This window comes from Chelonoidis abingdonii, chromosome 4 (genome assembly GCF_003597395.2).
Source record: "Chelonoidis abingdonii isolate Lonesome George chromosome 4, CheloAbing_2.0, whole genome shotgun sequence".
Classification (NCBI taxonomy): Eukaryota; Metazoa; Chordata; order Testudines; family Testudinidae; genus Chelonoidis; species Chelonoidis abingdonii.
The window spans coordinates 128,913,460-129,057,638 of record NC_133772.1 but is presented as its reverse complement, the minus strand read 5'-3'; the positions used below and the strand labels follow the sequence as shown (position 1 = coordinate 129,057,638).

At 40.8% G+C, this 144,179-nt stretch overlaps 1 protein-coding gene across 6 annotated transcripts; it reads left to right on the top strand.

The window, feature by feature from the left end:
• The first annotated feature begins 31,017 nt into the window (after window positions 1-31,017).
• On the top strand, window positions 31,018-133,580 carry BCL11B (BCL11 transcription factor B). 6 transcript variants are annotated; one of them, XM_032773745.2, is made up of 4 exons: window positions 31,018-31,828; window positions 45,539-45,904; window positions 77,044-77,259; window positions 126,497-133,580. In XM_032773745.2, exons 1-4 carry the CDS (start codon window positions 31,771-31,773, stop codon window positions 128,506-128,508), a joined length of 2,652 nt encoding a protein of 883 aa, XP_032629636.1. In that variant the 5' UTR covers window positions 31,018-31,770; the 3' UTR covers window positions 128,509-133,580. The 6 variants fall into 6 exon arrangements, with proteins under 6 accessions (XP_032629636.1, XP_032629635.1, XP_074921774.1 ...); XM_032773744.2 differs by having other exon boundaries at window positions 45,536-45,904; XM_032773747.2 differs by lacking the exon at window positions 31,018-31,828 and adding an exon at window positions 34,000-34,226.
• The last annotated feature ends 10,599 nt before the right edge of the window (window positions 133,581-144,179 follow it).

The following is a 144,179-nucleotide window of genomic DNA, read 5'->3' as shown; positions in this document are numbered from 1 at the left end:
TGTGCCTCAAGAGGCTTTTAACCACCTGAATAAAGGCATGATGAATAGGGCTCTGCTTGTGTTTAGTGCAAGTGAGGAGTGTAGGCAAATAAAATGGTGAGTTAAACAGACAGGTGCTGGAAGGAGCAAAGATTTGTCTTTGCCACTGTGCCTGAGCAAGGGGCAACATTATTGTTGCAAACCTTGCAAGCTCAAAGTCTGCCTCATGGTTTCCTCCTACTCTTTCCCAGACCAATACCTAGCACACTGTACTTCCCCCAGTGCCCTATTTAGCAAACTGGGAGGCAGCACCAATACTCTATCCACCTCCTGTCCAGTCCTGTCTCACCCACTTGTGCAGGACAGGGTGCATACAGTAGTGCCATTGAAGGCTGCTACCTGCACTTTTGGGTAGCTGAGGTAAAGGATTAAGAGAGCATCTTATGCCCCCTTACTTCCTGGCATGGCCATGCAAGCCAGCAACCGTATGTGCTTTTGTTATTATTCTTCAAGGTCACCTAAATGAAAGAGGTCTATTAGATTTTCTAGTCCATCTCCCTTCTGTACATGTATAGGGTTGCCAACTTCTTATTCACATAAAACTGAACACTCTTGCCCCTCCCCCCTCACCGCCCTGCCCCTCTTCTGCTTTTCCAATCTGGGATGTGACTTGGATTGTCGCCTCTTACAGCTTATGTGCTCTCTCATTTGCTTCATTTGATCAGGTGGTTCAGTGGATCAGACATTCCAGCAGAGGAGCTCGCATTCCTATGGGGATTATTATGGCCAGAGTTTTCAGAAGGGCTCAGCCTGCAAAATTAGGGTCAGATTTTCAAGTGAGCTCAGCCATGTAGGCCCCAAAATAAGTGGTGAGATGTTCAGAATTGCTCAGCATGTTGGGTGTGGAGTTCTTTTGAGATCCAGTAGGAGCTGTTGGGTGCTGAGAATGATTGAAAAGCCCAGCTCCAAGCAAGGGGTGCTGCACACTCAAAACCTAGCCTTGGCAAGCTCTTTTGAAAATTTGTCTTTAAAGGTCATTTTCACAGCACGCTCCCACTAGAATGTCTGAATAGCCACACTCAGGATCCAGTACCACAGACCTTCCTTAGGCAAACTCTCACACCAGTCTTGCCTGAGCAGGGACTGCAGAAATGGTCAAAGAAATTCGAAGTAACAATATACTGTTCATAGTGCCATAGATTACTTTAAATAATTCAGAACTTCTTTATTTCTTAACCAATGTCTGTCCAACTTAGCAAGCACTCAAATTCTATAATGATGGGTGATGATACAAGAACCCTGACAGAGATATTGATAGCAGGATAAACAGGACTATATCTATACCAAGTTTTAAATCCAACCCAGGTTTATAGTGTCTGAGTGCAAATAAGACGTGAAAAATTTCATACAGGTACCAAAGATGGGCTTAAGCTGCAAAATTCAGCTATGAATTTCAAACACCCCAAGGCTGAGAATGTTCGGAAGTGGGATTTTGGCTTGGCCTGTTATATGTAAAATTTGGATCCCAATTCATATTTCAAACACTGTCTAACAAGTTCAAGACTCTTCTGACCCAGGGTTTTAATTTCAGCCCATTTCTAAAAATGAGATGCTTCATTTAGAATTTTCTCTTTTGTTTGATGTCAGAATCTCAATATAGCTTCCAATTTTAAGAGCCAGGTCCCCATTTTCCATTATATGCATGAGCTGCCCCAGTGATTTCAGTGGGGTTGTCCACAGGGTAGTTGAAGTTAGAATTACATCCTAAATTTTGTGAATAAGAACATCTCCTATTCAGAAAATGTTCATCTGCTTCCCTAGGTGATATGAATTCAGTGTAGTTATCTGTGCCCTGTGTTTTTAGGTCTGTTATATATGTCAATGGAAGAACTGCAGCATCTTTAAGAATGAGATTAAAAAAATAAAAAAAACCCTCTGTGCCACCAAATAAGAACATTATGAGGATTTTCTCCAGGGCACCGATTACAGTACAAAATTGTCTCTTTAATTTGCAGATCTCAGAAAAGTCAGAAGATGGCAGCAGTTCATTCATGCATTATGTGTTTTCTAAATCTCATGTACAGAACTGCTCTTCCTTAAACTTATCCTTGTTATGCAACCATGTAAGAATAAAAAATCATTATGTACTGAGCACACACATTCTGCTTATCCATGTCATATAATAAACTAAGCTTTTATTTCTGATATTCTCTTGCTTTTTTTCATTGTCATTGCTACAGTGGAGAAATTGATCGGAAAGAAAAAATATCATTGGAATGGTCTAAAAGTGAATTCTTTTAACCTCAAATGTATACAGGTGCATTTTTATAGAGATCGGAGAAGTTTTAATTATTTTTAATAATATTCACAAATATCATTCTGAGAAAATGAAAGAGAAATTTTTTATGTTTGCAAATGTTACCAAACATAAAAAGGAATTTTCATCTATTACCCCCTTTCCTGCAGTGGAACTTTATATTCTACAATGTGCTAATCCACTCACCCCATAATTTTCACACAGATAGCAGTGGCCTTTTCCCACTTCTCAACAAAGATTTAATAGCATTAACACTGCAGTAGGATCTCTTCTTACTAAATGTTCATGCATTTGAAACTAGACTGCAGTGCATTTACCAGTACAGCATGAAGTTTTAGCATAAATAATTCAAACTAATCAAAATAAATGAACAAAGTGGATGAGACTCTTATCTGAATTACATCAGTATAAATATAGTATAACTCCGTTGTCTTCATTGTGATTATTCTGTCTTTGCACTGGTTTATCTGAGGCCTAATCTGGCCCATTAGCTTTTGTGATACAATCACCTTGTCACTGTCGCTAATTCATAAAATTCAGTCATTTGCAATGGGCCACCCTGTCACTAGTGAAAGAGAGGTTCTATTGTATATGATATTTCTTTGATCGCCTACGTACTCAAACTGTGTACCCAAGTAAAGCATCAGAGCCGATGACTGACACTGTGGCTCTGGACTGTAAGATTTCCCTCCAGCCTCATTCATATTGCTCTATTGACATGTTAATGACAAAGTGCTTCCCCAGGTCCTACAAAGCACAGAACAAGTCAGCAAAATTAGAATAATACCCATTCCTAATTAGAACCCAGGTATTTTCTTGACACACAGTTTTGCTCCACATAGCAGCTTCAAATCTTTGTAAGCTGATTGATTGCTTGCCCGCTTGATTGATTGATAGGCTCACAGATACACATGAGAAGGAAGGCTTTTGATGTCACTGTGAACAAAGATAATGACAGACTTACAAACAATGCCAAATGCTGAGTGTATGAATTAAGTGGGAACTAGCACTATTCTATGCACAGTAAGACTCGAAGTGGTGTGTCTGTGTCTGTGTGTGTGTGTGAGAGAGAGAAAGAGAGTGAGAGAGAGATCCACATAGCTAAAGGCAACATTCTATTGTTAGGAAGATTTGCAGGTCCATCTCCTGATGGCCTGCAGATCCCTGCATGCAAACAGGGCAGGAGAAATTAATCCAAGGCCTTCTTTTCCTGCCGCACAGAGCTTGGTCTGGAAATCGGTTTCCAGCTCTGACCTGCTCTGACACGCAGGGGCTGATCCCAAGAGGAATCAGATTGATCTCCCTACTATATGTATGTGAGGATCACAAATGTGCCTCTTCAGTGGAACTGGGGCATTAGACATGGCATGTTGGTCAAAGGACAGAGAAGACTATAATAAGTTTTGGGAACATCGTACATATTACAGGGCCAAGGACTCCTCTACCCTTCTCTAAAAAAACTTATTAACAACAACAGCAAAACACAAAAATTTTAAGGGGCACCTTGATCCTCAGCTGCTGCTAGGCCCATCCTTCTGTGCTGCCTTTGATCTGCACTCCCCTCTGTTCTGCACAATGACAAATGCACTGCACACAGGGCACAAAGTGCAGCACAGCAGGTAAGATCCTTTTAGCTAGAGTTGTGCAAAATGTTCATAGCAGAGCCTAAAATCACAAGATACTTGCTGGGCTTCAGGTTTCATTACAAACTTGAAACTCAGCCCAGACTTGTCAAAAGGTTTGTAAGACTATCTATCTATCTATCTGAGTTTCTAAAAAGAATTACTTCCACTGTATTTAGATGCTAGATAGCTATAGAGGTTTGGATCAAAACCCTGCTAACTTTACCGCTCATCATGGGTCAACGCAAAACCAGGTGAAGCAAGGTGATTAATTCCAGGAAAATGACCAGTTCTTGCAAAATTAGAAATTTAGAACCCAATTCAGCAAGGCTTTTAAGCACCTAACTTGGAGTATCCAAGTAATCCCATTGATTTTCTTGTTGAGTCAGGGCCCAAATTGGGTTGTTTGAACCCCAAAACTCAAACCAAAACATGGGGGTGTAAATCAAAATCACATGAATTCATGTGAAATGAAACCATGGGGTTTCATGCCACTTTTCTGTCAGTATTTTGCTCACAGTCTTTCTGGGACAACAGAAATTCATAACAGTGATGCTGTACCCTTATTGTGCCTTTCAGTTAGCGATCTCACATCACTTTGCAAAGATTAACAAGATGGGTAAGTGGCTTTCACAAGGTCAAACAGGAAATCACCGTCAGAACTAGAACCCAGATCCTCTCACATCCTAGCTACTGTCTTAACCACAAGCTCATTCTTCCTCCTCAATTAAATGCTGTATATTTCTGCTTCTACCGGTGACACTTCATGGTTCACTTTGTATGGTTAAATGATCTTTGATTGGACAAACTTGTGTGCCTTAGTGCACTTAAAACCAGATGATGTATCTGTTCAGCCTACAGCATGCTATAAAGTGATATATACATACCTACTGACCCTTTTCAGAACTCTCGGCAACCTGCCTGAACTAACTATTCTCTCACTGCAAAACAAAGAGCTGATAACTTGTGCACTAGGAACTGTTTAAATTCAAACCTGACTCTGATGCAACATGTGAAAATGTCACACTCAGGGGCGGCTCTAGCCATTTTGCCGCCCCAAGCACCGGGGGCGCTTTGCCAGTCACCGGTCCCACTGCTCCGATGGACCTCCCGCAGTCACATCAGCTTGGTGTGCTGGGGCCTGGAGCCGCCCCAGTCACACTACGGCACATGACTCTTTTTTTCATAGTGCTGACCCATGAACAGAGCCTTACTAGCTTTTACAGATGTTCCTACGTGAATGTAATCAGTGCTGAATTGAGTTCAGGTACCAGGACATGAAATGTACAGTGTTCATCTTACTTTGCAAATTTTTACAGGCTTGGGGACATTAAAAGCAAAAGAATAGAAAGTATCTGGCTAACCCAGCTCAGGTTCAGTTGAGTCATTATGTTTTAATGCCCAACCTTTGTTTGTTTTCTATTTCTCATTTGAGCTCTTTTGCCACGGAGGGTTAAAGATTACTGAGATAACCGGCAGTAAATGTGTCTGGCATTGTGACTTTTGACCAATAATTATAACTCGGGTTGACTGAAAGGAATATGTATCCAATTTTGTTCAACATCCTGTAGGAGCAAAAGCGACAAGGGTGTGAATTAAAACTTTAACCCTTTTTATTAATAGCAAAGGGAGGGAGAGGGACAGTCATTTCTCTCTCGGCCATGAGCACGAGCATAGGCCCTGCTCTTTTATCAACAGCATGGACGTCAGGGCAGCCAGCCTGGCCAACTGTTTCTTTGTCCGTTAGAACTCAAATGACTTGGTGCTGAGTGGACTTGAGAAATGACTCAGAGTTTCAATAGACACACACACAGTTACTCGCTTTGCTGCAGACTGAAAAGTTTTCAGAGTAACATTTATTTTTCAGAAGAACCTTTCTAACGGAATATGTAGCTTGTGCTAGACCTGCAAGCTGAGGTCCTATATTCAGCCACAAAATGGGTGCAGCTTGGACAGTGGCCCGGCAAATGGAACCGTACAACCCTGTGAACAGGCTTAACTCCTATTTTGAAAAGGCTGCCTTTAGGGGTAAGAGAATACCTTCCCACTCAAGCCTCAGGCTCTCTGCTGAGGCTTCTGGGACATAGATTCTGAGGCAGGAGATAGTGGACCAAGGCTTTCTCTCCATGTGAGATTATAGTCATTTCTGGCCAGCCACCATAAGAGCTCTGCTTCTCAACCTTCCAACACAAGGGATTCACCCTTAATTAAAGACAACAGAGACATTACTGAAGAGGTGGGTCTGTGTCCTACCTACAGTCATGACACAAGGCAATTATTACCGACTTAACATGAAACTATGTGTGTTACTTTGTGACAAGTACATAGTAATTCCACTGGAAATAACAGTACTAAGACATATTTCTGTGTACTCATATATCACTTTCCTGTCCAAATGTATTAGAAATGTGATTAAGGATTGAAATATTTGCATTATAGGTGAGGAAAATGAGGCAAAGAGAGTATGTAACCTGGGCAAGGCCACATAGCTAGTCTGTGGCAGAACTGGGATTATTTACGCCAGCACTATTTAGGCCAAGTCCTGTGCTCTAAGCCAGTGGCTCTCAATGTTTCCAGACTACTGTATCCCTTTCAGGAGTCTGATTTCTCTTGTGTACCCCTAAGTTTCACTTCACTTAAAAGCTACTTGCTTACACAATCAGTCATAAAAATACAGAAATGTCACCGCACGCTAATATTGAAAAACTGCTTACTGTGTCATTTACCATATAATTATAAAGTAACTCAATTGGAATATAAATATTGTACTTGCATTTCAGTGTATAGTATATGCAGCAGTATAAACAAGTCATTGTCTGTATGAAATTTTAGTTTCTACTGACTTCACTAGTGCTTTTTATGTAGCCTGTTGTAAAACTAGGCAAATATCTAGATGAGTTGATGTACCCTCCTGAAAGACCTCTGCATGCCGTGGTTGAGAACAACTGCCTTAGTGAAGCCAGGCCAGACTGAGAATTCCACTGGCGCAGTTTGCCTCTGCTTAAAACCATGGAGAGCTGCCCTTGTGAAAATCATAGCTACTCCAGGGGTTTACACCACTGCAGTGACACGGATGGGTGACATCCTAGTGAAGACAAGGCCTAAGATCAGCACCTATTCATTGCACATAGCCATCAGAGGTGGGTAGCTACCAGCCTGACCTGTATTTGAACTGATAACCTAGATATAAAAGGTATCAGAAAGCCTCATTGCTAATATGCTGAGCCATCCAAGCGCTTAACTAACTAGACACATTTGGTAAACAGTTTCTTTTTGTTTGTTTCCTCTTGTAAGTAGTTTCTAGCATCTTGGTGCCATGGAGTTAAAAAACAGCAGGTTTAGTTATTAATAATATGTTGTCATGACAATTTTTTGGATGAAATGATCCAGGAATACAGCAGCATTCCTAGTCTGAATACTCTTTCTGGAGTGAGTCATCATTTTGAGGATTCACCCAATTTTTAAGTTTAAAAAAATTCTTAGAGGCCAGCTTGTGAATCCTTTGCTCACACAAGCGAGACGTTCCTCATATGAGTGTGCCCACTGAAGTTAATGGGAATACTCTCTACGCATCAGTGAGAGCAAGGGGTTCATGCCCCCAATAGAAGGCACTTGCAATTTCTGTTCAGTCCCAAATTCCAGACCAGCCAATGTGAAGGGCTAACATCCCTTCAGTAAAAAGATGTGATTTAATATAGGGGGACTAGATGGTTTAGGGTAATGAACTGTGGAGTCTTTCACCTCTCAGTGGCTCATTCAAATTAAGGATATTTAGTGAAGTGTGTTACCAAGTGATAACTCTTTGGTTCCCTGTGTAAGATGAAGTGATGGGCTATTCCAGGTCCACAAGCCAAATTTCCACAAAAATCGGTGCCAAAGTTAAAACCCTGGATGGAAGACTCAGTAGGCAAGCCCATAACTGTCTAAGCATGGAGGTGGGGCTATCCTCCAGGTGAGAGTTGAAGCCTATTGATGGGGATATGTAAGGAAGTTTCTGCTGCATGTTCTGTGGCTAAATAGGAAATTTCTACTGCAGTACTGTCAATACAAGACCTGTTATGAACACTGCAATTCACCACATTTTTTTCAATAAAGCCCTTTTACATATGTCTTTGTAGAGTGGTTTATTCAGCAGTTAAAAGTTTATTTAATTTAAAGCATATGCATCTGGACTAAGCTGCATTCCATGTGAGTCTTCCTCTTTCTGTGTGTTTCACAAACCTAGAGCAAAACTCAGTCAAAAACCATACAGTTTTGTCTGACTGATTCAAAACCACATAAAACCACAGAGCTTTTCATTGTTTCCACTGGACACCAAAAATCAGCCCAGTGTTTATTAGAAATTTGATTCAGACTCACCTGACTCTTATTCAAGGTTCAATGAAAAGTTCACACTCCTAACTAAATCCTATGGCCTAAATTCCATACAACTGTAAAATGGCACTCCAAAAGCAAAAGCCTATGTTCGGTGTGCTGAAGGTCCCTTAACATAGGATGCAAACACTCAAGTACTGGTGCATTACAGCTTTGGCTTTAAGAAAGAGATGAGGGTACAAAAAAAAATCAATTTTCTGGTGCCATTTTCCTTCCAGGTCCTAAATCTAAATTTTCTCCTCCACCCACAGCTTCCATGCATGTCCTGTAGAGTATCCCAACATTTGGCCTAGATAAAAGTTTGAATCAAATCTCTGCATCTAAATACCTCCTGGCTTTGTAGGAGTCCTGATCAGAATTTAAACTTTGTGGCTTTGACAAATCTCTAATTTGTAGCAAGGGACCATTTAGATCATCAGAGTTGATGATGATGATGAATTCAGTGTCTATGATTTCTATATGTCACATAAACACCAGACAATTTTCAGGCCAGAAAGATCATACATTAGTCAAGTAGAGAATAAGAGACTGTATCGCTGCATATGGAGTGAGAGTTATTGGCTAGGCAAGCATCTGATGTTTCCTAATTCCACTGTACAGTAAATCAAGATGTCAAAGGCCCTGTCCATAATATCCAAATATTACTGTGCTGTGGAACCTATTTACACAGGGCCAGCTCCAGGCACCAGCCAAGCAAGCTCGTGCTTGGAGCGGCAGATTCCAAGGGACGGCATTCTGTCCAATCCTAGGGTGGCACGGCTGCCTTTTTGTTGTTTTTTTTTTGTTCACAGCTCCGCCATCTTGTGCCCTGGTGTTATTTTGTTTCTTTGTTTTTCTTTTGTTTCGCTGACAGCTTTCAGTGCACCACTGTAGGGGGCAGTGGCGCGGAGGAGGGGAGTGCCCTGCTGGGAGCGGGCTGCACGCTCTGTCTGCCCCAGCTGGTCCCAGATCTACAGCAAGCCCGGCAGCCCGTGTCCTGCCTCTCTGCCAACTGACGACATTCAATTCACCTGCAGGCGGGAGTGGAGTGGAGCCCTCCCTGAAGGCAGCGCAGCAGGAGAGGCCAAGTGGCGAGCACCCCAGCTGAAGAAAGCCCTGGCCGCCCCCTTTTCTCTCTCCCTCCCTGCTTCCTCCCCCCAGCTAGCACTCCACTGCCCAGGGCATGTCTGCAGCGCAGGGAGTCCCACTAGCCAGAATGCAGCCTTCACCTGCCCAGAGGCTTGCCAGCATAGCGGGGGGAGGCAGTCGCGAGCCATCAAGTAAGTGGCACCGAAAGTTTGCACTCTGATGTATTTTTTTTTGGTTCGCCACTCCGGCCTCCCTAAACCCTGGTTTTTTTCATTTGTTTGGGTTTTTTTTGCTTGAGGTGGCAAAAAAGCCAGAGCCGGCCCTGTATTTACAACACTGTAACTAGCACCTGATATAGTTAAAGATGGTTTCACCTTGTAGTATAGGTGAGATTAAACTATATATTCCAGTTGTATGAAAACACCTTATATTTTACCACGTTTTTAGCATGATTTGGGAACCCAATCAAAACACAACTGAATCACGTCTCCAAGACTACACAGTGTAGATAATTGAGACACAGTTTGGTCTGTAGAGTAGACAAGACTGAACTATGTTTTAACTGTCTTTCTCAATCAGGCTAAAACCTTGAACTTTTCCCAGGCTGTAGAAGATTTGAGGTCATGGTTAAAACATATTTTGGCCCTATCAGTTCTAAAAGCCACATTGTTCAGACTTGTTTTAATCATATTCCTGGGTCATGATGATGACTTTGAGCATGCCTATATTTGTCAGGTATAAACCATGTTTGGTGCTACTGTGTTGTAACTGGGTTTCAAGATATACTACACCTCTACTCCAATATAACGCTGTTCTTTGGAGCCAAAAACTCTGACTGCGTTATAGGTGAAACCGTGATATATCGAACTTGCTTTGATCTGCCGGAGCACACAGCCCTGCCCCCCCGGAGCGCTGCTTTACCGCGTTATATCCGAATTCATGTTATATCGGGTCACATTATATCAGGGTAGAGGTGTAGCTCTTTGTAGTGTAGCTGGGAACTAAAAGCAAAGAGATTTGGGTTTGTAATCATACTCTTTTCCTATCCCACTGCTCCTCACTCCCTTTTCTAAGTCCTTCCCTACCCCTGAAAGAGTTAAGTGCATCTTGTCACGATATTCAGTTATCTGGAACTTCTGTTTATACAGAGTGGCAATAAAACCTTCAGTGCCCTAGGCCAGCGTAAGATGGGTCAATACAAGCTCCAGCAGTTGTATATAAATTAACCTTTTAAGGCTGGCCTAATCCATAATGATTCTTTGACAAGAATTATTCCAAGAGGCTGAGCTGCAACAAATTCTAACAGTGGTAGCTAACTAAGTAACTCACAACTGCTGAAAGCCCAGCTGCCTCATAAGATCAGATATCTAAGGGAACATTTTAAAAGCGTTTGACAATGTATTTCCATGATCCTCCTTAGAATGAGGGTCTCCAATGATCTCATGCTCTTAAAGTGTAGAATGAAAATATCAAGAGTCCGAATATATACATGAAGGATGTTTTGGAAGATTTTTTTGCTTTCACCGCAACACTGACAAAATATGAAATACGCTCCACTCCAGAATGCTGTAGTGGTCACCCAAGAGATCTCATTTGTTCTGTGCACTAGGAGTTAGCCATGATGGTATGATGGTGCTTTTGAACTGAGAAGCCTGCAGCATATTTGCAATTGTCCAAATTAAGAGTGAAGAAAGACAAAACAATCTCCCCACTCCTACCTTTGAAAATGTGTAATGACTATCTGGACGTGCACTGTATATTAAGCCCTGAAGTCTGTCTGAATGCAAACGATTAATTTGATTGCTAGCTGTTATATTTAACAAACAGGCATGGTTCCACTATCGTTAAGGGGCAGAAAGATACTCTTCTGTGACCTGGGGAAACCTGAGCAGGGGGTGGAGTCTTTTAATGTCAGATTATGCTCCAAATTGGGAAATACAAAGTGGGCTGACTAAAAGGAGAAAAAGCAAATGCATAATTGAAGGCAGTGAGAATAAACTTTCCCCAAAAGTTGTCTGTGGTTAAATGGCACCACAGTCATGTCTTTTTCAATGAGCATCTGCAAAGTTTCTAGCAGTGAAACTGTGCATGGAACTGCACACTTGTCAAAAGTTGCCTTCCTAGGCTAAAGTGGACACTTAAAGCAGCTCTCTGCTTTTAGAACTGGTCAGGCAGAACATGCCATAATCCCCCAAAGGTTCATTTCCACTTCCTTGGTCATCTAGCTACCTAATCCCTTTACTGATGGACATTAAACCTTCAGGATGAAAGGCACTAAAAATATAAACTATTGCAACAGATTCATGGTCACATAGGTCTTTGCAGTTGGTGTTATACTGCAATAACAGTGGGACCAGTTCTCAGCTTCTTGTTTTCCAAATAGGGTGACCAGACAGCAAGTGTGAAAAATCGGGACTGGGGGGCAGGGTAATAGGAGCCTATATAAGAAAAAGTCCCAAATATTGGGACTATCCCTACAAAATCAGGACATCTGGTCACCCTAGTTCCAAATGCATAAGGCCGTACTACTTGGGCTAAAGGGCATACCATAGTACATCTATCACCATTAAGCAGTTCTGATTCAGAGCAGAGTGCACTGGATGCATACCAACTAGCTGGTTCACTACATTATTATAACTATCATCACTTCTTTAGTTGTGCTATAGCTATTTGGTTCTTTTAATCTTGCCAGTGTCATACTCTTTTCTTCACTGTTATGGAAGAAGGACACTCATGCTGCCTATGTCCAATTTCTTTGTGGATTTTTAGCAAATCCCCCTAACGTGTTCTTTTTGTGGGGAGACCAAGGTTGTGTAGCCACTGCAGCGCAGGGTGCTGAGTATTCCATAAGAGTTGCTGAGCACCTGGAGGATCAAGCCCTTTGCAAAAAGGCAAAGGACATGGAAATCTTTTTCTCATCTCATGTTAGGTATACTTGCAGCTTTTGCTAGTGTACATTCCTCTTTGAAAATTGACCCTGTTTTGTAAAGAGTTGCCCAACTAACATCACGGGCCAGCAAACGTCACAGAACAGCAAACTTTGCAAAACAACAGCAGGTATGTGGAATTTGATTAAACTGGACAAAAAGTCACATCATAAAGATAAACTCACAACATACTAACTGTTTTCAGTTTCATGTAAAACACAATAGAACTTTTAAAGAGCTTTAGCATCACTTCATCCATCCAAAGCTGCTCCTCCAATTTTACTAGATCTGTGACAAAGTTGGAGATGTCTGAGCCTTGCAAGGGTTTTTTTCTAAAAAAGGAGGGTTGAATTTTGTCCTGACGTACACCCAGTGATGCACTTATGCAAATCAATGAAGCACCCACGTGGAGGCACTGCAGACCTGAGCCTCATTTTCTAGTACCAACTTTGGTGGTTTACAATCAATCAATAGGAAGCTGTCCAAAAATGAATTATTCTGTAAAGACAAATAACTTGGATAGGAGGAATATTCTTTGATTTAGCAAAGCACTTACGTCAATGGGATGACTTGTGCTTAAAGTTAAGCACATGCTTAATTGCTCTGCTGGATTGGAGCACAACATACAGAGTAATGGTTGCAAGATTTTCACTTTCTGGGAATGTTCTTGGTAGGAACAGAAAAGAATTGCTCTTATAAAATGTTTGTTGGAAATGAATAAAAAGACATGTGAGTGCCATCACTCACATTTTATGTATGAAAGAATGTTTGCTGACCCTTTCTTATAGTATTTCCCAAACTATTCATCATGCAAACACATACCTAGTTTACAGTAATAATGAAGAACGGGTTTTGTTGCCTTCTGCAATCTATTTATTTCGAATTGCGAAATTTTCAATAGCACTTCACTGGCCAACAGTTGAGCAGACATTGAGACAGAATGAATTTCCCAGTGTTTGGCCTTCCAGAATAAAGGTGAAGGCAACTTGTGATGCAGTGCTACTGCAGCCGGTCTGTGGATAACTAGAGGACTTTGGTCTCAAGAGCTCTCAGTCTGATGCCTTTCATGAGCATGACATTTGCTAAAAAGAAATAAAAAATCATAAAAGAAAAGTGCTAGAAAATCAGGTGCCTATGTTAAACCAGCCCCTGGCACTGATCTAACTTAAATGGTGAGCGTTTATGAGGCAGATAATCCAGCTTCTCATTGATCTTGGCAGTGCTAGTAGGGGGTAATATTTACATTTGGTTCAATTGCTCTTGGACAATTTTTTTTCCACAGTATTAAGCACAAAGAGACTTTCCATTAACACCAAGGAAGCAGGGCTTTTCATTCATCTAATTTTTTGTCATCTATTTTAAAAAACATATGGCTGGAATCTCTACTCCCTTATGCTGGTCTTATACTGGTATAAGTGCGCTGAAGTCAGTGAAGTTGCACTGACACAAAACCAGCGTGATAAGCCCATAGTATTTATAGAAGCAATACAAAGAAACTTTTACTTTCCTCTAGTTGTTGAGTTCCCCTTTGCCCTTCTTGCAGGAAAACAGAGCAAAATCATGTTCCTCCCATATTTCCTCCCTGTTTTCCCAAGCTCCCTTCTTTTCTAGCCTGTAACAATTGTTGCTCTTTGGTGAGTGGAGCTAGCAATTCTGTCATGCACAGGGAAAATGAACAAGGTCTCCATGTTGTGGCATGATGATTCGGAACATGTCCCTTTTCCATCCCAACATGGGTGCTGGCATCAACATAAGTGGGGGCTGAGGTGACAGTACCCTGGGTATCAGCAGTGGTAGCACTGGGGAGCAAGCATTGGGGTCAACAGACTGTGCTTAGGCATCATTCTCTCACTGTGAGATAAAGACAGTACCCTTACTATTGCCCATTGTGTCCAGCATAGCTAACAGATGGACCGCGGGCACAAAGGAGCCAACAGCAGCTCCTTGATTCTAGGGCCAGTTCTATGAGCACCTCAGCCCCATTATATACTAGAGCATCCCAGAGCCATCTGCCAGCCGGGGTAGCCAGAGCACTGTGGTCTGCCACAAAGTTATCCTCCACACCACTTGCGGGTGAAGCAGCCAATCACGGCAGCTCTATGCATGCTGAGGAGATCTGGCTAATTTCTGTTTCCTTTGCACCACCAGAGCAACAAAAAGAAGCTAGAATGGGCTGGAGAAACTGGCCCATATAGTCTCTGACCCTTGCATCATAACCAGAGAAGGCCTCATTCTAAGCAGCCTTGCTTAGTCATTTAACACCGGTGCAAGCTGTGTGAAGAGCTGGTATAAAACACTACTGTACTGACTTGGTAGTATTTACACTCCCTTTGGACAGGCGGGTAGTGGAGAATCAGGCCCAGAGCTTCTATGTTATTGTTTTATAAAGTGCAATGTATATTTCACAATAGGCCTTATACACTTAATGTATATAATCATCAGAAGTTATTCCCTTAGCCTATATTTTAAATAGATGGCTAAATTTGTGGTTTGCCTTCTATGCCTACAAGCTGGCATGTAGCCACGTGTTTGTACATTTCTTATTACAGATTATGGGCTGGATTCTAAAACCTGTTGCACCAATTTAAATCTGGAGTAATTCCACTCGAATGAAGCCAGACTGTGGCCCACTGTATTTCTTTGACTGTACAGTTTCAGTGTATACAACTATCTGTAGCTACTTACACATACATTAATTATTGGTGAAACAGCAACCAACATTAATGTAATAACTGAGGTCTCCTCACGTCTGGTAAGAAATTTGAAAGGAAACAGTTGTTTCTTTTGTTGGTGAAAGCCAATAACGGATCTTTGCCAGTATAAAATGTCCTTCTCAATTGATTTTGCTTTACAAAAAATCTCAAATAAAAGCTGTATACAGTAATAGCCTTCAAAAATAACAGTGGGCAGAGATTGTAAGATGGACATTTTTCATGATAAATGTATGAGTGTAAAGGTAACACTAACTGTAAAACAGTACTAACCATGCCTGTCTTTTTATTCCAACATATAATATGTAAAATATAAAGTATATACTTAAAAGTGACATATTTTATGATAGATACATTTTGAAATGTTAATCAAGTTAACACATATAAGCAACAATAGTTGATAAAAATATGCCCTTTCATTCTCTTTGATTTATTATTATTAATAATAATAACAATAATAACAACAATAATAATAATAAAGAAACAAATAATATGTTGGTAATGCCTGGGGTCCTCAACCAGGGATAAGGGCTCTGTTGCACGAGGCAATGTACAAGCAAGTGATAAGAAGAAAATCCTTCTCCCAGAGACCTTACAGACATTAAACTGGATGATGATGATGGCTACTATTAAAAGCACTGACTCTTACATGCACTTTGCTGGTGTAGATCTCAAAGCTCTTTACAAAGGAGCTAAGTATAATTTTTCTCATTTAGCAAATGGGGAAACTGAGGCATGGAACAATGCAGTGACTTGGCCAAGGTCACCAAGCACTGGAACCCAGTTCTCTTGAGTCCCGATCCAGTGCGCTAGCCACTTAGCTACTTGGATCAGATTTTCAAAGGTATTTAAGACCATAAAGATGGAGATAGACTGCCACTGGTCTTTTCAAAAGCACCTAGGTGCTCAACTCCTGCAGATTTCAATAGGAGTTTGGTACCTAGGTGCTTCTGAAAATCCTCCTAGGCACCAATCTGCATCTTTGGGGACCAAAATGCATTTAAAAATCGGGTCCAGAGTCCCTGCCCCAAAGAGCAAACGATCTAATTTGATGCAAGGTGCAAAAAGTGAGTGCTCCAGAAGGAGAGAAGGGAGAGCAGAGACAAGGGCAACAGCAATAAAATCATGTGGTTGCGCAGATTCGTTATAGCACAACTTGATGGTTCCAAGTCATTTGAAAGTCCTTCTCCTGTTCCACCTTTTATAACATATATAAATAAAACTAACCCTCTTGGAGGGCTGTTTAACATAGCTATAACTGATTGACTGATTTCTAGAGGGCTGCCTTGGTTCAACCTTTTTTGAGTATGTGTTTCACTCTGATTTATCCTCAGAACTTGAGCAGTTTAAAACGTACATAAGTGTTGGAAAGGGTTCAGAAAAGAGCTACAAGAATGATCTGAAGTCTGGAAAACCTGCTTTGGATGAAGAGTCTCAATTAGCTTATCAAAAAGAAGGTTAAGATGTGTTTTGCTCACTATCTAAAAGTACCTAACTGGGGAAGGGTTTTCTAACAGTAGATAGCTCTTTAATCTAGCAGAACAGGCATTATGAGATCCAATTGCTGGAGGCTGAAGCTAGACAAATTCAGACTAGAAAAAGGTGTAAATTTTTAACAATGAGGGTAACTAACTACTGGAACAACTTACCCAGTAAAGTGGTGGATTCTCTATCACCTACAGTCTTTCGGTATGTCTGAACAGCATCTGAGAGTGAGCCACCAGCCCCGGGGCCACACACGTGTGCTAGCAGGACTTGGGGTAGCATGCCAAAAATGGCAGTGTATAGGGTGTTCTGATGTTGTGGCTCGAGCTGTAGCTCAGGCTCTGAAGTCCCCACTCTCCCCAGGCTTCAGAGCCTGAGCAACAACATCTAGACAGCTGTTTTTAGAAGACTAATGCAAGCCCTGCTGACACAAGTCTGGGGACCTGGGCTAGGAGCCTTGCTCCTAGATGCTGTGTAGCCATACTCTTTTATGGCCTAGACCCTCAAAGATATTTAGGCATCTAATTCCCATTGATTTCCAATGGGCAGTGGGACAATGGTTAGCTGCCTGAATACTTTCAGGAGCTGGGCCTCAGTCAAGACTGGATATTTTCCTAAAAGATATGCTAGAGTTCAAGCAGAAGTTATGGACTTGATGCAGAAATTATTGGGTGAGGTTCTTTGGGTTTGTTATGTAGGTTGTCAAATCATAACTATCCCTGCTGGCTTGGAAATCTAGAAATTTGTAATGTTTGAGGGCAATGGACCAATCTCAGAAAACTGAAAGATTTGAATTGAATCAGCTCTAGGAACGTGGGGTCTGAATGCTCAGTGTCCCAAAGAGCTACAAAATTAGTCTCCTCAAGGCACCTAAATGTTTCCCAATATTAATCAGGAAAAAATCAAGATCCTATGCATGTGGGAACATGCCTGTGCCAATGTGGAGTTAAATCTTAGTAGCTTCCCTCAGAATCACAGGAGAGCATTTCAGTCCATCAGTGGGTGGACATAAATACTGCCACGGATGAAGCATGTACTCCACGCAGTGCAGTGCCAGCTATCACAGCTAGTGAAGAGAGGAAGGGATAGGCTGTGCCATATCTAATCCCTATAGCTACCTTCCGTATCCCTGACCAGTATCATGTGATTGGTGTCAGGAAATAAAATGTTAGCCTTCTGCCAGCACTCCTACGTGTCACACCTTCATTATACCCAGCCTTCCAGGGATGCTGGCAGTAACTTGGAGCAGTCCTTGCACTCAGGGACTGCTGTTGTGCCTGGCTCCTGCAGAGGAGGCTTTTTGTGCCCTCCCTTCCTCATTGTGCACCTGCGCATTGCCAGGCATGACTCAGCCTGCAATGGGATGGTGGCTGCTCTTTGTCAGCCAAAGCCCTAAGCTTGGCTGCCTGCTGTGACAATGGCTGGTGGCTCATTTTCACAGTGTTATTATGCTAAATGACAAGCTGAAACATGTCAAGCAAGCAAACTGGCAACTGTGAGCACTCAAAAATCACGAGTTTGGCTGTCCAAAATCATGGGATTGGATTAAAAATCATGAGATTTTTTAAAATAATAAAAGTTGGATTCTTTTTCTTTGCCTTCTGGTTGCTGAGCCTTAAGGATGCACGTGGGTCACTTTTTCAAGCTTTTTTTCTGCTAGAAACAACTTTATTTTAATTAAAACTGAGATTAACATGGAATCACATGAATCTGGGAGCTGGAGCTTTCAGAAAACTACCAAATATCACAAGACTTTCGATATAATCCTGTGAGTTGTCAACACTGAAACAGTGGCTAGCCCAAAGGCATGGCTTACAGTCTCATTGAAAGTGCTGATGTGTACTTTTGAGAGCTAGTGGCTATCATATGGGAGTGATGCATTTGTGCCTGCTCTGTGGAAAGCTAGTGTGCAGCAGATGCTTTTGTAAGGGGTGATACTGCTGTCTTTGAACTTTTATTCCCCAAGGTCCAGAGTTATTATTGTTTCAGTCCAGAGAGACACAATTTTTTCACCCTTGAAAAAGTCAGTCACCTCAGTACATCAGTCACCCCAGTGACAAACAGCAGGGACATACTCTACCTAGGCTTCGAGTTGTGAAATCTCTTAGTATGTTGGAGCTGCTACTATTGTTATACATGTTGTTGCTGCTGCTGGCCTTGAATTTTGTTATTTGAGGTCCATAGGGATTCCCACCTCTTGGCGCACTTGGTGCTACAGTTCCTCCTTCATAACAGGGAAACAGAAGAACAGAGAAGTTACATCACCCCACAGCTAGCGAGTGGCTGAATCCAGCTATAAAACCTGGTGACCACAAAAATCAGGGTATGAGCAAAGCAACAGATGCTGCCATAGCATCATTATTGACTATTAGCCTGTCAACCCCACTGGGAGATTTCTCGTTGGCTGGGCAAGGTTTAGGCACGTCACCATATGTCAAGCTGGTGTAATGATATTGGCGGTGGCATTGGCTGGAGAACTGAGAAAGCTGCTGGAGAAGTGGAAGAAGGGTAGGAATGGGCTGGTAGCAGCTGCAGAATAGTTAAGTACTCCAGTGAGCTCTGAAAGTGTGCATGGAGCTCTGTCTAGCTACCAGTGGTGGAGTGACTGATACCTCCAAGCCCTACCATAAGCACATCCTTGAGAAGTTTTGAAACATTTCCTTCCAGACTGCCGGATAAATGAAAGGCATGGCAGCAGCAGCACTTTTCCAGAGTAGGTAGAGCTTGAGGGGATAATATAACTCTGGTGTGGAACATACATCAGCTGCCTACAGCCTGTGTCCATCTCCTCCACCAGTTACAAAAAAGGCTGCAGACTCAGTGCCATCACCTCTCCCATTAGCTGTGTGACAATCAGCACCACAGCAGTGGGAGAAGAAAGAGTTGTCCTTGGTCTTGACCTGAAAGGACTGCATCATGGGGGGATTACTAGGCAGGGACTGGCAGGCTCTAATGCTGTTCCTACTGCTCCTGCTGCTATAGTACTGTGCCTCATCAGAGGGGATGCAGAGGCATAGCAGGAGAGCAGCAGGAGAGTAGGATGCCACATGGTGAGAGGGAGGAAAAGAAAGAGGTGGAGGAGGAGGCAGACTGGAGATACAGTTTAATGTGTCACGCCAGGCCTCCACTGCTGCTTTCGTCTCTCACGCACGTTCATTATGCACTTAATTGGTGGGGGTGGGGTGGAGGAATGTTGTTAGCATTATTGTGTTGTTATGTTGTGAATTCATATATAGGGTAAGAACTGGCAGCATGCTCAGCACTGTACCTAAAGGAAAACATGGTCCTTGCCCTGAGGAGTTTACATTAAAGGCCACGATTCTCCCAACATATGAGTGATTTCATGCCCAAGGGATCCCACAGTGTGACTATCCATGTATGTAAAGTTATTCATGCTTTTGTCTTCACCTCAGAAAGGATTGTTTTTATATCATGGCAGCTCACTCAAGCTAATGGAGACAAAGGGCACTGTAGATTTTACTTCAGTGTAGCTAGTTGAGGTAAACCTCAGGTTGCGGGTATAGCATTGAGCTCATCTGTAGCTACACTGAGGTAAAAACTATGGTGTCTGTCTTCGCTGGTATTTTACATTAAGATGCATTTTTTTGCACTGAAGACGTAGTGTTCGCTGAGTTGGGCTCCAAATGGCAGCAGACACCAGGAGGATGTTTCCATTTGTGAGGAGAAGAGAAACATTTATGGGTATTGCGGAGAGAGACATTCATTGGTTTGGGAGGGTAGTTTGTGGGACAATTGATCATTTGCCTAGGGTTATTAATATACTCATTTAAAAATTATATTTGGAAACTGTGGATCAATCTTTGGGTGATTTATACTAAAAAAACTCTTTGGTTACCTGCCATTTGGGGAATGGATTTTGTATTTTGTGGGAGTTGAGATTGGGGTCAGTTTAAAAAACAATTGGATTGTTTTAAAAAAAAGATTTGAAAACCTAACTTTGGCACTTGCTGCAATGGCCATCACCTCTAGCAGAGGTTTCCTGGTCTCGGTAGCTGCAATAGCATCACACAAAATCTACCTACCGTTCAAAAGCAGCCCTTAAACTTGGACCAAAAGTTCATTTTGGGTGTATGCTTTTAAAGACTTCTGTTGATGAATGGATCTGAACTTTTCAGCTCCTCCCCATTCATTACATGCTGCTGTTGACCCTGACCTACCTTTAACTTTAGAACTTAGTTTTCATTTCCATTTATTTTGTATGGGGGCTGGTGATGGGAATTTTATTTTTAAAACCAACTGCTGTGTGCTATTGCACTGTGGCTGACCCCCTGCCTACCTTATGTTTCCTGCCATAAGTGTTTCCAGATTCAAATATTCCTCCATATCTACTGAAGAGTAGGGAACTTGAACCCATATATCTTGAAAATCAGAGACTTAGGAGACTGGGGTTCAAATTTCTGCTCCATAACAAATATCCTGTACGACCTAGCACATATTATTTAGTCTCTTTGTGCTTCATTTCCTCAGCTGTAGAATGGGGATAACAGCCCTTCCCTACTTCACTGGGGTATTGTGAGGATAAATCATTAAAAGATGGTGAGGTGATCAGATACCATGGTAATGGGGGCCATGTAAGTCCCTAAGATATCTGAATGTTGAGGTATTCACCCATCTTCAACAAGCCAGTCCAAATGCATGCACGTATCCAAACTTTCTGCAGTTGTCTGACTCTCCATCTCACACATCACATTCTTCTTGCCAACACTTTTAGGCCTTATCTGCACTACTAAAAAGGTACATTTTTACTATGGGGGTATCTAACACACATGAGCTATCCTGATACAAAAATTCAGCGAAGACAGGCATTTTAGTTTTACTATGAGATACGCAGACCTCTAGGCCCTCTGGGTGTTGACCTTGGTGAATTTACCTCAGGGTAAAACTACAGTCCCTGGTCTTCATTGTGTTTTTACCTCAGGATGGCTCACATGTGTTAGTTACCCTGAGGTAAAAAATACACATTTTTTTAGCAGTGAAGACAAGGCCTCAGATACTTCTTTATACTGATCTTTTCCTTCACACAATTGCTACCCCAATGAGCCTATTTCCTTCCTCTCTCCCCTAACTGTGGTTGGTTTCCCGTCTAACCCCACTGGCTTGGATTTAAATGTCCACATTGTCAGTCTCAGCACCCCTGCCCTGCTTTTCATTCTCTCTGTCTCTCCCAACAAAGTCTAATCTGACCCTCTGATTCCTGTAGTTTCCTGATATTCCCTCAAGGCCACTGGAAGGTCCTCGCAAAATGTTTCAGTAGTCCAGGAGGCTGGATGCAGCATTGCATGCTTCAGGGCATCATCAGATCAAAGGATTTCTATCAAAGCAAGTCTACACTACAACACTACATCAGAACAGCTGCACTGATGCAGCTGTGTCACTGTAAGCACATCTGGTGAGATGCGCTATGCTGACAGGAGAGTGCTATCCCATTGGAATAATTACTCCACCTTCTCAAGAGGTGGAAGGTATGTTGGCGGGAGTGTCTCCTGATGACATATCACTTCTGTGGACAGCCCTTAGGCCACTGTAACTTCCGTTGCTCAGGGAGGTGTCTTTTACATCGACATAAGCGGTAGCGCCCTGTCCTGTAGTAATAGCAACAGAGGCAGATGTAAAGACAGCAATTGGCCAAGCAGAGCCTTCCAGACCAGATGAGACCTCACAGTGGGCACCAGCAAAAACAGAATAAGCTGAAGGAAGAACAGACCTTCGGTGCAGGGCGTGTGTGTAGTTTGGGAGAACATACTTGAATCAGTTTGTATCATTGAGAATGTTCTCATTCACTTCCGTCATGGCAGGGTTGAGGTTTAAGGCAGCTCTTATTGCTTGTCAACCAGCTTGCTCATTCATAGATCCTGACTGTATTGTTCATAATAGGAGAAATAATGATAGTGGAGATAAAAATTAATTGCATAATATCGGGCAATAAAACAGCAATTCAACTGCCATTGTTTAAAAGGAAGGCTCATCATGATACCACTGAGAAATAGGATTATTGATTAAAGCAGTGGTTCTCAACCAGGGGTACATATACCCATGAGGGTATTCAGAGGTCTTTCAAGGGGTACATCAACTCATCTAGATATTTGCCTAGTTTTACAACAGGCTAATAAACAAACTAAAATTTCATACATATGATGATTTCTTTATACCACTCTATATATTATACAATGAAATGAGAGTACAATATTTATATTCCAATTGTTATCTTATAATTATATGGTAAAAATGAGACAGTAAGCAGTTTTTCAGTATGAATGTGCTGTGAAACTTTTGTATTTTATGTCTGATTTTGTAAGCAAGTAGTTTTTAAGTGAGGTGAAAGTTGGGGGTACGCAAGACAAATCAGACCCCTGGAGGGCACAGTAGTGTGGAAAGGTTGAGAGCCACTGGATTAGCATACAGGACTTGGCCTAAATAGTGCTGGCCTAAATAATCTCAGTTCTGCCACAGACTAGCTCTGTGGCCTTGTCCAGGTTACTTACTCTCTTTATGCCTCATTTTTCTCACCTGTAAAGCAAGTATTTCAATCCATAACCACATTTGTAAAACACTTGGAGAGGAGAGTGATATATAAGTACACAATAATAATATTATGTTTTATTACTGTTATTTTCAGTGGAATTACTATGTGCTTGCCACAAAGTAACACATATGGTTTCATGTTAACTTGGTAATAATTGCCTTGTGTCATGACTGTAGGTAGGACACAGACCCACCTCTTCAGTAATGTCTCTCTTGTTTTTAATTAAAGGTGAATCATTTATATTGGAACTTATTCAGTGAATGCATATGTTTACAGTCTTCCAAGTAATTTACTATTCTACACACTAATGCGAATCAATGACCTCAAACCACTTATTTATTTTGTCCTGTACATGCTTGCACCTCTCACTTTTCATTTCCAGTTTCTTTTTTTACAAACTAAAGTGCTGAATTAAATATGTTCAGAAATATTGCTCCAGCCATCTCTCCTTTTGATCTAGGGACACGTACCCATCTATCTGTATGCCCTTCCCTGGAACAGTAACCCTGGGGGATACAATAGAGCATAGAGACAATACAATTTAATAAAGTCACAATAAAACATCCAAGGCCTTTCATACTTTTTCACTTTCTTTAACTCAATTTATTTTTCATTTCATGGACAGAGATTTAGTCCTTGGTATTAGTTTATGATTTTGCTGAGAGAATTACTCAACACATACAAAAGGAAATATTATTTTTATTATTTATTTTGTGCCATGTATACCATCGGAAAAAAAAACAGAGTTGAAATCACTTCAGTACCGCTGTGTTTTTCATTACAGAGTTATTACATATAGAAATTACTCCAAATTATCTGAAATGAATGGAAATTATGAGGTTTAAATTCCCCAGGTTACTGCAAGCACAGCACTGGAAATTTATTTTGTCATCTTGCTGAACATAATTGCTACAACAAAATTTCTTCCATTTTACTACCACAGCATAACTTATTTATACTAGTGTTGTTGTAATTTTACATCAATACGATGCATGGGAAGGAGTACACAGGTGGTAATTGAAAACAATAATTTGTTGTGTGGTCCAGGTGGAACAGTTGGCTCAAAAAAAGACTTCAGTTGCCGTTCTGTAAAAGCTTTGCATCACTGTGGCCTTTTACCATGGTATTATCAAACCTCTGGTGCATCAGGCACTGAGGTTGCCTAATTATCCTAAATTACATTTCAAAGTGTCAGCTGAGGTGAGGGGAACATGGGATCTATCATTATGGCATTGACCTGCAGACCACAAGCAGGAGGCAAAAGCAATGTGTTTGGGGACATTGTAAAACTGGAACCAGAAAAGCCATAGACCTGATCCAGAAATCAGCAGGGACTCTCGTAAGTCAATGGAGTTATCCAGGTGGAAAACTGCAGTAAAGGGAGATCAGAATCCAGCACTACATGAAAAAAACGCTGACAGCCAATCCCAGACATTGCTTCTTATTTCCCTAAAATACTACCTCTTCCTAGTAGCATGAAAAATGCCTGCTTTTTGGTTGTAAAAGGAAGTACTGTTATTTGATCAGTCTCAATTAAGAAACACAAACTCTATGTTAAAGTGTTAAACGCATTGATTCATACATCGCTCCACTCCTTACCAACAAGAATGTGCAGTTTGGGTGCAATATACAATCACTCCCAAGCCAGACATCCTCACTTTTAAGTTGCCTAGTTGTTGATAGGAATAACGAAGCTGCAGATGTTTATAGTGAATCTAGAGGCTGATGAATTTACCAATCTGAGTTCAGTTGTCCAAGTTTAAAAAAAAAAAAAAGATAAAAGAATGACCATAAATCTCCCCTATTTAAAGACCACAAAGCAGGGAAATTTTAGAGAATAAGAGAAAGACAAACGAGATGTCTTTCTTTTGTGATGTCCAGATTCATATTTTCATGATCCTTGAGAGACAGGCTGAAATGTTTTCTGTCATCAGTTTAAGTGGAAGATTTTATTGCCACATCGATATCCTAGAGGCCTTTGTTATTTCAAACAATTCCAAGGAGTTTAAATCCCCGTGAAATCATGGCTGGGAGAAGCTGATTGAAACCAACGTTAGAAAGCAGAAGACACCAGGAGCATCGCTCTGTTTCCCAAATTTCAGGATTTGTTAGTGCTGGATTGAGGAGTGATTCCCCCCCATGCAAAGTGGGTCCCGAGTGAGCCTCCAAACCGAGATAACGTTCGATATAGCTACATTATGGGACAACTTTTTTAAACGGGCTCTCACCAGGAAGATACCAGCCCGTCTCTAATAGCGTCCCAACTTTTCGCACAGTTGTACCCGCTGCGGGACCTCAAGCGTATCTGTCCTCAGTCTATTCCATGGAGTCGCGGCACTTAATACGCAGCGTTTTGCAAAGACACAAGCAGCAATCCCTGCCTTGCATTCATTAGCAATAGCGAGCACGCGAGCCCTGATGATAAAGCGCCCCAACCCGCCCCTCCCAACAACAAGAGAGAACTTTACCGGTCCTCCTTGTTCTTTGGGTTTCAGTTAGATTCGGAAACCCGGGTGTTCATTTCATGGCATGAAAGAACTCAGGTGGCATCTTCTCGTGATCCATGCACTGAGTCCCTTTCACTGAAGGGAGGGGGTTAATAAAATGCCCCCACGCACACACACACATCCTGTAGTTCATCACATTGTTTTGCTTTTGCCTGGAAAGTGGTACAGAAACAAACACACAAACAAAAACCCTAAGTAGGAGAGACAGAAAAGGAGCTGCCTCCTGGTTAGCAAGAGAGGCGCTCGGGTCACAAATACCCTACCCCCTTTGAAGTCAGTGGAAGTTTTGCCACTGCCCTCACGGGGGGGTAGCATCGATCATTTAGTGCTTGGGTCCAAGATACAAACAGGCTGCCCTCATGTCTGCAGGGACCTGTCTCCCACAAACGCAGAGGGCCCGATCCTGCATCCCTGACTTAACACAAAGGTCCCGTCTGCTCCAGACTTAGATGGGTGGGGTTTTCTTCTTTGGAGGTTTGTTTGGGGTTGTGTGGCTCCCCCTCCCCACCGCCTTGATGCGGGAGGGGTGCAGGATCAGGCCCCCACATTTCAGCTGTCACTCAGCTGTTTGGAACGGGGATGGAGGCACAGAACTCAGCTGGAAAGGCAGAAGATTCCCAAGGACCAGAGCACTGGAGATAAGCATTGTTGCCGGGATGTTACTTCCCAAATCCGGTCCCGAAGACGTCAGCAAGTGACAGACAAACTGTGGGACAAGCCCAAGTCTAAAGAAAGAGCGAACTTTGCATCCCTTGTGGCTCTGTCAAGAGGTCTGGGGAGTGGTAGCAGATAACGCGTTATCCCCCTCAGCTTTCATTTGACTGACAGCCTGAAATACGCCAGTGTTCTCACTTAAGGCTCATCCTACCTCACTCATGACAAAGAAAATAAGGTGACTTAGCGATGCTCTCTCTGTGTCTCATATTAATGGCTATCAAAGCTACAAATGAAAGAGACCTAGCAAACTGTTCCTCTGATTGTTGTTTTGCAGTCCCGTTTACTGCTGCAAAGTGATTTGCTACAAAAAAAATTACACAGTTTGAGTTATTATTATCTCCCACAAATTTGGTGCTACAACTACATCATTTTCAGAAATGATGTAAAATCATTGCAGACAAATATACAAGGAAGCCCCAAAGACCTCTTTTTATCTTTTTCTGTAATGGATCTGAAATGAGAGCTCATAGAGATACTTGTACAATATGTGACGGTAGAACTGCCACCGCGGGAGCTTTATTACTATATGTAAATGTGATCTAGTTAGATCCTGTGTTTCTAAAGCTCCTCACAAGGCAGAGCGGCTAACTAAGCCGATCGGACCAATGCCCTGCGTTTACACTCCTTTTCACAAACACCACCACTTAAAGATTCAAAGGGAACAGGAACGAATAGACTCGTTTCAGCTAAGACTGATTTCTCGCCCACTCGGCCCAGAGCTCTGTAAAAAAAACAAAAACATTTACTTCTAACTTAGCACGAGCTTTTCGAGTGAAGCATATGAAGAAACCTAAAGTCACATCCGTTGCAGAAATTGTAATTCTGCTGAAAAGTTGTTTGGCCAAAAGGGAGAGCGTGGAGACGGATTTAAAATGCGCCCAAGTGACAGATTCATCTCATCCTCTTGCAAGAATATTGGGAGTTCCTCTTTTACACTGAAGTTACAGTTATTTATACCCACTCCAAATTTCAGCAGAAGACATCACATGCTTTAAAAAAAGGGGGGGAGGGACACTCAGTCGCTAAACCACGTCTGAGTGCCGAAAGCTCTTGAATCGCCACGCTTTGTTGCATATACAATAAAATCGAATATTTAAAACTGTATTGGTTTGTTTTCCCTTAAGGAAGATGTTACTGGGTGAGAGTGATTTGTTATGATCCGCGTTACAGTATGAACAGAATGATCAGCACGTCGGGGCAGGATTTTTGTTTTGCTTTGTTTCTCCTTTAAAATAAAGAAACTGAAATCTGTAAAGCCTGTACACAGGCAGCGCTTCTTATTAAAAATAATTTTTCGTGTTCCTTTTTGTTAAGTGCCAAGCTTCTTTTCCTAGCTTTAACGTTCGCGCGTGTGTTTTTGTCATGTGTTAAAACAGTGCGATGGGGGGAGAGAGAGAAGAGAAAAGGAACTTGGACAAAGCAGTCAAATAATCAGTGGGACAGAAATCCTCTGACCATAGCGCTATTGTGCCTGGTAGCCTGAGAGGGGGGAAATGCGGGGGGCAGTTCAGCTAGCCCCCAGAGAGAAGCAAGCCCCTCTTGTTTGTCTGCTGTCACCGACTGTGACTTGGATATCGACAGAGTGGGAAAACAAAGCAGCGGGCCAGCTGCAGATGGAGGCGGGGTCGAGGGATAGGTCAAGGTTAGAAAGAGCCTGCTATTGATCTGGCTTTGAACGCGAGACAGGGAGAGCAAAGAGACTAAAGGGGGAGCTGTGAGACAAGACATTAACAGCTTTCAGTGCTAATGATCACAAGTGCCAGACAGGGGAGAAAAGAGGAGACTGAAAAATCACTTTGGAATCTTCTCCCCCCCGCCCCCACATTGGGATATATTTTAGAAGGAGGAGGAAGAGAAGGCAGGATTTAAAAAAATGGTTCAAATAAGCTGTGTGTAAGGCGATGCCAGCTTTTACACTAGAGCTGATCTCACTTCAAAGGGAGAAAGACCGCATCCACCCCAGGCTGAACCATTAGAGGCAATAAGGGAACGCAGTATGGTCAATCATTTATGTGTCCTTATCTTTGGTTTGAATGCCCACTGTAAGACAGTGGTGAATCAACAAATGATGCCCAGGAACTCCCTGATAAGGGTTGCTTCAGGTATGTGCAGCTTCCTGCAAAGATCTGAAACCGGCCAAAGTAATGAGAGATGGACTTTGCACCCACCCCACACCCCTGGCTGTCAGTAACGCCATTCGCGCTGCACCTTTAAACCACGAGCAGCCAGTGGGTTTGCAAATGCCCTCTCCCTTTCCCCCCAGAATCGCGAGACACATTTTGTATGAGAGTCACACACACAAAGCCTGTTTGCCACGCCAAGCGAAGTGCAAGGAAATGGGGAGTGGGGAGCATGGAGGGACCAAAAGAGAAAGAAAGAAAAACTCTTCTTGGAATGCATGAAAGCGAACCCTTATAGGAAATGGCTGTAGAAATATGACTCAAGTATCTAGAAATGCATGAAGTGCAGTATGTGTGTGTGTGCGCGCGCGCGAGAAAGTCGGTAGAATTATTTTAAACTTTTTTTTTTTTTTTTTTGCTTTTTTATATTTTCTTTGGACTTTCAACTGTATTCCTGGAAAGGCTACGACCGACCCCTGTGGCATCCATCATGCTGACACCAGGTGGGGCTGGTGCTTTTCAAGTTTCAGGTAAAACGGGGGTGGAGCTGCAGGAAGAATGGTTCAGCAAAAGATCCCCTGAAAGGCATGGGAAAGGACATTGCTGCTCCCCCAGCCCAGGTTCCTCTGAAGGCGTTTTTCCTCCCCTCCCTCCAACCGCAGGCTATCTCGGACCTTCCTCCACCTCTGGCCCTTGCTGTGCCACCCTTTTTGCACCCGATCGTTTGAACAACTTTTTGACAAGGCTCCGTGTGTGTTGGGGTGTGTGTGTTTAAAGCAGCCGCGGATCTCTGAATTCCCGCCCAGCTGCTGCGAGTTGTGTTACCACCACACTGTTCATTTTCTTTGTAGGACCCTGTTAAGCAAAACAAACAAACGCCAGGAAGAATCTAGGCAGGGTGCTAGGAGTTGAACTGGCTTTTCCATAGTTGCCTTTAAGGGAGAACGGTGGCTGAGCCAGGCAGAAGAGGGCATGGCAAGGTTGGCCCTGAGCCCGCCAACAAAACCCATCCCCAGGCCTGGTGGTGGGATTTCCTTGGCTTTCCCCATGTGACATCCCCAGTCAGAACTAGGGTCTATGGAGAGAGTGAGGCTGACGAAGCAGATCTCATAGATCTGAGAAGGTCTCGCTCTCTGTAGGGGGAGGCAGATTTCCCAACAGTTGCTGGAAGAGGCGAGTGTAGCTGGTTAGCCAAATACTGCTCAAAGCAGATTAAGCGCAAGGAGATGAATTTTGGTCCCCTAAGGCTCCCCAGCGACTTCACACACAGAAATATTCATTCAGCGTAGAAAGCGAATGACACGAATGCCGAATGTCTTGCCCAGCGTGTTCAGGATGAAGGGTGATGATTTTTATTGGATTTCACTGCAGCCCCCATATCTGGCTTCAAAGTCCCCCCCCACACACTTCCTTCGCTCTGTCCAGACCTAGTGCTGAAAAGCACTTCGCAAAGAAGTTTGCTTTTCTGGGGTAGGGCGGGGGGAAAAGGGGAAAATACAGGGGGGTGGGAAGAAGGAGAGGGCGGGGCAAGGAAAGTTGGTTTCCAAGAATCTTAAAGTTGGAAGCGCACTCAGCCGGGCATTTACCTGCCTGTGAAATCAAATGAAAAGTACATGCAGTGTCTTGTTCCGCCGTGATCTAAATGCCTCTGGATTCTCCCTGTCTTGGGTGAGTGCCACTAACTCACACAAAGATCTTCCCTGTCAGGAATTTTCACACGAACAACCACCATCACCACCACCAAAGGTCGAAGCGGTGTGCATGTGTCAGAGAGACAAAAAGAGTCTCCCGGTGTGTTTCCTTGTAGCATCACTCACAGATCAGGGAAAGAAAAATCTCTCCCCAGCCCACACAGATATTTGTGTTACTGCAAAACTGTTTGAAATACACTGGGAATGTGCCTACAGCTGAGTACCTGGGGTGCTGTCTGAAGGAAAGAGAAGCCCTTCACGCCAGTGATCCCCAGCCGCTTATGCCGGTGATCCTAGAAATGGACCACAACGAAGCAAGACCCAGAGTCGAGCCCGGACTATGGAGATCCTCTGCCATCATTAATAACAGAGCGGAGCGATCACTCTGCCAGGACCCTCGCCTCAGCCCCGCTGCCTGCGTCGCCCTGAGCTATCCACTCCGATCCTGACCTCTCTTAGCCCGGGTGGCGATGCCACGCTGCCTGGCATAATCCCTTGGAGGATTTAAATCCAATCGAGGCACTTTGCCCCAGGGAGATTCCCAAGTCACTCCCCTAGTGAGTCCCCGGCCGGGGTGAACAACCCGCTCGAACCTCACCACCCCAGCCCCACGGGAGCTGGTCTCAGGACAGTTACAACAGGGGAGAGGGAAGTTTAGTTTGCATGATTATTATTTATCACGATGGTCATTATTGATCATTATTATTTGGCTGGCACTCGGAGTGCCAGTGAAGGAGGCAATACACAAAGCCCGGAGCTGCTCCCGATCCATGCATGTGCTTCAGTTTGTGTGTGTGTGTGTTTCTTGTTCTCTTGCAGGGTACAATGTTAAAAAGCCACCGCTAGTCGCCCCCAGTGCTCCTACTCTCTGGGTCTTTTTGTCTCTAGTGCAGATTAAACGTCACGTCCGCACTTGAACTTGAATTTTATCCCATTGTACAGAGGCAGCCCCAGCCATAGAGAGACAGAGCGCTCCCAGAGAACCAGGACTCCGCCATCTTCACATTGCAATATATAATAGTAATAGCCAGCACCAACCCAGCTGCACTGGGGGCTTCCTTCCTTCCAGTCCCAGTGCCAGGCGAGGGGGAGCAGTGCAAAGTGGTGCAGAGGCATTGGCAATCCAAAAGCACTAGGGCAAAGCAGTGCCACTTGAACTGGGAAAGAGGAGACACAGTTTTGGCTACCCCTTTAAAAACCCCAGCAAGTGTCAATTTCTGAAAAAAATATTTTTGGGGGCATTTTTGTGTGTGTGGGCAATCCCCATTCTGTACTTCAAAAAAAAAATCTTGATTTTTTTTACCCTCCTGGTGGAAGAAGTGCACTTGCCAATTTGCCAAGCACTCTGGAGAGAGAGAAAAAAAGTGTCACTGTTGGTGCAAATCCTCCTAAGTTCGAGAAGAGATTTGGAAGTCCAAGTGACAGAAGCAGTGGAGAAAAGACAGTAAGAGAGAGAGAGAAAAAAAGAAAGAGCTTTTCCTGATGATGATGTTTTTTTAATTCAGGGGGATATCCCACCTAGTGCACCAGAACAACAAAAAAGAGGGTTTTTCTCGTCTCCATTTTATTTTATTTTTTAAAAAGAAGAAATCAATAAAGAAGAAGACGAAAGAGTGAACGAAAAAAAAAGAGGAGGAAGATCCGCCCCCCCACATCCCCCCCAACCCAGTACAGCTCTCCGGGCGATGCCAGTGTAAATGCCAGGGCAATGTCCCGTCGCAAGCAGGGAAACCCGCAGCACTTGTCACAAAGAGAGATTATCACACGTAAGTTTGAACTTGAAACAAGAACGATCAGAAATCAAGGCTCAAAAGGGGGAAAAAGTCCAGGAAAAGCCAAGTCTAGTAAGACACTTTAGAGCCAGAGAGAGATGGGGTTGGGGGAAGAGGAGAAGGAATTAAAGGGGGGAGGGTGTGTGTGGATGGGAGGAGGGGGTACTCGAGAAAACCAAAGTTTGCAGTGAATTTGCAGGCTGTGGCGGCGCGGGAGGGAGGGAGGCGGCGTGGGGCAGAGAAGGGGCCGGGGAAGGAGCTGGCGGTGGGGTCTCGGTGTTTTGGTTTGCAAAGCCCGCGTGCTGGCTGCAGTGGGAAGGGCCGGGGAAAGTTGGCGAGCACACGCGGCGGGGTGACAGCCGGCCGGGGGAGATGCGGGGAAGGGGAGCCGGGGGGGAAAGGCGGGCAGCAGAGGAGAGCGGCGGGAGGACGGAGTGTGTGTGCTTGTGTGTGCGTGGGGGGGGGGCCCACGGAGAGGGAGCTGCCGCCGGGGAGCCCCTCTCGGCCAGCGCGCTCCGGGGGGGGAAGGGAGGCGAAGCCGGGACCGTCCCCAGCACCATGCGGGCAGGGGGATAGGGGAAGATCGCCGGCCGCGGGGTGAGCTCCGGGCAGCCCTTGGGCTAGGGGCTGGGGGAGGTGAAGTCGGAGGGGGAGAGCAGCGGCAGCCCGGAACGCTTGTCAGGCTCCAGGTAGCTGGGAAGGCGGCTGCCCTCCCCTACCCCGCTACAGAAGGACCTGTCCAGGTGCCAAGGGACTGGAGGGGGCTCCTGCCCCTCCACCGGCCACCGACTCAGGCATGGCAGCGAGTGGACCGGCGTGTTCCGCTGCGAGCCCGGACCCAATTTGCAAGAGGGTGGGGGTGGGGAGAATTACCCCACGAGGCATCAGCTGCAGCAGATAATACTAATACTAATAATCACAATCACAATAAAGCATCTAGGCAGGAGCCTTAGATCCACGCTGAGAACCCCCCCACCCAAGCCCGGGCAGGACTGAGAGCTTCACTTTGCAAAAGCTCCCATTGTAAAAGAAAGAGAAGGTAATAAGATGTAACAATCTGTACGAATATCCGGGGGACAGTGCAGTTGTGTGTGTGAGTGTGTGTGTGGGTGCGCGCGTGCTACAGAAGCGGCTGCAATTGCACCTTCTCTGTGCACGTTCGCTCCCCTCCCACCTCTGTTTTTAGCGTTTATTTCCCTAATTTGCCATGCACAATTTTAATGCAGTAAAAATCAAACCTCTTCTAGGTCCAATGAAGATTGCAGGCAGGTTTTTCCCTTGCATGGGTCTCCGAAATCCCACCATCTGATGTGGGCAAAAAAATTTAGTCAAATAACAAGCAAACAGCAACAACAAAATAAGTCCCGAACTTGTTTTTAAAGGAGTGTTGCGCATGGAGCAAGCCAAGGGCCGAGTCTCAAACGCTGCAAATCCGAATATTTATGTTATATTTTAAAAAATTTAAATAAATAAATAAATATATACGAGAGTCTCCCCTCCCCTGAAAACCAAGAATAGAAGCCATCTGCCAGGAGCATTTGGTGGTTGCGATCTCGCCTTTGTTACAGCTGATAAATTTTGTTTGTTAAGAATTTGTTGGAAATACTTTTGTTTATTAGATATAGTGGGTGGCGTTTGCCTTCTGAAATTTCAATTTCTTATTTTTTTTTAGCTCATCTGGTTATTTCGTTTTTTCACCCCCATTTCCCCCCCAACCAGCACTTGGTGCAACAAAATGAAGATGCATCTGATATTTGACTCTTTTTTGGGGCGAGGGTGTTTTTATTTCATTGTTATTTTGCAATCAGATTTGCATGCCCATTTAAAAAAAGGCGACTCTCCTCTCCCGCTTTTGTTATTTGCATTTTTTTTTTAAATCTGGTTTGGAAATTGCATTTTCCTTTTCCTTTTTTGTGTGTATAGGGTGATTGTTGATTTTTAAAAACATCTGCGTCATCTATTGCAAATTCTACGACTTATTTTCTGTCTCATTTGCAAGGAGATATGTGGTTTTGAAAGGGGCCGTGGACTGTGTGGATAATCTGGTTCGTTGCGCACGTTTGAATTTGTTTAAAAGGGCGAAACATATATATATATATATATATATATATATATATGTTTGGGAGGGAGGGGAGCCAGGTAGGTTAGCTCTTTAATGACAGCTTGTTTTCATATCGCCTTATTTGAAAGGATATAATGAGACAGGGAATCATTAATAAGGGTTCCAAGAAGCAGCGGGCACAATGGGTTTGGAGGGGAGCCTGCGAGGAATGGAAGGCAAAGCTGCATGCAGTTTCCCTCCCTCCCCTCTTGTATTTATCTCTCTCTCCATCCTGAGGAAGCTGGCGGAGAAATCAGGATGCATACTGAATAGTGGCAGAAAAAAATAAAGGTATCAATTGGAGGGGGGGGGGGGTGGGAAAGCAGGAAATGCAGGCATTTTAGCACACATAACACTGAGCCTAAGCTGCAGACTTTCAGAAGGGTGTTTTGCCAGACAGGAGTAGTCCTACCAGTTTTCAGGAGGCTTTAATTCATTATTAAAGAGCCAGTGTCTGTCCTGTGAAAAGGAGACAGTAGCTAGGGGGAAAAAAGCCTAAACTAATAACCAAAACAACAACCTGGAATGAATTTGATATTGTTTCCTCAGATGCATATATCTGATGTTTAGCTCTGCGTTTTTGGCATCTGTCAGGAGAAATGCTTTGCAGAGTGGATAGGAGTCCTGTGCAAGGCGAAAAAGAGAAAAAAAAGAGAGGTTTTTTGACACTGTTCCACTGATATTTACTGTTTCACCTTGGTGTTCAAAGAAACATTTAGATAGCGAATGTGAAACAAGCAAGCAGGCTGCAATATATATAATATATATATAGTTGTTTATTCCCAAATTGGAACAATTATTATTATTTATAATCTGCAAAATTGAGTGGCCTATTTGCTTCATTCTAGGTTCCTCATACACTGTTGCAATAAATATGCTTGCAGTGGAAAAAAGAGAAAAGAAATTTAAAACAAAAGTCTGGACCTTTATCCAGTGATGGAGACAAAAACTTGTACCTGAGCTAGTTAAATTTATAGACAAAGTGAAAAAAGGTCTTATACAGAAGAGACGATGATATGCTGTAGAACTGCTCCATACCAAGAAGGATTATTTTGGTTTGATTAAAACTGCTTTTTTGCAATTTAACAATTTTTTAACTAGAGAAATGTGTTTTAAAACCAGAACTATATTTTGGAGTTGAAGGAAATGTGAAAGAGAATCCATGTAAAAAACCAGCTTCTACCAGTTTTGCAGAATAAGGCAAAATAAGCAAAATGAATAAAACAGTAGAAAATATGGAGGAAAAAAGCACAGTAAAATAATAAAATTCCAGATAGAGAACTAGAGTTCCCCAGGGAGATTTCTTTCAAAACTGGTCAACAGGTTCCCTAGGAAGATTAATAATTTATCCTATCAGTTCGTATATGTACAAAGTAATTTAAGCAAAAGAAACAACTAATAAAATTTCTAGTACATAAAAGTTTTGCAAATTGCTTCTGAGTGCAAAGAACTCCACTTAAAATGCATTTAGATTTGCTGCAATTAATGCGCTTTTTGCCTTCAAAGAAAACAATTTCACCTAGTGTCACACATTGAGAATGTAAGATATCACTAAAGAATTAGCTAGGAAATGATTTTTGGAGATGGCTGCATTTTTCTTAATACACGCATAGCTGTGCATACAAAAGCATAATATATTTTTTAAAGACATGTTACATGACAGCTTTCAGTAAGGCAATACAAAAGATGTGTTCTTTATCAGTCTCTGGGATGCATTTTATATAAATTTATTTGTAATTTACTCTTGAGATAAAAACAGCTCATTTTCATAGCCTTCCTGGCTTTAAAAAAAAAGCGTATTTTAAAAAGCCAACATGTTGTGGCTGTGTATTATGAATCTGTATTGCTTCCTAGTTTTTGCTTGATTTGCTTAGTGATTTAAATAGCTGTACGATGGATAAGAAAGCGTTTCATATTGTTTCATTGGTAGACAAATACAGAGAATATTTTGTCAAGCTTATTTAAACATTTAGCAAACAAGTCTAAGATTTTCCTATGTTGCTGTGTGTAATAGTAATGGTTTGTTGAATCCTTGTCTAGTGCAAAATGTATCTTGCTATGTTGAACAAAGGGATGTCTAGTGGCATATTTGACAATAATTATGACTTAGATGAGTGTGTGCTAGGTAAAATAGTACAAATTATAGATATCAATAACTGACTTCCATTGACACCTATTCTGTTGTTTTTATCAGAACTGTTTGCTTTTAGCATAATCTTTTTGTTTAAAAATACTTTGTACAAGACATTGATTTCCCTTTCACATTTCCTATCTAGATTGCTTTGCGCTGTGGATTGTTTGTTGATATAAAATACTTTCCAAAATAAACTTTGCTTGGCTTTTAGTTGAATTGCAAGTCTCAATTGTGCCCTCTGGCTTTAAGTGACATGTGTTGACAACTAGGGGGAGCTCATAGCCCGTATCATAGTAGATTATGGTTTGAATCATCCAATACTGTAGTACTGGTGGGTGGGATACAATAGCTTGGGAAATATTAGCTGTATCTGAGGCAGTTTATGTTGCTGCAAAATATTTTAAGTGTAAAGTTGAAGTACTGATTTTCATGCAAAGATCTATATGGTACTAGATGAGTGAGATTGCAAGTTAGATAAATCTATTTTTAAACAAATCATGACTGATTAACAGACTCCTGCAGTTAGAAGTTTTTAATTAAAATTAGTTTTTAACAGTGTCTTTTATCCTCAACATATAATTTTTAAATTCTCAGTTTGTTTTTGTCAGATAGTGACCAGGCTGATGATAGCCATAGGTATAGATTCATTGTAAAAAAAACCAGGCATCTATTTATCTGCTTCCAGCGTATGTATAAACGTACAGCGAATATTAGATAGAGAAGAAGATTGTGTACACTAAAAATGCGCATGCACATTCATATAATTGTATGTGCTTACATTTCAGAAAGCTTGAAATCCCACTCGATTGTATCAAATTTTGGATAGCTTGTATTGCCTTTGATCCTTGAGTCCTTTTAACGTACAGGCCGCAGTTCCTGTAAATAAAAATGTCTTTCCCTAAAGAAATAAACACAAGTCATATACAACATGTAAAACTTTCTGTGGAACGAGCGATAGGCTATATACAGGGCTTCTACCGTTCACTGTTTTAGTTTGCCTGTGCATTGTTGATAGACTTTAGTGGGACACTTTCTTGCCCAAACATATAATTTAATGGCTTACATATAGAAAGCTTTGATCACTGGATGTTAGGATATAATGTTTACCTCACCAAGTCTGAGAAATTCATCAAGTTATAGTTTTGTTAACATAGCAATGACTTATTCTTATTTTAGGGCACAATATGTGGGTGGAGATTATCCCATGACAGGAAAAAGTGTTTTATTCTAACCTGAAAGAGAAATAAATTAGGTCAGACAAAAGATCAGGGCTGTCATCAACTGTAGAAAAAGCCTTCACTCTTGAGTACAGAGGGCCAGCAATTTATCTGATGATTTCTCTACTTCATTTAATGTTTGAATTGAGCTAGTTGGAAGCATATAGACAGCAGCCAGCCCATTTGACAGACCTGGAGGATGGAGAGCACAGTGCCTCAAACCCTGATGATGCTAACATTCTCCAGCTATGGGAAAACCTTTTCTGCAGAAACCTCCAATTTTGCTGATTGTGGTTGTAAATTTTGTCTAAGAGACATAATACCTCCCCCCCCCACATACGTTATAGTTGGGTAGAAACCCCTTGAGATTGAAACAGGTTTTAAAAAGTCTCGCTGAAGAGACTTACTACAACCAAAATGGCTCTCCACTTCCGCTGAACATTTTCTTCTTTTGATGGTTGTTCCGCAGTGCAGCAGTCCTCTTTGGTTCTCCACGCCCAACACATTGAGTTAGAATTGTTTGTAGAATTTGGTCTTTCAAGGTTAAGATTCAGGTAGCCTCAGAGAAGTCTAGAGGAAAAGTAAGCTGCCTTTTGGGGCTGAATCATGACGTACAGTAAAGTTACGCGTGCCAGAAAAGCGCCTTGCGAAGTGTGTACCGCCGTTACATGCAGATAGATTTATATATATCTTTGTAATGAGGGGGGAAAAAGACATCAATAACAGTGTGAAGCATTGATAAATGTATGATTCATTCAGCTGCTGCTACCACAGCACCTTCCTCTTTCATGTTTATTTACTTTCATAAAATGTGTCTATGCAGGCTGCACACTGCGCACTGTTCCTTTGCACCCTCAAAGGCAGTTGTGTATTCAGAGTAAGTTACAGCTGCTAAACATCAGTTAAATTTGCTCACTGCTTTCCTCCCTAAAAAGCTGTTGCCTAGCCTGTTCCGTATCCCCTCGCTAGAGCTCTAAGCAGCAGCAGCTTTCCCCAAGGAATATATAAAAAATGCCTAAAGCAGGCTATTCGAAAACAAATTAAAGCAGAGGGACGCACTTCACGCATCGCAGGCACGCGCCAATGGAGGGGTTAGAAGAATACCATCATTTTACTGGCAAAAGTGACACCAGATCGGGGATTTGATTAATGGTATGGCATTCACAGGGACTGAGTTCTGTATTTTTGACATATGCAAGTCTTTTGTGTAGTTGCCTCAATGGAAGAAATTCAATTTTTTTTGTCTGAAGCAGCTGATAATTTGTGTGTGTGCTGTTATGTGCCCAGGGTACTTTCCAGAGACTCTGTACTAGACAGCACATTATAAAAAGGGAAGTTAAGGGGGAGAAAAAAAAATCACTAGTTTATTTAACTTTTTTATGACCCCTTCCACTAAGCCACTGGCATAAGCCATAAATTCATTGAATGTTATAATGAATATGCTTCAATGAATGTCAAAAAAATGGCTGAGAAAGTTGTATACGAGTAACAGTGATTTATGCTTCATTCAAAACACAACCTCTTTGGAGACTGAAATTTTAAAAAACAATATAGCTGTGTGTTTAAATCCACATGAGAAACAAAATACCTAACTTGCATCATGCTTTTTAAATATTTTGTTAAGCATCTGTAATTCAGGGATTCTTTTCCAATATAGTTAAAAGATTGTACCTCAGTAGTTTTTTTTTCTTTTCTTTTGTGTATCCAGTATCTTTTTTTGTATGTGTGTTTAGTTTTAAATAAAACAAATCTATTCACTTGGGAACAAAGAATGCTTTTATATCACATCATCACAATCCCTGTTTTATCTGTGAAGATTTACAGCTTTTGTGGTCTATAAAAGAACTGATGCATTTTAGGCTCTCAATAGCAGTAAATCTTTATTTTTTTTCAAGAGCATCTAGTTTATTTAGGAGAGCACACATCACCCCTTTCTGTAACATTGTGTGTGTGACTTCTGATTAAATTACATCTGAGAAATGCCCAAGATTTAAGTACACATTTGGATATGCCTGGCTTTTGTTTTGTTTGGTATTTACCTTATTACTATTTCATTTCCATTTGCATTTTTCTTATACTGTAATCCTTATTGCATTTTCTGCAGTGGCAGAGAGGTTTGTTCTGTCTCAGGTGTGGACTGAGAGTTAAACTGCGCTCTGAGAGGTTCAGCATACTTCCGAAATAGGTGTTTGATGTACTGTGTTGCAGAAGAGCCCTGAAACTCACAGCTGTGTGTTCTGTTGCAAATGCATTAGATCTAAATGGGTTATTCCCCTCTCCCCTCCCCGCATACTAGTCCCTGTGCTGTCTAGTGATCGAAATCATAAACATCTGAAGGCTGTGCAGTGGGCTATGTGAAGCACTGATCTCTGTCCAGTACCTAGTGGACAGGTGTTCACATCATAGCAAAAAACGCCCCTCTCTGCCACAGTTGGAACTAATTGGCATGCTATGTGACTGTCTTAGCAGACTGAATGGGCCAAAGAGACTAAACTGTCCTCTATACCCAGAGATTGTCCCCACAGGTCAAGGTTGAGGCACATTGGCTGGGTAGCTTGGGGAAGCTCATACAGCTGCTGCCTGTGCTGTTTTGTGGAGAATCTGAATCTCTTGGGCTGTCGTCATACACTTTTCACAGGCATGAGGTTCGCTTAAAAGTAATACAAAAATACGAGAGCTTTATTCCCTTTTGCTGTTGTTTTTCTCTTTACTAATCCATCCTCACCTTTCTATTTACGAAGAATTGATTTTTAATCGTGTGGATCAGAAAAATTAAATATTGATGGCAGCTAAAACTGGCCAGTGCTGCTGAGTGTGATGTTGGTGCAATTTAGACATAATACAGTATCTAAACACTGCAATTCACAGCTGCGAAGATGAAAAGAATCTGTATGCAGGTTATTGCTAGACTTTGGATGGTGAGGAGATGAAGCCTTTGGTTTCCAAAGTATTAGTTGTAAGCAGGTAAAATCATGACACTAGGTGCTTCTGATAACCTAGCCACAGCATGTGTTGTCTGCGCTATTTCAATAATTCAATATTACAATAAGTGTGACATGCAGGTGTTGTCAGTGAGACATCATTCTAAAGTCTAGTTTGTGGGTAACACCTTAAGGCAGTGATTTTCAAACTTTTTTCATTTGCAGACTTCTGAAAAATTTCGAATGGAGGTATGGATCCCTTTGGAAATCTTAGACATAGTCTATGGACCCCCAGGGGTCCGTGGTTCACAGGTGGTAAACCACTGTTTGATGGCTTTGACTACCTTTCTCGGATCTCTTAGACATAGCATGCGGACTCCAGGTTGAAATTCACTTCCCTGAGGGCCCAGTCTTTCCTTTGTGCCTTTTTACCAGGACGATGGGGTAAAACATTAAAAGTAGGGATTTGGTTTCAAAGCACTGTAGAGTTTCTTGTGTTTCAGTGCAGTGACTGTCACATGGATCATGCAGCTGATAACGCCACATACATGGGGCATAGGCAGGAGGGAGCATTTGCTATATCCTTGAAGGTAGAATTTCCCTGTAGATGGGGTGCAGCTGGCAAATGCTGCAAGATTTATCAGTTCATCATTACAAGTTGCAGTCAGATCTGGTTAATCTGAACTCTGCTCATCTGGGACTGTGGAAGATTTACGTGGCAACCGATCTCCCAGTACTAGTGGCAATTGGGGCACCCGCTAGCTCCTCTATAGTAAAGGCTGTGGCAGTGTTTCCATCAACCTCTGCTTTTATGGATTTGCTACTCAGCTGTAGAAATGGTTCATGGGGAAGAAATTTGACATGCAGGACTTTGTTCTGCGATCAGTGTTTTCTCTCCCACTTCTTTAAACAAAATAAAATATATTAACATTTCTTATGTTTTATACTGTACGATAAGGGAGGGAAAATAAGAAAGAGGGCAGTTTATTGCTTTTGCGTTCTTTTGTATGTTTAGTACTTAAATACAACTAAAATATAGAAAGAAATGTAACACTCCCTTTTATAGGCCTCACCCAAAGCCCAGTGGGAGTCTTTCCATTGAGTTCCACAGCTTTTGGATCAGGCTCAGAGTGTAGTAACTGAAACTCTCGTGGTATTATGAATGAGCTTGAAGCATCTGAAAGTCAGAAACCATTGCAAGTGTAGTAATTTTAATATTGTGTGTCGGACAATATACATGTGCATAAATGCTGTAATGGTGCCACTAGGCTAAGAATTGTAGTGTCAATGGTATTGTGATAGAGCCGTTACAGTCTTGGATGAAAAAGCACTTTATTTTTAATGCAGATTGTTGCGAGAGATAGTAACAGTGCTTAGAGATGCCGCTAGGAGTCTGACAAATACAGTGCTGTGAATGAACATTGTTTAAATACATGAAACCATTGAATGACACCAGTTTCAGAGGGTTTCCACTTTGGACACCATCTCTGCTGCATGGATCGCAATATTCCCTGTGAGCGATTACTGACGGGTTGTTTGGAGAATGCATCGGGATGTGGTGAGAGGCTGGGCACACCTTAACCCGCCTGGCTGGAAGCAACTAGTTTTCACTTTGCCCTTTTCCATGTGAGGGCAGCCAGTGTTTTTTAGTGCCTTTCTTTTTTTTGTGGTTCAGCTTTTCCTCCTTTTTAACATTCTGTTTTCAATAAATAGTAATTAGAATAAAACCTAAGTAATGGTGAAACCCAGCAGCCCAGCAACAGAAATGAAACCACAGAAAGCGAAGTTCAAATAATGCGAAGGAGCATCTCATTTTAAATCCACAAGCAAAGTCAGAGTTTTTGTTCAGAGTCTGACCTAAACTGCCCAGTTGAAACTGCAGGGATCTTAAGTGGTGGAGGACTTAACTTATGGTGTTATCCAAGCTTGGCACATGAGTTAAGGCTGGATGTTTAGCCTTTTCCGTCCTTACCTTTGTGAGTTTATGTCTGTCCTGTAATGATATTTGAATGTAGGTTTTTAGTGACTTATCTTTGTTGAGAGGGAGCTTTTTTTTGTTCTTTTCTGAGTAAAAAATTAATATGCAAATTGATACGGATAAAATGCATTTGAAGATATAGTCAGTGTTTTGCCTGACATTATTTTATGACCATTTCCAGGCCCCATAGAAAGCTGTGTGCGTATCTTACATCGCTTTGGATTGATAGCTATCAGACTGATCTTGTTCTGGATGATTTGTTAAACTAAAATCAGAAATACAGTGGAGTGAAAATCATTGAATACTTTGGAACCCAATTACTACCGATCACAAGGGCTTAGTGCACCCAGAAAATGAAAAGCTAATTTTCAGTAATGTGAAGACTGCCAAAATACGAAAGAATACCAGATGTTATTTTAAAAAATACCAGTGCAGAATCCTTGGAAAAAGAGAGAGAGTATAAATGAAGAGACATATGTGGACGTAACTAATATTCAGATTAATTGTAGAATTGAAGAGAAGGAATTCTGAACAATTTTAGGAGCAAACAACTAAAAGATACTTCAGCTTTTCCACCTAGGCATAGTCAGAACCCTTATCAAATGAAGCAGTTTTGCTACGTTTTCTGAAACAGCAGGGGAAAAAAATCCTATACATCAAAAAGATAATAAAGTTGAGATCCATATGTGTTTTTATTTATCAGTAGCATATACCAGAGTTAAACCTTTGTAATTTGAGAGACATATTTAATCTGAAAGCTGAACAGTGATGTTATATGAACCTGGTAACAGGCATTTTACCCCCCTCCCTACCACTTTTCCTTAGTTCAATTCAGTTCTCATTTTTATTTTTTCTTTTGCAGGGCTTTGTCCCATCTCCCTTTTACTTTGTCTGTGTTTTAATATTTTGACACTTTGCTCCCACTTAATAAGAATTCTAGCCAGAAATGGTGCACATATTTCTTAAAGACCCGTTCACAGTCCTTTTCGTTTGGCTCTAAAATTATGTACATGCAATTGGTAATTAAGGTGCAGTCTTTCTTCAATATCAACAATATTGCTCAATGTTAGATCATTAATGGGAACAGAAGCACTAAATAATTACCTTTTGCATTCTGACACACTGTTCACAGAAATTCACTCTCTCCCCAGCAATTTTTGTTCAGCACAGGGTTATGATTACATATTCACTATGGCATAGCATCTTTTCAGAAAATAAATTGGTAAATTAATTATGTAACATTGTCTTCAAACTCCTTTTAAACTTAGATGGGGGGGAGTAATTAATCGTTTTCAGAAGGTGTATCATGCCTAGAGTTTAGTTACCTCGTAGATTTATTTTGTTATAAGTTAGTAAATTCAAAGCCCTATATTACATATCTTATGTCGATAGGATGTGACTTGCTCAGACATTTGTTTCATAGGATGCTAGGCCTAATCTTATTACCGTAGATATACAAAGCATGGTATTTTTTCTCACTTTGCATACTCTAAGCCAGACTACTGTACCCCTTTCAGGAGTCTGATTTGTCTTGCGTACCCCCAAGTTACAACTCATTTAAAAACTGCTTGCTTACAAAATCGGTCATAAATATACAAAAGTGTCACAGCACATTATTACAGAAAAATTGCTTGCTTTCTCATTTTTACCGTAATCCTAAAGTAAATCAATTGGAATATAAATATTGTACTAACATTTCAGTACATGATACATAGAGCAATATAAAAAAATCATTGTATGAAATTTTTAGTTTGTACCGACTTCGCTAGTGATTTTTATGTAGTCTGTTGTAAAATTAGGGAAATATCTAGATGAGTTGAATGTGCCCCACCCTGGTTGAGAACCATTGCTCTAAGCTGGTAGTGAATCCTGATGCAACTTGCGATATAGCTGGTGGAGATACTAATCAGCAATTTATCTTGTGAGGGGAAGACAGGGGATAAGCCTCCTCTATACTTTTTCTGTGGCTCAGAATGTTCAGTAACTTCCTAGCTATAAAGCATATTTCTCCCGTTCCTCCATCTCTTTTTCTATACTTTTTTCTGCCAGTTTGCTATATATCTTGGCCAAACTCCCACTGACTTCAAGGGAGGAGTATCCAATTCTATATTACGACATGTTGTTTACCTACTGCTTTGAGAGATTTGCACGCCTTCCCTTCTCCAGGAAACTGAAAAACAAAGCACTGATGCTAATGTAGAACTTTCCCCCTACTATTGCCTACTCCAGATTCAATAGTGTTGTCTCTCAACTTACTGATTTACATACTGCTAGTTCTCTATGTACTATCTGGGCCAAATCCTATACTCCTTTCTTAGGTAAAACTCCCTCAGGTAAAAGTCAATGGAGATTTTTGCCTGAGTAAAGACTAAGGTTTGTGATTTTTTGTCAGTTTGGCTGTAGAACAAAAAACCAAAACATTTTGCTCTAGAAGAGGTTTGTGAACTACAATTATTTTAGATGTATTAATTGGTTTAGAATGCTTAGTGATTGATTATGAAACTAATTGAAATTACATGTTCCTTTGAAACTGACTTGGGTGATCGGGTAAAGAAATATTTTCTGAGGTTGAAGGTTTTAAGGTAATTATTTGAAACCCACACACTTTAATTCTCTATCAACTTAATAAGAAAATGTTCTGCAACCTGTAGAGCCATCCTGAAATTTGGTGGTAGAACAATGAGCGGAAGATTTAAAGTCCAGCTAATATTCCTACATGAAAATAAGTGAGCTTCTCTCTTTCTCTCTCTCTCTGTGCAAAGGCTTTTGAAAAGTCCCTTACTTCTCACCACAGGCCATATCACCCTACTTACTTGAGTAGGTAAATGTAACTAGTGCTATTTGGCTGCCACTTAGCCTTGCTGCTGTCTATGTGTTTGGATAAGTGTGTGCCATAGGAAGCCCAACGGTGCATTCCTCAAAGCACCCAAAACACCCACGGTAGTCAAGTGAGAGTTTTGAGTGTATAAGGATTCCTGGAGTGGGTCTGTGCTGGTTGGCAGGGAGTTGCAGTAGGAATGAGAAGATGGGACAAAAACGTAACCCTTTCAGAACAAAACTTGAGCATTGCAAAATGGCTCTTTGCTGATATTACTGCAGTGTTGGCAGCAGTTAGGAGCTGTCAGGAAAGCTAGGCCAGGTCAGTCTATGATTTTGTTTCACAGACAGTCTTGGTTGCAAAATATATTGAAATCATTTTGGGAGGGGAGGAAGACATGGAAAAGAAAAGAAAGATACAATCAGGCTGTTTTGGCTGACCTCATGGTGCATCATTCAGATTCTGTGAACATTCAAACCAACCTCTCTCTCCTCCCCACCCCCTTTCCCTCTTTCTTCTTGTCCATGTAAAGCAGAGGCTGACCATGTGGAAACGGTGCTTGCCGACGAAGATGAGAGCCTGGCAATAGCGGAGCCGGGTGGCATCAGCATCGCCCCAGGTGGGACAGACCCCGATTTGTTAACCTGTGGACAGTGTCAGATGAACTTCCCCCTGGGAGACATCTTGGTTTTTATAGAGCACAAGAAGAAACAGTGCAATGGCACTGGTGGTGTCTGCTACGAAAAGAGCCTGGATAAGAGCAGCCCTCCCCCCTTGTCCCGCTCCGAGCTCAGGAAAGTGTCAGAGCCAGTGGAAATCGGGATCCAAGTCACACCCGATGAAGAAGACCGTCTTCTCACGCCTACAAAAGGAATTTGCCCCAAGCAGGAGAACATTGCAGGTACAGCATGTTTTACACTCAATCAACTACCTAGGTAATCTTTTAAAGCAGGCCCTCTAGAAAGTGCTCTGAAACGAAGGAGCCATTTGCCTGGAGCAACCTCACTAGTTAGGGCTGCGGAAATAATGTTGACCAATTTTTTAATATGGCAACACCTTTCTGTGGAGGATCAGCTGTCAGGCAGACACGGCTGTTTTCAGTGTTTGAAGTTGGTCTTCTGGGATAGCTGTAGGTACAGCCTGCACACACAAGTAAAGCTCAGGGCCCAGGGTCAGAGAGGCCATTTTGTTGGTGTCTTCCCCAAGTCGGAAGGCAGATAGTTACTCAGGAAAGACAACAGAACATGACACACTCGGGAAATTCATCCCAGGGCAGAGGCCTTACGCAACACTTAAAGCCTGCGGAAAGGGTCAAATCCTGATCCCATTGAAATCAATGGCAATATACGCATTGATTTTAATGGGAGGAGGATTTGGTCCTGAGGAATAAAGTGGGGGCTTACCTGGTGTATAGGGTCTTCCTCATTCCCTCTGCAATGGGGTGAATTTCAGTTTCATTATCCAAATGACCTGTTGATGGGGCTGTGTTTACCGATGCCCTGTAAATCCTGGATTTTCATAGATTTAGGCGGTAAGGAAGGGAGCTATTCTAAAGCATGCCCCTAAAGGAGTTTTTGAAAGTAGAGACAAGCACGCACTGGCCTGGGAGAGCAGATTATAGGCATTTTCTTTTCTAAAATGATTGGATTTCTTGGAGAAATTGGATGGGTAGGTTAAAGTTGCCCCAAGGCCAGCACCTATTCAGCAGATCACCAGCGGTCTCACTGACTGGGACATTACAGGGGACTGTATCCACCTGGATGAGTTGTTCTGAAACCTTTTCTGCAGCGCACGTGGCATGGAAATCTTTTCTATAGCATCAAGTATATAGTCCGTTCCTTTGCTCTGCACCTATGTGTTCCTCGGTTACTAAGCACACACTGCTTATGACAGTTATGTGACTTGCTCTCTCTCTTAGTGTGCGGGTTTCCTGTACTATCAGAGCATGGAATCTTGAGTCAAACTTGTCTTCTTGGTGGAGTCCACTTTCTCCATCCAATACCGAAGAGCAACAGGATGTGGTTATTGCTTTCAGTATGCTGGCTTCCATAGGAATTGCCATGCCAGATCAGATCCGCTGACCCAGTATTCCTTCTCTGCTAGTGACCACAGCGCAACCCCACTGGTTAGTGAGTATTACGTGTCCTCAGCGGGGCTTGATCGACAGAAAATGTGTGTCAGTTACATCCGCTAGCTATAGCGGCTGTCTGTTTAGTTTGAGCTACAAAGACTTATGCTGTTAGCAGTGGAGGCTGCTGGTTTAAGCCCTAGTGTCTGCTGTTACGTAAGTGGGTTTGAACTGGTGTGGGCATCAGATGCTCCAGATGATCTTCCTCTGTTGAGAGGAAGTATGTAACCACTGCTGGTGTGTGCTATGCCGCCCGCCCTGCGATAGCTGTTATCTTGGCTGACACTGGAGAGCGAATCGGGGAACCTCCAAAGCTAAACACATGAGTCTCTATCAGATGATCTGAAGAGCCAGGCTCTGTAGCTAGGCACTGTAACAGACACACATCTCCCCCTCAGTTAATGCACTTAGCCCCCAAATTAGATCTTGAGCAGGTACTTTTCTGTCTTTCCCACTGGAATGTGATTAGTCAGAACATGCTCTCACCCCATTTCCTCAGAAGAGTACATTGGCTTTTGAAGTGGAGCATGTGAAGGTCGCAGTTTTTTGGGCATCAGAAGTGACAGCATCACTCCCACTCGTTTACCATGATTCCAAGATGCCCTTGTGCATGCATTTTCTGGCAGATAGGGCTTCTTTGTGGTCTAATAACTTATTAAAGGGCCAGATCCCATTGAAATCAATCAATTCAGGCCTTGACTTTAATGGGAGCAAGAGAGAGTTCAAAGTGTGCACTTGGCACCTGATTTTGCAGCTACTGAACCCATATTGCAAGGTGCTGAGCATTCTCAACAGCCATCGACCTCCATGGGAGTTGAAGGCATTTGGCACCTTGCAGGAGGTGCGTAGTGCCAGACAGGATTGGCCTTAGAGTCTTTTCTGTAGCTGCACGTTGCCAAACATCATGCCCAAATGTAATCCATAGTTAAAACACACCGTTGGCCAATCCCAGACCAGAAACTAGTGCACCATTTTGTGATGCTTTGGCTATTCTTTGGCGCAAACTCAGGGCAGCCAGGACACTGACACATCGACGATCTGCAGAGGGAAAAAATGCTCACGCATAAGTAAAAGGAATTAAAAAAAAAAAAAAAAAGCAAGCCAATCCAGAGCTCCTTATCTCTTTCACACTAACCTGAAGATCAAATGGAAATGTGTATGGGATATTCTGAATTTACAAAAATAAAAGGAGTTTATAGATTGATTGGGATTTTCTCTGCACTGCACTCAGATAGGGACTCACCACTAAATACTGCAATAATATGCTTTCTCAATTAGGAACTGAACTCTCAGATAAAAAGGTGGTATCCTTCTATGTTTTTTAATAGCAGAGGATAGTTTTCAATAGTAGGATAAAAGCCTCACATTACAGCCATGGAGGGTAGCCATGAAAAACCCACAGAAGTCATTCACTGGAAAGGCTTTAGTGGGATATACCAGGCCCCTTATTTATATTTCAATAGAAAGGCTTTCTGCATTAGCCAAGAAAATCAGAATCTGCATTTAACATTAAAGGTATTTCCCAGTGAGAGGCTGTAGAGCATTGTTGTTAGATTTGTTAAAAAAAAAAAAAAGCTAAATACGATTTCATAAAAGGGAAACTTAATCTGTAAGGCAGCTTTCCCCTACCCCTGTCCCCTCCTGTTAGTTTTTTTAAAAAATTTTTTTGGTAATAATGCAGCAGCCTACAGTATTTTTACTTTATATGTGACGAAAGATATTCTTAGCCCTTCTGCACTGTGACAGGAACAATGAATTTTTTTTATTCCACCAAGAAATATGTAAAATAATCCCTTAGAAGTATGGGGAGATATGTTTGTTCAAAGCATTTAAAATGCTATTTTAATCAAAGGCACAAAACACTCTACATGCTGTGTAAGCTAAAGGAGACCATTACATTTTAACAGCAAATCATGCTCCTTTTTTCCCCCTCTTAACCAACCCCCCTCCACACACACTTTGAAACAAAACTTTTTTTTATTAAATAAAAGGAAAAGATTAAAGAATAAAAACTTCAGTGGCTCAAATGTATAAAGTAATTTAATATGGCAGAAGCATTAATTATTTTAGCTTAATTGAATCCTGAGGACTGCAGAAGTTGCATTTTTGTAGACAAGCTCTGTTTATTATTTCTTTGTGTAGATTAACAGTAAAGGAAACATAGATAACTTTCAGTTATTTATTGTAAAATAAATGTGTCAATTCATGTGTAAAGCAAGCTGTTCAAAGATAATTGAGTCTTTATATTTGAAGAGAGAAACCAGAAATCACCCACTTGCCACTCCGGCTTCCTGAAATATGCTGCCACCGCTGCTGCCCTCATATAGGTTTCAGCTACTCTTCTTGATCCCGTGTTGTTTTCATAGACCTTCTTGTTCAGTCAAAATGATTTGTGTGGCCTTCTGCTGCGTGACTTAAGCTGCACGACATTACAGCCCTCCGTGGCTGAGCGTAGCCAAGGTAAGTCAAGCACTGAGCTTGGCTGAGCCACAGAACCCTCTTACTCTCTGCGTGCGTGGGTGTTTCCTCCAGAGTGCCGAGAGGCAGCACATTGTAAAACTTTAATCCCAATTCAGGGTGCTCCATAGTTGTGAGATTTTTTCTTTTTTGGAATGGTTGGATTACAAGGTTCCATATTGCAAATTTCCAGCTGGATTCACGGCCTCATTTGCCAAAGCTCTGAATTTTGTTCTTTAACATTTCATGATTTGGCTGAGTTCTTCTTTCTTTGGTAGACCAATGGATAGCTTTCTTTCATTCTTTCTTTCCTCACAGCATTCATCTGAAGCCAGGTGTGACTCCACTTAATATGCTCCATGAATCCTACTTGACCACATCACTGGTGGCTTTACAATACTTGCATAGTAAAAAGAGACAAGTGGATCCTGAGGATCTGCAGGAGAGTGTGCACGTGTGTGTGTGCGTGTGTGTGTATATAACACAAAACCAGAACTTCTGGACTGCCATAGAAGAGGAGGTAACTTTGTCTCCTGAATCAGGATTAGATTTTAAAGACCTGTTGATACTGAAGTGTGTAGTGTTCTCTTAACTTGTAATTTGCTAGGCCGAACTTTGTTTGATCGAAGAGCTTTCTTTTCGTTATCACGAAAGCCGTCTATAAGATATGCTTTTGAATGTTACATGGCCAATGTAAAGACATGACTTGACTACGGGCGGTTCATTCTGCAAATATTTTTTATTTTAAATTGGCTAATCTGTTGGAAACCCATTCTCGCTCTCCTGCAGAAAGCACTGTATTAACAGATGCTTCATATTGTTCCACAACAAAATGAAGCCAGGCCAGTGCATTAGCTAGGAGTTGTCAATCACTGTTGCATGTATTTTATAAATCTCAGTTGTTTTAGAAGTAGTACCAGAAATACAGTGGCATTCTGTAGCTTGTCTTGTCTTCCTTGGATAGGTTCTGTGGTTTTTGTCTCTAGTTCACAAGTGTAGACCAGGAGCCAGACATTTCCAAAACAACAGCAGAAATTCATTAGGACAGCAGAGTTAATTTCTGCGACAGTGCTGGGAGTAAGAGTTCATTTGAATTCCTTGTCCATTCAGTTCAGGCCACCAGTGCTGGGTTCCATCCATTATGGACTCGAACTAGATGTGCAAGGTGGAAAAAAAAACCCTCTCTGTAAAATGTGGGATTTAACTGCAACCCCCTGCTCCACGAATGTGCATTTCAGGCTTTTAAATGGTAAAACTGACTGTGGAGAAACTAAATAACCGGCATGTGCTGGAAGCCAGAGATAAACACTGCCGCAGGTTGCCATGAAATAGGCTATTTGATATATTTAGAATTGTTATTTTTCTCCAAATTAAGATTAGTTAAATCCATGTGTGTTGTGTGAGTGATTGTTAACTCAATGGCATGGATTATCCTTTTTTCAGATCATGACAGCTAATTATTATTGCTGTCTAGTCTGAGACATTCACTTACAATGTACCATTATGGGCCTGTGCACCCATATTAACTGTGGGACTCAGCCAGCCGTCACCATGTCTTAGTACGCCAGCAAAGGAAAATGCAAGCTGAGAAATCCTAGTTTGATCGCCCGTGATGTCAGAGAGGTTGGGAACAGGTGGTCTGAGCAACACTGAGCTGGCATACGGTGCTGGAAACCAGTCAGCATTGGCTGATCTTCTCTTTAGGAAGTCTGCGGTGGCACCTGATCCCACCACCAGTAGCTCTTCAGTACAGTAGCTGTAGCATGGATAATTTATCAGAGCAAGGAAAGGAGATGGCTAGAAACAGTGTTAAACAGGAAGAAAAGGCGTCCGAAAGTAAATGATATGAGGACCTAAGAAAATCAGCTTACTGTAGGAGCCTTTTCCTTAGGCGTCTAGAGACAACATTATGGGCTTGATTCTCCTCTCATTTTTGCCATTTCCCCCTGGTGTAGCTCCAGTGGTGACACTGGAGTTACCTTGATCTATCCTGCTGTGAGACCAGAATCAGGCGCTGTGATTTTATCAGACGTTTATCAATATATTTTGCTAATTTGCATATCTAACATTGGAAAACAGAACTCTTCCCCCCCGCCCAAGAAACAACAAAACACCTCAGCCCTGTCAGCCCCAAACCTGATGAGAGCAGTGGGTGCAGTGTTGCAGTGGTTTAAAGAACAGATCTTTTGCCTCTGGAGACCTCAGTGGGGGCCCTGACTTGGGTCACAAGGCAGGAAAACAAGTTGGATGAGATCATCCTTGTTTGTGCACATCCCCAAATGAGTGCAAAATAAAGAATGTTGAGGAGTCTCTCTAGTCCAAAATGAAGAAGAGAAAATCAGTTCTGTGGTGCATTCATACAGCAGAGTGAGAACAATTGCACAGTGCCTGCCTGCATTATTCTTGGCTGTCCCCAATGCCATAACTGTGGTTCCACTCATCTGTAAGCTGTACACACTAATTCTGGGAGGGGAACTGCAGAAATGTACTACAGCATTAAGGGTTTAAACCAATTTCTAACTGTGAGAGACCAGAATCAGGCCTGTGTGAGAGGGCAGATTAACCCACATCTGCCTGTTGTGGGGTTCTTATACTTTCCTCTGCAATCTGGTGGTGGCCACTGTCAGAGACTGGACACTAGGTTAGATGGACCTTGGATCGGATCCAGTATAGCAAGTCTTGTGTTTCTAGAATAGATTTCTTATTGGTTCCTCTTTGGCAGGTTAGCTGCTCAATAGTATAAAACCCTTTGCCTGGTTCAGTTTCCACTGCCATTGGCTTAGTCAGGAATTGCAACTCTCCTGATGGATGAGTTTCCACTTCTAAACACAGTGCAGAAGTTGTCCCTGGTGGGCACAGGAAAGCTAATGGGGGAAGTTCAGAGATGCTCTTGAGCTACTTTCTGCTATTGAAGTGGAATAGGCTGCAACAGGAAAGCATATGGCTGGTAACCACAGTCATGGTAATGCTTATAGGGTAGAAGTGAACTGTAACTTGTGTTGAGGGTCGGGGACCACGTGATGAGAGGGGAGCAGAGAGTGAAAGGTGGACTTAGCACTGGACCAGGAAAGGGGAAAACATGGGTGAAAAATAAAAAGATTAACCTAGTGTCCCTTAATTCTAAACCTGCCAAGAAATACATATACAGATACACATCTAACACTTAGCTAGACACACACATGTGCAGTTGTATGGCATCACTATGGGCATAGTGCCTTGGGCAGGTGTTTGAGGAGATACATACACAGAGCTCCAGCACAGATAATCACAGAAATAACGGCTCTCATTTATTTGTCAGTATACAAAGTGTCCTGCAAAGGCACAACAGCAAGTGTAGGAATCCTGGGAAGAGTTAAAGGTGAGAAACCCACTTATTATGAAACCTTTTCTTTTCCCCTTTCTCGAACTTCTCCGCACCCATTTGGCACTTCTGATGTAGTCTTTGGTTATTGTTTTTCAACTATCCCTTGGGCGGATTAGACAGCGCCTGCCCTGTGAATTGTGCTCCGTGTCAGGGGTTTATCTTGTGTTTTTTGCCAGTAGTCCATCCTATCAAAGCAAACAAGGAAGCCAAATTCTGCTCTCCTTACTCTGTTGATGACTCCTCTTGATTTCAGTAGGGGTACTGCTGAGAAAGATGAGAAGAATTTAGCCTGGATGGTGCAATATTTCTCCCAAAGTGGGTGAAATTTTGTGATTTAGATATTTTGGAAGAAACATTTTTTTTTAAAAGGATGCTGCTGTCTATCAATTTGAAATCTTGACAAAATAAATAAAAGTAATTTCAGGTAAAACACCCACCTCAGATTCTCCCTGCCAATTTTTGTGGATTTATAATCACATTTTCTTATATTTCGTAAATGTTTTTGTCTTCTTTGCATCATGATAGACCCACACAAACAACAGGGGAAAGTGGCTGTCTGACTGGTCAGGAGGAACAGTGAAAATGATTACTCACAAAGGGCAGGTACATTACTGTATTACTCCACATTCACAACAGAGTAACTCTGTTGAAACCAGTGTTGTTACACTGAACTGAGTGGGATAACGGAGCAGTGACTCAAGCCCAGCATGCTGTCAAATGCACAAGGTAAAAAAGTGAAAAAATCGGAACAAATATAATTTTTCCCTCTAATCTCTTTCAATTACAGTCATCTTGCGACAATACTAGGTAAAACTTTTTCTGACAGAAATGTGATTTTTTTTTTTCAAGTTGGAAGAAGGTCATACAGTACTGTAGGTCAAATTCTGTTTTGATACTGATATAAATCTCGAGTAAATCCTCTGTGACGCTGGTGTCAGAGCAGTATTTGCACATTTTTTAAAAAAGCAGTGGGCTAGAATCCCCCTCATTTACATCAGCTTTACACTGGTATTACTCTTTTGATTTCAGTGGAATGACTCCTGGTTTGCTCAGGACTAAGCAGAATCAAAATCTCCCCCATTAAAATGTTTCTCTGCCTTCATTGGGGCCTCTGTTGCAGTTATATAGGGCGTGTGTGTGAGATGAGAGAGCATGTCTGATAATTACTACTACTAACAGGGTGATAGATTTTTAATGACAATATGATGGCAAAAGATGAACAAGTGCTGGTCATCCAATCATATGTCATTTTCCTGATGTTCTTGCAAAAAACCAGTCCATTGCAAAATAAAGACATGCCTGGTAGTTATAAAAACCTGCAATGGCATTTGTTACTGCATGGAAAATAATAATAAAAATACTTTGTATGATTAGTGGAGTATTGACTGTAGAAGTGAGTTTGCTGAGGAATTAGAGGCAGCGCTGAAACCTTAGTTGGAAAGGACATTTACATGTGCACCTTGTATTGTAGAAAAGCCAGCCTGTGAGTGCAAATTATTGGATTGTTTGAGAATGATGGATGATCAATAAAAGCAATGGTTATGGTTTTACAATACATAAGTAAATAAAAATAGATGCTCCTTTGCCTTTGCGGGATAGGACTGCTGTACCACAAGAGTAGGCTCCCATCATGTCTTGTGGAAGATTGTAGTGATTTCTTGCTCCATGTTTGAACCTGTGCTGCCTAAACACACTGTGACCAAATCAGCTGTGACACAGGTTGCCCTTTCTGAGGGTATCTGAGATTGGAACATTTTTCTATTGTAGCTAAAAATCGTGAAATAATCATACATTTTGTATTAGGAAGACTTAGATTTTTCTGTCATGTCATCTCATGTCACTCAGAGGCCATTGATTTTAGGTTGAATTTCAGACCTGTGAGCATGTAGATGAGAGTAGGGAGCTGGGGGCAGGGAGAGCACGAAGCAGAAGGAAAAAAAAGTCATATATGTGAAATAGTGTTGCTTAATTGACAAAGCTGGAAATAAATCCAGAGCCCCAGAGAAACTGAGTAGTTCGCAGTTTGAGACATGGACACGTTGATTTCACCCAGAGCATCCGTCTTTAGAATCACTAATTGTCCCCATTCCCTCCCACCTTGGTAATTGGTGGGTTGTGCTGTATAAATCTTTAGAAAAAGTGGGTGGGGTATCTGGGGACTTAGTGTCTAAGCTCAGGAGCTAAGCCGGAAATCCCAGAGATGTAATGAAAACAAAACGGACTTTTCACTCGTGCTGTGGCATTCTGGCAGTGAGAACGCTTTCGTGAGCCAATGTTTTCATTGTAGGTTTTCTCGAGAGAAGTAGTGGAAACGAATCGTTAACCCCTTAACAGGAATAAATGTGGTTGCAGCAGAAGCAAAGCATTCTTGCTCTCAGTTGGCATGTTGGAGGGCTCCAGGTGGGTGAGAAAGTTGGGAGGAGATGCCACTTGTAAGAAATTTAATAATCTTAATGGCAGATGTGAAGTGGTTTCTTGGTGGTTGCTATTTTTTTCTTTTTGCATTTTGCATGTTTGCCTTTGCAGAATATTCAAGCATGCTCAGCACTAACCACTGCTGAATCCAACATCTTGGGACCTTCAGTATTGTGTTCTTGTGCTCGTTAGCATATTTCTTGAGTGAGAAAGGGGGGACACTGCTTGTTGGTCTTTCAGCAGGGTCATGAAAGTCACAGATGGAAAAGACCAAGCTGTTGATCCTTGTCCCCTTTCCAAGAGCAGGGTATCTCTATCTATTGCATCCTTGACAAGATTACAGGACTAAGCACTTCCATAAGAACACATTAGCAAAAAGAGGATTTTTTCCCCCAGTAATTAAGCTAATTTACTTTAGCAGCTGATTTTTGTGAAGAAATCATTCCCCCCTCTCAGCTGATTGTACTGCATTTTATTTTGATATTTTCTTTCACCTTTTGATCACAGGTGGCACTTACCATACCGCGCTCTCTCTCTCCAATCTCTCATTAGGGTCTTTTATCCGCATTTATTCTTGCAAACAGTGTGGCGCATCAGACCCTTTTCTAGCAAGAGAGCATCTAATCTAGCCTTTAGAAACTTGCAGAGCAATTAAAATCATTAGACACCTCATTCCTGCTGTCCTAGATCCTCCTGTCCAACCTCGCCATGCAGGTTCTTGGAAGCTCAGTGCCATGCATAATTTGGGCATAATTGCACAGCTGCTGCAAGGGGGCTGTGTCTCTGCAGCTGACCTTGGTCAGTGTGTCTGGCCTCTGAATAGATCTTCTTCTTCTTTCTTTCCACTTTGACAGTTCCCCCTCTTCTCCTCGCCACCCTCTTCCCCAGCCCACTCCTTGTCTGTTCTCATTCTATAAACACCAAAGTGGAAAGGTATTCGTGAAGAAAACTGCCTTTGCAATGCACAAGGGCGGCTGGTGGAGGGACCGTTCCAGCTTGCTCGCTCGCGCTCTCTCTCTCTCTATGTACTTCCCTTTGGAACATTTAAAAAAAGAATAAATGTTATTTAATAAATGACTCATCTGGATTTTTACACCAAGCTGATGTTTTTTACTGGTCATTTAAACAGGGTGGGGTGATGGGGGAGGAGTGGATACAGTAAGACAGCTAACAGGGATTCAGCTGCCAGTCTCCTTTTAAGACATTTATTATTTTCAGAGGCAAACCCGTAGCCGGCTAATATAACTGTAAAAGTTGCTATTTGAATTATTGGCTAGGAATCCTGAAGTACTCTATTATAGCTGGTATTATTCTGCGCAGACAAATCCAGATTAGAATTTAGCATTTACTTGTTTTGTTTTATTCATTAAAAAGACTCTCTGCTAATTTTTCCCCTCTGAACCCCCCTTTCCATTTTCTAGAGTGCCCTGTTACTAGCTCATAAAAAAGAGTTTGAAACTGAAGCGAAGTTTCCTGACTAAGGTTTTCTTTTTCTTTCTGCCCTCCCCCCCCACCAGCGCCATGGTGGTAGCTAGACTTGGCCCAGTGCCAACTTGTCTTTCATCAAGGAAAGAGCCATTCCAAGTTGAAATTTATAGAGCAGAGTCCAGGTTCAAGGGCTGAGGCCCGCCAACCGCTCTAGCCTCTTTGTTACTGATTAATTCTGCAAGCAGTTCAGCTGGTTTGCTCACTTTTGCCTCCTCTTTGCAGCACTGCTGCATTGCTTCCTAGGCAGCAAGCGGCGGCGGCTGCTGCTGCTTTCCCCTTCCCCCATTTTCAGCAGCGATTCCCCCTTCTCTGCTTCATTGTTTTAACCACTTGAGGGCTGAGTTGTGCAACAATGTCTTTAAATTAAAAAAACAGAATTCTCTGCCTCCACTTATTTTACCACAGCTAGTTGTAAGTGTCTGGGGCTTCCCCTTTCACATCAACTTCCATTAACGATTGCTTCTTGGCAGCATTTGGACCCAAAGTTCCCATGTTTTAATTAGTTTATTCAGATGCATGCAGCAGAGTGAAATAGTTTCTTTCAGCTCTACCTGCAAAGGATGTTTCCTGTCACAGCGTGGTTTCCTGCATGGCAGGGTCTTAAAGAGGGGCCTTGAGGTGGGAAAGAGGCATAGGTCAAAACAGCAGCAACAGAAGGACAACTGCAGAAACGTGACTTAAAATGGTTATGGCCCCAATCCTGCAATGACGTTAGTGTGAAAATCTGACCCTCGTGAAGTCAATGGGAACTTCGCCATCCACCCCAGTGGGGTGTCAGTTTCATCCTTAGTGTGCACTTAGCTTTCTGAATGGGAGCAGCGTCATTGAATTCACTGGGATTACTTGTGCATAAGGCTAAGCATGTTCATTAAGTGTTTGCAGGATTTCTGGCCTGTATTCGTATTTTTAGCCCAAGTGGACTGTGTTTGGGAAATGCATAGGGGTAGATAAGGAAGGTGTAGTGGGCCGCCATGTTTAAGCGCCCTTGGGAAAAATCTGTGATACTATTACAAATATCCGAGGACTAATGTGTTACGAATTGTGACACGCCTAAGTTCTTAAAAGTATGTCAAGAAAATAAAAGACCAGGATGAATGCGCCTCCCCCCTCCCCCTACAACCCCAAAACAGTAGTTTCTGAATCCCCTGTATGCATCCTTACAGTGAATCTCTTAATTTCTTGTTTAAACATTTCTCCAAAGCTGTTCCTTAGGAAATAAAAAAGGTACACTGTTTACCTATAGCAGATTAAAAGTTTACCTTTAATGTGACAGCTTCTCAAGTCTAGTGTTGGAAGCATGTCTCTATTTTATGATATTGTGAAACAGGTCTGGACCAGACACAATGCATTTAACTAAGAGAAAACAAGGTAGAATTTGTGTGTGGGTTTTTTTTTTTTTATAGGGTATAACCAGAGACCTTTTCTGTGTCTCTCTGTCTCTTAAAACTTGTAAGTTTACAAATGGCAAGCACATGTAAACCACACTTGAAAATTTATTAACAAACAGTTAACCTTCAAAATATATAGTTCGGCAAAACTGAACTTTTTTTAGTCTAAGGACTGCTCTGTTTAATGACCTGGCAGAGAAATCTGAAGATGGCTTTTTTTTCTTTATAAAACATTTATAATTTCAGCACTGGAAAGTCAAACACACACAAACTCTAAGAAAGCTTTCACATCTGTCTCAGCCTATGTGCTGATTCCCTGGGGTCCCATTTATAACAATCTAACAAGATATACTCTGCCTTTGAATATCAGTAAATATGGCTAAAGATCACAGAACTGTACTCATAATTGTTCGAGACCAAAAAGGCAGAATATAGTGTTTGATTAATGTTTATGGTACGGAGTTTCTTTGCAGAAAAAGATAAATCACTTAACCAACCTCCCCTCCCCCACCTCCCTTTCCCCAGCCTCCACCACAGAAACCCTACCCCATTTTTGCAGTGTTCATCATTTAGGGAGAGGTGCTTTATGTTAGATTTTGAAGTTGATTAAAAGTGCCTAATTGTATGGGAGAATTTTTATTGAAAGAGAGACATGTGATTTCACTGATACTGTACAGGATCTGGTTTATTTACTGGGATTTATTTACCACCAAAAATTATCCATCAGTGTTCCCTCTAGGGCAGGGTATGTTGGCAGAGGAAGTCTTGCCTGATGCTGTCCTTGCTGGATCTTCCCTGTGGACTTCAGTCTCCAGAGCTCTGGATCAGACCCCTAAAATTCACTAAAAATATTAATTAGGGGGGAAAATGCACAGAAATGGGCATAAACAAGGACACTTTTTTATGTTTGTCATCTAAGTGCTTATATCATTGCAACCTGTACAGCTGTCATCAAAGATTCTGATTTGTTCAAAGGGATTGAGAACTATAGCATTAGTTATGTAGGGGGTGGTATTGTACCATTTAATTAATTTTTGTAATTGGATATATACACCAATCTCCTAGAGCTGGAAGGGACTGTGAAAGGTCATCAACTCCAGTCCCCTGCCTTCACTAGCAGGGCCAATTTTTTTGCCCTGATCCCTAAGTGGTCCCCTCAAGGATTGAACTCACAACCCTGGGTTTAGCAGGCCAATGCTCAAACCACTAAGCTATCTGTCCCCCGTGTGTTTTGGCCTCCTGTTTTTTTTCAGTGCCTCTCTAGGGATACTTGGGAACTGATTCCCATTGTCTCCACTGCTCATCTGGAATGCTGTATCATTTAGGGGAGAAATGCAAAATAAATTGTATCTATCTATCTATCCATCCTGTGCTAGTTAGCTCTTCTGAAAATCTTCTTAAAATGGTAACTCGGACTTTAAAATAATAAATTTATTGGTGTTTAAAATTTTTTGGCATTTCACAGAGGAAATGAGGAGAGAACTCAGAACTCTGCTCCATTATAAATGCTGCTCTAGATTCCCTTGAACTGATTTGATGAAGTGGTAAAGATGGTCTGCCTTCCAGAGATGCTGTGTATGCAAAGAGGGGGATAGCTTTGTGCAACAGCATGTACTAATGTATATTCAGTGCTGTTCTCGCTCACATGCTTCTGCCTGTGCAAACACAGGCTCTGGGCCCTACCAGCAAAAAGTCTGCCTGGAGGAGTTGGGGGTTGTAGTCTAGCAAAGACTGTGCAGCCCAGGAAGTGGGAGGGGCTTGCTGTAGATGGGGTGTGGCTAGGATACTCAGCAAATGAGCTGGCCCATCCATGGTGAATTTAACAAAGAGAAAGGAGTGTTCTAGGGAATTAGGGTTAAAGTGCAGAGGTAAAGCCTGCAGGGCAAGAGATGCGTATTTCCCAGAAAAGGTTGTTTTTTTGTTGGAGAGAAAATATGACTCTTCTGGGTGAAATGGTAACTAATATGCAGAGCGCCTTCATAGCAGAAACCCCTTCCCCAATATGCAATTAGGTAGGAACCTTTACACTTTGAAAATCTTGCTTGAATATAGCTGTTTAGCATTTGCAGCTGCTAGGATATATTTGCTGATTTTCCCCACTGTGTCTACGACCTGGGCAGTTCTACCAGTGGTAGCAGTGATGGAAGCTCTAGTGTAGAGGTCTCCATACAGCCCCCAGCAGTTTAAGCTCAAAGCAGGATTACATGGCCTTATGCTTTAAAACACCGGAGGCCAATGGTCCTTTATCTGCACTAGAGCTGTCCCTGGTCCATGGAGCAAGGGTGGGACATTTTTGTAAACATCTAGCGAGCGCCAGAGTTTATGGTGCTTCTTCCCTTCCATCTCTTTTGAAACATCAACAAATCATGATGCCTATGTGAGCAAAGGATTTGCATACCCATTTTATAGATGAGACAGAAAGATGGTAATGGCTTGACTTTCAGAGGTGCCCACACATGAGTGAAATTCAATGGGAGTTGCAGGTACTCAATACCAAAAGTGACATGTCCAAAGCCACTGAAGGCAGTGGGTGTCAAAGACAGGATTAGACCTCAGGAGTTCCTGGCCTTCAGTTCAGTGCTCACACTGCTACACTTCTCTGCATGTTTTGCTATTTTTGAGCAGCAAGACCATATCCCTCCAGGTTTTAGTACTGTTATTTTGAAAAGATAACATTCCCCCCCTCCACACATATACCTCCTCAGCACACGTGAACACAGGTGAAATCACAGACTGAAGTTTAAGACCTTTTCTCTCCTTCCCCCTTTTCAGCCCCTCCGCTGGTTACATGTATAGGATGACTGCTGGAGGGGGCTTGATGTGTCACTTCTCAGTGGCACAGCATTGTTGCTGCTGTGGGCTCAAAGCCAAAAGATGGATGCTGCTACGTAGTTGAATAAGGATCTAAGTAAATTATCACTCGGCACCTTCTGCAGTCAAAGAAAAAAGGAATACTTTGCCCATACACAATAATTTTTCTTGTAGTCGTGGGCTAGATCCTGCTTCTATTGAAAACATTGGGAATCTAGCCATTAAGTTCAGCAGGTGCAAGTTGAGATTCTCACCTCAACCACATACACTGGTCCAAAGCTTGAGTCAGGATTCCTGCACTGTAGATACCCACAATTCATGTGCTAAGGGAGACGGGGGGAAAAAAAAGGAAAAGATCTGTGGTAAAATCGTGCGACGCCCACGTAAATATTGTTTGTATGAATTGGGTCCTTCATCTTTTGTTAGCAGCAGCTTGTTAATTAACAGCAGATTAGTGCTGCTTTCTTCTGACACATGAATATCTTTTGGGTTAGAAAATACTTGTACTTAATAAAATTGTGTGACTGAACAATTCAGAAAGTACTAGCGAAGATCTGTAATGGATTCCCTTTTTATGCCTCCACAACGGCCCCTCCTCCTTCCTTAAATGCAAGCAGATTTCTGCAGTCTAGTGCAGAAGAGACACGTTAAACACAGCTAAATAAATCATGTTTACTCTTGGCGTTCTTGGTAGTGGAAAATCTATTGGCTGTTTTTACTTCCTTATTTCTCAGCATTTGCTTCCTACCTGTTTTTGAGTGAGTGCCCAGAAATAGTAGTTTTGTCAAAGGAGTGAATTATGCCAACGGGCAGTTTGCTCTGCCAAGTAAGCTGCTGGATTGCAAAACCCCGTGACTTTTTTTTTCCCCAGTGACACTGAGCTACCTCCCGCCCAAAGAAATTAGGATGTAGAATATGGGTATTAATACGTGCAGTGTGGGGAGATGGAACTAGATACTAGCAGTTTGTGAGATCAGTTTAAGAAAATCAGAACATGTATTACAGAAGCTTTTTTTTTCTTTTCTTTTTTTAAGCAAACTATTTGTGATTGTGAAGGAGAAAGGACTGGAGACAGCAGTAATAGGAACCAGACATTTTTCTCTTCCCTTAGTCATTCCCTGTCCCCCATCAGAATAGGTATGGATATCATTTCGGTGTTTTTTTCCCCTCCAGATACCCTCTCAGATGTGAGGAAAAGGTGACTAAGCCTTTATTTTAACTGAGTTGCAACTCCATCCTCTCCTCATATGCTCTGCTGTTGTGAAGGAAGCGGCTTGTTTTTCTTTTTGTTATTGTGCCTGTTAGGGATATGAGCGGGGACAGCCGTTCCATTTTCTTTTGGATTCCAAATGGCAGGTTTGATCCTGCAGTCTGTCTTTACTTAGGCAACGCTCCCACTGATTTTGACAGGGGTTTCACCTGCATACAGACTGCAGGGTGGGGCTTGGGCTCACACCCTAGAAGTGGAAGGAAAGTCCCTTTTTCACAAAGACATACAGGGCTATATTCATCCGTGGTGCTGCTCTGTTGTAGTCAGTGAACTACGTCCTCTAGAGATGCCCAAACATTCCTGTGTCTCCAGACTGTGGGCCCAGTGCTGCATAATCGATGCAGGCAAAGCTCCCACTGATTTGGAATTGAGATTATTTTAACTGTAGGGCATGATCCTGCAGTCTTTTATGCCAGCAAAGTTACCGTTGAAACCAATGGGAGCTTCACATGAGTCAGCGCCCTCGTGAGTTTACTCAGGCTAGGTCTCCGCTATGAAACATATGTTGGTATAATTATGTTGTTCAGGGGTGTGAAAAATCCACACCCCCGAGCAATGCAGTTATACTGACCTAACCCTGGTATAGATAGTGCTGTATTGACGGGAGAGCTTCTCCTGTTGACATAGCTACTGCCTCTCAAGGATAGTGGATTAACTACGCTGTTGGGAGAAACGCTTCCACCAGCGTAGTAGTGCCTTCACTGAAGCACTACAGTGGTGCAGCTGTGTTCAGTGTAGACCTACCCTCAGATTGATTGAAAAACTAGAAAAACACTCCTTTCCTTCCCGCCAAGGCCTCAAATGCGATTCTGTGGTCACACTGGACGGTCTGTCCCTTCCCCCTTGGGAGCCTGTGGAAATTTTACCTTCGATTTCAGTGGGAGAAGGATCAGGCCTTTGATGAAAATAGGAATTTCTGAGGCGTACCTAAAAATCCATCATTGTAATATTCACCCCAGGATGGAGGCTCCTATGAGGCCTCTTCTACCTGACGAGCTTTTTGGGGAGAGAATATAAGGTGAGTGGCCACTCAGAGGGGCATCCATTTCCTGCACATGGTTTTGGTGCATGCTACATAGTAACTCTGAACAGGTTGGTGCAGAATAGGGGTGATACTGGGAGCAAGCTGAAGTCAATGGCTGGGAACACAGCACACTGGAAGGCTGTGCCCTGTCCATTGCTGGGAGATGGTGAATTCCATATCCCCAGTCCCAACTCAGTTCCCTGCACAGAGCCTGTTAACTCAGGCTTTGTTCTTACACCTTAACTGAGCTCATTATTCACTGTAGATTATTACTGTAAACAACCACATGTCCTGAGAAGTCAAATTAATTTCTTCCTTTGCTTTACTAAGTCCAGAAATGCCTGATCAGTTTCAGAACGGGAGGAAAAATAAAACAGAATCAAAGTTTGTATATTATGATTCCTTTAAATTTCTGGTGGGAATACTCTGCGATCAAAATGATATTTCCATGGAGGCTTTTGCTGCCAGTTTGTTTAATTACATTAAATAGTGGTATAAACCTCAGCAGAACAGAAGCCTCTCTTACAGCCAGTCAGTAGAATATTAAATCATAAGGAATAATGATACTAGTGTTAACGGGTTATAACAATCTTTATCAAATTAGTGCTCTAAGGTGTTATTTCGTTTTACCAGTTCTGATATGCATACGCATTTTTCCAGATCACCTGTTAAAAGACTGGAAAATGGATTGAATTCTATTACAGAAAAATCAAGAAGTTGTTTTGAGTGATACATCAGAACACTGTTTGTGATTTCGCAGTCTTGATTCCACTCATCCTTTAGGGAAAGATTCACAATATGTATATTGAAATGCCATCTACATCCAGAAAATCAGGGTTAAAAGGACTACTGTGTTGAAATTAATTACAGGACGATTTAATTTTTTTAGTCAGTGACATTTCAGAAATTTGGCTTGAAACCCAAGAGGCCATAGAAAGATTTTGTTACAGTGTGATATAAAGCAGTGAGCTCCAGTTTGAGGGTATAGACACTTCCATCAAAAACAAAACAAAAAAATCCACTGGCATTCATTTTACTAGGCTAATAAAGATTGAATTGACTATAACTTCCCTATGCTGAACATGGCTAAAATGGTTGTCTTTTGCTTGCCCCTCTGATGGTGCAGTACTGCCGTCTTGTTTTCGACTTGGTTTTATTTTTTTAAACGTTCTTTTTGATTCAGTAAATCAATTTGGCTTCAGTTTCAGACAGACATACTAAGAGGGCCTGATTTGGCTGTACTCACAGTGGGACTACTTGCGCAGTAAGAAACTACTCAGTATGAGTAAATGAGGTAGAATCAGGCCCAAAGAGAATATAATTACAGCATCATGTCCAAATGGTTCTTGTTTTCTTGAGGCTGAATTTGCTGTTATCATTCTGCCCTGGTTGTGAGGAACAAGGGGTTGTTTCTTGATTGTGCTAGTCTTTTACCTTCCCAGATGGAATTTGATCATCCAATCTTCGTCTAGTCAACATTCCTAAAGAGCCTGCTGCTGCTCTGATTGAAGCACTGGACAAAACTATAATTGATTAATTTATATAACATCAGGATTGGGTCCAAAATTTGTAACACATGGCTTCCTTTTGCAAATAACGTTTGATTAATTCCTCAATTATTTCACCTTTTAAAACTCCTATACTATCCCTTTCCTGCTTTTTTTTTGTCCACCGTAGATGACTAATCAAACCAATCTGCTTGGTTAATTTTCTATTCATGTATCAATACTTTCTGTACATGTATCATTTTGTTATTTATTCAGATTTGTTGGCTGATCATTGAATTGAGAATTAAGTTTAAGATCCTGCTTTTGACTTTTAAAATCCGCAGGACTCTTATAGCTTTGTGGATTGTGTCAAATTTGCTGTTGGTCACTTTACCCACTTCATTTGTACATTCAAGGTATCAAACTTTGGCACATTTTAAGTCCTCACTAGTGGAGTTTTCTCCCCAGAGAGATCCACAAATCAAAGTCTACCCTTATTTTTTAAATCTTTATTGAGTATTTCCCCCCTAACTACTTGCCACTCTTTGCTATGTTTTAGTTTGCTTATGTGAAATATCATGGTGATTGTTAATAGCGCTATATACAAGGGGGAAAATTGTGGTTAGAAATTTGTGCGTAAAAAGTCAGGAAAAGCAAAAGTGAAATTGCTAGTAGTATAGTTAACTCATCCACACTGTACGTGTATGCGATTTTTGATTACTAGAGGGGCTATAAAATGTATAGCTTAATGCCCACATTATAAATACTGGATAAGTTAACATTGCTATCAGCAGCAGACTGTCAGCAGGAGACTGGAAAAATAAATGTGTTACTCTCACAAACTTTGCTCACAAACCAAGCCCAGCTAAGTTGCAGCCCCTGTAGATATCACTTACAGACGATAGCGCAGACCTTCTTGTGTATGTGCTCTGTATCACATACAGTGATATGAGCTGATCATCCTCCCTCCACTTTCTTGTGCTAACAGTGAAACAGTTGACACTGTTGAGACTTAAATTGTTGTCATTAGTCTTCAGAGTTAACAGCTGTTGAGCTGAATGGGGTAGTTTGCAGCTCTCAGAACTAGTGTTTCAAAATGTCTGTAGCCTCTGACAAACAGCACTTCATTGATTTACATCCCATTCACAGCAGAAAGTTCCATCCTAGCCATAAGCACCTTAACATTTCCATTTCATTTGTGCCCATTCTTGGCTTTAATATTACATCAAAGGGTTAAACATTACATTCCCTTTGTTTCTTTTTAGACAAAAAGAAGGAAAAGAAAGGAGGAGGGGACAGAAAAAAGAGACAGCATACCATAACTTTCTGCTCTTGTTCATTCCCTTCATTCTTTAATTAGTCCTCTCTTCTCTCTTTGCCTCTGCCTTCTCTCTTCAGCCTTCCTTTCTCCTTGGTCACGCTTTCTCTGTGCGTTTCACAGCACCACATTTCGCATTCCTTAGGTCTCCTGAAATTCACCATAATAAGAAAACCACTTTTGAGACCAGAGAGCTGCTTAAGCCCCACTACAGTCTAATTCTGCTACCAGGTTTTTTCATTGGTGAGGGGTGATTTGTGGAGGACAGATGAAAAAGAGGAGAAAGGGAAAAAAGGGTGAGGAGAATGGTATGGGGACAAATTTAGGGGTGGTTGGTGAGAGGAACTTGTCCAAGCCACAAATTCCTTCTGCTTTCTTCTCTAAGGGCCAAATTCTGCATGAGAATGCTTGTGTGCATTGAAATATGAGCAGCTGAGAACAAAATTTGGTCCCAAATGGAGAAGTTCAGAAGCCAAATGGTCAGCATAATTGTCCACTGGTTAGTCCAGGCTCCTGCCCTGCTTACTCATGTCCCTTCATTTTTGCATTTTAAAATAAGATCTATCTCACATGCATCTGTGTGTCTATATCTGTATCTATAGTGTGTGTGTGTGTGTGTGTGTGTATGTTTGTATCTTTGCCCACATGCAGTCCTGATTTCACCCACTAATTCCCTCCATTAATTCCAGGATCTGTTAAATTGCTCTGATCACCTATTGGGGCGATTATATGTTTTAATTATGATTATATCAAGAATATTTGCTGAATATTCAGAACTAAAAATGTAAATCCCCACAAGGATTTGTATAACCATTGAAACTCCGCAGGACTTAATTATGAGAGCTGGGGAATGAAATCAAGGGAAAATTCATGCACTGTTTATTGTCAATCCTGTATTTTTTTTTTTAAAAACGTCCACAATCGGAGTGATTATTATTACTTATTACTTTATTTCAGTAGCACCTAGAGGCGCCAGCTGAGATCAGGGTGCCATTGTGCTAGACACTGTACGTGCACATAGTAAGAGACCCTGAAGAGGTTACAGTCTGAATAGACAAGACAGACAAAGGATGGGAGGGGAAACAGAAGCAGAGAGAGGTGAAGTGACTTGCCCAAGGTCACAGGAGGTTAGTGGTAGAGCTGGGAGTAGATTCCCCGCTATCCTGACTCCCAGTCCAGTGCTTGCTTTACTAGACCACACTAGCTCAAATGAGAAATGGTTTTGATGTCCTGTTTGTTAATGCTAGACACTTTAGGCCTGATTCTGCCCTCAATTACCCTCCCTTCCCTTCCTCCTGGCACTCTCTGGTATTTAATACACCCTTATAGAAGTGTAGGCAGCTACCAATGATGCAAACACTCCTCTCTTGAGGAGGAGAGAGCATGGTTTAATTTGGACTATAATAGCTTTGGGTTTTGGTGAGTAATTCTTTTCATATATTTAATCAGGGGGATTTAAAATAGCAAATATTTCCTAATTATTTTGCATTTTAACTGTGAGTGGTTAAAAAAAATAACAGAGATAAATGAGCAGGTTTGGTTCAATGACCCAGCTGTGACATTAGACAAAGCAGAATGTAAAGTCTTTGACCTGGTTCTCTAGCCAGGTCTATTGACCAGGTAACAGGAGCCCCTGCATGAGATCCAGAGTAGCATACAAAATACTCACTGTGACATCAGTTGTTGCCAAATAGTGGGACAAATACAAATGAACATACCTGTCTTCTAAAGGGCAGGTTTTGGCACTCTGTAAGCAAACTTCAGGGATATTAGGGGTCATCTGTGAAAATTCAGATTGTTTGTCGGGTAAGTAAAAGTATCCTCATCCTACTCTTTAAACATGAAAACCCAAAACAGGACACACAAGTATATGGATGATCGAAAACATAGATATGTACACACAAAGAGGATTTGCTTGAACAAAACGGATATTTAGGCATTTAATAACCTCACATGGGGTGTTTTAAGCTCAGTTTATTTATGTTTGTAAAGTGCTTCCAGAGCCTTGTATGGAAGGCATTAGTGAAATGAAAGTTGTTTTTTATTATTGTTGTTATTTGTATTACTATTATTATTATTATTTATTTCATTATAGCATCTGACTACTACTAGGACCCTACAACTTGCATGCACAATTTGGGGCCCGTAGAGAGTGATTCATAAAAACGTAACCCTAACACTTTTCACATTGACTCCTTGTACTGAATGTGTATTCAGCTGATCCACTGAAAGATCATTTTTTGTCTAGAAGTGAGTAAATAGGGTGCCTTTTAAAGACAGCTTAAGTAAATCTTTACCTTACATATAAATATGTGTTCTTATGATTGAGCATAAAAACTCCAAAGACAGAGCTGCAAAGGAACTGACTGTGTGAGCTGTTAGTTGCTTCTAGGACATTTTTTTTAAATACTGCTATTAAAACAAAACCAAGGAATTGCATAGACGAAAGACAATGTTTACATTGTGTTAAGGATCTGACATAAACTAACAAAAGTCAGGAAGTATAAAGCTGAAGTCACATTCACTCTTTTTAACCAGCTCTGTTGTGCTTAACCACTTCAGCATATATGTTATGTAACATAATACTTCAGACTCCTACAAATGCTTAGACACAACAGGGCATGTTAGGAGGAGCTTGGCATTGTTCAGAAGACAAAATCTCAGCTATAACTTTGCATTTCCTGAATGATGATGTTTAATCTTAACTTTATTTACATTTAGGCTTTTTTCCCCTTTACAGTGCTTAAATAATAGATACTTTTTTGTCTTTCTAAAAATGGATCAGCTATGGGAGAAAATCCCATCATATCCATTCTGCCCTTTTAGAAAGGCTTCGTCTGTGGAGATTTTATGCAATTTGTGGTTTCATCCTTGTTCTTTTTTTTAAAAATAGCATTGAAATGATACATTCTGAAGAAATCAGCTAATTCTTTAATGATTCCTAGAATATGTTTTTTAGATTTTAAAATATGGGAATAATTAACCTCAGATTATAAAAATCTGCAGAAAAGCCAAACAGGCCTGTGCAACCCTGAGATCTAATAACAAAGAAGGTGAGTCTGATTTCCGCTGTCTTAAGAGAGACCCATGGAATGATGACCTACATGCCTTGGTCCCTTGAGCAGCAGTTAGAGCTCAGCTATCTGGTGCTCAGTTAAGGTGGCACTCAACTTATCTGGTGTTTGGACATTTCAAAACAGAGGATGTTGTCTGCGGTTAATTAGATGTATTTTAACTGCAAAATGATTTTGGTAGTTAATACTGCTGTTATGTGCTTCAGTGTGAATCCTTAGTGGAGCTATTAAAGTGTGAGAGCCTGAACTTACCAGACATTTTGTAAAACTGTTGGATTTTTGTAGCACTGTTCAGAAACCCTATCAAGAGGGGAGTCCCTTTCTCACTTGGAGAATGTTGCATGCACATTTCCTACCAACTGATCAGTTGGTTGGGACCTTCTTGAACTCCTCTTTGCCACCGGGCTCCCAAGGATGCGCGCTACTCCTTACCTGATATGTTTTTTTGTTTCCAGACTATGGCCACACCCAAGGGTGGATTTTGTAGTGTAGTAGGGACCCCACATACTACTATAGGGCTTGGTCTGCTTAGTGCAAAGCACCCTCGACTCTTGCTTGAGTCATAAACCATAGGTTGAGGGCTTTCAGCATTTTGTAGGTGCTGAGCACTATGCAAGAACAGACACCTAAAGAGCAATGCCTCAGAACAGACAGGGGAGTTATTCTGTATTTTCTTATCAATTTATACCTAGGAAACTCCCAACCTTTTCCAGGGTAGATTTGACAAAAATGACTCGCACTTAATAAGCAAACAGTACATTTAATTATGGGGATATTTCTCCCCACCCCAGTCTTACTATATAGTTGCTTTCCCCCTTATAACTTAAAATAAAGTGGTTGGTGCAATATTGAACCAATGAAAAGAAACTAGATTTTTTTTCTTTATTTGCTTGAATTTGAATTGGGTTATCTGCCTATCTTGTTTATGAAATTTTGTGCTGTCTTTGCTGCACAGACTGTGACTCCCAAATCTTCCACAGCTCCATTTCCATATTCCTGCGTGCTTGTTCTTTGTTAATCACTTGGCAAGCGCTTATTTGAATATTAAAAATTTCTTTAATCATCAAAGGCAGGAGCACAGCTTCATGAATATTCATATTTTTTTCCTCCTCAGACTGGATTCTAGTTCATTACCCTGCAGTAAAGCCAAACAGTCATCAATCGCGCTCATTACAGCCGCTGGCGTTTTGATTGGCTGCCTGCTGCTGGTAGCTTTCTCCCTCCCCCTGCCCCCCACCTCTCCCCTTCCCTTCTCTTTGAGCTGTCGTGTACCTGCCAACAACAACAACAAAAAAATATCAACAGTGCAAGAATAAATTTCTCTGGTTGAAAAACAACTTTGCAAACTTGTCAAACAGTCCTCATCACTTTTTTCTGTTTTACCTAAAAAAATAAAATAAAACAATATTAGAAGGGAGAAACTTGAGCTTTAGAGATGAATATTTGTCAAGAGAGTTGACGTAAGTTTCATTTGCATAATGACTTTGTACTTCTGCATTAATAAAATTTGCATATGAAGCCATGTTAATTACTCCTGATCATGCTTTTTGCATTCATGCATAGTAATTTTCTCCGACTTGTGAGAATTAATGTCTTGGCATGGGGGGAAAGAGGGGGAGGAGCTATTCCCTGAACCACGCCAGACACTGTGTTTGAACCTACAGACACTGGGAGCTCAGCCAAGAATGCAAATACTTTTCAGAGACTGTTAGGGTACTGTCAAGTTTCTGTGCCAGTGTCCCTCACTCTCACTCTTTCTCCTTCATGCTCACAACGTTGCTGTTCTTCTATGACTGATTTATGCATTATCAGTTGGAATCCTTGGGATAAAGAAACGTATCTATTCAAAGGGAAGCCTCGTTTGCCAAAAAACAAAAAAAAAAACGCTAAGCAGAACACCCCTTCCTTACAACACTGCATTTCATATTTGAAGATAAAGTTTAGCTGGAGAAAGACCAGTATAAACCAGGCAATGTGTGTGTCTGAATAATCACAAATAGTTGTGTGTGCTTCGGCTTGTAAGGTGTCGTGGCTGGGGCGTCCATACCTCTGAGTGTTTGTGTGTGAACATGCCTCTGTGTGTGAGTGAGTGTGCACGTACACATGCATGTATATGTTTTATGTGTGTATCTGCATATGCTCTTCTGTGTGTGTGTGAGAAAGGGGTATTTGCCTCTCTCTGTGTACATGCTGTGGTATGTGTGTTACCACTGAAAAAGGTTAGAGCCTCTATGAAAATCTCAGTACTGTACGTACTTGGTGTGTGTGTGCTTGCTTCCATGTGCATGTGTGTGTCTCTGTGGCTATGCGTGTGCCACTATGCATATGTGTGCCTGTCTTTGACCTCTGTGTGTGTGTGTATATGTGAGAGAGAGAAAATCCATGGTTAAGAGATTATAATAGTAGGTGGAAAAGGTTCGTATTGTAATATGTAACATAGATGAAACAATTCGTTTTAGGAAAGGCTTTCAGATCAGCGGGAGAGATTATCAAATAGATGCTCATTGCACTGTCGGATGTGTCTGGCTCATGGCTGCAGCATGGTAAATACAGAATACCAGACTTCTCAGAAATAGCTGTAGGAGTGTACCTGAACACAATGGGATGGTGCAAGCATGGGTTTGCAACCTATACCCTGAATTTCCTGCTTAGTACTGACATCTGCCATTATTTTAAGAGCTATTTTATATAATGTAACTGAATCTGTCTGTCTGTCTGTTTAGCTGTCTACCTGGACACGTGGGCACAGAGAAGTATGTACATACAAAGGCACGTACACAGTTGGAAGAGAGGCTTAAACAAATGTACACCCACACAAACGTAAAGGCAAACACAATACATCGAGAAAGGAATACAAAAATAAACACACATATAGATGCACATTGGTCACAATATAATACGTAAAACAAGATCTCTCTTCATCTGGTGTCTGTCTTAAAAACTCTGATACATAACGTTCCAAAGGTAGGCTACAATTCCACTCTTGTATCACTCTGTTGTGCTTAGATACTGTTCTGTAGATGTGTCTGAGAGGATTGGTTTTTTTTTTCTTCATATACAATACAGTATGTCCAGCCGTGCCTAGCCAAGGTGAGGGGGACAATGAAAGGATAACATTTATGCTTGGATTGTGACTTTCCAGGGTTTTATCATTGTCAGCAAGATCCTTACACTCATTTTAATTTTGGGGGATTATATTTAATTTATCTTCATTTCTTAGACTCGTAGATTCAAAGGTCAGAAGGGACCATCATGATTATCTAGTCTGACTTCCTGCACTTGGCAGGCCACAGAACCTCACCTGCCCGCTCCTGTAATAAACCCCTAGCCTCTGGCTGAGTTACTGAAATCCTCAAATTATGATAAAAAAAAAACTTGAAGGTACAGAGAGTCCACCATTTACACTAATTTAAACCTGCGCCATGGCGCAGAGGAAGGCGAAATCCCTCCAGTCTGACCTTGGGGAAAATTCCATCCTCACCCCAAATATGGTGATTAGTTAGACCCTGAACACGTGGGCAAGATGTACCAGCCAGATACCTGGGAAAATTATCTGTAGTAATTCTTCTTTGTAAGTGTAAAAATAGTGGGGAACAAAAATGACTCTCAGATGTATCTGGAAGTCAATTCAGTTGTGCTGTATATGCAATGTAGAGCCTTTTTAAAGTGTAAGGGAAAATGTCTCCTCTCCCATATGCACTGGACATCTTTAATCCAGACTGTGATCTCTCTAGGCTTGCTTCACGCTATTCTACCTGCAGAACTCCCATTGACATCAATGAGAGCTACACATGCAGAATGAGTAGAAAATATGCAATAGGGATCTGCAGTGCAGGTGAGTGATTCTCCCATACTGACTGCAAAGGAGAATTATGCCTCAAACATCTGGGCCTCAAAGATCTAGGTATTTTATATCTATCTAGCTCTCTGTCTGTCTAGATAGATATAAAATACACTAAAACAATTAAATCAATTTTTCTGAAGTAGCTTCTAAAATTGCACCCACCTTTTCTTTACATCCAGACTGTTTTGGCTGGACATCTAGATTTCTGAGTATCTGATTTTCATGTGTAAATGTGATTTCCTCAGCCTGGTTTGAGTTTTTTATATGTACAAAACTTGGATGTGAAGAAGCATGGACACAGTTTGACAGGCCAGTTATGGACTGGGCACTTGTCAAATTTTAGTCCCAGAGCCTGCAAACTTACATATTAGTGTGATTGGGCCAATCTGGAAGTCTTTACTTTGTTTCCGCTCTGCCCCTATTCTGGCAAAATCTTGCAGTGATGAATGAGACAATTCTATCTCTTAGTTACAGTGGTGTCAATCCAGAGTAACTCCAAACCATTCATTGGGGCTACTCCAGAATGATAGTGTGATTGAGAGCAGAATTTATCTTAGTGGGAGATTGCTGAAGTAAAGGATGGGTAAATGCTGAGTATCTGATCTTTTGAATTAGGAGGGAGTTCATAGATTTTTAAGGCCAGAAGGGACCATTTTGATCATCCTGTCTGAGCTCCTGGATAACACTGGCCATAGAATTCAAGCCAGTGATTCCTGCATCGAGACCCGTAACTTGTGGCTGAATTGAGAATGATCAGTATCTCACATCACTGTCTTAAAAGGGCAGATTTCTGCTTTTCTTGCACGTCTATACTTAAAGCAGTTAAACTGATAAGGAGGTACCCTACCTTTGTTTTCATCTTTAAAGGCTAGGGCTGCCTGGTACCCACTGACAATGGGTTGGATGTGCAAAACCCAGACATATCCTTAAGGTACACACCCTTATCAGGGTGCTACTGGGCACCAGCTCTGCAATTTGTACAACCAGAAGGAAGCTTTGTTTGTTTAAAAAAATGCCCTAATTTTCTCTGGCGACTTCCCTTGAACCAATGGATGAGGTTTCTCTGCGAGTTTATTTTCCAGCCACTTTGCATTTGCCAAGGTGCCACCTTGTCTGACCCTCATTTTCTTCAGAAAGTTATTAAAAATGAAGGGAGAAATGAGAAAAAAGAAGGCACCACCTGGTCTGTGATTGCTGACAGAGGAAGGCATGGCCATGTGCTGGTCTGTAAGCCCTGGGAGTTTTCCTCTCTCACAGCACCAGTCCATGCAGTAGTGGCATTTAAGACCTGCCAGGGTTGTGTTTTATTGTTTATTGCTTCTCCCTTCTTTTCCTGCTCTTTGCCTCACATTTGCTTTTTCCCCTGTTAGAAGTGTCCTTTTTGATACTTAATTTCCTTTCTTGACTAGAGCACCTTGGACTAGAATTTGGACTCAGTGTCACTACCTGAGGGCTGTATTGCATCTTTTTATGATCCTGAGGGCTGTGGCAAAATGGAGCAGCTTGCAGCCACCCTGATCCTTAACAGAGAGTTGTGGTCTGTTGAGATTTTAGGAAAGACTACTTGTGCTTCATTTTGATCCCGACATTTGGGTCATGCTGCATGCTGGGATCTGTGCTCCTTGCAGGCCTCACCTCCGTATTAAAGCTGAGTTCACCCACCGGTAGTATAGAATTCTGTAGGCCCATATGGCCCGGAGGCAGAACTTTGGCCACCCCTAGACTCCATTGTAAGCTTTGGTTCTGTTGAAAGGTGCAAGTGACTGGAGTACACGTCACCTGTACTCCTTCTGTACGTCCCAGTCTGTCTCTTAGAAACATTATGGTGCAAACGTTGTGGTGCCGCACATGGGTAGTTGGAGATCTGACACTGGTTGCAGTATAATTTTGAATATTAATGCCCAATAGCCACCCTGTGTACTCAGATATCAAGCTCACAACTCTTCCCATGACACACAAGTTCCCCAGTAACCAGGTGGCTGAACCAAGCCAGCAGAGTGCCAACCTAATTCATTATACTATTTTTTAAAAATAAAAGTGCAATTATTCAATAGCTTTAGGATGCCTTCCCCCATTCTTAGGTCTTTATTGTTCTATAAAAATACTTCTCTTATTATTGTACTTTAAAATTACAATGAAGTGGCCCCTATATGTATATGTTTGACATCTGTTTCTTTTTGCCTGGCACACAGTCATACTCAGAATGTAGTACAGATACAGTCCAGTTAATGGTTATCTTTACCTGTTTTTGAAGCATTTGCAATGAGATCAAACAGTTCCAAAAAAAATGCCCCATGAGCCGCAGAGATGGCTTCTATTTAAAAGCAGCCCTTGCAAAAGAGCACAAATTTAGCCTTGATGCTTGGAGCTCAAGTTTTTACACAGGGAATTTAGATTCTTCACTTGTGGTTTTGGCAAAAGCTTCACACAAATGTTTTGCACTGGTGGTCTCTTAGCCATTTAAGATAAACGACAAAATCAAATGCAGTCCTTGCAGACTAACGCTCTGGATGCTGTGCCAAGGATGAAGTATCCCTATTTGCCTCACATGTGTAACTGTCAGATCAACATGTAGCCATAGTTTTCGAACTGGGACTCTTGAGATGGAGAGGATGCATTATAACATGCTGCCTCTAATGTCATAGGGCTTATGGCAAAATAGTTCTTGATGCCCGGGTGTGTGTATGTTTATGCGTGCACATGCATGCACAGACAGAGTTGTCACCTTTAAAACAAAAGAGCAACAGTGTTTGCCAAAAGATACCCCACAATTAACACACTTATTTCCTGATCTAAATGTAGGGGAAAACCTGTGGTTTCCGAGGTACCACTATGAGGTAATTGTTGGCAAATGCCAGCTTTTGAACGGTGACCACTGCACCACATAGCTTTATTTAGAAGCTACCCTGGATTAGTTGCAACTCCTTTGTTGAGTAATTAAATAAACATAGAGTGCCAGATCTTCTGTTCAATCACATTTGTGTAGTTCCATTGACTTCAGTGGAATTATGCTGATTTACAATATTGTGTGTGTGTGTGAGTCTGCATGTGCATTTGTGCATAGGTATGTGTGTGTATACACACATTTTAAGATTTATATTTTCTTTTTTAAGTCATAGGGCTCCTTTCTGACTAGTACCTGAAGAAGAGAGGGTTTCCAAAGAAGCAGGAGAGGATTCTAAACACAGCTTAAATAGCAGAAGATTTCTAGCTGCGTTAAAAATAAATAACACAGTTTGAGGCTACAATATCATTTTTCAGCTATTAGTAAAAAGCTTGTTGCATTCTTTATAGGCTTGATAGGGAAATAGAATACACAAATGGGGCATGCAAAATGCGTAACTGGCTGCAGCTCAAATGGGAAGGAAGCACAGTGGCCCATGAATGCTTTATTCTGGGAGCTTGATTTCTGGCACCTCTCTGAAGCCATTTGAGCTGTAAGTCACTGCACTTTGTCTGCGCTGGTGGCTTGATCCTGTTTCAGCAGCAGCTCGGCAGAAAGCTTACCCAGTTATGTGTCAGTTAAATGCATTAACACGCCATAAAACAAGAATCTCTCTTTTGATTCAGTCCCTAAGCACGTGCTGGTGGGTCTGGTAACTGCCTCCAGTTCTCATCTGCACCATCTTTGACCTTCTCTAGCTTCCCTCACCGGCCACCTCATCCCCTTTCCACGTCCCCCTCCCTGGGGCCCCTCCAGTCTGAGTTTGCTTCCAGAAAATTGCCTGTAGCAATCTGTGGTTTTGTAGTTCTTCAGGTCTCTTGGCTGCCCATCCCCCCGGCCTGGCTTCTCCTCCGTGGCTTTCCAACGAGCCACACCAGTCTCAGCCTGACATATAAATTGGTTAAATAAAAATATGTAGCGAATTAAGCCTAGCTGCCCTCCACCCTTCCTGTTTTCCCTGATGATGCCTCCTCTGTCCCTTCAAACTTAGATCCAACTGACAGTTTTTTCTATTGTTTTTTCTCCAGGGCCGTCCAGGCCTGCAAAGCTGCTGGGGGCTCCCATAGCTGCCTCCTCCCACTCTCACACATCAGTGATCACGTCACCTCTCCGCGCACTGGCCTCTTTCCCGCCCTGCCTTAGCCTGCCCTGCTGTGGTGCCCGTGCAGTCTCAGTTGGCGGGACTCAGACTGAGACTCAGACTGAGACTTCAGGCACATTTGGATGTCATTGTCAGTTGTCAGGTAATAGAAACTTTTTTTTTTTTTTTTTTGCTATCTGAAGGTCAGTAGTGCTGCCAAGTGATGTCACTGTTACTGTGGGCGAGTGGTCTTCGTTGGGTTGTGTGGGGGAGGCAGTGAAAATGTAAACATTCCCTCATCACTGAGGACGAGGAGTGGGAAAAGGGATGCGAGACCATTCCTTCCCCCCCCCCCCCACATCTATCCACTTTCAGATGTCACTGCCATTCGCTGCTGGTCTGTTTATGCCACATTGTGAGCAAAAGTCTGAGAATCCTCACATAATGTGATACCCTGGTATCAAGATTTCATCTCTCTGGGCTGTTTATTTTGAGCTTAATTGGATAACATTTAACATCTGAGGTCTTTTTTTCCTAATCATTTGTATTACGGGCTTTCCTCAGAGTCCATGTGCATGCGGGATGTATGTGCTCCATGCACTTTTCTGCCTGGCTTTTGAGAAAATGTTCCCCTTTAACATTTTTTTGTCTTCATTTTTTAAACCCTGATTCTTGTCACTGCCATGAAGGAAAGGCGATGTGGATTAGTGAAACCTAGGTAGCCAGGGAGGACCCTGACATGTGACTGACTAAAGAGTTGATGCCTGACCCTGCCATTTCAGACTCAGGGATCTCTTTGAAATCAATGGGTGTTCTGAGTGCAGCTTAGTTGAGAGATCAGGCCTGTAGTGAATTTAGGGGGTTAGAGGTGAAAATGGGAAGGATCTGAAAGAAAATTCAGCTAAGGCAAAATTCTAAAGTGCTTACACAGGCAAAACTCCCATGTGTGCCAAATTCTGTAGTCCCTATTTAGGCAAACTTACTCGGAGTTTCACAGAATAATGCTGAGTAAATACTGCATAAGGACTGCAGAATTTGGACAGTCAGGAAGGAATTAGCAGAGTGAGAAGTGAGTAAAGCCTTAAAGAGTTGACCTCGATGACTTCTTGGGAGGGCCAACATAAACTTGCTCGCATACAGCTTTTCATTGTAGCTTATGCAGATAGAATCCTACCACAGTATAACAGTGACCATATATCAAGACAGGGTCCCTATGCTCAAATAAATTTTAGTCTCTAAGGTGCCACAAGTACTCCTGTTCTTTTTGTGGATAGATACAGACTAACACGGCTGCTACTCTGAAACCTATGATTCAGTTTCTTTGGAAAATACCTGATTGTATTTCCTTATATGTCTGCAGCCTTTCACTGGGGGATACCGGGGCTGAGGGAGAAAGTTAGGAACTTCAGATTTAATGTGATGAACAGAGACTGAAAATTTTGCAAGTACAGTATTTTAAACCTTGATTCTTGAAGGATGAAGAATTCTCAAGAGGAGGTTTAAAAATACACAACAGTACCTCCTAGAGCCTGATCCAAAGCTTGAAGTCCACGGAAAGACTCCAGTTGACTTCAGAGGATGCTGGATTGAGCCCACAGTGCAGTCAGTTTTCATTCACCAGCTTTTCTCTAAGCACAAACTCTTTATATCCAGCATGATGTTGCACAATGTAAAGTATTCAAATAATGTCTGCCAGCGATACGTGAAGTTGTACTATATCCAAGTTCCCTATAAGCAGGTTGCTTTCTTGATGAGGTTGATTCTTCACTCTGTTAATCTGGCTTCACTTCATTGGCTTCAGTGGACTGACATTGCCATAAATAATATAATCAAGCCCTTATAAACAATTAACACAGTGTGTAAAGGTAGCTAGTTTCCCCCCCGTAACCAGTAAAACGTACTGGAGGCAAGCTCATATTTTCTGTTCCCCTCTCTCTTTCTTTGTTTTGATATAGAATAGACCCGGGTGTCTTTATATGTAGGTAGTTGTAACAATGAACTGATACTCTTATTCTCTATTGCTTCTAAAACAAATATAGACAGTTAATGGAGAGAGAAGAAAGTAAAACTAAAAATAGAAAAGGAAGGAAGGACTAACTCATTACAGCATGTTGGAACACAAAGCTTTTCTATTTTATGTACTTTCATTTTATAGTTGAGCGCTGCTAGTGTTTGGAATGATCTATTTGCTAAAAGAGTGATGCCAGCTTTGTGGGGAGATAGACCTGTTATCATGGCTTCCTATAATTACTGCTACAGTCTATGGCACTTAGAGAATAGGTTATATCAAAGCACACGCTAAGTGTTTATGACAGTAGTTGGTCAAGTTCTGCTCGAAAGAAACATTTTCTCCCCTTGGAAAGGAGGCTCATATCTACTTAACCCTTTATTGTCTTCCATGTATAGCGTTGAGAACATAGAGCAAGGTTTTTCTTACACCCAAAATGTTTTGTGGAAGTGAAACAAAAAGAACCTCTTTGTATTGACTATATAATAATACCAGTGATGATCTCAATGTTGTTTTCTTTCCTCTTCGTATAACCGTTTACACTGGAGAGTCACTTACTCCAGCTTTAGGGATCTGCTTGTGTCCCTAACTCGATTAGCTCTTTATTCTGTCAGCCTTGTTCCTGTTTCTGAGGAATTGTTTCATTCTTTGAACAAAAGTCGTTAACATTACCCTCCTCTCTCCTCCCCCCTCCATTTCGTACCTTTTTTATTTTTCAGCTCTTGCTTAAATGCTTAGTAAGGACCTCATATTTTTCAGTGTAGCCTCAACCTCACTAAATCTGAGGGCAAGCAATTGAAGGTACATCTGTGGGCACCTAGTATCTCTGATTGTCACTCACAAATCAGGTCCTTAGGAGTCCGAGCAATTTGTGGCAGCAACAACCTGAGTTGTTGGCTGCATATGGGAGCCCACATGTCAAAGCTGCTGTTGAAAATTTGATCCTAGATATGATTTGTCTTGTATACAACACACAGATAATATTCAGTGTAGTCAATAATAACCACAACAAATGGATGACATGGAAGTTCTGCTGTGGTGTGTGCTGGGCTACTTTTTGGTTGCTAGCTACATTTTCTGTTATGCTTTTGTTAATTTCTTTGTGTATAAGTAAATACAGGATGTAGAATTAGCAAGTTAGAGCCTACATATTAAAATATTATTATTTTAATATCTACACATATCACTGTTGCAATGTCTTTTGTGCCTCAGAAGCTTCTGTCTGTTGAACTGGGCTCTCTTGTTTTAAATGTTTTTAGTGCCTATTTAATTAGAAGTTGGAACAGAGTCATGAAATTAATGGGGTTGTGTATCTTGGATCTAAAATATAAATGGGCACAAAATTCACTTTGCTTTGTGTCTTGCCAGATCAGAGTGTTTTTTTTAAATCTTTTTTATTTTGTTTAAATTAATTCTGACAGCTTAGCTTAACTGTAACATACATAACAAAGACATGCAGATGATTATTGAGTGACATAATTATATGTAAAATTATATGTATGTTTGTGTATACAAACACACTAGAAAACTTTCACTGAAGCCATTTTTCACAATACATCTTCACTATAAATACAGGCTTCTTTTTCAAGATCTGATTGATTAATATTGTACATGGAGGCTGAGATTTTCAAAGTGGCCTACGAAACGGGGATGCTCAATTCCCATTAAAATAAAAGAGAAATGGGCTATGCAAATATCAGCCCAAGAGTACATGACATTTTATGACATACTGTACAAACACAAAAAGTCTCTGCCCTGAAGATGGTACAATCCAAAGGTGCTAGAAATGGAATTGCAGTAGGTACATTGCAATGCACATTGAAACAAGATTTGTCTTTAATTTACCCATTATACTTGTATTCATATGGGCTTGATATAAATCCATTGGCACTAGCCCTGTTAGCATGGGTTTTATATACATATATAAAAATAATTAAATCTATCTAACATATGTATATCTAATCAATCAGTGAAACAACTCCCTTCCCACACAGACATATCTATAAGAGGTAGAAAGCTATTGTAATACTTCAGTTGCATGTTTAAAAACAGCAAGTGGGCATTGACAGCAGTGATTAACGGACAGGACTGTGAGGTTCAGGATCTAACACAGAAGCACCATGGGGCCCTAGATCACATGGTAAGAACAGTTTTCCTTTAATTCAAGGAATTGGCCATATTAGTTAAGACATTCTAATAATTACCCAATAATCTTGTAAAGTTAACATCAATTTATTTTTCTACTAAAATTTTGCTGACAGTAGTATTTAATTAGTCTGGTGTTTTCTTGGTACGGGTTAAAGTGACAATAACGTTAAAAGAAATACTGTAAGTAAATAATAGATTTTAACAGTAGAACATTTTTCCTCCTTTAGTTATATCATGCTATTCGTTTTGTGTTGGTTTATAACCTGAGTCAGCCAATGAGGGGAGAGGCTAGAAAAGACCACCCTGCTGTAAAAGGCTTGATGCAATTAATACAGTCTGTCTAGAAAGCAATATTATTTCAAAAACTTTTATGTTAATGACATGGTATGTGTTCTGCACATTTCATACTAGAACAAGAAGCAAGCTTTTGTTTCATATCAGATTGGGTTTTATTAACACTGGAAGATCAATGGGAAAACAAAACAATAATCAGAATGGAGAATGCGAACTCATCCTGCAAAAGCCTTCTCACTCATCAAGTCCCAGGACGATGACTGATATGTTACTTCTCCCCCTCTTACTCAGTGGTATCTGAAAAAAAAAAATTCATCCAAATTAGATTTCAGATCCACTAAGCCCCCCCCCCCTTTTTTTTTTTGGAGAGGAGAAAGAGGAGTTGGTCAGTGTATGTGTGTGTCTGTGTGTGTGTGTGAATGCAGACAAAGAGCTACAGCTACATTAAAATCATTTGCAAATGCTTCTTCTCATTATACTGTGAAAAAAAAAAAGATTCACGCTAGAGTAGAACTGACTAAAATTTGTGCTCAGAAGAGATGTCTCTATTAGTCACTGATTACTTATATGTATTTACTTATTTTAGTGAAATATTTAATGCATTTTGAAGATTTTATTTCATGCACAGTGTTTAAAGTATCTATCTATCTATCTATCTATCTCTCTATCTCATATCCAGCCACAAACTAGACCTCATCAAAAACTTGTTTTTAATACATGGTATGTTTAATACATGGTATGTTTATCAAGAGATGAACAGGAGACTATAAGACAGCACACAGGCAGCTAAAATTAGGGTGCTTCACAGGGCAGCGGTGTTGGCAATATAAGTGAGGCTTAGGCTTTGTTCTAGAAAGACACCCTTCAGTATAACTTAGTAAGTCCTAATTATGTAAAGTTAAGAACCAGCGGGGCAAAAGGGGTATTTAAAGTTGCTTAAAACTAGTTGCCTGCAATTTCCAGACATCCAAGGAAAAAGAAAGGTGCTTAATTGCAATATTAACGGGTGGAACTGGATCCAGTAGTGGTAAGACAAAGGAGTTCAAGGAAACATTGCCTACAGTAGAGACAATGGCTCCAACATTTAGAGAGTTAACTGGATTGCATACCACTACGCCAAGCCCGAGAGTCTGAATTCTTCAAACGTTCCAAATGTAGAGCTAAATCAAAGAATTCTGTTTCAAATCCATACAAGATGTTGCTGTTTTTCTCCTCTGACAGGAGAAGCATTTGGAAGTGCAGTTTCTTTCTTTTTTTATAGCTGTCTTAAAAAGGAGTTTGGATGTTTAGCACAGCTGGTGCTCATTACATTATGCACTATCAATAAAATAGCATGTGTAATTAATTTTTAATGCAGTGCTATATGCAGCGCTTTAAAGCAGTTACTGTATGGGGAGAGCTGACACCGGTCACCGACATCAGAAATATTAAAATAGAGGGCTAGATTTTTGCATTTTTAAAGGGTGTGTGTGTGTGTGTGTGTGAGTGGGGAAGGGCTAATTATTAACCATCAGTTTTCTGGCCATGATTAAATTTAAAAATATTGGAACAAGATAGGTGGAGGTGTTCTTTAATTTATTTATGGAAATGGATGAACTCCCCATGACTGAGGGGCTCAGTGTATGGTAAATGATGACTTGTTTAGGAAAAAATGTTTTCAGAGTAGGTAAACACCATTAGGCTAAGCAGTAAGTTTGGTGGATTTGTATTTTTTAGTGACGGGTCTTTGTTAAATCCTGACCACAGCTTGTCAAGTGAGAAGCTATTGAAAAAGGCGAAATGGTTTGTGAGGTTAAAAGAAAATAAAGGAGACGCATTTGAGTTCCTTCAGACCCCCTTTTTTTTTAAAGAGTGCTTTCTTGTGGCATTTCATCGGTCACAATAAAAATAAACCCCAAATTTCTTCTCTTGAATCATTTCATATTTGGAAGCAGCATCAGTGTGAATGAGAGTAAGTAGAAGAATTAGGAAGCAGCACCATTGATGAGGGAGTTGCTACTGCTCTGACAAAGGACCCACTCAGAAACAAACCCATTTACACTTTTGCTTTTTTCTCTGCAGATTGGGGCTCATGCCATACTTTTCAGGAGACCCAAAATAAAAAGAGGATGCCCCTGCTAATAGGAATGTAGGTGGAGCTTAGGTGAATATATAGCTGCACACAGAAATCATATCAGGAAACACCTCCACTGCCAGTAGCAAGAGCAGACCTATTTTCCTAGCTGAAATATTGTGCACATTATTACTCAACAAAGAAGACGGGATCCACTTTGTTTTGCAGCAGGAGCAACAGGGTAACTGCTGCGGATAATTTGTGCTGTAAGATCAACCGTTTGATTGCACTGCCTTCTACCTGCCTCTCCACTCTTTCCCTAAATGCAGCCAGTCTCTTCGTAAACACGTCATAAAAAATATTAAAAACATGAAGAGGGGAAGGCTTGTGTGAAAAAGTAATCTGTTAGGAAATGAAGGACCAAATTAGGATTCGCACTGCCTCTCTGCACTCACTGGGCTTGCCTTTTGGCTGTGTAGTGCACACGGTTTGGGTTTTTTGTTGTGTTTTTTTTTTTTAGCACTGAGATTTTTAGACACACAATACGTAGATGTTTGCAATTATTCTTTATTTCCCTCAGTAAAATCCCGTTCATTTGTATGTAGCATATGCCAAACCGTTTGCTTGCATTGCTTCACCTGGCATGTGTAGCACTGAGTTATTCTGTCCCTTCAGAAATGGTTTCTGTCATTGCTTTTCTTGGCACTTTAGATTTGCTGTGTGTGTAAGGAAATGTGCTAACTAGGCTTTTCAGACTCAGTGAGGAGGATTAGTGTCCTGAATGTAGACCTATCTCTCACAGTCAAGGGCAAGTAGTCTAATCTATGAAATATCATGTAGATGTTATTAAGCCTGTGTGTTTGGCCCACAAACCAGTGTGAAAAGCATTGGTAAGTGTACATTTCTTTGTGAACCTTCTAGTTTTTTAGAGGCACTGTGCCAGATTCCCCTCTGCAGTACCACAGCATAACTCCATTGAAGTCAAAGGAACTTACTGAGGTACCTATGGCACTTCTTTTGATAGGTAAATGACTGCGTAAATATTTGAAGCATACATTTTCGTTTTCTTCTTCGTTTGTCTGTCATTTCCATACATTTTTGTAACATATAAGTGTATCTATTGCACTGGAGTGTGGCATGTCCCTTATGTAATCCTCTTCTTTCTGCCCTGTGGATGTTGTTGTTCTTGTTTTTTTTTAACCAGTGTCCTTGGTACTAAAGACAAAGCCATTCACCATAGCAAGGATTGGGGAAGGAAGGTCTAATGAATCAGTAAAATGTGTACTTGAAAAGAAACAGGCAAAAATCCCACATAGAGAAGGCTTACATTTTTTATGAATTCAACTGTAAGAGTCAGAGGTCCTGAGACTTTTGGAATGAGGTTAATGCAGGTGCTGAGTGAATATCTGAGGAAACAAGGATATTTGGAATCTTCCATAAAATTGTACTTTTTAAAATTATTCTTAGCTAATAAGAGTTTAAGGAATCCGTGGGTAGAAAGAAGTCAATGTATACAACACACCTGGACCCTTTAGGTTTGTTGAAACACCACTTCCTTATTTTGGGCCATATCCCACTTGGTTACTCATATAAACAGTCCCGGTGGAGTGTAAGAGGAGTGGGATTGGACCCTTTGTCTTTTCGTCCTTCAATCCCACTCCTTCTGTATGGGTGGTTGACTCTCTTTAATTTTCATAATATTAACAGGTTATTTTGTTTTCTTTGTCTGTGTCTTGAATTGCTTGCTTTGAGCGGTTATAATTCTTTCAGAACACAAATGGTCCATTTAGCTGTTCCTTTAACCTATTTTTATAAAACACTCCAAAGATGATTCAGTGCTCACAAAAGCATACCTATGCCTTTTGTTTATTTCCTGGGTTTCAGTAAACCTCTAAGTCATTCAGCTTCAGGAGGATTCTGGGTAATTTTTGAGTACCCACTTTCATTCCCTAACACTGAGCCATGTGATAGCCTCCATGAGCCAGGCAGAACAGTGATCATACAGTGCCATCAGTCTATGTGTGGAATTCTTGTTGACAACAGCGGGAGCACATGTGGTACTTAGTCCTGTGAGCATGTCTTCCTGAAAGGTGCCTTAGTGCTTTTCACTTCCATCAACTTCAGTGTGTTACACCCGTTTATGCGAGCTGTGAATTTCTCCTATGTAGCCCAGGAAAGATTTAAATGAGAACCAGTATATGGTTAGGAAGGATCTGTCATTTAAAAATATTAACAATAAGTTATGTAAGAAATAAAAATTAACAGAACTGAATAGGATCTTAAAATAGCAGTAAACCTGCTTACATTTAATCCATCTTTAAAAGAACTACTGTTATTTTAGTTCACATCTTCTAAAAGGTCTTTCTGTTTTTTTTCCTCCCTCCAGTAGAACAGGGAGTGAGTAAGTGCATGCATTATGACCTAGCACTGTTTAACATTTAAAGGGTGTCTAAAAATTAGGTCTGAGTGTTTACAGGTTAATTAATCCAAATCCTTTATAAAAATATGTGTACTGTTGATTGAGCTGGAAACAGGATGTTTGTGGTTTTGCCTATAGTGAGGATAACATTAAAATAAGTAACTTTACCCTTATGCAGAAGTCCTAAGAATTTAATAGAAAATAAACTCATTCTATAAATTTTGCAAACCTTTTCATTTAATTAAAATAATATCCCTGTTATAAAATTCTGTAGTATGGTTATAAAAGCCCTATAGCATGGATATAATTTTCTATTACATTCAGAAGGTTTGTAGAATAATTTTGATAGAACCCTATTAAATTTCTCTAGAAACTTACTGGCTTCATCCTTATGCATTCTGCAGGGCTTTGCCATAACAGGTAGGCTAAAAGATGCTATTGAAATGAGAGGCAATAGAGCTCTCTAATTCCTCCTCTTCACCATCATTGTCAAAGATCATTAGGATAAAGTCAAAACATCCTTAAAAGCACAATCTCTTTAAACATTCAGTGGCCACTGGCCAGCAAGTCTGCTTTTCAAGGAGCAGGCAGATGATCCGGGTTGGGAATGGGCAGTGGAGGGTAGTTTTTTTGTGATTATAGAACGGTACAACATAGCGTCATCCAAACCTTTGAGGGAAAATGAAGATGTACTGGGAAAAAAGCCATTGCCTTTTAATGTCGGGTTGAAGACTGCCTTGTATAATTTTCTCCGTCCTTTCCCATTAAGTCTGCCAGCACCATTGCACGTCCCTCTGAGATGATAATCAGTGATTAATTTTTTTTTTATTACACTAGAATTGGCAAAACCAAATACATCTTTTGTCTGTGGTTGTTTATATTGTTGGTAGCTCTTTTTCTCCACCCTCTCCCTTTCTCCAGAGATTCCTGTTATCTCTGGTTAAACAATCTGGTCTACTGAGATTGTTAGAGGAAGGTTGCCCATGTGATTGTATTCCCCTGGGGATAGCACCACACGCCCTGCTCCTCTGTAGTTCTCTTGGGAATGCTGGAGCATTTTGCACACAGACAGACAGACACCCCTCTCCCCATCAGCCCATCATGAGTCAACATTTTGGTTGCTTTGATATGTAATTAGAACAAGCTCTTCTGTCAATGGTCTGCTTGACTTGTGGTGAATGATCCGCACACTTAATCCACACCTAATTTTTATTCTAGAATTTCCTATTTTGCGATCTATTTTAATATTTTCTTAAAATAATTAGTCCCTTCACTTTCTTTGATTTCTTTCACCTTAGGAAAATTTCTCTTTATTTACCCTCTCCACATTATTTTTAAACAAATTTTTCAGAGCCTCCTCTACAAAAGTCAATCCCAAAGTGAAATTTTTAAAATTTTTTTTTAAATGGAAGTATCAGCTGAAAGAAAACACAGCTCACAACATGCAGATTTATTGAGCCAGCATGAGCTTCTTTAATCAAATTTTTTTTAAAACTGGAATAAGAACACTGTCCTTTTAAATCTGAACTCAAACTTTACTGGATATTTTACAGAGCCTGGTTTCATTTATAGTGGAGCCAGACTTGCTGTGTGAGAGCCGTCCGCATGCTGGAATTAGTCTTAAGCTTGCTTCTGTGGCGTTGCCAAATTCCATGTTTGTGTTTTATTTAGAATTCTTTTCACGGCCAGTCGAATCTGTTCAGGCACACACAGGCGCTGTTGCGCCCCATGGAGAAAATAAGCAAGCTTGCGTTTTCTTTGGCATAGGCCATGGCCACAAAAGACTGCGGTCTAAAAAAACATTTTTTAAAAGCTATTTTAACCCATAACAGATGTATAAAGTAGGCACACGCATGCCAGTTTTCTTAGTTTTAATTAAAAAATAATTACAGCTTTAATGGGATGCTAGTGACAAATTTGGACGAATGGTGGGTGACATTATCTCAAGGCTCACTTCAACTTATAAATTAGTGTATTTCTCTTGGCCGATGGTACAGATGAAATTAAACGAAGGAATAGATTAATATTTTTTAAAGTCACATTTAACCAAAAGAAAGAAAAATACGGACTCCAGTACCACATACTCTGATGAGGTTGCAGTGTAGGGGAAAACGTTTTCCCCCTGCTGATGAATGGTTGGAATGGATTTGGGCTCTGCTTTGCAAGTTACCTGTTCCTTTCATAATTTCACTAGTAGTCATGTTGCCAAATTATTGTGATTAATGTCAGCAGACGATTCTATTTATAGCTACATCTAACTAGCTGATAGTTTCTCCAAACCAGGGAATTTTGAACATAAAACCATACGTGAATTCTATATGTTGCAATGGCAATCCCTGGATATGTCTGCTCACATGCTGGCCTTTTGGATTGGATAGTATTGCTTTAATTCTTCATAACTTGAAGCTATTTTCAATTTGGGGCTTTTAAGAAATACCAGAGACAGTGCTGGACTTGTGTGCAGATACCAATGGTTTTTATTTGTGAAGAAATAAACAAGGGAGCAATAAATATTAGATGGGCTAACCCGAAACCTTATTCCAGTTGTTATTACAGAAAAGCAAGAGGAAGGAATTGTTATGGGAGGTGACTGGACTGGTAGATACGTAAGGAAGAGGAGAGGATGGACTGCTTAATTCAAAAGGGTGTATTCTCTCCTCCCTATGCAAGCTCAGCTCTGTATGGGCACTGATAAGAAAGAAGACTCTAGCATCAGCAAATTTCTTTACAGGAGAGGGCAAAAATGCATTTCTAGACTTGCATGGCACATGGATTTTCCTCCAATATTGTGCTCCGGTGGGTAAAACTTTCCAGATATGTGCACTACCAGGCACTGACTTTCCAAATGGGAACATGAGGTCAGAATCGTGATCCACTGGGTGGATCTGTGAGGGTAGTTTTGCCCATAGAGGACCAAATCATGCTTGCAGAACTCATATGCATTCCACTGTCTGTAGTGGAATGGCTTGGGTGCATAAGATTTGGCCTCCAATGTAAAGGCAACTAAGAGTTGTTGAGGTACATATTAGTACAGGTAATAGGAGCTCAGAACAGTAGCTTATCTTAGCCCAGAGATGTCCCTCTTTCTGTAACTTTTCCTTAAAAATATATCTGTTGTGTTTTTCCTGGTTAAAAAATCAGCAGATTTCATTTATGATTTTTTTATTAGCTCATCGTGACTGGCAAGCAACTTCATGCCTGACACTGAATTGAATTGGGCACCATCCTGTTCCTGCTGAAACCGTGAAAGTTTAGATGTTTATTTCCAAGGAGGCAGGGTTGGGTCTCCCATGTTACCTGCTGACAGTAGCCTGCTATATTAGGCAAGACAAACACAGCAGTAGGAAGTCGTATTGTCTGGCCTGCTTGAGAGTTTTGAATTCATTACTGTGATCTATCCTGCTTGGTTTTTCCATTCTAATAAAAGCAGATCCTCTCTTGTTGGTGTGTCCATTACCTGAATTCAAGCCAAGCCAGATTCTCCAAAGATGTGACTCCTGTGGTTTAACCACACTAAAAGAGAGATTTTCCTTTGTCAATTGAACGAGTATTTCTGAGGCAATGGTTCCCTAAACCTGAATTCCTCAGAAGTAAAAATTAAGTTCCAGTATTAAAAACATGAGTCATACCAGTGCAGATGAGAGTCATTTCAGCATTCCTGGAATTTTTGGAAGGGAAACATTACATTCAAGTTAATCCTTTCAATTATACCTTATTGCTAAAGTAATCCACCAGGCATTATGCAATAGAACCCCTCTGCTATTTGATTACAGTTCAGGCTTTGAAAATAGCACCTGAAATTTTCAGACTCTTGAGATTCAGTGTCTTAATTTTCTTTTTGTGTTACTACACACAGGATGGTCTGTTGCCTTTTTTATTCACTTCTTAGGATTCTTTTTTTTTTTAAATAAATAGGGCTAATTTAATTTGTTCTGATGTGTCTCAAGTATCTAATTGCTGCTGTTGGGAATGATTAATGTCCAGTTGAAAGGATTCCACATCCATAAATGAGAATTGAAAACAGATGCTAGTTTGATGAAAGTGTGCTCCCCTTTCCTTGTCTACAGAGACTCACAGAGCAGGCTGCTGAGATATAGCTATCTATCAACAGATAGATGTTAGATGCCAAATACAGTTCATAGTCATAAACCCATATACATTAAAAGCTGAGCGACCAGATAACAACAAACAGTTTACTGAAGGACTTTAGTGCGAGCTGTAAACGAATATTCTCAGATTTTCATTCAGAAGTACTTGACAGTCTTTAATGTCATTTTAAAAAAACCCTCCATGGATTGATTGCAAATAGTTCTGTGTGAGAATTTAATCTTCAGTATTCATCAATTGAGCTGTGCTGGTTAGTTGTCAAAAGTCAGATGAGTCACACAGAGCCTGATTTTCAGAGGTGCTCTGTCCTCAGGTTTAAGTCAATGCAAGCTGTGAGAACTCATGGGAAATTGGGCTCATGTTGTTGGGATTTTACTGGTGGATTGGACAAGTGCACAGGAACTTTTGGCACAGGAAGTCATGCACATCTCAAAGTTGGTTTCTGCAAATGAATGGGCCTGTGATTTTGCAGTTTGCTAGTAAAACTTGATTGCATGCAAATTTGTGAAAAGAGCGAGATTCCAGGACATTTTTTTATAGTATGCAACCAGCTTTGATGTGCATGCGCGTGCACGCGCACATACACATGCAGAAAGAGACAGATTTTATATAGCGATAACTACAGACAGTACCTATTCTGTAATACTTTTCACTTCAAGAGTATCTCAGCTTTATAAATTATATACACGACAGATTCTCTTCACCCATCTAATACAACCGTCTCTGAAGTATCAGCCATGTACATCTCAGGGTGAGGGAGGAGAAATTTTGGCCAAGAACAAAAGGCAGAGGCTTTTGAAAACTGGTAGGATCACCAGTGTTCACAAAGAGCAGACAGGATTTGTTTTTTTAAAATCACAGTAAAAAGATATGTGATGGGCTGTTAAAATGTTCTAGAGGGTGACTGAAAAAAAAGTCTAATTTAATAGATAATTAGCAATTTGGAATTTATTCTTGAAATGGGCTTTACATTTATATTTTAGATTAAATCATCATTTATATAATGCATTTAATTGAAAAGTTATATCACAAATCACCCAAAGGAAAAAGTTAAATGCATGGCAGGCTATTGTCTGTATGTGTGTGGGATGCACGTGTGTGTGTGTGTGAGGGAGAAAAAGAGACGAGCGCCTTAAGGACAGTGTGGGTATTTTCAAAGCTCATCCTCTACCAGCTTCTGTGCTGCTGCAGCAGCATAAAAATTGCAAAAAATGAACAAGACTTCCATGGTGACCTTCCATTTACCTGGTATACACATGGCAATGTAGGTATATTTCCAGGTATGTGAGAGCAGCAGAGAGATTTCTTTTGCATTTGTTTGTGTTGTAATATTAATGTTACTTAACTGTATTTTTTAAAAATACCTTTGTTTCCTGTAACTCTTTTGTAGTTGTAAGGAACTGAGAAGCAAAGAACAGGAGAGCTGCATTATTACCATGTGGAGTTAGGGTTACCCCCACCCCCTCCTTCTGGGGACAAAATTCACCCTTTCAGTTTGTCCTCACCCATTATGTCCCACTTAATTCCACTCCACTATGCTGTAATCTCAGCTGTCCCCCACCAGTATACCCTACAAAGTGATTGTTAGGCTTAAAGTGGACTAAAATAAATACTAGGCCTTCCACAGTCTAACAATAGCTTCCTATTAGTTTAAAACAAAATCTTTTCATCTCCCCTCTGTCCTCCTTTCCCCTTCTCCCTCTTCTAAGCTCTCCTTTCTTGACATGGAAATACATTCAACTGTGGATGTTGTAAACACAATTACTACTCGTGAGACTCAATAGTGAGTTACATGTCTGTGAACTTTACTGGTTATGTCTGCATTGTATGGGAGGAGCACTCACTGAATGTCCAGGGTGAAATCTTGGCTGCATCAAAGTCAATAGCAAAACTCCCACTGACTTTAATGGGACCAGAATTTTACTGTCAGAGTTGGAATCCAAGTGAGATGCTCTCAGGTCACTATAATAGGAGCATGGAGATTTAGACGATTAAAATGATTTAGATGAAGATGATTTAGTTGGGGTTGGTCCTGCTTTGAACAGGGGATTCAACAAGATGACCTCCTGAGGTCTCTTCCAAACCTAATCTTTGATTCTATGAAAGAAAATTACCTTTTTGAGTTTGGCAGCTGCTCACTGTTCTGTTGGGCCAAACCAAATCACCAGACACAAACAATCTTTGAGGAGTTCCTTGTTTGGATTTCCAAATTTCAATCTGGATTTTGCAGTGCAGGGCCCATTGCTGGTTTGCATACAGTTCCTGAATGTGGTCAGTTGACTGGGTACCAGTGTACTAATAAATAAGAATCTTTTTGTTCCATCTCTTGTTTTATTGCTCTCCAAGACTTTCCTATGAATAGTGTATATGACCCTCACTGAATACTGGAATTCTACACTGGTGGCAGTGTGACTGGTGTGGAGGCATCAAGAACTGTATATCAGCACATAGTATATCCAGAATTAGTCGTTTAGCATCCGAAAGCTCAAATCTTGTCTTCACTGGGAATCGACTAAGGGCAGAATTCTGTTCTTAGATTTGTATGGTGAATCATGACTCTTATATTCTGTTTCTCGTCAGACATCGTATCAGTGAGTTTGGAAGAGAATGAGAGTGGGACCAGACACTCAGAAAAGCGGTATGCCCTGAGACCCAATCCATAGGAAAGGTAGCCTTAGCAAACCAGCCACTGTCCTTTAAAGCTGGGAGGAAGGAAAACTCTCCTTTCCAGAGGACCCCAATGGAAGAACCAAACCAGGTATTTAGTGAGAGTAGAATAACTGCACCAAGAACTATCATGGATGGATTTGAGACTTTGACCCTGACTTTAACTGGTGAATAATCGAAGGTGTTAAAAAACAGATGTATGGTTTCTGCATTGTATTCCCTATTCCCTAGGACTTGGGAGACTCAGATTCAGGTCCCTGTGCCTCCACATGTTTCCTGTGTGACCTTGGCAAAGTCATGTAGAGTTTGTGCCTCAGTTACCCATCTTAAAATGGAGATAATAGCACTTCCGTATCCCACAGGAGGGCTGCTTCAATAAATACATTACAGATTGTGAGATACTCAGATACTGCGGTGATGGAGGTCAACTAAGTACTTAAGATATACATGGAGAATATAGTTTGTAGATCCTGCTTTTGCTGTGCAGAGTGAAGGTTATTGATGAGACTGATTGGGACTGATATTTGATTATTATTGTTTTATAATCTTCACAAGTATAAAAGAATTACAGCTGTTAGTACCCTCTTTGTGATTCTGCTCTCAGGTATAACAGCACAATCACCTTGCAAATGAAGCTCATTGGAAATCAGTGGGGTTACACTGTTGTAACTGAGATCAGAATTTGGCTTGGCATTGAACTGGGTTTTCTTTGTTAATTCTAGCTTCTAAACCTGGAAGAAATGGCTTTTTTATTACAGCAGTGCTTTAAGAGACCCCAGGAAAGCAAGGTGGAAATATTTGAGGCTGCCAAGGGCTAGTGGCAGTTTCGGCCTAATAAACTGCAAGTAAATAACTTGGTGATTAGCTGGAATTGGCAGGCCACTTAAACACAGTGCTGAGTAGGTAGATGGTTTCCCCTATCCACACCTTAATACTATATAACAGCATGGATAGATGCCTGGAAGACATGTGAGCCTCACGAGGGGCAGTCACCCAAAACTTGTTCTGCAGCTACTGAGACATCTCTATTTGTGAATTATAATAATTATAAAAACAATACACATTTATTTTAGTATCTTTTGTCCCAAGGAGCCCCGAGCACTTTCTGATTGAAGTGGGTGTAAACAATAAGCTTGGATTAGTCATTATGAGAGAGACATTTTTTCAGCTGAGACACAGAACTGGAAGTGGAATTGGGTTCTCTTCTCATTTCTGCTTCACGTTCCCTGCATGAGCTTGGCCAAGTCATTTCACCTCCGTGTCTTTCCATTTGTACAGCTATAGTGGGGAAAGCGCAAAGCAATAACACCTGTCTCACAGGCAGTGTTGTGAGGCTTAATTCAAGATGCTCAGATGCTGCCGCAATGAGAGCAGCGTATAGAACAGAATTAACTAATATTCATAAAGTGCTTTGAGATCGGGATGCAAAAAGTGTTGCTAACAACAGTGTGTATAGGATACAAAGCGTGATTGAAATGGTGAAAAAATTAACCCTTAGTGCATGATCCAAAGCCCAGTGAAGTGGTCAGCAAGACTTCCATTGAGTTCACTGGGCTTTGGATTAGGCCCCTAATCCATTTGTAGTTCAGCAAACTTCACTTTTTTTTTTTTTTTTTTTTGGTGGAGCAGATTCTCTTCAATGTTTTAATTTCATTCTCTGCCTTTCCCCCTTTCCTCTCCTCTGTGCTCCCTTACATCTCTGTCCATAATGAAAGCCGTCCTGAGCAGTGAGACGGTGAGGGCTCCGCTGTAATTCTTTTTACAGCTTCTGTCAGTTGATGCCATTTCTTTGGCAGCATGTGCATTAGGCTGCATTGGACAAACTTGTTCTATATCCCTCCCTCTGTTGCTATTGTTTTTTTTTTTTTTTTTTCCGCTCTTGATGCCTTTCCCTCAGGAAGATTGCTGCTTCAAGGAGCAATTCTCCCCCCTCCCCCATGTAGTAAACTGAGATTGAGAAATGCTAATTACCAGAGTGGATTGGTGTTGTATTCCTGAAGAAACATGAGGCATAAAGAGCAGAAAACATTCCCTAACAAGAATAATACTTCCCAGTAATGTGTTGCCTCTCTGGCAGCCACAGAGTGTAGTTCACCCGTTCTTCTTAGTCATTTCATTAGTAAATATTTTTGGTAATGCGTGGTGTGATTTTTGTTAGTTTGGAAAGCACCCCGGACCAGTTTATTATACATGTATATTGGACTGGTTTAGTATTCATAAGTAATCAGCATCCTGTTGATCTGTGAATTCTTTTGAAATTAAGTGCAGGGTGAGCAGAGGGGGGATAGTGATTTGTGTTTGCTCCATTTCTTAATTCTTTTCATCTTTGAAATGTGATCTTTTGGCTGCTCAGAAATGGGATCGTGTCTCTTTAAAACCTCACAACTTTTGTGAAAATAAACAGGCGGGCCATCTTTGCTGATTCTGTATAATCAACTCTCACAACATCCCAGCGAGATGGGTAAGTAGGTTTATCACCATTTTACAGGTGTGGAAAGAGAGGTGAAGACTGATGTAAGTGACTTGCTCACAGACACAGACTTAGTAAATAGCAGCTTTCAGGCCTCTGGTCAGACAACCTCTCTCTCTGTAGTAAACTACACACATGGCAAAATATACAGAAGCAGAAACTGTTCCTGTGCCAGCATGTGTGTGAGATACAACAATTTGTGTTTCAGCGGGTTAAAAAAAAGGAAATAAATAACATTATGTTCTACAGATGTGTTTCTAGTGGCGTTTATAGTCAAATCATGGGATCCATTCAGCTTTTATTCTGACTGACTAAATGAGAAGTCAGTGAAAAAGGCCATTAAAGGTTTAAGTAGAGCTAGTTTTTCCTTGCTGACACTGAGAACTAGTGAACTTTCATTTGTTGGGAAAGCAGCCTCTACGGGTTGGATCCATGGTGTGTATCCCAGTGATTGTTGAGAGATCAGTAATCCAGAACTATTGCTTTGTGTGATGTTTCTGTGGAGAACAGAGAAAGAGGTTCCGACCCAATTGTGCAATACTTACCCCACAGTGGGTAGCACTTTTTGAAGCGTTTAGTTGCATTGCAGGAACGATGAGTAATGTTACTCATCTTAAGTAAAGGTTGCAAAATCAGGACCTTTGTGTAATGCATAAACCTAGTAACCTAGTCACTGACTTATCATTACTAATATTTGCGCTTATTTCCCATGGGCTTTTCAACTCACTTGGTGGCTATCACTCACTTTCATGCTATTCCTCCAATCCATAATTACATCTGACTATCCTAAAGTAACAACTGTCCCTGATGCTCTGCAGCCTTCACCATACCTTCAGGATAAGGCAATGGGGGCACTCTTTCACCTGCACTCAGGGTTGGTTTGTAGTCTGTTGAGACTGCCCACTCTCTTTGCCTTGAAGAAATAGGGAGTGGCAATTCAACCACAACACTTGTTACTCGGAAATGGTTGATCTGTAATGCTGATGTTCCCATCCTGGGAAGCGCACTGGAAAGGGATGATCCATGCTCAGAAATAAATAACCAAATAAGCCAAACATTGGGTCATGTGTTCTGGTGTGTTTCCAAGTTCTTTGTTCTGTATTTGGTTTGCAGTAAGAAAAAGTCTAAGAATGTTAGAAATACAGATTTTCTTTTTTCCTGCTTATCATGTACTTCTGTTAAAGTACTGATATACCTTCCCTTTTGACTTCCAGCTGGGAGAAATTGGACATCATAACGGTGGGAAATTTGAATGGTTCAGAAAAACAGTTCAGTTTGGAGAAGCACGCCATGGTTAGTCCTTCTTGCTCATTATTTAGTTAGTGGCCATACCGTAGGCCCCAGTAAGGGTAAGTACCCTATTGTGCTGGAGACTGTTCAAACAACGATAGAAGACACTATATCTTCCCTAAAGAGTTTACAGTCAAAGTTTATCCAAATTGCCTGAACTGTCAATTCTGCAGAATTGAGCTTAAAATTGTAGGTGAGCTTTCTTCTATTTTCTGGTACCAGTAGAGATAGAGAGAGTTTTCTTATAGTGTCTCAATATTTCCATGTCTGGCCCTGAAAGTTTGGAGGTTTAGGAGGAAAAATCATTTTAGCTTCAAGAAAATGTTTAATCAATTCAAATTCTGGGGGCTCCTGCTGGGTCTTATTTTAACCATTCCCAGTTGCCTGCAAAAATGGAGAATGGAAGCAAAACTTGATGTAGCCAAAAGTCATCAAAGATATCCAAGGGTTAGAAGAACATTTTTTTTAATTCAGTGCAGAGGAAGGAAGGTGCATACACATATAAAAATCTACTAACGAAAAGCACTATATAAGTTAGGTATTGTGATTATTATCTTTGTTCCCATTGCCTTTCTCTACAAACAAACAAAAAACAATTGCCAAATTGCTCTTGAAAGTACCCCCTGGTACTCACGCTTGACATTTTTAGAATGTACTTATAATATGATGTAAGGTAATATTGTACCATGTCAGTGCACCTTTTATCCTAAAGCACTTCACCAAATACAAATATGCGATACTACTGAAATGTGGCTACTCCTGGGGTGGAGGCCAATATCTCACACAGCACTGTACACAGTCCATAGAGGAGATTCAGTTTTGGCTAAGGACATCTGGGCAAACCCCATCCATTCTGAAAGATGCCATGGGAGCTTAAGTGTCTACACAGAGCATAATCATACCTGATTTTTGAAATACATCATCTGAACCCCCAGTCAAGAATAAAGTTATCTTCCTCTGAAAGAGCAGGGGGGCGACTCAAACTGATCTGGATTTGAATCTGTGATTCCAGGCATTCCTCATGTTCATCCATCTTAAACCAGTCATCTCCTCTGCTACTAAAAGCGTTGGGGCCAAATTACAAATCGGTGATCAACTAAGATCTTTTAGTCTTGTGAACTGTCCCATGGAAATGTATGTGTAACTCCTCCTGAAGGCAGCAGTAGCGACAGACCGCCAAGGACTATTCCTTAGTTGTTTGCCTCCTCAGTACTAAACATTAGAACAAATAATTGAAGGTGATCTGAATTTTCTTTTATTTAGATAAAATAGTTTTAAGATCTCACATCACTAACACAATATCTGTGAAGAATGCAAATACATAGATTTTTTAAAAAAAAAAAAACCAAGTCATTTGCAAAATATTTCCTCTTCTATTTACTTGCAAATGTCTGAGTTCAAGATTCGGGTTTCCCCTGCTACATTTGATGTCACTGCTAGCACATAAACCAGGAATTCAGCTCCTTCCATTGGTTCAGGTGTTCATGATGGAATTGACTGCTGCAGAGAAACACAGAAGCCAGGGGTGAAATTCTGACCCCACTGAAACCAATCCCTTTGATTTCGGTTGGGTCAGGATTTCACGCTCGGACTCTGGTCCTAGTGGGTAAGGAGGAGAGGGGACTGGAGGGACAGTATTTTTGTTTCACAGCAACTTTTGGAAATTTGAGCAGAGTTTTTCATCCCAGAACACAGCAAAGGAGTCAAAGCAGGGATTTGAACTTTACCCGTGTTTCCCACGTCCCAGTTCAGTGCCCCAACCACCAGACCACAGAGTGCGAAAGTCTCTTTTCTGCTTACAAAATCTTCAAATCAGTATGTCTCCAAAAGACATTTTAGCTTTGGCAACAATGAAATTGCATCAAACATGTTCTGACCAGCTCTAGTAAGGCGCTTTCAGGTTCACCTTTAAATAAAACCATTCATTTAAACACACAAGTCAGGATATTTGTGTACAGTAGAAAGTAATAAAAGCTAGAAATGTATGAAGATTGCATTGCTTGGGTAATACAATTGCCCTGAAATAGCCTTTTTAATGTGCTGAAAACAAGAAAAACATGCCATTTACGTCCCCCATGTCCTGCACATTTTAGCCAGATTCCAAATAGAATCTGAAAGTCCAGAACATGGGCCCCTCAGCCCTGAGCTGCTAAGGATTCCCTCTCAGACTTGAGAGGGAAATAGTGGAAACATACCTTATAGAATGCACTTGTCTGTTGGAGAGATGTATCTTCATTTGTCAGCTCTCACGAAACACACACTCATTTTATTTCCATTGCTGCACTTTTGGCTAGAACTGTTGAAACCCTGCAGGGTTACATTCACAATGGCGTACGCAGAGCAAATCCTGCTCTCTGGTTCATGACGGGTTGATGGTGAACCAGACCCTTCAGGTTTGCCTGGAGGTTCAGGTCTGATAAATTTAGAACTTCAGACCTCTTCATCCCTCGTAGCTCTCCCTCACCCCTAGTTAGCCCATGGATTTTTTACTTAGGATTTGTTGCCTTCAAGGAGTTCCTGGTAATATTCTTTCCTATCCTTCTACTTTTCAGGGTTGGAGGGGGAAGAAAGAGGGGACTGTGGTGAGCTGTTCCTCATATCTTCTGTTCTTGATGGGACTTCAATGAGGTTGCATGAAGCTTAATTCATTAGTTTTTGTAAAGTGCTTCTAGAGCCTTGGATACTGTAGATCAGGGGTCTGCAGCCTTTCAGAAGTGGTGTGCTGAGTCTTCATTTATTCACTCGAATTTAAGGTTTCGCATGCTAGTAATACATTTTAACATTTTTAGAAGGTCTCTTTCTATAAGTCTATACTATATAACTAAACTATTGTTATATGTAAAGTAAATAACGCTTTTAAAATGTTCAAGAAGCTTCATTTAAAATTAAATTAAAATGCAGAGCCTCCCGGACTGGTGCCAGGACCTGAGCAGTGTGAGTGCCACTGAAAATCAGCTTGAGTGCTGCCTTCGGCACCCGTGCCATAGGTTGCCTACCCCTGCTGTAGATGGTGCTACAGAAGTACAGGCATCAATTGTTATTGTCATATAGTAAGTTCAGAACCTGAGATTCTGCCCCAGAATTTAAATGATATAATTGCAGATCTGGTTCTCCCTAGATAACACAATTTGGTCTGTCTTCTCTTTTTCACTCTGTACGTTACAAAGTTCATCAGTAGTTGTAATTTAAAACTTGTGGAAAAAATTAAATAGGGATCCAGCAAGGGCCATACTACAGAGAACAAATATTGAAGTAGTCCATAGGTGACAATGTTGCGATCTGTAAACGATCTTCTCAGCCAGCTTCACATACACAGCTCCAAGAAAACCAAATGGCAGAATCTTGTCCATGCTCCACTGCCTTGACTCACATTTCCAAGGATCTGGCAATAATTTGAAATCCTCTGTGTGAAAGGGCGGAATCAAGCCTCACAACAGTATCCTGACCAGTTTCCTCTGCTTGAATGACTTTGAGAGGTAATTCCTTTCTCAGCTGCACACTGTCAGCCATATTCTGCTCTGACTTGCACCCTGTTGACTTCAGTGGGAAGTGCACCCATGGAGCTGAGTGTCCTATTAGAGCCGAGATAATAGAAGTACATAATTTTGTGAACACTACCGACTTCCTTTGTGACTAATTTTCACTTCGGCTTTAGGGATACTTTAAAATGTCTCCCAGACTTGGCACAAAGTAACTCCTCTCCTCCCTACTGCCTGAAGGCATCATAAGAAAAAATGATAAAAAGCTGTGAATGATTGAGCAGAGCAGTCTCTCTCCTTAGTTTTCCCACAGTGACAGTATCATTTCTCCATTAAAGTGCGATGTGGAATATGTGGCTTGATTTGGTGCAAGCCAAACACGCTTTTTCTCCCTCGATGTTAAAAACGACAAGAAGTTGAAATATTCTGGTACGGGTCTAATTGAATTTGAAGTGCATGTGCCTCGTGTGTTGTTATCATTGCAGAAAAGAATCCCCCATCCTTGATATATATTTTGGTGTTTCTGTTAACACACAAAAATGAAAAAGTAAGAGGGAGCTCTTCCACAACAAATATAACTACATGCTATGGGATCTTTTGGAAACAAATTCTTTTTTTTTTTTTTTTTAATTTCTCTTCCAACCGTCCTTATTATTAAGATATTCATTCTTATAAGGGACATTAAATAATTAAGCCTATGGAGGGGGCAACATCAACAAATGCTAGAATATATTTAAGTAATGAAGAACTTCTTTAATTTGTACATGTAAAATAATTGCAGGCCGGTGGCAGGTCAAGCATTCATATTTATTAAAATGTACTTTCCTCCCTATTTAGAAGAGGAAGATTCTTTTCTTTTACTGTGCATGAGCCCCCATCACTTCAAGGCTTCCTCCTTTTCAGTCAAAAATCAATTATGCTTTGTGGTTGCTTTCCAAAAAAACCACTTTGATTGTCTGATTTTATTTCAGCTGAGAGTGCTCCAGTCATTCTCCTGGAAGCAGGAGAGAGGGGTATGTTAAAAAAAAAAAAAATACTGGGTCTGCTACCAAATATCTGGTGCTTCAGTATAGATTCCAAGCGATTCAGTATATTGACAGCAATCGGGATTCTCAAGCTGTTGAAACTTCCCCTCTAATTGAACTGGGAAAGGTAAACCAGTTTCAGTGCTCTGCACGCTGTAATTGCAATAATTTAATTTAGCTATTTAACCTGTAATTCAGTGGTATTTATTAAAGAGCATAGGAGAAAATGAGACCATTAGGAGCCAGAGATGAATACATTGAAATGAAAATGAACACTTCTAACTGCTAGTTGACCTTCGTTTTGTAGCAGTTTTTATTAGGCTGGTCACGGTAATTACCGGGACGTGAATCATGGAGAAAAGTGAATAATTCTGTAATGAACATTTTTATTCATTATCTCACATTTTCAGGAACCAGGAAAGTATCGTGTAAAAGTATCTGCGATGTTCTCCTTTTGTTTGTTTTTCAACAAATAATGGTTTGTGGACAATAGCCCAGTTCAAAACATCATTCCACTGAGCGAATTTGTGTCATGCTAAATTGATGGGCCAGTGGTGTTCAGTATGCTGTGCGCAGGGCTTCATGGTACACTTAGGGAGACAGAGTTGTTTGTAAATTGAATGGGAAAAACAATAGTAAACACAGGACAAGCAAGTTGCATATATTCAAAGCCAGAACAGGAAATTTTTTGGACATGATTTATCAGATTAAAAGTTTGAGTGACTCGTGTTGAATGAGGAGAGCAGTTCCTACAAGGCCTCATGCCATCACCTTGGCTCATGCTGAGTAGTTCCTTTCTTTATGAATAGTCCCATTGATATCTGTGGGACTGCTTGTGGAGTAAACTACTACACAGCATCAGTACAAGTGGCAGAAGTGGTCTTGTAGGGATAGATTGTGCCTTCATCTAACACAATCTGGCAGGGAAGTAGGAGGGGAGCAACGTCTTCTCCGTGTAGTTCACGTTAAAGCTGCCAAAGCAACAGTAGTTTTGGGGAGCAACTGGGTGAGGAGAGGGTAGGCAAGGGGAGTCATGGCTCTGACTCGTCCACTGGTCAGGGGAGTTGGTGGCTGTGCAGAGTGGAAGTCAAGGAGAAAGAAAGTATTACTCACCCTATAAAGAAATGTTGCAAATTACTCCTCAATCCCTAGGAGCCTATGCCCTGCCCTTTACTATAGCCTGCGTGCTAAATGTATAGCATAATCTACCAAGCATCCTACTCATGTCATCCTTTCAAGCCATAATATTTCATTAAATCCTCTCTTTATATTGCAGCCTTTATCTTGAATAAGGATGAAAACTTGACACAGTTTTGTCATTTGTGCTATGATTTATATTTTGTTCATTGCTCTTGCAAACTCTGGTTGCTCTGTATATTTCGCTCTTGTTTTCTTGCCATCCCATTGCTATTTATCCAACTGGACTTCACTAGGAACTAGCCTACTTCACTTGCTATAGTTCACAAGATTTTTTTAATTATTATTATCTGCTGTGACAAAGTGTAATCAGTGTGTTAGGTGTTATGGGGACAATTACTATTTGAAAGGCTGATAGGCTGTTGAAATTTCTCCAGCATATCTGCATTACTTGTGGCTACAATAATTCTAACTGTGATCGAGAGCTTGTTCTTAATAATATTAATAGCAATTATGCACACAGGTATGATTGCTAACTTTTTCAGACACGAATCAGTGCACCCAATAGATGGTCCCTGCTAAACACCATTGAATCTACTTAATTGTGACCACAAAACCCATGCTAGATACGATGATGATGAACGTCAGTTGTGCTATCTTCTCATTTCCTGCATTATATTTATTTATTGGAGTTTTACGTAGTTCATATGCTGACTTTTAAAAGGAATAGGGAAGTGAGTTTGCTTTAAAACTCCCAAGCAATGCACACTCCTGATATAATTTCCCTAATTTCTCTCATTGTCTTTATTTTGAGCAACATCCTGGTCCCACAAAGTCACTGACCAGTCTCCCATTGGCTTTGCCGGGGTTGCAATTTGACAGCCAGTGCACTATAGGTATCTTAAGAACAAGCACTATAGGTATCTTAAGAACAAGCACTATAGGTATCTTAAGAACAAGCACATGCTAAGATAAGAACTACCAGTGGTGTCAGATGTCAAAAACTGATGTAAATGTTAAAGTAGCATAACTTGGAGAGTTTTGTCATTCACTTGGGCATGGAAAATGAGTGTAACTTAAATGCTGAGGAGGCTGGAGGAGAGTTCATATGGAATAGCAACCAAGAAGATGGTGTAAGATAAAGGTTTAGCTGACATTCTGCAGTTAGCTGATTTTCCCTTTTGATGTGTAATCTACATTCATTCTGCACAACCTAGTGTGCCAGCTTGGTGAAAACTAGGCCACTTACACCCACTTTGTCATCCAGCTATGTCTGATATGTGATTTAACCCTCTGGTTACATCCGCAAAGAATATGGTCCAGAGACTTCCATGGGAGCTGAAGTCACTGCTGCCAGTTTGGGATTAGGCCCTCTGAGTTTAAAGTGCCTTGTCAGAGCTTTCCTGTGAGCATTAGCTGCCTTTAACTCAAAGGATAACTTTTTTTAGGATAACAACACATTCTGCTGATTCCTTATAGCTGAACAGAGATGTACCAATGCAGATTCCACGCGCCGCCTGCCTTCCCCCCATTTCAGTGATCCGCCAGAGAATTTCACTTTGCTCCAACCTCACAGTTTCAAGTTGTTTTATTAGCATTTTTCTACTATGGTGGCCAATTAACTACTAAATGTTATACGTTAATGCTGACTTTATATTGTCTAGGTAGCTATGGATTTTAAAATGTTTAATATAACTCAGAATTCAAACAGCGGAACAGACATTGGTCTGTATTTCAAAGCTCATTTAGTCAATTTGGCTTTATTGATCCAAATTAGTAAGACTGAAACCTTTTGTGGTCATAGATTATCTGTCTGTCTGCCCTATCTCTCTATCTCTCTATCTCTCTGTCTGTCTGTCTATCTATCTATCTATCTATCTATCTATCTAAATTTGCGTATTAAAATGTTTTGTAATTTTTCTACATATACATACACAAATGCTACAGTTATGAGGGTCACATAAGTACTTATATTGAAAGAGACACAAAATAAACACACACACACACACACGATATATTTCTCTCTCTCTTTCCATATATATAATATAATATATGAAATATACATAGTTTGACCAATAAAAAGATTTTGTAAACACATACCGCTATGGGATAACTGTATACTTTGCTAGCAGAGCATCTCTTAAGCAATAGCCCCTGCTCCTGGGGACTATACTGTGAGATAATTGACCTCCAGAGGAGTTGTGTCTTGAGTTGAAAACAACGGTGTGCATAGTGGCATCAAGCTCAGTCATCTCACGGTCAATCCCCAGTGGAGAGGGCAGTTACAGTTAGAACAGGCATTGGAAGAGATGTAGTTGTTTTAAGATGTTTTAGGATACTCAGTCCTTATAAATCATGTTCCTATATTGTGCAAACAAATATTGGTGGGGGATTAAGCTATGCTAAATACTCAACGTTCCCAGGCACTTCTAATATAAGTGCTAACTAGCAAATTGCTGGGGATACCTGGAGCAGTTCCATTGCTGCCATGGAGCTGACTGGCAAGTGGGTGCAACTCTACTTCACCAGTGGATGTCACGCACCTGTATATGTCAAGGAATAACAAAGGTAATGAATATAGGTTTTTAAGGACAGAGAACTGAATTCTACCTTCGCATCCCATGCAGACCTGCCAGAGTTGAATTAGGCTTAGAGTATGAGCCAAAGCTCTCAGTGTGTGTGAATGGATTGAACTCAGAAAATGGGTATGGCCCCTCTAGTCAGATCCTGATCACCCAAATGATAATAAGCTAAGCTGTCATGTGCTGGAACTTTGAAACTCTTCATCTGTCCGGTTGCTTGGTTACAGAATCATTTGTCATGTATTCTGGTAAAAGTGCGGGAGGGGAGGGGGGGAAGATTACATGTGCTGTTGAAAATGGAATGAGCACATTCGATCATATCTAATTCCCATTTATATTACTGTGGACACCCCTACTGCCCAGCTGCCCTCTCAAAGATTCAGAGCTATGGGATTTTTTGACGCATGAATGAAGACTGGGAAGTGGGCCAGAACTCTGTTCATAGGCTTCTTCATCATTTATTACCTTCTAGTTTTAATTGTTTTCCTGCTTCTTTCCAGATATTTATGGGGGAAGAACTGTACTATCCGTTGCAGATACACAAGGTGGCAATTGAAGAGTGCTTGTTTGCCCAGAACACTATACAATACATGAATCTTAAAAAATATAGGAGACTATTTACATAAAAGGAAGAGGCCCATTTGTAAACCTTTTAGTACTTAAAGTGCACAAGTTTGACTTCTGCCTGTCCATTACAAGGAGACAGAATATATATTAATCACCATATAACTGCCACCTGCATCCTTACAACCATCGAAAACTGTTATTTCCTCGTGCCACCATTTCACAAATCCTATTCTAAATGGAAGGCTAAATTTATCCCTAGTGTAAACCTACAGTGGGTTTAGACCAGGGCAGAATTTGGCCTATTATGCTTATGATGCTAACTGAGGTGGAAATAAAATAAACAAAAGGCACCCAGAAGGACCCTGATTACAGGAAGTAAAATAAAGAATTAGTTGTGTGATGGGTGGGGTGGGAATCACATTTTGCTTAAAATTATGTAGGAATCAATAGGAAACCCCAAACAGAATGTTTGTTATAGATTTATGCTTGAAATCTGCTCCGTCCACTTGGATTTCCATGCACTTTTCTCAGAAAACTACATGGTGTGCTCCCCAACTTCCATTAATTTGAATGGGAATCAGGTATCCAAATCCCCTAGAAAAATTTGAAAGCTCACCTCTGTGTCTTTTGGATTCACTGTTCATCCCATGATCATTTTTTCACTCAGGCAAAACCAGCCAATCATGTTACACAATTTTCGTGCAATTTTCTGACTCAACTCTCTTCTGATGTGTTTCAGCATCATATAGGCGCTGCGTTTCCCCTATAAAGGAATGTCCTCGATGAGGATGCAAGGTCTTTGGCAGGGCAGCAAGAGAACTTTAGTTGTATCAGGCAGCTTCCAGCTCCTACTGTTGACCCAAACAATAGGTAGAACCCAGATGTGAAGGGATGGAATTGTGTGAAATGCAGCTCCAGCTTTCATTGGTTATATTGTTTGGCTTTCAGAGCTTTTATACTGTGAAGAAGATGTGAGAAGACTCTCAGAATCTTAAAGGGAGGTCAGGGCAGTTGACTGAAATAGGATTGACCACTTTGGTTTTAAGTCCTCTTTGATTTGATAAAAAGATATGAGTACTTTTATTTCTGTTTAGAGGGCTGGAGAATTAGGGGATCTTTCATGCCACAGCCCCATTATAGTTTTGAGGAAGACAGGGTAGTTTTCTACATGAAAACTAGTTTCTTCCCTCAAATGTGAGTGCCAGAGTACATTGAGAATATTTGTGCATTCATTAAGAGGCCTACAAAGTGGAAGAGACTTCTTGTCATTTTAGGATTAAAGATTATTAGATCCAGGTGATCTTGTCCACCTCCTGGGCAGAGGGGTTGGCTTAGGGGTGGCATTTTCCAATTTCTGTAACCCAGAAATTAGTCCATTATTTCTCTGAACATTACATTGAGTTTTAGTGTTTGGTTCTTACCTTGGAGTGTTCATCATCAGGATTAGTCCATATAGTCCACAAAAAGGGTAGTGACTTAGCTGTAAATTTAGCTTCTGAGACCCAGATTTACTTACACATCAGCGCCCTGATCTAAAGACCAGTGAAGTCAGTGGGAATATTTTCATTTACTTCAATTGGTGTTGGATCAGGCCCTTGGAGACACTGGATTGTTCTAGTGAATTATTGAGAATGGATTCCTTGTGCAGAGCAGAGTCCATGGTGAACAGATCAGTATAAGTAGACATTGCACCAGATTCATCCACCTGAAGTTACACCAGGGATAAATTTTGGCCTAGTAACCAAATTTACAGGTAAGAAATTACGTTGCTTGCAGATATGAAATGGAATAATTCAGTAAATCTGTGAGTTATAGAACACTTGCCTTGAGAAAAACGAATACCAGTTGATTTTATATAGTAGGTATATTTTTAAACTTTATAATCATCAGTTTATGTGAATCAGCTTATTTGATTTAAAAATGCAAAAAATTGTCAAAATACCCAAACAGTAAGTCTGTGCTTATATGTTGGAGAGAAGGAATGTATGGCTCAAGTGAAGAATGCATTATTTTCCTTTCTCTCCTGAGCTCCTATTGATTGTTACTGGTAAGCAGCATTTCTAAAGTACCATAAAGGGTCTCCCACTAACTTCAGTGAAGCTCTGATTTCACCCCTGGAGTGCCCCTGAGACAAAGTAGCTCTGCTCTGCCCTTTGCTCTGGGCTTTGCCTAAAAGGCACAGTGTTGTTTAGAGACCCCATTCAGAAATGTACTTAAGCATGTTCTTAACTTTAAGCAGGTGAATAGTTCCATTGACTCTAATAGGTTAAATGGGATTACTCTGGTGCTTAATTTTAGGCACATGTTTAAATTTGTGAATCAGATCCATAAGTATGAAGATGGAAAATACCTATGGAATTATGCTGCCCACCTTCTGCCATTGTAAGATTGAGCCTACAGTGTATTCTTAAGTAATTTTCCCCCCAGTTTTGTTTTAAATGACACAAGTGATAGGAATTCCATCAGTTCCCTTGGGAGGTTTATAGACCTTACTGTTAGGAAATATTTTCCTGATAATCAGCCTGTCCTGTCCTTGGCACAGTTTTAGCCCATTACCTCTAGTTGTCCCCCCTTGGATCACCCAAAACAATTCCTTACCATCCTTGCTATCTACCCCATTCAGGTACTTGTGGGTGCTTACCATGTCACCTTCCACAGCTGTCACCTCATCAAGCTTTGTGGTTAAAAAAGGCATGTTTTTCACACTTAGGCCTGGTTCCTGCGTGCTTCCTGGTTCTTCTTGCAGCTGCCTGCCTCTTACATCCATTAGTTTTATCTTTGTGACTCTACTATGCTATTGCATCTTAAATGGAAAATAACTTCTTGCTGTAGGATCATGTAGAGTTAAGACATTGGTTCAAACTGACAATGGCAAGGCAATCCAGAGTCAAGGTTGCCACTTAATCCTCCCTTCACTCTCGTGTGTCTCGCGGTTTCAGGGGTCTTAAAAGAGTGATCTCTCTTGATCACTGCTTGATTCAGGAACAAAGGGGTTGAGTTATGGACAGTACTCCTACCTCTGAATGTACATGCTTCTATCAGCCTTAGTTGCACACTTTGGGCCAGAGTCTGCTCTCAGTTATACCATGGTAAATGTTACTGAGATCTGAATCTGATCCATGGTGTTATTTGAAACGTTGTTTCAGCATTTAATTCTCTTTGGGCTTTGTTTAAAGTGAGTTTGAAAAAATAATAGTGATTCAACATGGTGTATAATTCTGAGCATCTTGATACTGGAAAGATGCTGGTAAATGGGAGGGAATTCAGAGAACAACAACAAAATTGATTAAAGGGCTGGAGAGCTTGATTCGCTAGGAAAGATAAAAAGAACTAAGTATGTATATACAAGTAGTATTACTGTAAATAAAGTGGCTAAGGGGAGGATGGATGGGAATACGATACAAGGATTTGAGGAGCGTTCTGCAAATAGCAATACGGGAGAAGAATATCTGAGGATGGTCCAAGGGCATAAAAGCCCCAGTTCAGGAAGCCCTTGCTATTCAGAAAGGGCACTTAAAGTCAATGGGATTAAACCATATGCTTCAAGTTCAGCACGTGCTTAAGTGCTTTCCTGAATGGGGCTCATAACCATGAGTAAAAGATAAAACTAAGAAATGAGAAATTTAGGCTCAATATTAAACCATGACTTACATTAGGATTTGGACGATTCTCCCAAGTAGAGGCAGTTGAAAAAATCCAAGTTTCGACAGTTTTTGAATAAAAAAAAATTCTGATCAACTCCCTCTCAGTGGGTGGTGACGAAAGACCCATTGCTTGGGACGTTTCAAACTAGCCAGGGAAGAGCTCCAGAAGCCACACAGTATCTTTCAGGGGAAAAGGGCTGGACAAAGCAACTTAAATAGGCTTTTTCCATTTCTAATTTCTGTGGGCCAAATCCTCAAGTCATTTCTTACTCTGACAAAACTCCCATAGCATTCAGTAGGAGATTTGTCTGAGTAAGTTCTTAGTAAAAACTGAGAGTCTGATCCTGTCACCTGTACTTTGAATAATATAGTACTCTGGTTCTGCTGCCTTTTCTTACGTTGAATAGTTCTTAACTGCACAAGCACTCTCATTGAAGACAACATGAATGAGCATAGCAGAATCTCATTGATTTCAATCTGGCCCTGAGTAGAGCCTGAGGATTTGGCCAATGTTTCTATTACATCTCATAGTAACTCTGTCAGTGGAAATGAATGAAATACTCAGGCCTGGCCTACACACAAAGTTGCATTGGTTTAACTAAAGAGATATTCCAACTGATTTAGTGCAACTATGGGTATGTCTACACTACCCTCCGGATGGGCGGGCAGCAATCGATCCAGCAGGGATCAATTTATTGCATCTAATCTAGACGCGATAAACCAACCCCTGAGCGCTCTCCTGTCCACTCCTGTACTCCACTGCCACGAGAGGTGCAGGCAGAGTCGACAGGGGAGACACCACGGTAAGTCGATCTAAGTACGTCGATTTCAGCTACGTTATTCACATAGCTGAAGTTGCGTAACTTAGATCGATTCCCCCCCCACACACACCCAGTGTAGACCAGGCCTTTGTGTGTGAACACTCTTAAATCAATGCAAACCTGGCTTACACTGGTTAAGTTAGCACTGTGACAAGCTATAGAGACAGAACCAGTTTTAAGCTGATGTGTCCACACAGGGAGGGATTTGCACGGGTTTAACTAAACATGTTTAATTAAACTAGTGCATATTTGTGTGTAGACAAATCCTCTCTTTGCCCTGACAATCATATCAGGCTGATGAGTCCTTTAGACCCGATCTAATATAAATGGAATTTTTACCATGCAAATCTTATTACCTAACATGCCAATGAAACTAATGGGATTTGGAGTAGAAAAAATTCTCTGGATGTGACGTGGAGTTTGGAATATAAACACACAGCAAAAAAATTAAGGAAATGGAGCTGCTATTGCATAGGCTTAGCAGGAGCCTGATCCTGTGAACGCCTGATTTCAACAGCAACAGAGGGATGCTCAGTACGAGGTGAGAGATGCTGAGTAACACACAGGCTGCAGACATACCAATACTTGTCTCATTTGTTTCAAAATGCATTTGGGGAAAAAAGCAGGAATAAAAAATACAGCAAATGTGCCACTTCAAGGACAAACATCCAGAGGAATTTATATTTTTCCAAAGGGAACCATTTTTGCTGTGGAGGTCGGCAGAAAGCATCAGGATCAGAAGATACGTTTGGATGTGTTTTGACAATCTCTAGATCAAAAATGGCTGAACCTATTCAGATGAAATTTTGTTAAAATAAAAAAAAAAATTCCCCAAACCCATAGCTCCAGGCTGTGAACCTGTATGGCGTGTGTTGGGCTAAGGACACTGCAGACAGTTGCGTTGTCAACCCCTGCAAAGCAAGGTTAGCAACAGAAATACTGCAGTTCTTTTAACTCTATCAGTGCTACAGATGTGGATGTAACACAGCACAAGCCACAGAGGGTCCAATCTCACTGTCCTTATGCAGGCAAAATTCCCATTGACTTTGCTGGGAGTTTGGCTTGTGGAAAGCTGGGTGGGGATTAGGCCTAAATCACATTTTTGAAAAACCCAATACATTAAGCCCTTTTGATGGTTCTGACTGTTGTTTGGTTTCCTGTCACCCTGGAAATCCAGGTATAATAAATAATACCATTTTTTAAATTAAATTAAATGAAACAATAAAAGACACTTCAGGAAAGAGGTGGAGGTCAGAGAGAAACAACTAAAATTCGATGTTTCTTTTTTGTGGAGTTGATGGTTATTATTCCCAAAGAAAACAATGTACTTTTCTTATTTGCTTTTAACATTCTGCCCTTGGCATCTGTTCCATGTATTGTGGACTAACCTAGATCGTGTTCTGACAATGGGCTAAAGCGAGCACTTATTGAAGAGCATTCTCTACTTAATTACTTTTCTTTCTTCTGGAAGCTATTTTTTTATAATCACATGTTAATTGTGTATTAGCAGGCCTTTCTGATTAGTTGAAAACATAATGAAACCTTTGTAAACAACAGAGAGAATGGGGGGGGGGCGGGAGACAGAGGAAGAGAAGAGAGAGAGGTGTGCAGTGGAGGCATTGCTGCTGGAGGGGGATGTTTTAAAGCCAAAAATAATACTAAGGGTCTAGATGCCATGCAGTTTTGTACCTGGAAATTTGTTCTTTGAGTGACATCTTTCCTTGCCCAAATTAATCAGTTTACCTTACAAGAGATTAAATGTACAGTGATGCAAATCGCTGTCGGTCTCCAACAGCAAGGCAGCAAATACAGCAAGTTGGAAAGTTGTATAGGACTGCAGCTGTTCCCTAACAAGTCACTGCTGTTCCTAAAGTGCATTCAGATTCCCCGCTTGGTTTTTTGTTCTTTTGTTTTTCCTTCTTCCAACCTTAGGTGTAAATATCGTGGTTGAGTTTCTTACTGATCTTTCAGCGATGTAGATTTCTTTCTCTTTTACATTTTATGCCCGTTTGCTTTCAACAGCTTGGTTCCGCTTTCCTGGTGCCCCCAAATCTCCCTCAGGTCAGTGGAAATGTTGGTTGTGCAAGGATTCAGGATTGGACATCAGATCTGTTGCAGGCTAGGAGATATTAGGGACCACTATATGGTCTGTGCTGTCAGAAGAAGCAGCTCATTCTTAGTGCCTGATCCTTGTAGTTGCTGAGCATACCAAACTTTTTATTTACTTTGGTGAATCAGAAGAATCAGGCCTTTTCACTGAGTTGTATCTGTCTCTGTCTGTCTGTCTGTCTGTGTGTTTCTGTCTCTCTCTCATTTTTTTCCAGAAAAACTGCACCTTAGACATAATTCACATTGGTTGTTTTTAAAGAGAGCATCCTCCATTTGCAGCACTCAGTTTTGAAGGGGCAGAAATTCCAGCCCCCCCCCCCCCTTTTCTGGTGTTGCTTTAAAGCTCTGTGCTTACAGGGATTTTGCAGCTCTCCGTGTGTTATTAGAGAACGTGTGGCTGGGACAGTTAAAATGGGAGTGCTACTGTGTGCAAGAGCAATATTCACTGTAAGCTATCCAAGGAAATCCTGCCAAGGCAGTATATGAACAGCAGCCAAACAAAACACAGGCGCCTTTCCAGTGAAAACCAGCACACTTCTGCAAATAGAGGAAAAATTGACTTTCTGATTTGGAGTGTTTCTACAACTAAGAAGAATTACTACTGTGATTGTTCTAAAAATATTTTTAGGCAGCACATTCTCAGAGGGTTTGGGATGCTTAGCATTCTTTAATTGTGATTCTCTTAGGTGATCAATCTGGATTGTATGGAAATAAAATACGACATTTGTAGGATTTGGAGGGTTTTTTAAAGCTTGAATGGGCATTTTTTCTGCAGTGTTGTAACAGCATAAAACAGCAGTTTTAAGGAGCAGAAATTGTATTTTTTATCTTTGCACTTCAGGAAATACATTCGTCTATTAATCTTTTGCAGTTACGCTCACAGAGATCACATCTAAACTGCTTGATCAAGAGCAACCCCCAAAATCCCTGCCTCTGTGGCTGAACCTTTTTGTAGTTTGTAGTATTTTATAGCATTTTCCCCTTAATATTTATACTTCTCATGTTTCTACTCATTCTGCTTCTCTGTTCATTCAGCCTGGGCTTTTTTCTTTTAGAGGACTTAGAATCTTATTGGAGCAACTTTACTATAAGATGCGACCGTAGGCATTCTGGCATTCAAATAATTTCCATAATGATGGAAATTGACTGGGATTCCACAAGTTTGTTTATTGCCAAGAATAAATAATGTATGTGTTCTTTTTTTTTCAAACTGTTTTGCTAGCCTCAGCTACCGTTCCTGCAAAGAAGTCTTAATAATGGCACTTAAAAGTGGAGTCAATTTATCTAAACTGGGCAAAAGAAATGAGAGACTTAGAGAGCACTTTTTCTCATTTCACCCCTCTCTCCCCCCATTATAGTGTAGTAAAAAAAAAAAAAAAAAAAGACAAGCAAAATTTGTCAGGGACTGATATTCAGCTAGTGCATTTCCTGTTTTTGAACATGTGCATTTACCAAAGAAACAAAAAGTACTTAACAGAGATGATCCAAATTAACCCTTAGTGTAGTGTCAACTGACGTCTTTGGGCTTTTTGCTGGGATGAACTAGCTCCTATATTCTTAACTAACTGCCATGCAGTAGGTCAGATTTATCCCTGCACTGAAAATGATGGCCTGAGAATAGCAAATCCCAGTAAGCAAGAAGCCTGATCCAAAGCCCATTGAAGCAATGGAAAGACTCTCATTGACTTCAGTGGACAGTGGATCAGGCCCTTAAAAATAAACAATTTTTTTGGCCCTTTGAAATTAACTAATTGAATTTAGGGTAGTATTTTTATTCTTAACAAACATTAATTTATCCAAGTTTCCGTGGCAAAGCTCACAAAATAAACTTTCTACCACTAGACAGCTCGATCCTGAAATACTTACTTGGGCAAAACTTCCTCTGGAGTGAATGGATGTGGTATAGACTGCAAGATCAGACCTCACATGTTTGAAAGGATAATAGAAAAGGCTAAGGAGGCCCTTCTAGTTCCTTGTGATTTTCATCATCCCTCGCCCCCCCACCCCTTTGGGAGTATTGCAACCGTGTTCACAGTGAGAACAATGAAGATTAAAAAGTCATCGTTCCAACCATGAATATAAGGATTGCTACCCACTGTGTTCAAATTAGAACATTTAATTTGTGTGACATATGCCATATCCAGTCACAGCAATAATGTTCTGCATCTTTAAACCTTGACTCATAACAGTGGAACCAGGTGAGGTCTGGCCCCAGGTGCTGGCTTGTGCATGCATTGGTGAACAATTTTCAAGGCATGTAGATTGGATGGTTGTAGAAGAGAAGAAAAAAACAGAGCTGCTCCCCTCCCCCAAATGTTTGGGTGGGTGTATCACAATAGTGGGAAGCTGACAGACAGCACATCAATGTAATTCAGTTCTGACCTGGATCCCCTTTCTGACCTTCCTGAACTGGACCTCCTTTTTTACAGAGCCCCAGTTCTTCCAACCCTGGGGGATGGTTTGGTGATATAGACAGTTGAGACCATAGAACTCATTTCACTTGTGCCCCTTCCGTATTGAAAACCTGAGTTAAGTATCATTCATGGAGAGGGCTCCAGTAGGCTTGCTGAGGTAAAAAGGAATGACTGAGGAATGGGAATTTGTGGGCACAATTCCCAGTATCACTTTCCACTGCTACACAACTAGTCCATATATTGTTATGAAAAAATCACTGATTAGAGAAGGGTGTGCACTAATCCTTTCCAATATAAAAGCAAAGATTTCATTTAACTATTTGACCTTCAGGGGCAAGCATATTTGTGCCCCCTTCTGTTTTTTTCCCATCATTTTTCCACCACATTTTTTCTGCCCCATGTGGCTTTACGCCCTTGGTGGCTTTCCCGCTCACCCTGCCCGGGTTACGGCTCTATCCTGGTGCACTCCCATTTAAGTCAATAGGGTTGCATTAGGGTAAATTTAGAAGAGAATTTGGCCTGTGATCTGGGCTGAAGGTGTGTGGTTTCTAATTCCAGTCAGAGCAGTGTGATATAGTAAAAATTACCAATACACGAGGAGGGTTTTATTCAGAGACATCTGTAGGTTGGCAGCTGTGCCAGTCATGTCAATTCATTTAAATAACTGAAGCTTTGAATTCAAGAATGTTAGCGTTTTTGTTGGTGACAACATTGTGAATATTGGTGCACTATGACAGATTTATTTTTTTTCCAAGTGGATTTGGGGGGTGTAACACACGCACGTGTGGGGGGTTAGAGGGAGGACTAGTCTCTTTTTTTTTTTTTTTTTTTTTTTTTTTTTTTTTTTAAGAAAAAGCACCTCGTTAGCATTTTGCATATATCAGCATCCTAACAGAGTGGCTTGCTAATCACACTAGAAGATCCACTTTAAGTTCAGGAATACTGAAACTTTGAAACTGTAACATTTTGACTGGCGAGAATGACCAGTCTTCTTTTCTATTTTGCAGTGAGCTAGTTGAAGGAAGCTGGCATTGTCACACAGTGAAAGCTCTGCAGAAGTGCCGCAGGTTTTTCATATGGAAATGTGAAATAATGGGGTGATTAAATAGAGCTGTATATTAAAGTACATCTGACATTAGAATTAGCATAATGTGCTCTAGCCCTAGGCTGAGTACTTTATTTGCCATCTGCGTTGGACCAAAATCCCCTGGGGAAGCGCTAAAATATTCTGAATAAACTCAGCCCGAGTTCTTATTGAAAGTAAAATACCATTTGTGGCACGTCGTATTGATTCGTCTTAATTGCGGTGCAGAAAAGAACATTCAGTTGCTGATGACTTTTGTACTCTGTGACAAGTCGGCTGGAGTTATTCTAACACTGCAGTTGGTTAACCTGAACAGACTGTCATGCTTGGAGAAGGAGAAAACCTTATTTTCAGCAGCATAAACCGCAGTATCATCTCTCTGCTTTACTCCTTATCTTGATGCATCATCCCTTTTTATTTTTAAGAGTACAGCCATCAACTAACAAAAAATGAGACTTAGTTCAATCAGTCCAAGGAAATTCAAATTCTTACCCCCTCCCCACATCCTCTTTAAAAAAAAAAAAATATCCAGAAACATCTGACCGGCTTTCATCTAAGTGAGCGAAAATCAGTGGAACTTGTCCTTGAGGATACATCTCCGGAACCATTAGTTCAAGATATCTATTATGTATATTTTGTAAAAGCCAAGGTTTCTCCTGTGCTTAAGCCCATGGTCTTAGTCTGTTGTAATGGTTTAATTTTTGTTAACTCTCCACTCAAATAGGTTGCTGAATACCTTTGAAAAAGTGCTTATAGCATGCACAAAAGATAAATATTTCATCTGAAGGAAAATACTTTGATGCTTTATGCAATTCTGTAACATTCATAAGGTCCAGTTTTTACCCTATAATTGCCTATCATTATACACAATTTACATATTCAAACATTCTCTACAAACCTTAGTCTAGCATGTTTTTATTACAAATTCAGATCAAGGGAATAACCTTTAACTTCAGAGACAAATGAGACAAATTTACAAGTGCATGTCTGCTGTTTTCTTGTGTTTTATAAATCCCTGTAGACCTGAACACTTTTGCTATAACGCCACTCAGAACAATATACATATATTACTACTTGTTTGTAGTGCTTCAGTAATGAGTCCCCTTTGTATTAGATAACCTATATAATTCAGCATCTAGGCTCTCCATAACGTCAATTATCTCCTCATAGCTAAATGTACATTCCATTAAAACAAGATTTACAGCCCTTATAATACTTCTTAGAATTGAACATGGAAATTTTGTGGATTTAAAGAAGCAGAGATGGAAGTTAGCATTTGTTAAAGAAGTGATGAATTAAAACAAAAGTGCTATTTCGTTTACTGGCTATGAATAGATACCTAATACCCTAAAGAGATAGTTGCAGTAAAACAGACACAAGCGCTGAAAGAAAAAAAATGTAAAATTTGTTTTCACCCTTTGGCTTATTTTATTGTCTCTCAATTTACTCTTTATTTTTCCATTAAATGACATGGACAATTTCCTTTATGTCTCCCTTCAAGTTCCTGTTCAGGTTTCTGGCCTACACTTGCTGCCTGAAAGATCAGAAACTGGCACCTCAGAAAAGTCTGCTGGGCAAAAAAAAAAAAAAAAAGCTTTTGCTAGTTTTCCAACAAAGCTCCTGTATAGGAAACAGATTTAAAGGAAAGCTGCTGGCATATTTCATATGTTGTAGAAAAGACTGACATTATTTCAAATGTATTTGAATGCCTTATGCAAAGAAAAGCCCTAAAAATGTCCTTGAGAAGTACTGTGGTTTTTCATGAATACTATAAATGGGATCCTATATATAAACCGCTATACCATAGATATGTCCAGTAGCCTTTTCATCTCACTTATGGGTACGTTTTTGCACCCAATATTAAGGTACTGATGATTTTCACTATTTTATAGGCCATATTTCTAATGCATCCATCCATCCACTCTCTGCTAACTAGTGTATAAGGTTTATAGAACCTACCTAAAAGAAGCAGATCTATTTAGATGCTGTGTATATGGAGTCAGTTGAAACTGTTCTATCACAAAGGGCTAATTTAAAAGTTAGCTCATTCACTATTGATCTCTCAATATTGATTTTCCTGTCCTCTCCTTACCTTTCGCACCTTTCCCTTTCTTTCTTTTATAAATTACTTTGTATTTTAGAGTTTAACACCAATTAGAAGAATGTGTCCAGAGATGACTAACGTGCTCTCCTCTTCTATTTTATGCAGTGATTTCCATTCAGGGAACATTGTATTATGAGGTCCAATTTTTTCTATGCATGTTTTCTTTTTTTCCGCTACATAGGAGGGGGAAAGTGTTTCTTACTCTTAAAAGTGCTGAGCATCCATCCACCTTCTGTGAACCTCAGGCCCCTCCAAGGTATGCACCCAGAAACTGAGGCTCCCAAAATCACAGATCACTTTTGAAATTGGAGATCTGGATGTACAACACTGCTGTAATGTGCTGTGATAAAAATTAAGCTGAAATGTACAGCTAATGGCTTACTGTATTGGCCCCTGGATGTGCAAACTTGAAGTTTGATTAGGGCACAACTGAAAATGAGTTGTTGGACATGCAGCCCTGTCTTGAGCAGAGTCTACATCTACCAAGAAACAACATGCACCAACCCATATTACAAACTAGACTGAGCTGTTAGCCACTGATTTTTTTTACAAGTGTTAAATTTCATCAAACATATTCAACAATTTTAGGGGAAAAAAGTTAAATGAACAAAATCAACAACACTGTTCATTTTTTCACTCTGGGCCAGATTCTCATCTGTGTTATGCCGGTGTAGCAGCCTCTGTGATGGAGGTAAATGGAATTACTTTGGATTTATATCCCCGCAATCAAAAGCGGATACTGGCTCAGTGCATGCTAGTGTACAATAAGCTTTACATCACTAGTTCTCCCTAGGATTCATGCACTCTGTTCCTATTGACTTCAGCAGGAGATGCACATGCATATGTGAGCATAACTTGGCCCAAAGTGACAACTAAGGTGCGTGATTGGCAGTTGGTCTTTTTGTTTTTCCCTGGGTTGGGTAAAAGAGTTTATTTGGCAAGATGATAATGTTTATTATTGATTACAATACTGATGCTTTGGTGTCTCGCTGAATATTTGCTCAGTGTGGGCCTGACCCAATGCCTTTTGAAATCAATGGAGAACTCCAGTTGACTTCAGTGAGCATAAAGAGCAGTCCCTATTTGTGGACCAACTCTTAACCCTGCTGAAGACAATATTTTGTCACTGGCTTCAGTGTGGCAAAGATTTGGCTATACATAAAAATATTAGTATATTGGAGCAAGAAATAATGAAATCAGTTAGTGCTATTATCAATTCTCTTCTGAGTATTTTCTTATTAATTAAAGGCCGTATTGGAGAAGGGCTCCAGAGTTGGAGAATACTCAGTATGAAAGCTTGTCTGAAGCCTTTCCAATCACAGCAGAGCAATTATTATTATTATTAATCATGTTTATTAGGGAAGTGCCTAAAGACCAACCAAATAATGGGGCCCCATTGTGCTAGGTGCTCTACATAGAGTAGTAGACTAGGCAAGACAGATGCTGGATGGGAAAAAGGAGTATAATATGCACAAGCAGAGTGAACAATGTCATAGCAGCAAATGTCATGTTAGTTCCATTTTTTTTAGGGGGAAGGATTTAAGTAGGGCGGTAGAAACTAATGGAAAGAAAAAGAAAAGTGAAGGGAGAGGGAATATAGAAGGAAAGGGAGGTGAGGACAGGACGTGGATAGAGAAGGTTTGGAGGGTAAGTGTGGAGTGAAGTTGAAGTAAAGAGACTGTGATGGATGGAGATGGAGAGCAAACTGCCTTTGCCCTCTTTCTGCTCGCAGTCCCATTATTTCCCCTCCCACCTTCTCCATCCCCGATTCTTCCCTTCACCTGACCTCATTCAAAAATTTCCCCTTCCCAGATTCCAGCAGGCTCCTTGGACACTCATTCCTGCTCTCTTTCTCCTTTACTTTCAATTCCTTCTCTCTGACCTTCCAGCAGGCATCTGTTTAAATCCCTGTGTGCAGTGGGATGAGTGGTCTATCAGGCACTCTTTGCCTTATCGAGGCCAGGCAGTGTAATCTCTTCAAGCCCCCACCCCCCCAGGTGTTGAGGCTACCCTGTGACAGCGACATCCCAGAATCCATGTCCTCCTCCTCTTAATCCAAGATCTCAGGAGAATGCTAAATCTGATGTGCTCTGAGGTGGATTTTAGCAAAGTAGGTAGGTTAGTCGGCAGTCAGGAGAGGAATGAATATTTATCTGAGTTGGGAACTGAGTGGTTCAGGAAAGTAATAATCAGGTCTGGAGACATTCTACCTAAGTCAAAAGAGGCCAACATTTTTTTTGCCATCTGATGGCTGATTTGTGGTCTGTGTAAAATGCACTGGTAGTCTTAGTCCTGTTTTCAACAGACAAGTGTCATTTTCACAGGACACATCAGTGCTCAGTAGTCATTGCAAGATTTGAATGGATGTGAAGACTATTGTCTAGTAACACCCAATGAGCCATCCCTTCAGAACAAGACCTGGGTTATGTAGTAGTCTTTGGATGGACCGAAGATTTAGGGGTTATGTCATTTCGTCAGCTTTCACTGGCATCAAACTGAGTTATTATTAAAGAAGTGTAAAAGTCAATGGTTCAGTCTTCGTTTGGGGTTCAGTTTAAAGCACTGGGTTGGCGGTGCTTTGGAATTGGAGATCTAGGTCCAGGTCTTGGCTTTCCCACATACCACATCTCGGACATTGAAAAGACCTCCCAGTGCCTCAGTTGCCCTTCAGTAAAACAGAGATTAAAATACTTCCCTACCTCACAGGGATATTGTGGGAAGAAATTCATTAATGTTTGTGAGGTGCTCACATATTATGGCGATAAGGTCAAAGAATTAAGTAGATTAATATTCTAGCTTGCTTTGGAGAGCTCAATTAATGGCACAGTTTGTGAAACCATTTCTGGGAGAGAAGACACTGGGGCAAAATTGTGCTCTTGGATCCATATCACAGATCTCTTTGGAATGCTCCATAGAGCTGGCATGTGGGCGATGCAACAGAGATTCCCACTGTGGGTTGCTAGGAAGGATTTGGTCCCAGCCTTGATATGCTGTCAAATGTTATGTACTCATAGATCTTGTTCACCATGGAACTCTAAATCTTTTTTAGTGTTTAATGTCCTTTTCTTTAATGTCAGCTGGTCTTATGAGGAGACTTGTTAAACCAGTGCTTTCAATTATGGCATTTTAATTTAATAATTCAATTAAAGGTGTTTTTTTTATTGAGCATCAACGCTACCTTTATAGGTAGTATTAGAGTAACTAGCATAATAAGGAGTAATTATTTAAATGCTCATTAAAAAATCAAGTGGCAGAAGGCAAGAGTAACACTGGTGGAATGATTGTAGGAACTGGAGACATGTCTGTTCCTGAGTGTTACAGTTAATGGGGTCCTTTCTCTGAAGCTTGCAAGTTTCTACTTTTCCTGAACTTCTAAAGCTGCAGTAAAGCAGCATTAAAATTCCTTATGTTTTTATTGCTGCTGTCATAACTTTCTAAAGCATACCAGAAACATTACCTAGAATGTATTGCTAGAGGTAAAGAATGGCAGTAGTTATATGGACCCAACTTTGTGTATGCCACTGTCCTAGTGAGGGTCATGCGTGTCTGATTAAAGGGGGGAGTTTATTCTCTTGTTACAGCTAATGGAATTATTCAGTCCTGCTGAGTTCGTAAGGCAGAGAATGTCTCGGTAGCCCAAACAGAAAACAATGAATTCTCTCAAGTTCTGATCACACTATGATTATTGTTTAATATGACACCGAATATCTTAAAGCGTTTAGGAGGAAATTCACCTCTGCTGCTGAGGACTCAAGGCTGAGCCTACAGAGGGAGGGTGTGAACTGATTGCTTGAGGAGGGCCTCTGCATCACAAAACCAAGTTGTGCATTGGTCACAAATAGGCCTGCAGAGCGCCGGTTGGGAGCTCCATGATTATGCATACACATTGGAGCAGCTGACTCACAAAATCTAGTTGCTCTAGCATTAAGCAGAAGTTCGGATGGGTGGAATTTACTCCACCTACCTGTCTGCTAGGTGCCCAACATAAAACCAGAATTTTATGGGTGGGCAGGGGGCAAGGAAGCTGAATTTAGCTTTGTTTTGTACCATTCATTAAAAGAAAAAAAAAAGTCTTATTATTGTTTTGACATTTTGAATGAAACTTAATCAATCACATAGCAAGGGAGGGAACAAATGTTAATATTTCTGGCAAAGACAACCTTTAGCTATTATATGCAGAAAAGACAGAAGTGTTCAATAAATTCACGGTCTATAATTACTTACTCAGGGGAGGGAATATATGATACTAGAGAGCTCTTTAATCTAACAGATAAAGGCATAACAAGATCCAGTGGCTGGAAATTGAACTCAGCAAAGTTCAAACTGGAAATAAGATAAAAAAAAATTTAATAGAGGGGATAATCAACATTTGGAACAGACTACCAAGGGAATTGGTAGATTCTGCATCACTTGGAGTCTTTAAATCAAAATTGGCTGTCCTTCTAAAATATATGATCTAGTTCAACCATAAATTATTGGACTAGATGCAGAAAGCAATGAACTGCATGGCCTGCTTTATGCATGAGGTCAGACTGGATGATCATAGCAATCCCTTTTGGCCTTAAAATTTATATATCTGTGAATCTGTAAACACGTGTCCCCGGTCATGTTACTTTCTGTAGGTGCCCATCCTATGCTCTGGATTCTCATCCCACTATATAAATTACAGTATGAGGACTGGTCATCTCATCATAAATAAATACCCACCAATTAATAAGGATAATAAAATAAACTCAAGCCCTCCTTTTCTCCCCCAGAAGCAATTGACATCAGAAATTTTGTCTGCTTAAAGATGATAGTGTCATGCCTCCATTCTTGAAATGTGTTCATTCAGGCCCCATTCAATAAAGCAACTAGCTAGCATATGCTTAACTTTAAGCGCATGTGTAATCCTATGCCTATTCAACGAAGCAGTTAAACATATACTTATGTTTCATTGACTTCAGTGGGATTACTCATGTTGGTTAAAACTGGGCATGTGCTTAAGAGATAAAGAGGGCATGGCATAGCCACTGTAGCTAGTTGTTATAAAGGGGTTATTTAACTTCAGTGAGATGGGCAAGAGACTGTGCTATATATCAAAAGTAGCCTTATAACAAAGAATTTTACAGTGTAGGTGCACTGCATTATTAAATATGAGAATCATTTTTGAGAAATACATGACTGTTCCTGGGCATGTTTAAAATATTTAGCAAGTTTTAGACTATAAAACTGTTCGGAGTGGATCTTCAAAGACTTTTTGACATTGTTCTGTACTTAAAAGTGAGCATCTACACTGCTCAGGGCAACTTTTAGGCAAGATAACCACGAAGTGATAATATGGAAATGAACATTTTATTTTATTTTTTAAAAAAGATGCATCTAGGGAGAGCCTTTGAGGGTTGTGAAAGTATTAAAAAAAAAAAACAAAAGAAAAGAAAAAGCTGTCAGAGGCCTGGTAGCCAGGTAGCCTGCAGTCAGTTTTGCCATTGTGTAGGGGTCTCCTGAACAGAAGAGTTTAGGGGCATAAAAGCTAAATAAAACAAAAAAAGAGAATACTGATTCTGTTATGACCGATATCTCATAAATCTTGTCTCAGCAATAAACACTAATTTGCTCCGTTTGAAAGAAAACTAAAAAGGAGCTGGGGAGAAGGAACTTTCCTCACTTGAATTTCACAGAGGTGAAGTTTTGGAGAACAAAACAAAACATCTGAGCTTCATATAACATGTAGTAGCAAGCTCCTAGCCAGCTGCCATTTTGAGGCTAATTTTTTTAATCAGCCATTTCAGTTTTAAATTAGCCTTGATCCTCAGCCTGCCCAGGAATTCCTTTTCTTACATATGTGCCTTTTCTGAAGTAAACTTTTTTTTAACCTACAGCTGACGTTTTTTTGGTTTTGTTTGGATTTTGTCAGTTCTTGTACTAGATGAGCAAGCTTATAAGAACACATACACACACGTGTGTGTGCATGTATGCGCGTGCACGCGTGCACAAAATTAAAAATAGAATAAAATATCATGCACAGTGTGACTTCTAAAAATGAAAGAATTGAACAGCTGTGGGTAATAAATTGATTAATTAGAGTGGATAAAATGGAGGTGAAAGGTGCAGAGCACTCTTTCTTTGGAAGATACATGACCTTGTAAGACACTGCACTTCATTTGCTATTAGATCGCACTTGAGAAAGGGCTTTATTAAAACCATTCTAGGGTGAGCTGAGGTAAAACATATTGTTAAAAAAAGCTTTTGACAGAATATGTTATAGACTTCAGTGTGCTTCAGTGATTTCTGTCACTTTTTATACTACATATGTTGCTGTTCAAGAAAAGTTAAAAGTCTAGACATTTTCATCATATTTCTATAAAAAACAGAAATTTAAATATTTGAAGTAATAATGGGAGCATTTAATGTTGCTTCGACTTCAGAGTTGACATAAAATTCTATAACTGCCTCATCACTAAGTAGATTTTAAAGGATACTGTATCTGCTCCATTTGGTGTGTGCATGCAGCTCTTATTAATGTCAATAAGAGTTATGTATGCATGTTAGAAGGAGAATATAGCCACCGCTCTTTTATTTACAATAGCTATTGTTACAGATTAATCACAAAAGTTTAGCATATTACTCTTAATTATCTCCCCTCTGAGCGCAAAATAAGAACTTATGGGAAAAGATCACGTAAATCAAACAAAAGTGCATTCCACGCCAGATTAGTTTTTTGTAAAAGGCCTGATTCTACCACCTTGACTCACATGAATAGGCTATTAAAATCAGTAGCAGTGCTTGTGGTGTAAGGAACTACTCCCCCCAAAATATTCTACTGAATATTAAAAATAGGCCTATTTAGGTGAGTCAAGGTGGTAGAATCAGATACAATTTTCTCTATTCTCTCTTTTTGTAGGCACACGGATGCTGTGAAGATAAGGCCAGATAGCTGGATAGGTAGATAAAATATCCCCCATTTTCCCTCTGTCTAAGGTTTTCTTGTCAGGAGCCATTTCTGGAAGCTTAGAACACTGGAATACAGTCAGTGGCAGTTATTCTTCTCATAGAATCATAGAATATCAGGGTTGGAAGGGACCTCAGAAGGTCATCTAGTCCAATCCTCTGCTCAAAGCAGGACCAGTCCCCAGACATTTTTTCCCTAGATCCCTAAATGGCCCCCCTCAAGGATTGAATTTACAACCCTGGGTTTAGCAGGTCAATGCTCAAACCACTGAGCTATCCCTGCCGCTCCCCTCCTTTTTTTTGGTGTGTTTTGGCTTAAGTTTTCTTGGTCCCCATTGGCATGTCTAAACTGCAGTTAAACACCTGCAGCTGGCCCATGTCTGATAACTAAGGCTCGCTGGGTTTGGGCTGCGGGGCTATAAAATTGCATTGTAGATGTTCAGGCTCGGACTGGAGCCCAGGCTCTGGGACCACATGTTAGGGGAAGGTCCCAGAGCCTGGGTTCCAGCCTGAGCCCGAATGTCTACACTACAATTTTATAGCCCCGCAGCCAGAGTCAGCTGACACAGGCCATCCACAAGTGCTTTATTGCAGTGTAGACATACCCTGTGAGTCACTTAGCTTTAAAAAGGCAGTTTTGATAGTACAGTTAATTCACCTATAAACACTTTTGTTTTCAAGCATAATGGCTGAGCAACAGGCTTCTGCATAATCTAATACCTACAACTGGAAGTGGGCTGAAAAATTTAGATCCAGAGCCAAACTCTTGCAGTTGTTGCGAGCTGGGATTTGGTTCAGTTCATTATGCAGAGGGAAAGACAGGAAGCTCAGTCCCGGTTCTGAACTTCAAAACTTGTATTGCATTTGGAGTCAGGGCTCTGGTTTAGGTCCATCACTGTGTACAATATATTAAGTCATAGAAAGAAATCCAAGAATTCAATTTTAGTTTTTCTATAAAAGGTAGCTACTTTCAAAGAGACACTTTAAAAAAACAGTCCTGAAGTGTGATTTTCAAGCTGACATGTATTTATGCATTTATAGGTGTTAGATTGCTGCGGGAGCACTAAAGGGGAAAAGACCACATTTTTGAAGATAGTAAAAAGTTTATATTGTGTCCAGGGCTGGAATATTTTAGCTAGTAAAATTATGACTCTACTGCGGGCTTGTCCACACCTGTCTTTTATGTAAACTGAATCAGGGTTAAAGGAATGTTTCCCACCTTATACAGTTGTTCAAAGGAGGCTAGAAAGGCAAATAGAAAACCATGTTTTTGGCTCTGGTTACTATTTCTGCGATGGAGGGCAGGCTCAGGCTCAGAAATTCTTGGGATCCGGTTCAAGCACTGCCCGACATTTGTTACTGTTAATTGCAACTGTGCTGTCAGCTTTGATTACTGGATATTTCACTTGAGTGACTTCTTGGTGTTTTGGCAGAGAGAATGTCAAAGTGGTTTATACAGGGATACGTTTTCCAAGCTCCTGTTGACTTTAATGGGACTTGTGCAGATAAATACCCACATACTGCTTTAAAAATTTAGGGGACAGCGTGATTGAAGCATGTTTAAATGAATGCAGCAAAGATCTGGGGTGAGTGCTGAGTAAAGTGTATAAAAATGTAAAATTAAAGACTGAACGTGATACCACAGCCTATTTAGATATCATAAAACAGATCTACCTACTACATCACATTTTCTTTTGACTTTATACATAACATTAAATCTCTTGAAACAAGTATTTTTACATGGAATAAATGTGTGAAGCGAGTTTGATCCCTATGTTCCAAAAATATGCCTATATAAGGTTTTGTGTGATATAATATATAAAGACATACTACACATAATGCAAGTATGTGTCATGTATGCGGATAAACATGTTGGATGAGTAAATATGCTGGACAACATTTTATATCAATCAATAAATTGCAATTAAATCTCCCTTTCAGAAATTCCAAGGACTAAATCTGTTAATGAAATAAAGTACATGCCAATGGTATTTAAATATTCCCCATTGTATTATTTTTTGAGTGTTTTCTCTCTTTTTATTTTTTAGGTAAAGATGAGCCTTCAAGCTATATTTGCACAACATGCAAGCAGCCTTTTAATAGCGCTTGGTTCTTGCTTCAGCATGCCCAGAACACACATGGATTCCGCATCTACCTGGAAACCAGCCCTTCAAACAGTTCCCTTACTCCACGCATCACCATCCCTCCTCCTCTGGGACCAGAGACTGTTGCACAGTCCCCGCTGATGAATTTCCTTGGAGACAACAACCCTTTTAGTCTTTTGCGGATGACGGGCCCCATCCTACGTGATCACCCCGGATTTGGTGAGGGTCGGCTCCCCAACACACCTCCACTGTTCAGCCCACCGCCTCGTCATCATCTGGATCCACATCGCCTTAGTGCCGAAGAAATGGGGTTAGTTGCCCAGCATCCCAGTGCCTTTGACAGAGTTATGCGTTTAAACCCCATGGCAATTGAGTCCCCAGCGATGGATTTCTCCAGAAGGCTTCGAGAACTGGCAGGAAACAATTCTACCCCTCCTCCAGTCTCACCGAATCGCACCAACCCTATGCATCGCTTGTTGAATCCTTTCCAGCCTAGCCCTAAATCACCCTTTTTGAGCACTCCGCCATTGCCACCAATGCCCCCAAGCAGCACTACGCCGCCGCAGCCTCAGGCGAAGAGTAAGTCCTGTGAATTCTGTGGGAAAACATTCAAGTTCCAGAGTAATCTTATCGTGCACCGACGCAGTCATACAGGAGAAAAGCCCTACAAATGTCAACTCTGTGATCATGCTTGCTCTCAGGCCAGCAAGCTAAAACGTCATATGAAAACACATATGCACAAAGCTGGTTCCATGACAGGCAGGTCAGACGATGGACTCTCCACCACAAGTTCTCCTGAGCCAGGCACAAGTGAGCTCACTGGAGAGGGACTAAAATCCAGTGAGACAGATTTCAGGAATGAGAGTGATCCCTCCCTGGGCCATGACAATGAAGAAGAGGAAGAAGAAGAGGAGGAGGAAGAGGAGCTTGAAAATGAGAGCAGGCCAGAGTCAAGCTTCAGCATGGACTCAGAGCTAAGTCGTAACCGAGAGAACGGTTCCAAATCGCTACCAGATGAAAAATCCCTTGTCCTTGGAAAAGTTATAGAGAATGTAAGTCTCGGTGCCATCCAGCAATACAATGACATGCTAGCTGAAAAACAGAAGAGGAGTAGCTTCATGAAAAGGTCTTCTGATCAGCGAGACCTGTGTCCTCAAGACCTCTGTCAGAGAGACACAGGCGATGAAGACTCAGTGGCAGGAGAGCTTGACCGCACTGAGGAAGGGACGGTCAATGGAAGAAACTTTGGCCCAGGTGAGCCCTTCCCAGGCTTGTTCCCTCGCAAGCCAACACCTATCACGAGCCCCAGTTTAAACAACTCTTCTAAAAGAATAAAAATAGAGAAAGATTTGGACTTACCACCAGCAACAATAATACCTTCTGAAAATGTTTACTCCCAGTGGCTGGTAGGGTATGCAGCATCAAGGCACTTCATGAAGGATCCGTTTCTAGGATTCACAGACTCCCGACAATCCCCCTTTGCAACCTCTTCTGAGCATTCTTCAGAGAACGGAAGCCTGCGTTTCTCCACTCCACCAGGTGACATGCTAGATGGGGGTCTCTCAGGGCGCAGTGGGACAGCGAGTGGAGGCAGCACTCCCCACATCAGTGGACCTGGTCCCGGTCGACCCAGTTCAAAGGAAGGGCGGAGGAGCGATACATGCGAGTACTGTGGCAAGGTCTTTAAGAACTGCAGCAACTTAACGGTGCACCGCCGAAGCCACACTGGAGAGCGGCCTTACAAATGCGAGCTCTGCAACTATGCATGTGCCCAGAGCAGTAAGCTGACACGTCATATGAAAACGCATGGCCAGATAGGAAAGGAGGTCTACCGCTGCGACATTTGCCAGATGCCCTTCAGTGTTTACAGCACCCTGGAGAAACACATGAAAAAGTGGCATGGAGAACATTTGCTGACAAATGACGTCAAAATTGAGCAGGCAGAAAGAAGCTAAGACCCCCACTGGGTTAAATCAGGGGTCTAGGTAACATTTAATTTGTACAGTTTAACTATTGCCAACTGAGAAAAGCTGACCTAACTTGCCTCCGTAAACATAACTTAGCATAACTATAGTAGGTGCCAGACCTTGGCACTTAAATATAACCTGTGTCTACAAAGTTCTATTAAACCTGAGGGTTGATTAAGGCAGTAAAATTGTGGAGCCTTTTAACTGTGCAATAATTTCTGTATTTATTGGGTTTTTGTAATTTTTTGGCATGTGCAGGTACTTTTTTTTTATTCTTTCTGTTTAAATTTCTTTTAAAATTTTGTTGGGTATCCCTTTTTAATTTTACCCAGTAGTAGCCTGAGATTACTTGCATTGTAGGGGGAGAGGCATATCTTTTTAAATTATAATTTTGGGGCCGCTGCTTTGTTGAAATTTAAGCTAAGCATGTGTAATTTCTTGTGAAGAAGCCAACATTTTAACTGAATTCTTCTTCTTCTTCTTCTTCTTCTTCTTCCTTTTTTATAAAATAACCTTGGAGATTAGGGAAAATAAAATTGTACAGCGGATAACAATCTTTAAAATTAGCACTTTCTTTTGGAATTGGATCTGGTATGTAGCACTGACAATGTCGCTAAAGATAGAGGCCTTTTCTATGTAGACTTCAACATTAAAGTTATGTCAACTAAAAAGACATGGGTGCAGGTATTTTCTGAAGGCAGCTACATTGAACAAAGCAATAGCATTCTTAATTGTGGATTATTATCAGATAGTTTCTTAGCGTTATTAATGATATGTACTGAGATGCCGCCATTTTGTCACATGTTCCAGGTTCAGTAATTAAAATAACTGAAAGAATCCTCACAGTTGTAATAAAAGCTCTTTTAAGGTATTGTAGCATCCTTCTCCACCCTTGGATGAATGAAATGCCATTCTTTTAGTTTAACACACACACACGCATGGACACACACAAATCTAAACAAGTTTGGGATATATGTACAAACCACCAACTTAGCTCAGTAGTATACTGCAACTGGAATCACTATAATTAAGGCAATTGTAACTAAGGCTGATTGGTAGGTTTCTCAGTCCGATAGAACAGAATTTATAAGGTATTTGGATGGCGAGTAGAAAATATCAGGATTATCTCATATAATGCACAACGATGTTATTGTGAGGAAGGGGAAAAAGTAATCATTATACGTACGATGGGCTGATTCTGCTCCCACTGAAGTCAATGAGAGTTTTCCCATTGACTTAATTGGGAGCAGGAGCAGGCCCTATATGAGCAAAGCATTGTAGGAAAAAAATGCAGCTGCTCTGTTTTCCAGTTGTTTTATTTTTTAGCATATTAGTACTAATAATAACGAAGAGTGGACAATTAAGCTTAGACATTTTCATTATGTTGACCCGCACTTTAAAACTTTTGTTTATGTTTAAGAGAAAATGGCTTCTGAACAAGAAATTACATCATATTCTTCTCCTTGGCCCAAAGGTGGGTTAAACTGTAAGGGAACAGCTGAGATTAAGTGTCAGTGTTGCTAAGCATGGCATTCACAATACTGGCACTATAAAGAAAAATAAAATAAAAATAATTTATTGGACAGTTTTTCTACTGCCATTCAATTTGACGTGAGTGCCTTGAAAACTGATCTTCCTATCTGAGTCTCTTGAGACAAATGCAAAACGTTTTTGTGAAATGAAAAGACTTTTAAAAAAGTAAAACAAGAAAAGTACATTCTTTAAGGGGAAAAAAAAAGAGCCACATTTACTTTAAAAAAAATTACTGGTTGAAGATAGTGGACATGAAAATGCCATAAGACCCAATCAAATGAAGATGCATACCCAGCACAACTTCGGACATCCATTAGCTGAATTATTCTCAGCCTTTTTTTTTTTTTCAGGACAACGCTGCTTAGGAAATGGAATGGAAATGATTTACTGCTGAATTAAAACTCATATGACACAAATTACGAGTTATCATTGAATGAGAAAAAAACAATTCAGGAACAATGGCGAATTTTTTTTAAAAGTTAAATTTAGTGCACTCTGTCTTAAAATACGTTTACAGTATTGAATACATACAAGGGTAAAAAAATTGTGTGTATGTGTGTTTGAGCAATCTTTTTTTTTTCAAAGTTTGCTTAATAGGTTATTAAAAAAAAATGCCATGATGGCCATGTGTATATTGTTTTCTTTTGGTGACGGGGTTTTAGTATATATTATATATATTAAAATTTCTTGATTACTGTAAAAGTGGACCAGTATTTGTAATAATGGAGAATGCTTGGGCATTTTACAAAACCAGAAAGAAAAAACAAAAAAACAAAAAACCAGAAAAAAAAAAAACCTTTTCTTTTTTCCTTGAAAATGTTGCAGTAAAATTTAAATGGTGGGTCTATAAATTTGTTCTTGTCACTGTAACTGTAAAGTCTTGAGTTTTAGTAAATTTTTTTCTGCCTTGGGTGTTGAATTTTTATTTCAAAAAATGTATAGAAACTTGTATTTGGGGATTAAAAGGTGATTGCTACACCATGTAGAAAAAGTATGTAGAAAAAAGTGCTTAATATTGTTATTGCTTTGCAGAAAAAAATCACGTTTCTGACCTATACCTATTTTTCTCTTCCCCCTCCCTTCCCTTCTGGAATGGATATTGATATTGGTTGATTCATATGATGTAGGCACTCGCTGTATTTTTACTGAAGCTTGTAATTTTTTAACTGTACGCTTGTCCTTTTAAAGGGATTTAATGTACCTTTTTGTTAGTGAATTTGGAAATAAAAATAAAAACAAACAAACAGGCTGCCAATAATATATTTTTTTAATTTGGCAGGATAAAATATTGCAAAAAAAAAATTTGTATGTTAAGTCCTTACTGTACAGGAAAAAAAAGGGGGGGGGGTGGGGTTGTTAGACGACCTTTAAGTAAAAGAAACAAAACAAAATAACTAAGTGCTTTTTTGTTTTTCATTTTATTTTATTTTGTTCACAAGTGATTTTAGTTGTGTATATATTTTTTTTTTTTGTCAGAAATGGCCTACAAAAAAAAAATGTGCTGTTCCCACAGGGCTCTAATATCTTCAAAGCTGCCTGGACCCCTTGCATCAAGGTTTTACCAGGTATGGGTGAACCAGGCTGGAGGATTATTGCCTATTCATGTTAAGGGAAATTCAGTTTTTGTAAAGATGTTTGAAGTAACATTCCACAGATTCCTCTTCTAAAGAGAGAGAGAGGAGATTCCCCCCCCCCCTTGCAAATGATTAGCTGTTTATAGCATCTTCTCTACCACCACTGCCTCCCACTCACTCCCCTAACTCCTGCCCTCCAGAATAAAGTAAATTTACTCTTTAAAAGCAAGAGCTGTTGCATCTGCTTTGTCATAGGTAAAGTAACCTGCTCTTGGTACAATTGTAATTTGGATTAAAGAAAAGTTGGTCCAGGCACAGCCCTCGTTTTCCCTGTCAGAACAGGACCTATTCCATGTACAGGTCTTGCCAGTCCATGTTATTATCTGCTTTGCTGCTGTACTCCTAATTGTACATTCCATAAATTTCTGAATGTTTGAGGGACTGGGATGAAATTCTGTGCCTTTTGATTTCTCTTTTCTATTCTCTCTCTTTTTTTTCGGTCACGATGGGGACACATAGCAGAAGTGGCAGTGACAGTCTATTGAATATTTTAAGGTGGGAGAGAAGGAGGAAAATTGCATTGTTTCAGAAAAAGGTGGTAAAAAACACCATGGCAAATTCTTCCTTCACTTTCATCTGTGCAGTGCAGTTGAAGCCATTGAGATGGCATGGTTGTAACTCAGAGCAGAATTTGACCTAGCTATCTTGCAGATGCTGCCTTCTTGCTTGACTACACCCTATCCTAAGATTTACCTATTGGGTGAAGTTTTGATTTCAGTTATGCTGGTGTAAATCAGGATTAATTCATAAGATTTACTCCTGATTTATACCAGTGTAACAGAGATCGGAATCTGGCCCCTGAAAGGCGTATACTAATCTTTGTTACACTGGTGTAAATCTGGAGCAACCTCATGGAATTCAGTGGAGTACCCCTGAATATACACCAGTATAATGAAAATCAGCGCTGAATCCTAGGTTTCCAGTCTAAGACCAGTTCCTTGAAAGAAAAAAAAATCAGCTTTCATTTTAAACCAAATTGCTTGGGAGCACCACTAGTCCTATTGTTTCTTACTAAGGTAGTTAAACCAGCAGTTGTCTAATCACGTGACTTAAATCATTCATAAACCAATGGTAAGTCACCCAAAAAGCACAAGGAATGTGTTTCTACAGACTGTAGTAACAATGGAGACCCTCTTTTTCCTGTTTCGGAGAATCATACTTTACTAGGCCATAAGCACAATATTACATAGACATACAGTAGCTATTATGCTGCCATATTTATATTCACAGTTCAGTTTAACATTTATTTAAGTTGAAATTTATTACTTCCAATGCCCACTTCTGTTTCCATTGAAGTCAGTCGCAAAACTTCAGCTGACTTCTGTGGGAGCAGGGGATTTTGGGAAGGAAAATATCTATATGAAAAAAAGGGGTCAAAAATCAGCATTTCATCCCAGTCCTGAGTACAAGACAGTCCAAGGTTTTGTTTATCACAAGCAAAGTCATTTTTATGGTGCTCTCTGTATTTTAGAACTGCAAAGCAAAGTAATGTTGATTTAAGTTGTTTGCATTTGTACCGGCAAGGCAAAATATTTTTATTACCTTTTTCTATTACTTATTGTATGAGCTTTTGTTGTTTACTTGGAGGTTTTGTCTTTTACTACAAGTTTGGAACTATTTATTATTGCTTGGTATTTGTGCTCTGTTTAAAAAACAAGAGCACTTTTTTTTTATTATGGATAAAATGTTGAGATGGCTGGAGGTCATTTCAATATGGCTTAGTGAAATATTTATTGTTCCTTTTATTCTCTGTACAAGATTTTTGGCCTCTTTTTTCCCTTATTGTCACCAATGTTGAGTTCAGCATGTGTCTACCATTTCATTTGTACGCTCGTTCAAAACAACGTTTGTTCCAGTTTCAAGTTATAAAAATAAATTGGACTTTTGACTCGATCTCCAAATCTTGTCTTTCCTGTTTATTTTAAATTTGGGAGGACCTGAAAAACAGGACCATTAGACTTAACGGAATATCTTTGTATCAGTTCAGTTAGGTATCGATTCAGGAAAGCATCCCTATTCAGGAAGGGCCCTTGAGCACTTGTTTAACTTTAAGCATGTGCTTAAATCTCACTAAAGCCAATGAGACTTAAGTGTATACTTTAAGTAAGGCACATGCTTAAGGGCTTTCGTGAATTGGAACCTTAAGCAGTGCAACCTGAGGCATGTTTGAAACACTTAAAATGTCCCGGAACAAGTAGCTTTAACTACTAGAAGGTAAGCGTGATTGTTTCTGTTTTTTCTGAGCTGAACTTTGCTCTCAAGCCCCCACCCAGAAAAGTACTTAAGGATATACTTCACTTTCAGCATGTGAGCAGTCCCAGCGGTGTGTTTGTTGGGGGCTTTGCTGGATCAGGGCGTCTGTTCTCTAATGTAAATATGGAGTAACGCCATTCGTTGACTTAGTGAGAACAGAATTTGGCCCATGCAGTATGGGCATCCAAGCAATATTTTACATACACCAAAATACACATTTGCCCTTCTGACTGAGTGCAGAGGGAGTTATGTATATGCATCAAAAGGCAGAATTAGGCTCAATTTGGAGAGTATTGTAAAGGTGGAGACAATTATAGCTCAACAGAATTTACCACCTTCTTCTTCCCTATCAAGCCAACACTTTTAACAACTGTAAGAAAACCTTGACTGGGCTAATTGTATACAAAACTGCTATTAGACAATTCAAGATTTATTTGTGAAGCTTTGATGGCCAGATTCTTAACTTACTTAGGTCCTGATATAGCAAAATATGTTAGCAGGTGCCATATTTCTAAGCTTGTGAATAATCTTGTCTTCAGTAGGAATACTCATGCTTAAATTATGCTTTGGTCAAACACAGGTTACTGGGCTCAATATAGGTGTAACTGGGTGAAATTTAAAGGCCTGTAATATACAGGACGTCAGATGATCAGATGGTCCCTCGTGCCCTTAATATCTATGAATCTTAAAGTTACGTGTGTGCTTATGTACTTTGCTGAATAGGGGCTAGACTGATGTAATAGTTAAACTATTCTAACAGTTATGGTAGTGTGAGGTGAGAATCAGGCTCTTCGACAATTAAAATGGGTTAAAGTTCATGCTCTTATAGTTTCCAAAATGCCAAGTAAGGTACATCTTAAAGGCACTCTGCAACAGAAGAATTCATTTGAAGGACACTATATTTTATTTTTAAGTTTCACATATTTTTCATTTCAGTGTGCATTTTCCCTAAACAGTTAAGACCTGATTCTGATCTCACTTACTACTGTTTTATACCACTTTGTAGCTTCACTGACTTAAACTCCTCAGATTCGCTGGTGTGAATGAAAGATCAGAATTAGGCCCGTATGTTAGACTATTAATGAAAAGCGAAACAACAAATATTAGCAAAGCAAACGTGTTCACAAATTCAAATGAATATTTGTGGAATGTTTTTGCAGTATTTGCCAAGCTTTGATAGTATTCTGATTTTTCTTGTGCATGGGTATAAATCAAGACGTACTCTGTTGAAATCAGTGGAGTTACACCAGTTTAGTACAACTGTTGTGAAATCAGAATCAGGCCTCCAGTAATCGAGATCTGATGAGCAATGAACTGAAAAGTATTTTAAACTTAAAAACAAAATTCTTTTAACTCAATTTTTCTTTTCAGAATCCCTTTAAATTACCTTTTCCTTAGCATTATTGTAATAAAGGAACATAAGGTTACAAAGCCAATTTAATTTTGAAGGGCCTGATTCTTACTTATATTAATTTGAGACCAGGGTAGCTTTATGGATTTACATAAATATATGTGAGATCAGAATCTGAGCCAGTGAGTTTACTGGCAGGAAGTTTACATAAATTTTAGGGCCATATTGCAGAATATTAGCAGAAAAAATAATAACTAATATTCACACCATACAGTGGATTCTAAGGGTTATATTGCATCCTAAGGCCAGTCAGGGAACAGAAATGTACATGCGATCTATGTGTCCAGTCAAAATAGCTTGAAGATTGAACACTTGCAATGAGAGATTTGTGAACAGACCAAGAATTTGTTGCAGAAATCATTCAGGAAATAATTCTGAATAACAGATACATTTAAGAAAATTTGATCAATTTATAAAACAAAAAAGGCAATATTTGTCTAGTGGTTGATTTGCTATGAATTATTCTCCTAGCTCAGCTAAACACTGACCCTTACTTATTCAATGACAACATGTATTCCATTTTCTGTCAGATGACAGACTATTCTTTCCTAGAAAGGAACACACGTTAGAGATGGAAAAGACCCATTCATTCGTATCGTCCATCCCTTACCAAATGCAAGATTGTTCCCTACAGTACATTTCCTAAATGTTACTATAGGCAGAATAGGATAAAACATCATTTCATATTTTAATTCTAAAAATATGATTGTTTTTAAAAAAAGTGTGAACCTATTCTGTCCCTGTCACTTTTCTTATAGGTTTTATCATGGGAAGTTACAATATGGGACTACTCTGTTGGTCAAAGTAATGCACATTTTTAAGTGCGTAGGTGGATCAGGACTTTGAGATGAAAACTATTTCAGGCAAATACAGTTCTAATTATACTTTCCAATCAATCGCTGGTCACAGGGCAAGTATGCTTCATAGAGATGAAATACCCAGTACAGCTTTCCGGATTTTGAGAGAGAGAGAGAGAGAGTGTGTGTGTGTGCACGCGCGCGCGCGCCTAGATGCTTGAGACTATCTCCTGCAGCAAGTTCAGACCATTTAGATATTTTCATGTGGAGCTGGCAGGCTACAGCACTGATTAAGGTTGAAGTCATTGGTATATCAGAGCACATCAAAGCTAATGAAAATGAGAAGGAAAGCAATCAGTGTAGCGATACATGTATCTACACAGAGTGGCGATCAATTAAAATAACTTCAAAATTATATACAGTGCTCTTTAAAAAAAAAGGTTTGACCATTGAGAATTATTGTTTTTCAGTTTAGCCTGTGTTGTACTGTGTGTAGGGTGGTGGTGTTTGTGTTTGCTTGTATAATATATGAAATCAGATTCAGTTCTCTGGTACACTGGTGAAAATCTAAAATACTGAGTTCACTTGAGTTACTCCTGATTTACAGTTGTATAACAAATCAGATTCTAATCCACACGTTGTGGCCCTGCTTCATTCCTGCGTTACCCAGTTTCATGCTGCTGTAACTCCACTGAAATTGATTATAACTGAACAATGCAGTGGTGAATTTCCTATGTATGTATTTGAAACCCCATATAGAAACCTCAGTTTGCACAATGATTGTAAAGATGTAAATCCATCCCTACTGAACTGTCCTGTGGAAACCATCAACATCCTTCAGCTGTTGATTTCTACTGGCAGAAACAGTAGCCCCTAGCAAGAAGAAGTTAGGAAACAGTAGACTAATAGACCTGTTTCATAGCTCCAAAACCTAGTTACCAGCTGGAAACAAGATCCAGCTGAACATCGTCAATTGAGATTCCCACTAGGGTGCAGGTATAAGACACAGTGGTGGTGTAAGCAAAACATTCCTTCCTGCAAAACGTACATGTCAAGCTCACAATGAGGAAGCTCTTCCATGAGACAGTTAGTTGCTGATTATAAAGTCTTTTGTTTACTCTTGGATTTTGCACAACTCACTCATCATCTGGCCAGCACATAAACTGAAATTAACACACAAGTTCAGCCCCATAAAAAGAAGTGGAAGTGGAGATTTCTGAACACCTCTGATCTGATATTCAGGGGCAGCTGTAAAACACATAGCAATGCTGCCCTTCAGTTCTTTTCTTAAAGACATAATTCTATAAATAGTTTTTGCCTAATAAGCATGTAATTAAAATACATAATTAAGTGGCTATAACTATTTCATTCCTTTGGGGGGAAAGTGAGGGGAGAGTTTATATTTCTCTTTCACTATTTCTTTTCTTGTTGATGTGAAAAGTGTATGTAAATTGCCCTCTTCTCCATACCTTTTACTGAATCTAGAAACTCATCACTCCCCCGCTGTGTGATGCAGAGGAACAACTTACAAATAAGTGGGAGCACAAAAGCCACAGTGGGGTGGGTTATCTACTGTGGAAACCATAGAGAGCAAATTCTATTTAGTGAGAGCTCCATGGCTTGGGGAGGAGAAGCATTTCTGGAGTGAGGCAGAGGGTCCAAGGGAGCAAACTGTATATGACGCCTCCCATTGTGAACCAAGGGCAGTCCCACCAGCACAGCCAGGGGAAGACGATATTGATATCAATGGCAGTTTTGCCTGTGTGAGGATGTCCGTGGTTGGCAGAAAACTAACACTCTGCAGAAACTGCCTTGAATTTTTATTACAAATGCAACACAATGTAGCTTTATTGAGCAAAGCATCGTTCTTGCAAACTATCCCAAAATGATCTGTAGAGTGATATAATACGACAGAGTTAAATTGGAAAATAAGAGCAGACGGAGGGAGATGTTGAGATATAAGCAAAGTAGAAAATGGTTTTCAGTAAGGCTGTAGATTAATTGCCGTTAACTCAACTCAAAAAATTGCAAAATTAAAAAAATTAATCGTAATTCATAGCGGTTTTAATCACACTGTTAAATAATGGAATACCAATTGAAATTTATTAAATATTCGTGGATGTTTTTCTACATTTTCAAATATATTGATTTCAATTACATCACAGAATACGAAGTGTAGTGCTCACTTTATATTATCATTTTTATTACAAATATTTTCACTGTAAAAAGAGAAGAAATATTTTTTCAATTCAGCTCATACAAGTACTGTAGTTCAATCTCTATTGTGAAAGTGCAACTTACAAATGTAGAATTTTTTTTTGTTACATAACTGCACTCAAAAACAAAACAATTTAAAATGTTAGAGCCTACAAATCCACTCAGTCCTACTTCTTGTTCAGCCACTCGCTAAGGCCAGGGCCAGCACCAGCAAAGGAAGCACATGCTTGGGGCGGCACATCTCAAGGGATGGCATTCTGGCAATTCTTGTGGCAGCACATTTCAAGCAGCATTTTTTTGGTTGGTTGGTTGTTTTTTTTGCTTTGGCGCTTTGGCCTGATCACTACTGGTGTATTGTCTGGTGACTTTACAAAGCCTGTAAAGACATGTATGTATTAAACTGAAAAAAATACTAGGACAGCAGTTTCAAATGTGGGTTGGGTTCCCAAAGAGTAATGGGTGCCAGGGCTGGCATTAGACCTGCCTGGGGCTCAGGGCAGAAACAAAGCCCAAGCCCCCCAACCCGGGGCCGATGCCTGAGGCTTCACCCTGGGAGTCGTAAGCCTAAGCGTGCCAAGGCTCAGGTTACTAGCCCCCTGGCCAGGGCTGAAGCTGCCAATTGGGCCTCGGCTTTGTCTTTGGCCCCCTCATCGGGACATCTGGGGTTCAGGAAACTCAGCTTTTGGTCCCCACTCCGCCCTTTCCCCTCCCTCCCCCTTTTCCTTCCCCTCTCCCTTCCCCTCCATCTTTTTCCTTCATTTTCCTCTCCCCCTTTCTTCCCCCTTCCCCCCTTCTTTGTTTCCCCTTCCCCCCTTCCTCCCCTCCTTCCCCCCCCTTCCCCCCCCCTTTCTTTTTTTTTTTTCTTCTCTTCCCTCCCCCCCCCCCCTCCCTTTCCGCCCTCCCCCCCTCCCTCCCCCTTTTTCTCAGGGGTCATGTAGTAATTTTTTGTTGTCAGAGGAACGCGCATGCAATGAAGTTGAAGAACACTGTACAAGGATCATCTTCCTCCTATGTCCCTCTGATTATCCCTCCCCCAACAGGATCATCTCCTTTCCCACAGCAAGTGAAGCTTCAGGCACCTCACAAATTGGCCTTTCCCTCTCTTTTGTGTCAAGCTTTCCTCCCTCCCTCCCTCTTGCACCTGCTTGGTTGTCTAATTGCAGCTCATGCCCTATTTTTCGGGCCTCTTCCCCAACTGTCTCATGCCATCTTTTCACGCCGCCCCTTATGTATAGAATATCCTCCTGGATTAATCCATAAAGGCTTCTCCTTCGTTCAAATCCTCTTCAAGACCAAACCCTTTGCTTGATGCCTACACCATCCAGTCCAGTGATGGTTTGTTCTGTGTCAGCAGGGCAGAGTGGATTTTATCCTGTTTTTAAAGTTGATCTGATTCTTCGGAAGCACCATCAGTTGCAAAAAACCCCTTGCTTGTTTTTGCCATTGTTTACCTTATTTGTGTTACACTTCTTCTTCCTCTTTCCTTCCTCTACGTATCATGCTCTTTGTTGCATAGTCTCAAGTTAGTCCATAAGGTTTCGAGGCAAGGAATGCCCCTTTCCAGAAGCTTGGTGAGTGCTCAGCACAATGGGCCAGTACCAGACCTGTAGTGCGTACTACATATAAACAGAATGGAAATTCACCTATGATAACAAAGGTTCAAGCTTGGCTTTTGCTGCAGGCCCCATAGATTGGGTAGTGCATGTTACCCTGCCCATTGAGCAAACTGGAGGAGCTTATCTGAGAGAGTTGCAGATCTGCCTCCAGTTCCTGCCATGCTGTTGTGGAGGGGTAAAACCCTATATCAGCCCTAGATTTGGTTGCAGCCTATCCCTGGTGCATCAGCACAGCTGTGCTGAGATGCTTGCTAAGGCATTGGAGACAAAGGCTTTTCCCATCCCGTCCTTCCCATTCAGGGGTGGCTCATGTTTTTGCCACCCCAAGCACGGCAGTACAGACGGCCTTCAGCGGCATTTCTGCGGGTTGATCTGCCAGTCCCGCGGCTTGCTGCCCAGGCACGCGCTGTGCTGCAACTGGTGCTTGGGCCACCCTTGCTTCCATCCACATTGTGGGGCAAGGACAGAGGCGCCTTCACAAAAGCTGCTTTCTCCTTTCCTCATAGTATCCATGGTTGATGGGTGCAGGACAGGAGAGTAGGTGATTCCCCTGCCAGGTGTGTAGGACAGGCCACAATCACGCGTCTCAAATATAGATCTAATAATATTACTAGCGATTCATGGTTTTTGCACAGAAAGGTACAATTGATCTTTCCTGCAACCAGTGAGGCCAGAGGAAATTTCCCCAGGGCAGGGCAGGCAATGCTTCCTGGGGTCACCTCCCTAGGGGTTCAGCTTTTTGCATTTCTGCAGATACACTGAATCATTCACCCCTTCCCCATTTCAGGCTGTGCTTAGCCCCCCTAACATTTCCCCTGGCAGAGGATCACAGCAATCTAGTCCTGATAAACCTCCCCTTCACCAGCCCCATGGGGGTTTCCATCATCAGGCCCATGGTTTACATCAGCGAGTCAGTGTCAACAACATTGAATCTATCCCTGGTGTGTTTGTGTATGCCTCTGTGTGAGTGCTGGAGGTTGAGTTAATAGAATGTGTTAAAGAAAAATGAGGAGGTGAAGCAGGATAATAGGTCGTAAGTGTTAGAGATGAAAAAGACCTAGCTGCTTAAGCCTGTTCCCTGCCATAGCAGGATATATCTCCTATAGGGGTTTCAGATATGAAAGTGGGCTAATCTGAACCTTCAAGACACCATAAAATTAGAAAAGTAAACGGCAATATGTGCACAAGAACTGTAAGGCTGTAGGTGCATGGTGTGGCAGCAGGCTGGGCGATGGCGGCCTGCACTTGGATCACTTGAATAACTAACAAGATTTGGCTCTCACACTTTTAAAGACAAACCACAATAAGGTGACTGCTTTTGCTGCAGTGACTACTCAAAGGACTTGCCTGGCCCTGGAATTCGGGCTAGTGTTGAGCTGAGCCTGGAGCTGAATGAACTGAAACTCCTCTCCCAGGCTCACTCAGCTTCACCCTCCAGGCAATTTCCAAGCAAAACCTTTCTCAGCTGTCTGCTGCTCCCTATTTGGTCGTCTCTTTCTTCTTGGCCTTTCTAGTCCTTCTGGAGGAGTAAATCTTGTTGTGTAGGGCCCAGCCTAATTATTTACCTTATTCGAGAAGGTGGGTCAGAGCACCGACACCTCTAGCAGGCAGAGAATGCCTGATAGCACCCCATCACAGACAACGTGAAGGATTTATTTCCATGCACTTGGAATAATTTTCAATTCCTGTACACACCCTTCCCTGGAAGGTGAGGAAGGCGGGTAGAATTCCTGTTAGTGGCACATTATCCAGCACCACCTATACCTACCTTAACACCTCCTACTCAGTTCTGAGCATAATCTACCATGCCACATGGGAAACAACGTACTCACTGCCACTAGATGCTTGCATCTGTTCATCTTAGGTTTTTGCTGCTGCCTATCACTGTAGTATCTGAACATAAACAAAAAAGGATCTCTGACTTATCGTCCTTTTCAAGGTGAAATCACTGCTTGGGTATTGAGGTGGTATTTTGTTTTTTGATTTTTTGGTTGATTGATTTCTTTGCTTTAAGTTGGAGCTTTTGGGGGCTGTTGGCAGGTGGGGGTGTCTGAGTTGTTATAGGGGAAAAGCATTTCAAGAGAAGGTTTTGCGTTTTCCTATAGTGCAGACTCTGGATTCCCCTAATCCCTCCTGAGATTGGTTTGTCTTACTAGATCCTGTCTTGCTGAGCATGCTTGTTCCCCAGCTCTCATACAGTTGACAGCTATCCTGGTGATCATAGATCGAAAATTTGTGTCTTGATGTAGCGGTGTTTGAGCCATTAATTGCTCTGTAAATTAGGACCAGGCCGTAAACTGGCATCTAAACCTGATTGGACCCAGTAAGGGACTTTAAGCACAGGTCTAATGTGCTCACAGGTGGCTTAGTCCATGGAAAAGTGGTATTGAAGCCCACATTTCTGTACTAGCGGGAAACTGGACATTGTCTTTCAGCTTCAGATCTAGTAAATTACAATAAACAGAGTGAAGTGAATGTGTCGCTGTGGCCAGGTCCCATGTGCAGCGGAAGGCATGAGTTTCCTTACTGAGCTGTTTGCTCTTCCTTGCTCTATCCCAGGCAGCAGAATGTTCTTTGTCCTCTGTCAGGGGTTCGCACTTGGAAGGTGGGGCAGATTTGCCCCTAAAACTTTCTGACCTGAGGTTGAAATTAAGAATGCCCCTCAGCCATGACCTGTTTCGGACTAGTGGATCAAACACTTTGGTATATTCTGTATGATTTTTTTTTACCCAAAATGCAGGTTTCATCCTTTGAGAACACATTGACATTCGATCTGCATTCACCCGTATGCTCACTGGATAAGGGCCAGAACACCTGCAGTCTTGAACATTTTTAAAATGAACCTAAGCAAAAAAAGACACACATCATCACAGCAAAATAAGAAAGACACAAAAGTATGAAACCACCCATTGTATTTAGAAATGTGCCTGATTAGCGGAGCCTCGTGTACGGACGAGGTTATGGGATGGTGTATGTGTGGGAGTTTGCCTTAGGGCATGTCGTAGACATCCGCAGCAGCGAGCCTCCGAGCCCAGGCCTGACAGACTAGGCTCGTGGGGCTTGTGCTAGCGCTTCTCAAAATAGCTGTTTAGCAGCGCATTTGAAGTTCCCCCCTTTGTCTTTTGGTTGGTTTTGTTTTGCAGATCTCTATTGAGATGTTCAAACTCTTCTCGGCTGGGCATTTCAAAGGAACCACAAGGAATTAGCACCCAATTCCCATTGCAATTTAAATGGGGTGTTGGGCAATCTCAAACTCTCCTTTAGTCTCTTTTAAAAAATCCCTGTTTAAATGCTAAGTGTTTGGTGTGTTTTTTCCTTTTTTTTTACTTGGGCCCATTCCTGTTTGGAAGAAACTAAGAATCAATTGTTCTTTTGAATGTGACCTGATGACACACACATAGCCCTTTAATCCCATGTCTCAGTATTTGCATTACAGCTAGGAAATGTCACTACTATGGTTTGAAGCAGGACAGTCTCCTCCCAAAGAGTGCTCTGTTGTCCCAGTTGAGATATTATGTTGATGTCACGTTCTGTATTTTGAGCAGCAGTGCCTACCTGCCCTGTTTACAATTACCATTAGCTAACTGCCTCTTATCATATTTGTATATTGAAACAGTTGGGCTATCTCCTGATCTTGCTTGCTGCTGACAGTATGGAACTTACTTGCTTAAGTAAGGAAGCAGCATTTTGGGTCCTCCAGATGGAGTTATATACATCTGATTTACACCAAGCTGATGATTAGGTCCTGGTATAAAATGCATCCTACATCATCTCTTTAGTGCTTGGCCAGTGACCTTTCTTCTATGGGAAATTCTTTGCTACCCCGATACTTCGTCTTCAAAGAATCATTGGAGAGTGTTACTTGCACAGTCAGGATGAGCAGGATCATTCTGATGGAGGTTTGGACAGCCATTTCTTCCATTGATCCCAGTTATTCCGTCACTGCTTACTGACGAAGACTGCTCATTGTGGCCTTTGTGTCTTGTGTGTTCATATAATGGTCATATTGAAGTCAGTGTACTTCTCCTTTACATGCAGACAACAGTATTCCTTGCTGGAATCCACCATTCACAACACCCCATTGTCTCATCTCCACTAAGGCACTGGAAACATTTAGAGTTTGAAAGCTCACTACACAGACTGCTTCTGAATATGCAGTAAGTACCTCAGGCTTGAACTAGAATAGAACCAGTGCTAA

Excerpts from the sequence above, each read along its gene's own strand:
- BCL11B (XM_032773744.2), top strand. The coding sequence starts at position 31,771 with ATGTCCCGTCGCAAGCAGGGAAACCCGCAGCACTTGTCACAAAGAGAG. Across the intron at positions 45,905-77,043 it reads CAAGCAGGAGAACATTGCAG|GGCCGTCCAGGCCTGCAAAG; the intron begins GTACAGCATGTT and ends TTTTTTCTCCAG. Across the intron at positions 77,260-126,496 it reads ATGTCATTGTCAGTTGTCAG|GTAAAGATGAGCCTTCAAGC; the intron begins GTAATAGAAACT and ends TTTATTTTTTAG.